The sequence below is a fragment of the Abramis brama genome, assembly GCF_963993115.1.
Source record: "Abramis brama genome assembly, chromosome: 1".
NCBI lineage: Eukaryota > Metazoa > Chordata > Actinopteri > Cypriniformes > Leuciscidae > Abramis > Abramis brama.
Genome location: NC_139963.1, coordinates 20,613,890 through 20,747,244, shown reverse-complemented (window position 1 = coordinate 20,747,244; position 133,355 = coordinate 20,613,890). Strand labels below are relative to the sequence as shown.

The 133,355-nt window shown below is 38.5% G+C and overlaps 1 protein-coding gene across 3 annotated transcripts; it reads right to left on the bottom strand.

The window, feature by feature from the left end:
• Window positions 1–40,621: 40,621 nt before the first annotated feature.
• On the bottom strand, window positions 40,622–126,540 carry usp43b (ubiquitin specific peptidase 43b). 3 transcript variants are annotated; one of them, XM_084125440.1, is made up of 16 exons: window positions 125,637–126,540; window positions 116,833–116,985; window positions 102,076–102,185; window positions 91,382–91,474; window positions 87,444–87,579; window positions 86,840–86,984; window positions 80,584–80,752; window positions 73,823–73,934; window positions 71,734–71,837; window positions 60,328–60,405; window positions 60,122–60,251; window positions 56,624–56,969; window positions 51,236–51,394; window positions 46,287–46,445; window positions 44,471–45,264; window positions 40,622–41,279 (listed from the first exon to the last, which is right to left on the bottom strand). In XM_084125440.1, exons 1-16 carry the CDS (start codon window positions 126,225–126,227, stop codon window positions 41,223–41,225), a joined length of 3,336 nt encoding a protein of 1,111 aa, XP_083981566.1. In that variant the 5' UTR covers window positions 126,228–126,540; the 3' UTR covers window positions 40,622–41,222. The 3 variants fall into 3 exon arrangements, with proteins under 3 accessions (XP_083981566.1, XP_083981565.1, XP_083981567.1); XM_084125439.1 differs by lacking the exon at window positions 40,622–41,279 and having other exon boundaries at window positions 43,514–45,264; XM_084125441.1 differs by lacking the exons at window positions 40,622–41,279; window positions 125,637–126,540 and adding an exon at window positions 124,133–124,249 and having other exon boundaries at window positions 44,075–45,264.
• Window positions 126,541–133,355: the final 6,815 nt, after the last annotated feature.

Genomic DNA, 133,355 nt, shown 5'->3' with positions numbered 1-133,355 from the left:
TTATAATGAGGGCTTATTAAAAGTCAACACCTATAGACAACACGAGGCTCATTTAAAAAGAAAAGGTATTGCTGTAACATATAGCAATATCTTCAGTATTACTCAGAAGTCTAGTTTCAAATATAATTCTTTTGAAGTGATGGTGCTTTCTGTGACGTTATCTAGTGTGAGTGATAAAGCATTTGACATTTGTGCTGGCTACTATACAAGCCACCAGGGCACCATACAGACTTTATCAAAGAATTAGCTGATATTCTATCAGAGTTACTTGGCTGCAGATAAAGTCCTAATTGTTGGTAATTTTAATATTCCATGTAGATAATGAAAAAGACGCATTGGGATTAGCATTTACAGACATTCTAAACTGTACTGTAGATCTAATATTAATATACTGCAGATCTAATATTATCACATGGAATCAATGTTGATGCCATTGAAATTCTGCAGCAGAACGATGACATCTCAGATCATTATTTAATCTCATGTATACTTAATTTAGCCAAGGTTGCAAAGCCGACTCTGTGTTATAAATATGGTAGAACTATCATTTCTGCCACTAAAGATTGCTTTATAAATCTTCCTGATCAGTTTCATCTCGTCAGCAGATGATTTTGCAACAGAATTGATTGACTCTCTCTTTCCAGCACTTTAGACACAGTTGCTCCATTGCGCTTAAAGAAGATTAAAGGAAATTGTCCAATACCGTGGTACAACGAGCACACTCGGGCCCTTAAGAGAGCAGCCAGAAAAATGGAGCGTAGCTGGAAGAAAACAAAATTAGTTTTAAAAAGTTTTTACATTTCGTGGAGAGAGAGCACGATTGTGTACAATCAGGCCTTAAAATCTGCTAGATCTGCTTATTTTTCAACACTTTTAGAAGAAAACAAACACAACCCTAGGTATTTATTCGAAACAGTGGCTAAATTAACGAAATATAAAGCTCCAACACCGGACGTTTCCAAACTGCACAGTAGTAATGACTTTATGAACTTCTTTACTTACAAGATTGATAATATTAGAGAGAAAAGGATAACTATGCAACCGTCTACTACAATATTGCATTAAACAGTGCATTGTAGTCTCCCAGAGAATTTTTTTTTATTAATTTATTGCTATAGAAAGAATTGCCTAAACTCGTTAAATCATCTACATCAACAACATGTATGTTAGACCCTATACCGACTAAGCTATTGAAAGAGCTGGCTTTTAAGCTGGCTATTATTAAACCTTATTAAAAAAACGCAACTTGATCCTAGAGAATTAGTCAATTACAGGCCGACCTCGAATCTACCTTTTCTGTCAAAGATATTAGAAAAAGCAGTATGCTCACAACTATGTTCCTTTTTAGAAAGAAATTATATCTGCGATGATTTTGATGATTTGCTCTTATCATCCAATCGTGGTTGTATCTCTCTATTAGTGTTACTGGCTCAGTACTAGGACCGTTGCTGTTCACCCTGTACATGCTACACTTGGGAGATATCATTAGGTAGTTTTCACTGTTATGCTGATGACACTCAGCTTCTTCGCACCCTGATGAAACTTACCAATTCACAAAATTAACGGAATGCATAGCTGATATAAAAATTTGGATGACTAGTAATTTCCTACCACTTAATTCTGAAAAAACAGAGTTTCTAATTATTGGGCAAAAAACCTCTGCACGTATTAACCCAGAATACTGTCTAACAATTGATGGCTGCTCTGTCAAGTCTTCTTCGTCGGTTAGGAACCTGGCTGTGCTCTTTGATACCAATCTTTCATTTGAAAGTCACGTTTCTAGCATCTGTAAAACCGCATTCTTCCATCTTAAATATATCTAAATGCTTTCAATGAATGAATGAATGCTGAACAGTTAGTTCATGCGTTCATGACCTCAAGGCTAGATTATTGTAATGCTCTGGGTGGTTGCTGTGCAAGCTTAATAAACAAAGTCCATCTCCAAAGTCCAAAGATCCTTCTCCTATTTAGCACCTAAACTTTGGAACAGTCTCCCTAACATTGTCCGGGAAGCAGACACACTCTGTCAGTCTAAATCTAGACTAAAAACGCATCTCTCTTACCTGGCATTCATATAAAACATTACACATTTCTATTATTCAAATCAGTTAAATGATTTTTAGGCTGCATAGATTAGGTCAGCCGGAACCGGGGACACTTCCTATAACACCTGATGAACTCGTTACATCATAAGAAGAATGGCATCTACGCTAATGTTAGTCTTTCTGTTTATTCCGAGGTTTACTAAACTCAGCCGGATCCGGGCCGTATCCAGATCAGATGGTGGACCTGCGCCTGGACCCATCCACAATGCATCCCTTAAGTGCCAGCCTCATCAGCCCTGTGAAGGCCTCATCGACACGACAGCCATCGGCACTGATCCTCAACAAACTCGTCTCCTGGACTCTGACTTCCAACCAGATTGAACTGGATATTCTGAATGTTCTGATCCAGTCTGACTTCTGACCTGTAATGCTGCCTGAATCACTGTTCGTTCATTGGCCAGAGGAGAACTGGCCCCCCGACTGAGCCTGGTTTCTCCCAAAGGTTTTTTTCTCCATCCTGTCACCTGATGGAGTTTTGGTTCTTTGCCACTGTTGCCTTGGCTTTTGGCTTGCTTAGTTGGGGACATTTCATTTTCAACAATATTATTGATCTGCCTTACTTCACTTACTGTGAAGCTGCTTTGATACAATCTTTATTGTAAAAAGCGCTATATAAATAAAGGTGACTTGACTTGACTTGACAACAACAAACTTCCTCTGTAAAGGCGACTCTGAGAGGAAATTGCCTGAACAAATGTAAACTACTTAAAGCTTTCATGTCATGTCACAATGAATGTGTAAACCGTGTACTGTTACTACAGAAAATGAGCCTGATAGTTTGGTGATGTTTCTAGGAAACGCAGTGAACACGTGAATTTTGGTGCATAAGATACAGTGGAGAATGTTTGGTCTTTAATACATTAAGTGGTTTGTGTTTAATTCATTTGAGCGCGCACGTGAATACAGATGCAATAAGGCTGAGTGCCTGAAACTGTTTTAGATTTTCACAACGATTGTGCCCGATATCCTGGACCGTTTCAAGTCTTTCTTTCCTCAGGACCGGGGCACAGACCTCTCCATCAAAAAAGTGTCCCCATACTTTGGTTCTCTTTTTTGATACTCTGTGATACTGTATGAGACATATGGATATTTTCTTTACCTGCAGCTATAAAATGTGTTGGTCGTTCATAAGCTGCACACGTACAATAAAAAGGCTGCTTCATCACATGACAGCATTTTTAGAGGTTTGTTTCATACAATGGATTGCAGGTAAATATCACTCCATCCAGTGCTACTTTTGTTTTCAATGCAATTTTTGTAGGTAAGGAGCAAGAGGGATATTCTGCACTTCCATCTGAACATATGAGATGGGGCCGTATTGAGAGTGCACACGAATAGGTTCCCGCTTACCGGCAACGAATAAATGAAATGTATGAAACCAGCCAAACAAAAATTTGTATAGTTCGCTCGAGGGAAGAAAACACTCTTCGAGAAGTGGTGTCTGTCTAGTTAGATCACAAGCCTTGAGCAGTTGCAAGAGCTCATCTTACTAGAAGAGTGAAGTGCACACACACACACACACACACACACACACATAACATAAATAATATATTTACACTAAGTGCAAATAGTGATAGATACTCTAAGTGAAAATAGCAGCATTTTCTTAGCGATATGCTATTAACAAAGTGAAAATAGCGACAGATTCTCTTTACACTGTATAAAAGTAGCAGTTCTTTGCAATAAGTGCAAATAGTTTTTTGATCCTATTTAGCCTTATAAATAGTGGCAAATACTATTTGCACCTCAGTATTGTTGTACATTAAACGGTATGGAGTAATAACACAGAGTGTAAATCACTATAATCATTAAATGGATGCCGCCTTATCGGGACAATAAAGCCCTGCCTACACCTAACCCTTACCGATAAACAGTTTATTATTAAACAGTCGTTAGGGACTTTATTTCCACTTTTCAAATATTTTCTTAATTTTTATTGTAGATAAATGCCTTTTTTGAAAAGGAGAAGAGCGAGTTCAGCAAAAGGTGTATTCGAAACCGGGTCGAATGCGTCAAAAGCTACTTTCAGGCACCACACTCCCTACGGCAGAGGTCTTCAATCCTGCTCCTGGAGGGCCACACTCCTAGCCTGGATGCCAGCCGAACTTAGCTCCGCCCACAACATTTTAGGTTTGGGAAGTTCGGTCTGGACTTGATCCATTGTGGAGCAACTATGCTCGAACCAGAGCTGTTTGGACCAATCAAATTGTCAGGGCGGGCTTTATACGATGATGGACAGATGAATGAAAAACATACGTCACTTACTCCTTTGCTCTGATTGTTTGTAGGTCTATCCAATTGAGTGCAGAGGCATTTTCTTTCCTGGTTCGGTTGAAACACGCCCCTTAATCACAGCCCAATGGAGCAGTATCAGACTCACATTCTGACTAGAATCTGAGTATGACGATGTCAGGCTACCACAGTCCTGCAGACTTTAGTTCCAACCCTAATCAAACACTGAATAAGCTCATCAAGCTCTTCAAAATCGTTTGAAAATACAAAGGCAGGTTGGAACTAAACTATGCAGGACAGTAGGCCTAGCCCTCCAGGAGCAGGATTGAAGACGTCTCCCCTACGGCCTACGCCACCGCATACATTAAGTGGCGCGTGTCTTTTTTAATCTTGTGTGGCCCCACCAGACATCAGTGGGCAGAGTTAGTCTAAATAGCCTTTGACAACAAGACAACAGACACTCCGATCATTAATTTTGATTTTATTCAGAAATCATACATTTGTTTGTTTTACCAACACTGTAAAAAAAAATTACATCCCCAAGTCAAAAATTTCAAGTGACTGATAACATCTAAATTTTTCAATTAGTCTGACGTATTATTTCTCATTGAGCCAATGTTAACAGACTGCAACAAGAATTTCACTTGGGCCAATTGAAAAATTTAGATGTTATACTTACACTTGAAATTTTTGATTAGGGAGGGTTAGAAATTTTTTACGGTGTTTGGTGTTTTAAGCCCCCAACGGCGCCTTCCAGGCAGCGAGGGGATGGGTAGGTTTAAGGTTGAGGGTAGGGTTAGCTGCCTCTAAGGAGCCATTGGGGGCTTAAAACACCATCGAGCATTTTTACAGTGAAGAGAGATAGGCTAAACAATTCAACAATGTGAATGTCTTAGCAGTGCATTATTTGTTTGTATTTGGTGCATTTCACTGTAGATTATTCGGTAGTCGCGATTTCGACACAGGCTTTGCAAACAGACTTATACGAAATGGATCTGCCAGCAACGCCACAAACATGTAAGTAATCATGTTTATTCTAATGCCTGATCTGAGATCAGTGATTTGTGATGTGTAATTATTTAAGTTCAGAGATCTTTCTCTCAAAATCATTCAATACTGTTTATGCATCAGCAAATCAAGCTAGTGACTATTAACTAAACGATAAACTTCACATCGTTTCTCTTAGTAGGATCATCTTATTTAAACTGTGATTAAATTATATACAGAAAGCGATTAAAGAACGCTCCCTTTCCAATCACCCATGCTGTCAATCACACAGCGTGAGTTTATCTGGACACATGCCTAAACTAGTTATGAAATCAAAGATTCTGGCAATGATGAAATGCCTTTTATTTCTAAATTATGACCATTTTTATAAGGGCACCTCATGAAACAATATAAAATAATAAAATAATCCAGTTCATGACCCCTTTAAAAATAAGAATAATAAATTAAAGTTTTACACAAGCTGTGTTCTTGTTCATGATGAGGGAATCTTCAGTAGACTCAATAGCACTGCAGTGCATTTTCCCCTCTATCCACAGTAGCCTATGTGATGACAGCTCATTCTTGACAGCTTCACTGGCAGTGATTACCATGGTCTGCATCAATAATAATACCTGCTGATTCTCTGATTTTCTAAGAACCGCACTGAGTGTGATTTCTGGGAGCACTCATCTGCCTGTATGTAGCTGTTCTTGAGGTGATGGGGACAACAACCACCAACATTTAACATAATAGCAGCTTTTTAAAACTAATTGTTATTGATTGTGCTCAATTCACTCTTTTATTTAATCCGGGAAAGGAGAAAAATCCTTACTGTGATTTGTAAAGAAACAGGCAAACTTCATCCCCTCCTGGCCCTCATGAATGAACACTTGCTTATTTTAAGCACAGGGAGTTTCAATCGATGAACTTTATTCATGCTTAATGTTGGTACAATGAACATTAAATGCAGAATAAAAACAATATTTACAGCACTGATACAGAGAATGCAACATAAATGGGTTCACTATAAAAATGTTTTGTAACTTTAAAATGTGCTACACGTGGACCCTTAATTGGAAAGTATTTGAAATGTTTGACTCAATTTTCCTGCATTAAATGGACCTAATTAGTAGAATGGACAACACATTTTCCCTTGGTATATGTGGCCGTGAGGCAAAACTGTGCAGCAATGAAAGGAAATTAATTAAAAATATAATGAATTCCAAGCTCCAGCAAGGTTTACTTTTGATTTAAATCTGTTTCGTAACTTTTTTTTGTTTGTAATTTTTTTTTGTATTCGCTGCATTCATTACCATTACACTATCGTTATCAAACATGCTTTTTGCCATATTTAATTCCTCACAATATACAAGTAATTTATATGACTGTTCAAAAATTAAGTCTGCTCACTAATATTTTTGTAATAAATACATCTTCCACACGGCGTACTGTAAGGGGATTTGTAGTCAAAGACCCAGAACCAGATATGAATGAAGTCAGAATTATAATATATTGAAGAAAAGTTTTACTGAAGATAGTTTGCAGTTTCATCAGGCAGAAGTCAGCTTCAAGACTCACATGGAGTTCGTAGGCCACTCTGCTTCCACAAAGTATTTGAACATCCTGTCAGCTGCTTACTCTTACTCAGAATATCTACCGCTGTAGATCATGCCCTCACATTCTGCACCCTGGCTGCCCAAACAACATGGGTGGATGACACACTTGAGCTGCTCTTCTGCAAAATGCTGAACTCTGAGCTCCAATCTGAACTTGCATGCCGGGACGAGGGAAGGACTTGACAGTTCGAGTTGACAATCTCAGTTGTTTTCGCAAACCCCCTAGACTTCCAAGCACCGGACAATACGAGTACATGGTCATGCCTTTCAGACTAGTTAATAGTCCATCAGTTTTCCAGACATTTATCAACGATGTGTTCCGTAACATGCTCAAATGTTGGGTAATTGTATATATCAATGATATCCTGAATTACTCCAGCTCTTTAGAAGAACACATGTCCTATGTCAGAGCAGTTCTACAATGCTTTTCAATTATATGCCAAGGCAGAAAAGTGTGAATTCCACCAGTCATCAGTAGCATTCCTGGGCTACATTATAAGTTTAGAGGGGGTATAGCTATGGATGATAACAAGGCCAAAGCTGTTGTGAACTGGCCGTTACCCACCACTGTGACTGAGGGAATTACAGAGATTTTTGGGGTTTGCAAACTACTACTGCTGGTTCATCAGGGATTTTAGCTCTATCGCAGCACCCCTCACTTCCATGCTAAAAGGAGGGGAAACCAGGCTCAGATGGTCCACAGCAGCCACCCAGGCAGTCCAAGATCTCAAGTTACAATTTACCTCTGTTCCCATACTGCACCTCCCTGACCCCAGTCTTCCTTTTGTGTTAGAGGTTGACACAAACACAGGCATGGGGCGATGCTGTCACAAAAGACAGAGAGCTCCTGGTCATGAAAGTAGCATTTGAGGAAAGGCGGCATTGGCTTAAGGGAGCCCAATCCATTTCTGGTGCTAACTGATCACAGGAACCTTGAGTATCTGTGCTATGCTAAAAGTCTCAATCACAAGCAAGCTAGATGGGCACTGTTCTTCACTAGATTCCAGTTCACAATCACTTATCGCCCATGGGCACCAAGAACTAGAGGTCTGCACGGGCTTTAAACTTAAACCCGAACCCGGCCCGTACCCAAAATCATTTAATCCGACCCGAACCGAACATTACGGTAATCTTTTAAGCCCAAGCCCGACCCGAACCCGAGGTCCGTTTCTCACAGTAAATTCCTTTTTTTTTGCAATATGCTGTATTTTATGATTGCATGCAACTATAATTAAAAAATAGGCTACATGTACAAACACCGTTTCACCAAGGCACAGCGGCCCCCTCATCAGTCAGCACACGAGAAAAAAAAAGAGAAAAAGCATGGATTTAGGCTACTACGAAACTTTGATGTGGTTGAACAGGTGAAACAGTTACAAATTCTCAAACATTCTCAGGAACTCAAACATTAAACTTCAAAACAAAGTTTGCGCAGTTGCACAACTATTTACACATATCCTTCTCAGTACGAGTTATGAAGGAAGAGAACAGCATCGAGAGTGGATTGTTTCAGCACCGTCCTCTGATTGCGGTGTTGTGACCGAAATAGTGCACGTGGGAGCACATGCGCAAAACAGTTTTGTAAAAGTGTTTTGCGCATGTGATCCCGTGCACACTATTTCGGTCACAACACTGCAATCAGAGGAGGACGGCTGAAACTGCGCACGCTTTCTCTCTCGCATGCTCATATAATTACGATCAACACAGCAAGCAGCCAAGCACACGGCACGCAAACTATATACATGTATAGCCTATATAGTTTTTCTAAGTTACAAACCCGAACCCGAGGCTATTCATTAAACATTAATCCGAACCCGACCCGAAACCCTTGAGTTTTTCGGGACCCGTCGGGCTCGGGTCGGGTAGCAGACCTCTACCAAGAACACCAAGGCTGGTGCTCTCTCACGTCAATATGATTACAACACCTGAGAACACTCGATGGACCCCATTCTCCCTCCATCCATCATCCTCGCTCCAGTACACTGGGATATCATGGCAGACATTAACCATGCAGGCTCAGATGCAAGAACCAGCACATCCAGTGTGTCCATCACGGAAAAACCTATGTACCTACGTCGCTCAGGCATTTTTACACTATTAAGCCCTATTCGCACGGGATTAGTATTACCCCTGGACCTCTGTAATTAAGAAATTACCCCCTGACGTCTGTGTTTTTGGTGGCTCATTCACACGGGCAAATAAATGTTCGTAATTCCCTCGAGTTTACAGACTTTACAGCGTGCGCCCACCCATTCACACTTCACTATAGCTGAACGTGCTGAAACGAAGATCGCGCTGCAGTATTGCAATTCAAAAAAAGAACTTATTTAAAACCAATTTATTAGAGAAATATATTATATATATATTATAGAATATCATATTATTGTATAAATATATATCTTCTTTTTCTTTTATTCTTTGTCCATATTTACAACAAGCCTGCCTGAAGAAGGTATTATAAATACCGAAACGTCGCCATAGGCTTGTTTTTCTATTCATTTTATTTGGTTTATTTCATTTTATATCATTTTTACTCTTTCACACTTTGATTTCTTGAGATACTTACAGGATGGACGTCTTTGCTGCTGGCTTACAGTGTTTCAGTCTGTAGCTGTTGGTGTGTTTGAAACGACTCCCCAAGGAGTGTGACCAACCGGAGATCAGTTAAAGCACAACAGGTCTTTGCAACAGGGGGTGGGGTGGGTGTGTGTGTGTGTGTGTGGTGGGAGGGGATCATTTATGAAGAGTTAGATTAAGACCACTGTTTGACACACTTTTTACATAAAATATTTATTAGGGGAGATATATTTCGAAAGTATGATTGTTTATTTATATGTAGTTTATAATTATTGATAAATAAATAGTATTTGCTAGTTTTGACTAAACATTTTCACTGTTATTGCGCAGGAAAAGATACACGTCATAACACACATTTCAGGGGCATTCAGGGGCAGTCAATATTGGTAGAAATACTGCTAGAGAAACCACACTTTTCCCTCTACACCAGTAAAGGACCAGGTCTTAATTACTATTTCGTAGACTATTTTGAGGCTGCTTTGTGAAACTTCCCTGGCTCACCCTCCTCTCTTCATCTGAGAACACAGCAAGACCTTAGATCCAAGATCATGTGTCCGCACACATAATTACATGTTACGACTGAATAACTTCTTGAAATGGAATGACAACTTGAAATCCATTAGTATCACCCGCATCAATCATTTATTGACTTCCACATGAATATATCATTTCGTCCACACTTCTGCTCTGCAGCAGATGATGACTGCCAGTGGATGGTATTGACTTTATTATTCTGTCAAAGTCAAACTACTTTTGCGGTTTGACCATGCAGTCCATAAGCAAGAGAATGATCTCAATGCCTACTTCAGATATCCTCTGGCCACTTCACTCTTATAAATGTGAATATGATTGTGAACTGAATGTGATCATGCAATAATCATGTCAGTATGACTCAATGCATCTGTTAAAAGAATGAGAATGCGTTTGAGCTGTGCCTCAGGTAACACTGCTGTATCTGAGTAATATGGATGAACATTTCCATGAATAATTCTTCTGCCGTTTGGAAGGACATCAACACCAGGAGGCAAATCTCTTGCTCTTCTATCTTCTCTCATTATCATGATCTTGCTGTTTTTTGAGAGTGCCAGTGCACCTGGACTTCTTTGATTTAGAAGCACAATACCCAGGAGAAGCAAGAGTTTCTTATTGGATTATGCACCAATTTCCTGTCAATTTTCTTAGAGATTTACAGACGCACATTAACACCAGAACAACAACAAAATACTGAAGTGCTTTGCTGTACTGACTGCTATACACTGGAGGTTTAAGTTGTACAAGTATCCTCAGGTTTTACATGTAGCAGATTCTCCATCCAGGCCTGAAGTTGACAAATGACACCATCTTGAGACAGACAGGTATAAGAATAGCAGCAGTCTATTAGAAAATAGGGCCATGAAGATGGAGGAGAACTATCTAACATGTCAGATCGTTGGGTATGTTCCTGTGTTCTTGTCTTGTCTCCTGGCCAATTTCCAGAGTCTCCAGTGCATTCAAGTCAAGTCAAGTCAAGTCATCTTCATTTATATAGCGCTTTTAACAATGTAGATTGTTTCAAAGCAGCTTTACAGAGATACACGTATAATTTAAGGTAACAGAGATTGTTTTGGCTTTATAGCGGTTCTTTAATAAAGTTATTTTACAGCTAAAGTTAGTTTTGATTGATTTGCTTCCGTCACAACGATCATTTGTTATTAAATTAGGGGCCGCTAAGACGACACCATCCTCTCTACACAGACTTTAAACGCGAACCTGTGAGAAACGTTGATGGCGTTCTCATGCGCATTAAGAACTGGTTCTATAGTTATGTGCGTTTGAATATATGTGTACAGGTTTGTAATTCCCTACAAACTAAGCCTAAACAAAGTACTGGGCTTTCCTTATAAATTTTGATACAGAATTTTATTTTATTTTATCACTTTGGAGTAGGTACGCGAAACGAATTTCCCGACAAAGCTTTATCTGTAGAGTGGTAAAGGGATCCTCCATAGGGAGAGACTAGTTGGCACTTCAGCACTGCGTTGTCATCGGGTTCAGGCGAAGGTCCTTCGTCAGATCTGGATACGGCCTGGATACGGCAGACTGCGGGAAAACCTCGGGATAAACAAAGACACTAAAATTAGCATAGATGCCATTCTTCTTATGATGTAACGAGTACATCAGGATTTATGGGAAGTGTTCCCGGTTCCGGCTGACCTAATCTATGCAGCCTAACATTGAATTATAGAAGTCTATAATGTATTATGTGAATGCTAGGTCAAAGAGATGCATTTTTAGTCTAGCTTTGAACTGACAGAGTGTGTCTGCTTCCCGGACAATGGTAGGAAGACTGTTCCAAAGTTTTGGTGCTAAATAGGAAAAGGATCTACCGCCAGCAGTCGATTTTGATATTGTAGGTATTATCAACTGGCCGGAATTTTGAGATCGCAATAGACGTGAAGAACTATAATGCGTTAAGAGCTCGCTCAAGTACTGCAGAGCTAAACCATTTAGTCCTTTGTAAGTAATCAGCAATATTTAAAAATTTATGCAGTGTGGATAGAACCGGGCTAATATGGTCATACTTCCTGGTTCTGGTAAGAACTCGAGCTGCTGCGTTTTGAGCTAGCTGTAGCTTGTTTATTAAGCGTGCAGGGCAACCACCCAGTAGAGCATTACAATAATCTAGCCTTGAGGTCATGAACGCATGAACTAATTGTTCCGCATTTGTCAATGAGAGCATATGGCATAATTTAGATATATTTTTAAGATGGAAAAATGCGGTTTTACAGATACTAGACACGTGACTTTCAAATGAAAGGTTGGTATCAAAGAGCACACCCAGGTTCCTAACCGACGACGAGGACTTGACAGAGCAGCCATCAATTGTTAGACAGTATTCTAGGTTATTACGTGAGGAAGTTTTTTGTCCAATAATTAGAATCTTTGTTTTTTCAGAATTAAGTAGTAGGAAATTACTAGTCATCCAATTTTTTATATCACCTATGCATTCCGTTAATTTTGTGAATTGGTAAGTTTCGTTAGGTTTTGAAGAAATATAGAGCTGCGTATCATCAGCATAACAGTGCAAGCTAAATCCATGTTTCCTAATGATATCTCCTAATGGTAGCATGTACAGAGTGAACAGCAACGGTCCTAGTGTTGAGCCTTGTGGTACGCCACACTGAACTTGTGATCGATGAGACATCTCTTCATTTACTGCTACAAACTGATAATGGTCAGATAATTATGATTTAAACCATGTTAATGCAATTCCACTAATGCCAACATGGTTTTCTAGTCTATTTAAAAGAATGTTGTGGTCAGTAGTATCAAATGCAGCACTAAGATCGAGTAACACTAATAGAGAGATACAACCACGATCGGATGATAAGAGCAAATCATTTGTGACTCTAATGAGAGCTGTCTCAGTACTATGGTACGGTCTAAATCCGGACTGAAAATCCTCACAGATATCATTTCTTTCTAAAAAGGAACATAGTTGTGAGGATACTGCTTTTTCTAATATCTTTGACAGAAAAGGTAGATTCGAGATCGGCCTGTAATTGACTAATTCTGTAGGATCAAGTTGCAGTTTTTTAACAAGCGGTTTAATCATAGCCAGCTTAAAGGTTTTTGGTACGTATCCTAGAGACAAAGACGAATTAATTATATTAAGAAGAGGATCTATGACCTCTGGGAGCATCTCTTTCAGTAGCTTAGTCGGAATAGGGTCTAACATACATGTCGTCGATTTAGATGAATTAACGAGTTTGCTAAATTCTTCCTCTCCTATAGCAATAAATGAATACATTTTTCCTCAGGGAGACTACAATGCACTCCCTGATGCGATACTGTAGTAGACGGTTGCATGGTTATAATTTTCTCCCTGATATTGTCAATCTTATATGTGAAGAAGTTCATAAAGTCATTACTGCTGTGTTGCTTGGAAACTTTCTTTTTCGTTAGTTTAGCCACAGTTTCAAATAAATACCAAGGATTATGTTTATTTTCTTCTAATAGGGTTGAAAAATAAGCAGATCTAGCAGCTTTTAAAGCCTCTCTGTAAGTAATCGAGCTCTTCTTCCATGAAATCCGAAATACCTCTAGTTTTGTTTTCTTCCAGTTGCGCTCCATTTTTCTGGCTGCTCTCTTAAGGGCCCGAGTGTGCTCGTTGTACCACGGCGTTGGACTATTTTCTTTAATCTTCTTTAAGCGCAAAAGAGCAACTGTGTCTAAAGTGCTGGAAAAGAGAGAGTTAAAAGTTTCTGTTGCAATATCAAGTTCTTCTAAGCTATCTGGGATGCTGAGATGATGAAACTGATTAGGAAGATTATTGATAAAGCAATCTTTAGTGGCAGAAGTGGTCTAACATATTTATAACACGGAGTCGGCTTTGCAGCCTTGGCTAAGTGTAATTTACACAAGACTAGATAATGATCTGAGATGTCATCGCTCTGCTGCAGAATTTCAACGGCATCAACATTTATTCCATGTGATAATATTAGATCTAGAATATGATTACGACAATGAGTAGGTCCTGACACTGTTGTCTAACTCCAACTGAGTTTACAATGACTTTTAAATGCCAAACCCAATGCATCTTTTTCATTATCGATGTGTATATTAAAATCACTAACAATTAGTATTTTATCTGCAGTCAATATTAATTCTGATAGAAAGTGCGCAAATTCTTTAATAAAATCTTTATGGTGCCCTGGTGGCCTGTATACAGTAGCCAGCACAAATCTCAAACGTGATTTATCGTTTACACTAATTATTTTTACATTAAGCACCAACACTTCAAAAGAAGTATATTTAAAACTTGATTTCTTAGTGGTTTTGAAAATATTACTATAAATTACAGCAACACCTCCCCCTTTGCGTTTCAGACGAGGCTCATGTTTATAACAGTAATCATGCGGAGTGGACTCATTTAAAGTAATGTAATCGTTTGGTTTTAGCCAGGTTTCTGTCAAACACAGCATATCTAGGTTATTATCTGAAATCATATCATTAACAATGAGTGCTTTTGGAGTAAGGGATCGAATATTCAGCAACCCAAGCTTTATCATTTGCTCATCTGTATTATAGCTGTTTTTTATTTGTTGAACATCAATTAAATTTTTAACCTTAGATGGGTTTGGACGTTTTTTGGATTTCCAAATTCGGGGAACAGACACAGTCTCTATATGATGATATCTAGGTGAAAGAGGCTCTATGTGATGGGATTTATCTGACCTTGGTGACGCAAGGCCGCCAGCAGACAGTCGGTTAAGCCAGTCTGTCTGCTTCCTGACCTGGTGCCCAATTTGTCATTTTTTATCTCTAAGACTATGAGCCAAATTACTAGAGAGAAGAGCAGCACCATCCCAGGAGGGATGAATACCATCTCTTTTCAACAGGTCAGGTTTGCCCCAAAAACTTTTCCAATTGTCTATGAATTCTATATTATTTAGCGAACACCACCGAGACAGCCAGCGATTCAGTGAACACAATCTACTAACTATCTCATCACTCCTGCAAACAGGAAGGGGGCCAGAGCAAATTACAGTGCCTGACATCGTACTTGCGAGTTCACACACCTCTTTAATATTAATTTTAGTGATCTCCGACTGGCAGAGTCGAACATCATTAGTGCCGACGTGAATAATGATCTTAGAGAAATTACGATTAGCATTAGCTAGCACTTTTAAATTTGCTTTGATGTCAGGCGCTCTGGCTCCCGGCAAACATGTGACTATGGTGGCTGGTGTCTCTATTTTTACGTTCCGTGTGATCGAATCACCAATTACTAGGGCACAATCAACAGAATTCTCAGTGGGTGTTTCACTGAGCAGGGCAAATCGATTTGTTATGGTAATCGGAACGGAAGAGTGTTTTTTTGATCCACGACTAGAGCGATCCCTCACTGTCACCCATTTGCTTTGCTGCATGGGCTCTACTTCAGCCAGAACCGAGTCATGTAAAGAGTTCACTATGCTAGGCGCATCCAAAGCAGTATCTAAAGCTCTAGCACTCTTACTATCCTCAATTAAAGTTTGGATGCGTGTCTCTAGTTCTGAAATCTTCTCCGTCAGCCTAACTGTCTTCTCGCATTTATCACATATAAATCCTATATTGCCAACAGAGAAGGCTACGTTAAACATGTGACATGAAGTGCAGGTGACAATAACAGGACAAGACATTACTCACCGTGTTTGTTGACTGATTCTTACTCACCTGAGCTTTTTATGAACTCAAAGGCGCGAGCGCGCGAGAGAAAAATAAATAAAAAATAGCTGAGCGCACAGGTGGCGTGTTAATAGGCTAGCGAATTACTAGCGTGTTGTGCTAGTAGTAACGGAAGCTAGCGATGTCAGGTTAATCTGAGATGTTGGGTAAGCTGTATTTAGTAGTATAAACAACCAGAAATTGTAGTAAATGATGGTTTAAAACAAAGAAATACGAGGCTAAGACGGAGCTTACAGCACCGAAGCAAACAAACTCACAGCAGGAGGATCTGAGGATCACCTGACGTTCCCGACCTTGTTCAGCGGTGGATTGGATTTCCTGATCACTCCTCTCACTTCCACGGAGGATCTGGGTTGCCCATTGAGTCCCTGCGCTGTCAAGGGACAGACTGTTCCAGGAACCACATCTTCATCTGACCCTGTTCAACTACTCTCACCTGTGTCTTACAATAAATGTTTATTGTTTCACTCGCAATTGAATCCTCTGTCTTATTCCTCGTGACAGAATTTGTATTTCATCAGCGAATCCAATGGCAGGAGGAATGTTTGCCAGGAGGAACACTGCCAAAGCTGTTTTCTGAATGAGGAAAGACAAACAGCTTATACTTTCACTGACTGCACATTCAATTTCCTTCGCACACTGATGAGTTTCATAATTTGTGATGTCAGCTGAAAAGAAAGCAGACAAAGACTTTTCAGAAATGAAAGATTATGAAAACACTATCCATTATCCATACATTATCCTGATGCATCTTAAAGTGACAACCTGAGCTTACTAGAAATTCCATATGTTTGATGTTTTCATCTTGATGTTTTAATGAAAACGAATAATGAAATGACCCTTCACGATAGTGTTTTACAATGAACTCTGTTAGAGAGCCATATATGGCAATTTATCTGTTCAATAAAATACCTTACTCACACGTTGAGTAATGAAAACACCATCTCCGCATCACTTTTACGTAATTTCAAATCCCTCAGTTCTCGCCATCTCCGAAAAAACCCAAGCCAATGTTGATTCTTGTTTTATTACGAGCTCTGTCGCGTTCTCGTTTTGCCATCAGCAGACTCTCCTCTGTTCAGATGATTCACTGAAGGTTTGAGATAAAGGTGCCGTTTTCACAAAATAATTTTCCACTAAAAACTGAAAACTTTGATTGCATTCATTTACACGACAATGGCATTTTGGGGACCTGAAAATGCAAACTTTTGAAACCGGTGAACAGGCATCGTTTTGACAACATTGTCGTCTGTAAACGAAAATATTTTCTGTTTTTAGTACATCATTGTTGAGTAAAGTGCCCTTAGCTGCTCCATGTCAACCTTTATCATTCCCATCAAAGTAGCTGGAACAACTTTTCTCTATTTACCGATATGACGAGGCAAGTTCCTCCCCGAAAAGCAAGTTCATATATAAAAACTAGATGCTATATGGTTGGGGACATGTTTTTTTGCATGCATTTCTATTTCAAATAATGTTAGAGCCATAATATACGTTGTGCAAATTTGATAATATTGAAGTGTTGTTAGATTATTACTTATTGTATTTGTATTTTTTATAAAGACTAAGATCGTTTATTCTATAATTATTTATGCTTTTGTTATGTCCTTGCTCACCGATGAGGAAATTAAGACGCCATATCCGTGTGGTGGACAGTAGCAAGTGAGGTGCGATACAGTTTTTGACCGTTGTTGTAGTTATATAAAGTTTGTTCTTGCTTTGAAGTACAAAATAAACAAGAATGAAAAAGGAATATAACGACTTGGATGAGTTCGTCGCGTCAGACTGGTTGCTTTGAAAGAATAGGTTACATTATCTATTCTAGACGGAGTGCCGTTACATCTAGTCAAAAACTTTGCACTCGAAGAACGATCGCTAAAACTTTGCTTTTGAAGGACGATCGTTAAACGGATTATAGACTTTTGGGATTACTGTTTTTTTCTAACAATGTCAACATCAATGTATTAAGCGACCGTATGGACGCGCTTGGTGGATGCACGTCCATTATGGAACTACGCATGTGGAGCGCACGAGACATTTAAAAGTTATTGCGCATGCTTCAGTCTGTTGGATATCCTGTTTGAGGGATATCGTGCATGAAATATTCATTTTTAAGAGGCTTGATGACTGTTGCATATAGCTGTTTGTGCGCTGATTTTGCAAAATGGATGACGATGATGCAATACATTGCAGTACCGATTTTCGCCACGAGGTGGCAGCAACTGCATGGCAAATGGAAGAAGCTTCCGATGTCAGCCCGAAAAAGACACCTCATTTAACTGAAAATGCATTAGAATTAAAGCTGCACAATCTCATAAAGGACAGAAGATCAAAACTTTGCCAAATTACCAAGTTAATGAACGAAATTGATAGTCTTAAAGATGATGAGAGGTATCTGAATAATATTGAGGAAAATCTTCAGAAAGACTTTTCAGAGTTGAATCAAATGGAAATTATAACAATTGGTAAATCTAATAAAAGACAAATTCATCCAAATAAAATAAATAGTTATATTTCAAAAAATACAAATTTATCAAAAAAGAAAAAGCAATTTGGCCCCAAACAAGCCAACTGAACATCAGTGCTTAATGTACATACTCAGTCATAACAACTTGCCCTGAGCATGTATGTCAAGTTGTGTGTGTGTGTGTGTGTGTACACATTTAGCTTATGAATGGTGTTTTGTGTTGTAAGTGTTTGTTGCACATTTTGATGCCAGGGGGCTCACACTTAAAGCACTGTGGCTCAAGGCAAGCCATTTTCACTGTCAAACTGTTTCACCAAACTGTTCCTAGTTTTGGTTTTGTTCAAACCCACCATGAAGAACACTCTCTCTGCATCTACATGCGAGTGGGGAAGAACTAAAATCATTTTGGCAATTGTAGAAAGCCTTCCAAACCTGCTTAAACCGGTCACTTTTAAAGGGGTCATAGGATGCCCATTTTCCACAAGTTGGTATGATTCTTTAGGGTCTTCATGTAAAGTTTGTAAAATACTTTGGTTAAAATTCCTCAATGGTTGTGTAAAACAACTCCCTTTTTACCTCCTCAAAAACAGCTCTGTTCACAGCGACCCGTTTCGGTGCATGTCTCTTTAAATGTTAATAAGCAACTGCTCACCCCCCCTACCACAAACTAGTCTGTAAATCCAGACCCAAATCCGAAAGATTTAGGGTCTGGCATTGAGTAATAAAAATTGGCCAACTCGAGGGGCGGCACCAAGCATGCATCTGAAAATCTCTCTGCACGCAATTGGATAACACTATCATGTTTTGTTATGATGGTGTGTTTCATGCTGTCCGTCATGTGTGTCGCAGCCCCTTCTGATTATTTATCAGCCATGTATTAGTAGTAGAGATGGTTGGTCTCAGATAGCCTAGTTAGATTGTGATTGTCCTAAGGTTCTCAGATCTATATTGTCACATTAAGTCAAATGTAGGCTATTACTCCACACTTAAAGGTGCCGTAGAATGGATTATTTTATTATTTTATAATGTTTCCTGGGGTGCCCTTATAATGTTAGTATGTTTTTTAGATCAAAATTTGTTATAATTTAGAAATAAAAGGCATATTTCCTAGCCTGATTTCATCACCTGGTTTGAACACTCTGTTTGAAGGGGCGTGTCTGCTGTGAGACTTCAGTGTTGTTGCCCACTGCTGTGATTGGCTGACATGCTTGCATATGAAATATCTGGCATTACATGTGGACCTATCTGGAAAACTTTTACTATTACAGCTATTATACGTTTTTACTATTACAGCTATCGGGATTAACGAATCATGAGAAGTTTTTTAAGTATTTAGATCTATTCCAGCATTGAGCAGATGACAGCCTGTTGATCGCGTGAATGAAGATCTTATCACTGCAATGCGATTTACTGATGCATAAACAGTGTTGAACGACTTTGAGAGAAAGATTATCTGTCTGAACTTGAACAATTACACATCAGAAATTCACATAACCCACTGGTTCTTCAGAGGCTCGGATGAAGGAGCTAAAAAAATATTTGTGTGTTCATTTGTAGTTACATCCAAACTGAGCAACTGCCATGCTTCGTTCGCTCGTTTGCAAGCCACGGTGTCTCTCGAGGAAAAAAAAAAATATCGCGCTGGATCTAGATAACACAGTGTAAATTATCGTTAATAAAATCACTTCTTACCGCTTGCGGGAATATAACGTTAGTTGAAATTGCCCCCTTCGTCCGTTTGAGACGCCGAGAGAAGCCTGGCTGCTTGATATTGTTCCAGGTTAGAAAAACAGTCCGTGGTGAAATGGGCAGAGCAACTTTCTTCGAATTAAACTGTAGCGGTATCCGATTATAGATAGATTATAGATAGATCTGCCATTTTCCCTATGATCCTCGCTTGTTTCTTCACCTGCAGAACTTCTGATGATTCGGCTGCGCAGTTCCGCCTGGCACTGAGCATGGGCTGGCATATGCAAATTTTTAGAGGCGTACATATTAATGATCCCAACTGTTGCGTCACAGTTGGTGTTATGTGGAGATTCGCCTGTTTTTCAGGGGTGTTTTTCAAAAACGAGATTTAAATAAGAAAGAGAAAACTATGGTGTTTGAGACTCACTGTATGTCATGTCCATGTACTGAACTCTTGTTATTTGACTATGCCAAGATAAATTCAATTTCACATTCTAGGGCACCTTTAATATGTCACTGGTAGATTAGACTCTTGTCGTATCCAGTCGACAAAACAGCAAAAACGTCCTTCTTGCAAAGGAACGATTCGAGCACCGTCTTCTGTCCTTCTTTTAGATAAAAAGCCAAGTCTAACTCGTTCATTGTAGTGGCCAAAGCTGTTTCAAACAACTGGTGTTCACCCATAGCCATCTTGCAATGTTTACTAATGACTTCAACATCGCAGCGCTGTCATCATCTGTTTAGCTCCTCTCTGGCCCGCGCGCCTATATCACATCATTACTCATGCCAGAGTAACTCGCTGAGCAAATTCAAATTGTGCTCTCGCAAGAACTCTGGATTTCCAGGGTACCCGCAAACCGCATTCATCAAATCTTGCTCTTCCAACTTCCACTCCGTGTGTGTGCGTGTTGCCTAGTAACGAACGTGCTTGCAGCGGGAACACGTAATTTACCCGGAAACAACTAATTCTAATTTCTGATTGGCTGGTAGGTGGCATTTAACTCTGTATAACTCGAGACAGCAGCTATGAACTTGGCAGAGAACTTCCCTCCATTTGCCTGCGCATCGTCCATTCTTGTATAGCGTTAATTTAGCGTAAGTTATCCCTTACTCCTCAGCATGAGAAATACAAGGTGTGGCGTGTGAGCGTGTAAACCGGTTGAAATGCTTGTGTCTCATGGTGAATGCATGAGACTTGAGAGCCCTGGTTGAATAAAGAATTCAATTGCCTCAATACTGAATTAGGAGTGCTTCTGTCTGAGGAAGAAAGAAAGGCAAATCATGAGAACTGGTTACAGCAGAAAGCAGCATACAGGTGCTGGTCACAAAATTAGAATATCATCAAAAAGTTGATTTATTTCAAGAATTCAACTTAACAGGTGAAACTAATATATTATATAGACTCATTAAATGCAAAGTGAGATATTTCAAGCCTTTATTTGTTATAATTTTGATGATTATGGCTTACAGCTTATGAAACCCACGAAATCAAAATCCCAGAAAATTAGAATATTACATGAAATCACACAGTAATTACACAGTAATACCATGGTCATTGAACCAGGTTTTGGTTCTTTTGGCAGTGTGGGCCGGTGCAAATCCTGCTGGAAAATGAAGTCAGCATCTCCATAAAGCTTGTCTGCTGAAGGAAGCATGAAGTGCTCTGAAAATGTCCTGGTAGACGGTTGCGTTGAGTGGACAGCACAGTGGACCAACACCAGCCGATGACATGGCTCCCCAAACCAACACAGACTGAGGAAACTTCACACTGGACTTCAAGCATCTTGGATTGTGTGCCTCTCCATTCTTCCTCCAGACTATGGGACCTTGGTTTCCAAATGAGATGCAAAATTTGCTCTCATCAGAAAAGAGGACTTTGGTCCACTGTGCTTTATTAAATCCAGAGTCAACGCAGCCGTCTACCAGGACATTTTCAGAGCACTTCATGCTTCCTTCATTTTCCAGCAGGATTTGCACCTGCCCACACTGCCAAAAGAACCAAAACCTGGTTCAATGACCATGGTATCACTGTGTAATTACTGTGTGATTTCATGTAATATTCAAATTTTCTGGGATTTTGATTTCGTGGGTTTCATAAACTGTAAGCCATAATCATCAAGTTCAAGTTCAAGTTCCGTTTATTTCTAAAGCACATTTACTACCGGCCACCGGCCGACCAAAGTGCTGTACAATAATTACAATATAGATACACAAGAAAGAAACAATCAATAATCACTTAGAAACAATAAAAACAGGATAAATTACATGTTAAAAGCCGAGACAAACAGATGAGTTTTGAGAGCAACTTTAAACTCAGATAAAGTGGAAGCCATTTTAATTTCGGTCGGGAGATTATTCCACAGAGTGGGGCCAGCCACTTCAAAGGCTCTATTTCCCCTTTTTTTCAAGCGGGTTCTGGGAATGTGAAGGAGGAAATTGTTTCCCGATCTAAGTCCTCGCTTAGGAGTGTACGGGTGAAGTAAGTCCGTCAGGTAAGATGGTGCAAGATTATTTAAAGATTTGTAGACAAGTAATAGAATTTTATATTCAATTCTATACTGAACAGGTAACCAATGTAGAGATCTCAGAAGGGGTGTAACATGATCAAATTTTTGACATCCCTTCAGGAATCTAGCTGCTGCATTTTAAACGACTTGTAAACGGGAAATTTGAGTCTTTGAAACACCATAATACAGAGAGTTGCAGTAATCCAGCCGAGATGTAATGAAGGCGTGGATAGCAACCTCTAAAGAGGCATTAGAAAGAAAGGTTTTCATTTTAGAGAGAGAGCGAAGATAAAAAAAAAAATAGAGCCCACTACTGAGGCAATTTGTCTGTCGAATTTCAAGCCGTTGTCGATTTCCACACCCAGATTTCGCACTTGGGATGAAATAGCAAGATTTAAGAACTCAAGATTAGGTAAGTTTTGTGTTCTAATTTCAGAGGGGCCAAAGACAATAACTTCCGATTTATCTGAATTTAGGAAAAGAACATTTTTTGAGAGCCATGATTTTATGTCATCCAGACACGCTGATAAACTATTAAGAACATGCTTTTTTTCTGTGGTCAAAGGCAGATAGATTTGCATATCATCAGCATAACAGTGGAAAGAAACGCTGTGTTTCCTAAAGATGGACCCCAAGGGAAGTAGATAGAGAGAAAAGATCGCAGTTCAAGTTCTGCAGCTCAGCTTAAACAAGAAGCAGAACATGCCGCATTATTAGCGCGTTCTGCATCTTTGAAAAAGAAGCAATCCATTGAGCAAGAGATGGCGAAATTGAAGGCAGAGCAAGAGCAGTTGGAGTTGGACACAGAAACGGCAGCTTCCTTTGCCAAACTCAAGGTATTTAAAGACAATGACCTCCTGTTTGACGATAAGAGTGAATGTCAATCAAAACATGCAGATATATATTGTAAAAAGGAACTCTTTCCTCGTGGAACAGCATAGTAAAAGAGACGTGACACCACCACCTTCTCAGAGAACCCACAGTACAAGATTTAGAAAATAACTTGTTAAAGATAGCAGTTCTGGAGAACTTGAAGGTAATTTATATAAAGTGATGCAACGACAGAATGAGATCACTAAGATGTTTGTTGAACAGCAAAAAGTTTCTCATTTGCCACAAAGAGACATTCCAATATTCACAGGAAATTTGATGCAATACAGAACCTTTGTCAGAGCTATTGAACTAGCCATCGACACCAAAAAGAGAGTGCAAGAGACAAATTGTACTATTTGGGACAGTACACTGGGGGAGAAGCCAAAGATCTTGTCCGTAGTTGTGTCCATATGGAACCTGACAAAGTCTACAAAAAAGCTTGGGACCTTTTGCACAAGGAGTTTAGCGACGAGCTAAAAATAGCCAGTGCTTATATAAACAAAGTGCTGAATTGGTCACAGATAAAAGCAGAGGATGGAAAGGCATTGTAAACTTATGCACTTTTTCTCATTGAATGTCGAAATGTAATGGAAGATTTTGATTATATGGATGAAATGGACAATCCCACAAAATATCAGAACTGTCATCTCAAAGCTTCCATTCAAGTTGAAAGAGAAATGGAGGGGTAGAGGATTTGAAATTCAAGAACAACGTGAAAGGAGAGCAAGATTTGCCGACCTTGTGGGCTTTATAGACAGAGAAGCTATGGTAGCCACTGATCCATTGTATGTAGAAATTCAAAGCTTTTCTATAGGCAGTGAAGGAAAAGGAAAGGCCACATCTGTCAATATTAAAAGTTCCAAAGAAAATTCCACAAAAAGGTAGCAGCTTTGTCACAGCTGTAGGGCTGAGCAAATATGGACAGAACTCTTTACTGCCCTAGTACTTCAAAAAGCCTTTTAAAGGTATACATGTGAATTAAACGTGGCACAATGGCCTTCATCATCACAGTATGCTAATGCCTATCTAGTACAAGGGTTTCATCAATATGCTGATTGAGGACTGTTGGGACACTCCAGGCACAGGAGTGATCAATACCCACTTACCTCATCTTTTGGTTTCCTGTCGGTTGGTTTTGGTGTTGGTATTCTACTCATGTTTAACAATGCTTTGCTCAGGGTATAAGAAGGAAAGGTAACTGTTGATCTAGGAGAAAGGCTTTAACCCTGCCACTCCCGCACACCGGTGTGTAACCTCATACTACAAGAAAGGCTTTTACGGCCTCTTCTGCACGACAGTGCATTATTTGTTACAATGAGTTTCTATACAGTTAGGTTTGGCATAGACGAAGCAGACAGAATGGTAAGTTAAATGCTTTAATTTGCAGAATGGATTGGTACAGCGAATCAGGTGAGTAAACAGTAAGTTGAATTTCAGATGATAGCTTAACTGAAGTGTAACCAAGTCTCTCTCTCTCTTTCTCTTGCAGATGATGATGACGAAGGAGTTCCTTAGAAGACGGAATGGTGACTGGCTGAGAAGATCGGGATTGAAGGTAGGTATACAGGTAAGTATGGCAGAGAGTCTGTGTCATGTGTAGACAATATCAGACAATGACTGAATGTTTGTAGCAGGTATATATGGGTGAACTGATGATGAGGTCCAGGTGACGGTGATTAGTAATCAGGTGACAATGAGCGTATGAATGACTGAGTGGGCGGAGTGAGGGAATGAGTGGAAGGAGATGGTGATGGAATCCTGACAACAGTATGTTGTTCAATTCTACTGTCTGTATATTTAAACATGTAACTTAATAAATAACTTTGCCTGCTTTAAAGGCTTTGAGAATCTTTCCTTTTATCACTGATTATGTTGAAAGCTAAAGTGATTATAACTTTCGTTATCTAAACGTTCAGGTTAAATCCTACGTTTTCCTATCAGTTCTAAGAAAGACTTTTACCTTTAAAGAATAAGATGTTAAAGGACAACAACAACTTTAATGGAGTCAGAGATCCAGAAAATAAATCATTTGAATTCGCCACAGAAGTAATAACATTGCTGCGAGATCTAGTGAGAAACATTCACATTTCTCTGTTATTAACGGATCAAACAGCGCGTGGAAGCCAGGAAGAAATTTGTGCCATGAATGAACTATCCAGTGTCCACAGATCTGCAACATTTACCATGGATTTACTGTAGTAACACTAACTGCAACCATGGAAGTTTGGCAGGAATAGTAGGCTATAATGCTTTCAATTAACATTACGTTGGTTTTATTTTGACATTATGAATAAAATTGCTGCCCTCAAATGTTAATCTGAACTAAAAATAGACCTTTGTTTATAACTACTACAATATTAGGCAACATTTCATTTTTTCCAAGGAGCTGTTTTGTTTTATATGCTCATAAGAAGAGTCAATTATAGCTCCATCATTGCTCAAAGTAAAAAAAAAAATCATACTTTATTATTTATTTTAAAAAAAATGATCTGGCATTTTTTCTTTTTGCTGTATCGAAAACGTACCGAACCATGACACAAGTGTATCGTATTGAACCGAACCGTGAATTTTGTGAGCCGGTACACCCCTAGCTCTTAGACTTAAAACAACTTTCTAAGTTTGCAGTGCACAGATGTGTCAAACCAGCAAATTTTGAATCCACAAAACTGTCTCAAATGCATCACTTTGCTGATGCCAGCATTCTTTTCTAATGGGCAAATCAAGGGTGGCACCTTTAAAACAGATCACAATACCCAGAATGGAATTGACTGCTGCTGTTGTTGCCATCAGAGTTGACAAAATGATGAGACAAGAGTTACGGTTGAATCTTGAAGAATCAGTCTTTTGGACAGATAGCATGACTGTGTTGAAGTACATTGAGAAACAGAATACGCGGTTTTAAGACCTTTGTAGCTAATCGTCTAGCAGTCATTCAAGAATCAACTACAGCAAATCAATGGAGGTACGTCAACACAACACTGAATCCAGCAGATAATGCTTCCAGGGGCATGAGAACAGAAGCATTCATCAGATGCGAGAATTGGATACAAGGACCAAGTTATTTGTTGGAGGAGGAAAATGAATGGCCAAAAAGACCAAATGACATTGGGAAGGTTGTTAATGTTGATGCTGAGGTCAAGAAACCTACTTCAGTTAATGTAACAGCTGTGGATAAGAGTGTTGATGCTGTGAACATGCTTACCAACTACTACTCCAAGAGGCATCAACTGAAAAGAGCAGTAGCCTGTTTTATGTGGTTAAAAGAGTTGCTGCTATGCAAGCCAAAAAAGAGAAAGGAATTAAAGGATGCAGTTCAGCAAAGTGGAAGTAACTCTGATAAATGCAACATTCTCCTCAAAAAAAGATGCACAAACACAAAGAAGCATGGTGGAGTAATGCTCTGGATGAATTAGAGAGAGCTAAGATGGAAAGAAAAACTCAAAAAGAAATGTATGCTGATGAAATTGCAACTTTACAAAAGAAAAAAGCTCCAGTTAAAAAGAGTAGTTCTATCTACAAACTGGATCCTTGTAGAAGGAGTGTTGAAAGTAGGAAGTAGTGGTAGGAACTAGAGCCCTGCGCGGGACTGTTTTCTTCATCCCACCCGCGCCCACCGAATTTCTGACCATTACCGCCCGCTCCCGCAACTTATGTGTTACACTCCTGCCCGCTCCCGCAATATGTATGTCCACTCCCGCCCGCACCCGCAAAACTCTAATAAAAAAAATGTATTCCCGCACAATGATAGAGATGCATTGATTTTGTGTCTTCTCCTGTCCCGCAGGAAAAAACACGTATTTGTATTGCTATTATTAAAGAGATTCATGGGGTTGTTTGTTTCGTTTCCCTGGCCTGCAAGTATTCTGACGCACTGGTCAGAAAGATGAATAGTAGCCTGGCTAGGCTATTGGGGACATCTAAAACGCTTAGGCTACCGCACGTTTTTTTAGACTTCAAGTGCTTTGATTTTGGCTATGGAAGTATTCCGTCATAGGCTTGATTGGTCCTGGTGTAAATGTGCAGAAAGCATGTCTGAAAGCAGCTAGCCTATGAGAACACAGAAAGACAAAACACACAATACATTCAAATATAATTTCGTTTTTATCAAAAACTTTGCACCATCACATGGCACATAAAAATAGACTGCTTTGCAAAAAAATACAATATGATAAACTAGGCTACATGAAAAACAGCAGTTTTACAATTATTAGCCAAAGCCAGATGTCGCAGGTATTCTGTTTGAAAAAATACAAATAAGAATAAAAACATTCAAACTTAGGCAGCCTGCTCAATAACACCGGCATCATCACGCCTCTTGACTGTGCTCAAAAAACAACACTAGTAACATAACATAAAATAAACAACGTTAACGAATGAATTTAACAAATGAATCACTTTGCAATATTGCTGTGGAGGAAGAGAATGTTGCTGATCGACTGCGGTCCCAATCCCGTGCGTCTCTCTTCCAAGATGCGCCCACAGACACTAAAGGCCCGCTCTGAAGGCGCACTGGATGTGGGGATACTATAGACGAAACGTGCCAGCTTTGATAGCGCTGGGAAGCGCTCTTTTTTGAACTTCCACCATTGAAGCACGCTGTCTGGGTCTGGGTTATCAGAGAGCCGGGAGCTGAGATATTCAGCCATTTCATCATCGATCGGCTTTGCCTGAAGCAACGGACGCATCGTCTTCCCAGTCTGTGAATCGGTCTGTGCTTTGCTTTTTGGCGGGTGGCTTATCCTCTGCTGTGGCTGGGCCCAGGTGAAACTGCATCTTCTGAATAATTTCCTTTGCACCTTTGGATAGGATTTGATTTATATATATAAGTCAATATGTATTTTTAAAATGGCTCATGCTGTTATTCATTTATATTTTTTATTTATTCATTGTCTTTTATCTCCGTTTCTATTTTTTGACTGCATTTCACTTATTCTATTGTAATTGCACTGTGTTTTCTGTGTTTATATCTGTAATAGGTTACATATAGTCTACCTTTAACCACTTCGTCTTTTTCATCTGGGGGCAGCATCCGTAGCATTCGCATTTTAGGAGTCAGGAGTGTTGCAATCCTGTACATCATGTGGAGAGGTAATGCAGATGTGTCACTGGTGCCCATCAGTTCTTCCAGACGCGAGGCACACACATTGGCGACTCCAGAGAGCAAGGGCTCGAGCATTGCTGCTTGGCAGTGTTCAATGAGTTTCACGGACCACAGCAGTGGAAGTGATGCGCTGGGAGTGGAGTTGTCGGACTCTAAGTCATTAGTAGCTTCCTTGAATAACTTAAGGAACGCAACTAATGTTTTTAAAGTGTTTGCATTGATCTGCGCAATTCTTTCATACTGGTTATTTCTAAGCAGTATTGTGGAGATCTCCTCATGCTGTTGCAGTATGGAATCCAGCATTTCATAATTTGCATTCCATCTTGTCTCGATGGATTGCTTGAGGGATTTCTTCAAGCTGTTTTACAGACCTGAATGTTTGAAATATTTCACCAGTTTTTTTGCACTGGTCAACAGTTAAGACAGCTCAGTACTTTCAGCCAACACGTCTGGTGCAAATGCACTTGATAGGGTGACGTTCAGGATGTGCGCGTTGCAGTTCAGCCTGGTGTATCCACGCAGGGCAGCGACTATGTTGGCTCCACGGTCAGTGACAAACACAACACGGCCAGATAGAAGTGACGCATCTATTCCAAATTCACGGAGTTTCTGGAAGAGCAGGCTCCTGATATTCTCCCCTGTCTTTGATACACCACTCTCAAAGGGAGCCACGAATAACACCTTGGAAACGAGGTCGAAGTTGTTGTTTGTATAATGGATGGTGCCGGATATGAATGAAGTTTTATGGTAATCCTCCGTCCATATATCTGTTGTGATGGCACATCCATATCAATGATAGGCTTTATCTCCGCTGCCACTGACGCCTGCAGTACTTGGGCTCGCCCCTCGACATGTCTGGATACAGTGGTTGGATGAGGTAAAACATCTTTAACATCAAATTTGCCATATTTAGCGGCGACATCAACAAAGTGTTGCGATATATCAACAAAGCCTTTCCCGGCGACAAAGTCATATGGCCTTATGTCTAGACAGCACACTTCCACACATTTCTCTGTAATTTCTTGTTTAATGTGTGTAGGGAGATGTTGTTTATCTTTGAAAACCAGCTTGCTTTGACCGGGGAGAACAGAGCAGGTGTGTCGCCTCAACCCAGACGTGCCGGATTTGTGCCCATTGTAGATTAGTATTTTTGCACATTTGTCACAAGTCCAGTTCCTTTCCATCTTTATCACAAACAATTGAGAAACTTCTCCAAATGTCAGACTTGCCTTGCTTAGGTTTTGTGCTGTAAATACCTCGTTTGAGGTTCTTTTCCACATCATTTATGACATCTCCATCATGTCGCTAGGCAACCGCAGTGTTTTTTTTTTTAGCCGCCCATTCCCGCCCGCAGCAAAGTTCAAACCGCCCGCTCCCGCAAGATTTGCGTTCCCAATGCAGCCCTCTAGTAGGAACCACATGCTTGCAAGACTAAGACAAAAGTGCTGGATTCCAAAATCTAACTCCGCAATTAGAAAGGTCATATCACAGTGCTCAAAATGTAAATGTCTACATGCCAAACCTGTAATACAGAAAATGGCAGATGGATGTGGAGGATTGTGTCATAGCAGACAAACTGCCTTTTACTAATGTGGGCGTTGATTTATTCAGACCCTTGGAAAACAAACGAGGCCGCAGTCTAGTAAAAAGATATGGGGTTATTTTTACTTGTCTGACAGTTAAAGCAATACATATTGAAGTGGCTCATTCGTTAGACACAGATTCTTGTGTAAACGCCTTACGTCGCTTTATTTGTAGGAGAGGACAAGTTGCTATTATGTGTTCAGACCAAGGAACCAACTTTATCAGTTGTGACAAGCAATTGCGAGAAGAAATAAAAGCCTTAAATCAAAACAAAATACAAGATGCCATGAGCCAGAAGGGCATACAGTGGATTTTTAACCCACCTGCAGCATCCCACCATGGAGGTGTGTGGCAAAGGCAATTTCGTACTGTAAGGAAAGTACTGGTGTCCGTGTTAAAGTAGCAAAACTTGGATGATGAAGGTCTTCAGATGATTTTATGTGAAGTTAAAGCCATTGTTAATGACAGAACGATCACGGAGACATCAGATGATCCCAATGATCTTGATGTGTTGTCACCTCACTTATTGTTGTTAAAAACAAAGGCAATACTGGCACCACCTGGCATATTCAGACAAGATCCTCAATACGCACGCAGATGTTGGAACCAAGTGCAGTATCTTGAAGATTTATTCTGGACCAGATGGACTGCCGAATACTTGCCTCAATTACAAGAAAGTCAAAAATGGTCTAAGACCCACAGAAACTTACAGATAGGAGATGTGGTTTTCGTAGTGGATCATTGTGCACCAAGAAACTCATTAAGACATGTGATGGTAAAAAAAAAAAAAACAGTACTCTAGAAAGACCTATAACTAAACTTTGTTTGTTAGAAGAGACTGTTTAAACTGGTAACAAAATAAAAACGAAATAATTATTCTCAGTGTTTATGGCTCCACCTAAATGACTGATAATTGATATAGTACATTTAGGGGCCGGAATGTTAGAGCCATAATATACATTGTGCAAATTTGATAATATTGAAGTGTTGTTCTTTCTAAAAATATTTATTATTAATGTCTAATTATAAAAGTATTAACATTGATGATAAGAAATATGTCTTGAGCATCAAATCATCATTTAAGTGTCACGGGTGGTTGCAGGAAGCCAGATGAAGACGAAAATGATTAGTTCCAACACAGAGTTTAATAATCTATAAGTAGGCAGACAGGCAGTGCAGCACACACCAAAGTACCAGACAGAGAATGAACGTGAGGGAACAACTTAAATAGGAACTCAGAGAAGATAATTAATCAAACACAGCTGAACTCAACAAACTAATAATGACAGTGACCAATGACCATAGCAACTAGGAAGTGCGGAAATACAAACAAAGGAAAACAGGAACTGAAAAAAAGGAAAAGAAAAAAGTGCATGAACTGAGCTAAACTGAACATAAATGTGACGGTTAGAATGATTTCTGAAGGATCATGTGACAGGATCAAGACTGGAGTATTGGTGTCCATCACAGGAATAAATTACATTTAAAATATATTCTGACAGAAAACAGATATTTTAAATTGAAATAACATTTCACAATATTACTGCTTATACTGTATTTTGTATCAAATAAATGCAGCCTTGAGCAAAAGATGCTTCTTCTAAAAACATTTAAAAAATATCACTGACCAAAAACTTTTGAGTGTTAGTGTATATATGTAAACAAATCTTTGGTCACACTTTAGATTTGGGTCCAATTCTCACTAATAACTAAATATTAACTTTGACTTCTGCCTCCTTATTTCTGCTTATTAATTGTAAGGTAGTAACATTAAGGTATTGGGTAGGATTAAGGGATGTAGAATATGGTCATGCAGAATAAGGTATTATTAATATGTGGTTTATAGGTACTAACAGTAATATGCATGCCAATAAGCAACTAGTTAATAGTGAGAATTGGACCCTAAAGTGTTACAGAATCTTTCTTTTTTTTCTGAATCCCAGCAAGATACAAATCTTTACAAAATGCAGAGGTCAAATAAGGTTTCCCATTACCGTCAGGAAAGAATGTGCGTTACAGAGTTCAGTCTTATCACAGTTATTTTAGCTATAAAGAAAGTGTTTGTGTTTTGGTCACAGTTTTATAATCATTTTTACTATCCTCAGCAGAGTAAATCCAGTAGCTGGGTGCACAGAACCGAGAGTTCAATCTTCAAAATGTTCTGCAAGATTTGCACTGAATGACTTTGGGTTGCATAATTTCTTTCATTGTACTTTTTACCACGGGGAACTTAAAATAATGTGATTTTAATCTATTTTAAGCAAAGGAATAATTTGAAATACTGAAGGGAAATTCAGTGAAAAGCTACAATTGTCCTAGTGATGAATATATATAATGTGTATATATATATAATATATATATATAAGACCTCCACACAGGAGGGTTGATGGTAATGCGCCCCTCTGTTATAAAGATTGCTACAGACCTGCAAGAACATACGAGTCATTTCATGAAAGAAGCACAATCTGCAATCATAACATTTTATCACACACAATAAACAGATTTTGAAAGCTTAACCCATTACATTCCTGCATTTGTCTCTTCTTTGGATTTAACTACACAGCCGTGACAGAACGACAAACAACAAGACGGATACAGAAGCACATTTATTGCTCTTGCCCAGGAAGGACTTTATTTGTTGACTTATTCTTAGTGTTGGCACAGCACTCCTTTCTGGACGATGCCACACTAAAGGCCTATTTATACTTCTGCGTCGAACTGCAGCTGTAGCTACGTCGTAGGCTGTGTGTAGCGCGTGTACACTACGGCGTACCCTGACGTGCACCTCTCCAAAAATGTAACAACGCGTCAATTCTACGCGGATGCAAGCGCTGTGATTGGTCTGCCAGAACCCCTCCGTCGGGGTTTCAAATGCTCCCTAGGTGCGCGTCATCGCGGACAACGACGCAGAAGTATAAATTAAAACCAACACGTTGCCTACGGCGTATAGGCTCCGGCGTAGGTCCGACGCAGAAGTATAATGAGGCCTTAAACATTTATTTACTGGATGGGAGTGAACTATTATAACCAACTGAGCTGCCAGAAATAAATAACCTACATGGCAACATGGCAAAAAGCCATTCTTCAATGCCTGGAACATTTCTACCCATTGTTGTGCACCTTGGCTCCTCCCTCCCTCGGCTCCACCTGGGACCGTCATCCTTATGGCTCTCAACAGGGCTCTCTTGTCCCTCTGGCTCTGCCTTGGTCAGTTGTCGCTTTGCCTGCACCACGGACCTCCGGGCCATCAGCTGCACCTCATCCCTCCACCCCTTCGACTCCGTCTGGCTCCGCCTTCCCTCCGGCTCCACCTTGGTCCTCGGTCCCATCGGTTGCGCCTCAGTCCTTCAGCAGCCTGGCTCCACCTCGGCCCGCATAGGCCTCCAGGACCTATGGTGTTGTCCAGTTTTATCGTCTCCATCGCTGGTGGTTGGATCTTTGACTCCACCCTGGCTTCTCCCACCATCGGTTCTGCCTTGACCCTTTGTCCTGGCTGTGCTCCAAGTTGTCAGCTTTCTTCTCCCTCCATAATCTCTCCCTGGCCCCTTCCTCCGTCATCTCCGCCATGGGGTTTCCATCTGCTGGCTCCTCCCAGTTTCCTTCTGTCTCTGACTCCTCGTCTGGACTTTCTTTATAGTTGTTGGTTGGCCCTCATGGGAGGGGGATGTAATGAGTCATGTTCAGGTCTTTTAGTTCATTTGTGTTTTAGTTTGGTTTTCCAAAACATATAATGCAATGCAATACAATGATGATAGAGAGACGGAAATAAACATGATCATATTTAATATTTTAATCACGATTAAAAACACATGTTTTTAATATATTTCATAATGTAATAATTTCACAGTTAATCTCCAAATGAATGTAGAAGCAGCATAAAGACATAATGTGATACACATTATATATATATTCATCAGTAGGACAATTGTAGCTTTTCACTGAAGTTCCCTTCAGTATTTCAAATTATTCCTTTGCTTAAAATAGCTTAAAATCACATTATTAAAATACTTGTTTAATGGCAAATGTTTATGAATGAAGGCCAGTATCACTGATACTAATACATGCAGCTACTGATATCTCGATGATGTCTCCCCAATTTACAACATTAATTATAGCCATTCAACATTACAATGTTTTGAAAGCTATACATTTTTAAACATTTATTAGGCTTCAAAAATATAACAACTTTTAATTTAAGAGAAATTAAAACAATCCTCACATAGGCCTAAAGAGGATACTCGACAGAACTGACATTTTGGCATAAATGTGTGTGTTACTGTTCGTTCAAGCGCGAAAGAGAATCGATTAAATATTTTATCTCGTTAAACTGGACAAAAATTAATCGCATGTGCAACGCGTTAACATTGACAGCACTTGTTTTTAAATGTAATAATTAGGTTTCTTAGTTTCCAAATGTACTTTTCTTATCAGTGTACTACATTAGGGTTTTATGTTCTACATTAGGTTTTATGTTTTATCTTTTGTTGTTTAATGAATGTTTCAGTCTCATGTGTTACATGATGGTGTTTTGTGTTTGTTTGCATTACACTGTGTGCAGCTTCTATATATTTACCTCAGCTTGTGGAAAAGTTGTGATGAACTTTGATTCATCATGTGGTTTTCTCTTTACCTCCTGTTATTATGGTAGATGTCAGTATATGTAAAAAGTACACAATAGATTTTAGTGGCATTGTGGCCTTTGCTAATTCAGCAGAAAAGAGATGTTGGATTTACAGGTTTAATTATTATTATTTATTTTTTTTGTAAATTACAGTTTTAAATTGTAAAATGTACAGGTTGTTTTGTAAATATATTTAACAGAATTATTCTAGCAACCACAGCTACCAGTTTATTCTGTAAAAACCTAATAATATATTGACATGACTCTTGTCTGCGAGTGCCGCTAGACTGTTTTCAGCTTGAGTGCTTCCCTTCCTCTGAGGAATCGATTAGTGCTTTTTATGTCAAGTCACACTCGATCATAAGGCAATGTGATGTGAACCTTCAGGATCAGTACAGGATCTTTACAGTTCTTCTGCAGACTGAAATATTCTTGAAAAAAGATTGTGGGTGATTGACAGGAGTTGTAAAGAGGTCAGGACAAACTGTGTGGTGTAAACAGTGATCCGTTACATAAAATATATATTATATTTATCAGTTGACCTTCTCCTTCTATTTGTTTAATGAGCTGGGGTTTTTTCCTTCGATTTTTGGAAGAAAAAAATGCACGTAATTCAAGGAGAAGCCTCTTGGAGCTCAGTGCTTCGCTCAAGGGCAGAATGCGAACAGAATCAGATTATGACCATAGAGAATGTTTAGTATCACTTTTTGAGACTAATTAGGTGTCTCATCAAATCTATAAATCCAGAGCTAGTGGTTGTTCCCTAATTTCCACACCTTGTACTGAATTTGCTTACGGTTCCCATTTCTTGCTATACTTGTCTGAATGATCCTGGCTGAAAAATGCAGTTTTTATTCTTTGATTTGAGCTGAAAAGTAACACTTATCATTGTTGTCAGGCAAGTGATTTGATGTTAAAATGTTTTGTTGAAAAACAACTTTCGGTCTTTCTTCAATCAAACCTGCCTGGGCTTTGCTGAATCCCAAATGTTCTTATTCCATAAAACAGACCTAAGACACCAATAATGATGCATTAAATATGGCCACAAAATTATTGTTGTATTTGACCGATTTCAAAATCAAGACCTCCAAGCTTGTGTAACCACGTTGACCCAAAAAGCTATGATAATTCATATATATATATATATATATATATATATATATGAATAAAAATCTAATTGGATTTTGATATTGACCTAATATGACATATATTTTCATATATTCATATATTTTAAGTCCAGTGTGATTTAGGTGTCCATATATATATATATATATATATATATATATAAATATCATTACAATACAGTTTATTCAGTTGGGTACAGAAATACAGTTTATTCTAAAGAAATATAGCACACTTTTCAAGCTAAACTTTTCACAAAAGATATAAGTAGGAAAAGAAAAAAGAAAATCCTACTCGTGGGATTTCATGTGTTGCGTGATATGTCTGCGCCCAAGTAGCAGTGTTTCGCCTAAGTAGCAGTGCTTCGCCTGTGCTTCCCCATAATATAGTCCCAAGTCAATATCTGCCTAAGAAATCCCCTAGTGTTAATCTGCATCGCTATTTGTACTCGTTGTGAATACGCAGGCCACAAGAAGTAATTACGTGTTTTTTTTGTTTTTTTTATCACTTTTACTCAGGACATGCTAGCTGGCAACAAAGGATTCCATTCATTGTGCTAAGCTAAGCTAGCGCCGACCCTGTCAAACTAAAACAATGCATGCACTGAGACAAAAATGCATTTACCCACCTATCTAAATGTATGAAAGAATATGAATAAGCCCTATTTCAAAAAACGGTGGAGTGTTCCTTTAACATGAAGTGGATGCCCTCATCACTCTTCCTTTGTTTCTATTCAGCATTGTTGGTGTGATAAGTGTTGTTCTCTCTTCAAAGAGATTTCTCTTTAAACCTTGATGCAGCGTAAAAAACTTTTCTGCTCAGGGGCTTTAACTCCTCCAACAGGAGGATTATAATTATCTCTTATTGAAGAATTTATTCTTTCTTCTTTCAAGCTGTGGATGTCCTCGTACTATTTTCCGCACACTTCAGTGGTTTGATAAAACATAGTTTAAAAACGAATCCCGTTCAAACTTATATTGGATCACGCAGGTACAACGATGAAAATGAAAGGTCCCATAATGACAGTTTAAATTGCTTTGATTTGAAAATGAAAGTCTATAGTCACAACAGGGTCTCTACTTCTGCCTTCAGCACAAAAATGAATGTGGAATAAACACTCATTTTGTCTACAGAATACATAATATTGAACAACCCTGGAATGAAAGGAAATCAAGTCAGCTGTTTTTCCATCAATGTTTGTTTCCATACAACAACGTTCATGGTGACAATGTGTTTAAAAAGCTTAAAAAAGGACCAAAAACTTCAGAAGACTTGAATAGGCTGTTAAGGATTACTTTTATGGTCACAATAAAAGTCATTGTATGGAGGAGATCTCTGAAAGAAAAAAGAAAAAGAACAAGCATGATTTAAATAGGGTTTGTTGCTGTCTGGGAACCGGGTTTGTATGGCCATATCTCACCTAAAATCCTACCAGCCATTATGGTCCGTAATCAGGCCAAATGTGGCTAAATGTGCCGTGGCTCAGCACAAATCGGGCCAAATCTGCACATCCAAAGCCTAGCCAAATCTGGCAACCATTACTGGGCCAGAGCTGGCTCACTTTTGATGAGCCGCTGCCAGAACACGGCCGACACTCAGCCGCATCGCGCTGGCTAACTGGGCTCAAGGCCTGGGCAGTCAAGATATGCCTTACTAGGACGCAGTCTTCTGTTTGAGAAGCACCCTTAATGATGGCTAAACGAAGCATCAAGGCTTTCTTCTCAACTGTATAGCAAAAGGGTTTTTTGAAGCTTTTCAAAACGGTGTACAGTGTGTGCCCATCTAGTGGTCATACAAATGCATTGGATGTAGCCTACCAAACTGCTGCTTCGTTACACCTGCCGGTTCAGTTTTGGTTATGCTACTATCTTTTAATTTCTTGAATGAAGATAACAGACATCGTCAAAAGTGATTATTTTACTTATTGTACTTTATTACTAGTACATCGTTAATGAAACATAAATTAACAAATTAAATCTGCGATCTGTTTATTTTACTGCCTATAACTATATTTCATAGACAAAGTTAATTTGGGCTTTCATGAAAAATTATGATGTATAAAACAAACATGTGGCCAATTTAAGCAAGGAAAATCACTTTTTGGGATTTGCTCCATATAAACCAGATATAGGCAGTCATGTGGTTTTCAGCTGAACGAAGCGTCGGACGTTACAAATCGCTTGCTTTTGGCAAGAACAAATCAAGCTCCCATACTGTTATGGACCACAGACACGGAGATATTACACAGCAACATTCCTTTTTCTGTCTAACTAGCTAATGTAACCAGACAGAATGTTTTGTAGCATAATAATGTATTTAAAACAAAAACATACATAATATCACTCACTTTAATGGTTTTACTGTACAGTCGTGCAGTTTTGGCGGATTCATGGCAGGCTATTTTTTTATTTGATTTTTTTTTTTTTTGGCTCAATTTATATACATTTACATAAAATAGAAAAACTGAAAAATTCACTTTAAAGAAGATCTACATTACTCAATTTCATTCATGGTGATAATATGAAGAATGTACTGTGGAAGATAGCTGCCATCTACTGGAAAACAAACACTTTTAAAATTAAATTTTCAACTACAGCCACTATAGATGGCAGCAGAGGATTACTCAATGGCTCATGTACCATTCCCATGTTTTTTTACCAATACATATTATAAATCATTATCATAACAATAATTTAACATTTTAGCATTTCTTTGTATTAAAGTAGCTTTTTTTTTGTGCAATTATGTCAACATTTTAGTCAAACCTGAACATGGTGTTGAAAGGGTGGTTCGCCCAGGGCGCCATATGAGCTAGAAGCGCCACTGCCCAGAAACAGTGAGATATGATGACAGGTTGCTTATTTTGCAGCACAGAGCAGAATGATTGGTAAAAGGTAAGTGAATAGAGCAATGAGAGATATAGATGACTTGATATGGATGATAATGGAAGTCTCTGTCTTGCAGGTGCAGGAGATCGTGGATGGCAGATGGAGACACACACCTCGCTGGATTGGAAACTAGGAGAGGAATGATGTTGGAAAATGATTGCTGGAGAATGAATAGGAGTCAGATAGAGATTATGGAGAATGTAGTGCAGATATGGTGACTAGTGACAGAGCTGGTGACCGCAACACATACAGTGCTGAAATGTGTTATTATTTTTTGACAGAAGCTTCGTAATCGAACGTAACATCACTACATTTTTTCATTTTATTTTAAATGGAATATTTAAGCATACTTACGGCTAGCAACCACAACTAATCATGAGGCCAGGTTATTGAGAATGTACATGGCGAGTTGTGGCGTGCCATGCCTCAATGTGTTGCATTGTTCAGTAATAAGTTAAAAATTACCATTTTAAAACAGGTCAGGCCAGAACAATAAATATTATAGCTTCAAAATTGAAACATGCAGTCATGTTTAAAACACAACAGTCTAGCAGTTTTGATGGGTCTCCATAGGCATAAACGCTAGAGGTTTTTTAATGATAACGACATTCAGTTGCTTCCAGTGAGGGGAGGCTGGAGAAGCTGATGAGCTGCTGGGATACTTCGAATATGATTCCAACTGGTTTTATGATGCTCTGTTTACTATCCTTTTATGATAAATGTGATCTAAAAAATCATAAAATCTAAAGCAAATCTAAATGCACAGAGTCATTAACAACAGCATGAAATCAATGGTTTGGGAACAGTACTAACTGTGCTTTGAGTTGAAAACAAAGACTGAGTTGAAAACAAAGACTGTAACCAAATAGACATGATTTCATAATGCATCTTTATCTTATATAAAGGAATAGAGCAATCCAGTGAAGAGGTATTTTTCTAGGCAAACCCAAAAGTTAGCATCAAACTGGTTCCCTTAACAAAAAATCCAAGTGATTTTTCCATTGGCTTTTGAATTATTTTTCATCATGATAATCTTCACAAAGGAACACAACTTTAATTCCGAAGCCTAAATACAATCGGCAGAAGTAAAAAGCTAAACAAAGGCTATGAACGAACTAGCTAAAACACGTTCGCCAACAGCAAGTCTTTATTGGGAGGGGGAATTAAATGGGACATATTTGAATAAAACGGTCCAATAGCTGGGTGTTAATCCTGTGGCAGGGCTAAATGACTCATACTGAGGAGGAGGCAACGTCTGAATCAATATCTCAGGATCCTTAAAAATAAGAAGACTAATTTATTCAGCTAAGTCATGCAATTCGATGTCTGCAGGACATGGTGGATAATCAAAGCTAACTAAGACTGTCTGTTAAATTTCTCTGCTTTAAATTCTGAGACAGAGTTATTGTCTTACTGTAATAAAAAAAAAAAATGTCAGTCTCTGGTCAAGATTTTCCTGCTATCAGGAGAAAAGAAAGCTGAAATGTTCATGATTTGCACATTGTGATGTATGTGTAAAATAAACTTCAGCAGGTGAACTTCTGTTATATATATATACAGACACACACACACACACACGTGTATATTTAATGGTATTTACAATTTTCAAAATGTTTTCAAATGATCTTCACATTTAGATTAAAATGTAACCCTTTAATTTAAAAAGACAGCATGACTCATTTGACAAATATATGCAATACGCATAATTGTTGTCAAGACAAACTTGGATGTTATAGAGGAGAAAACAGCAATGTCTAAAACACAATAATACTGCTCATGCACACTAGCAACTACGTTGGCCACAATGGTTTATTAATATCTGCCATTTCACAGCATACATTAGTATTGACATTTAGATTGTATTGCGTCATCGCATGAATGGTTAAGAATGGCAATCTTAGAGGCAGTGAAAGATTTATTGATCGAGTTGCAGATGCATCTGTTTCTAAAAACATATTAAAAACATCTTTAGAAAACTTGTGACAACGTTTTAATTTACTAGTGTGATATGTTCAAAGGAAGAAGGACGAAAAAGTCAGGGGTGGCGAGTAATCCAAGCTTTTTATTACTCAAAGAAAAAATGAACAAAATAAATACTGTCAGGGTCTCTGCCTCCACAGTCACATACACAGCAAAATAACAGTCTCTGTGAGTAACCAGTCTCTCCCTCTCCCCTGCGCTATATCTTTTCTCTACGCCAATCACTGGAATTAGAGACAGGTGGTAGTTATCATTCACTTGACCTCCTTATCACCGCTCATCTCCGCACTCGTTCCCCTGCTACAGACCTCGCTTTACCAAGCCCACCACACAACATACCCCCACCTCCCGACTCAGGCTGGGGAGCCCCCCCATTTCTAGAGAGGAAGTCGGCTACAGCCATCTGCACCCCTGGCCTGTGGACAACCTTGAATTTAAAAGGCTGTAAAGCTAAACACCAATGGGTGATCCGCGCGTTGGTATCCTTCATATGGTGGAGCCACTGGAGGGGCGAGTGGTCCGAACAGAGAGTAATTCCCATCCCATGAGGTAATAACGGAGGGTGAGGATGGCCCACCAAATGGCCAAACACTCTTTTTCAATGGTGCTGTACCTGGTCTCTCTGTTTGAGAGCTTACGACTCAGATACAGAACCGGCCACTCCTACCCTCCGACCACCTGGGACAGGACTGCACCCAGCCCCCCGTCCGACACGTCGGTCTGCAACAAAAAAGGGAGATCAAAGCTAGTAGAGTTTAAGAGCAGCCCGCCACACAGGGCAGCCGAATTAGCTCCGAATAACTAGGAATAAACCTTCTATAATATCCCGCCAGCCCCAGGAACTGTCGCACCTCCTTTTTGGTCTTGGGATTTGGGCAGGCTGCAATCGCAGGAGTCTTACCAATTTGGAGATGCACCTGCCCATATCCCAAGTGAAAGCCCAGATACTGTACCTCCACACGCCCAATTGCACACTTTTGCGGGTTTGCCGTGAATCCAGCCACCCTCAGCGATCTCAGGCCAGTGTGCAGATGTTCCAGATTACTGTGTATAATGATGTTGTCAAAATAAGAAGCAGCATACGCCGGAGGATTTTGTCCATGAGACGCTGAAAGGTGGCGGGAGCCCCAAACAACCCAAACGGAAGAGTAATAAATTGGTGTAATCCAAACGACGTTGTGAAGGCTGTTTTTTCCTTGGATAATGGTGATAAGGGAATCTGCCAATACCTTGTCGTTAAATCCAGTGTCGAATAAAAGCGAGCTGAACCTAACAGATCAAGCAGCTCGTCAACTCGGGGCATTGCATTCACCTTCCTGTAATCGACACAGAAACGGACAGAGCCGTCTGTTTTAGGTACTAAGACTATAGACCTTATGGGCGCCGAAACGAGGGCGCCGCCATCTTTAGAATATTGTCTTTGAACTTCCGTTTTTTGCGGTCGCTCTGTATATTTCTATGGCGCTGCTGCCCAGGAGTAATTAGATTTTGAAGTGGATTTACTTAATGTAAAGTTAACGAAAGTTATCATGAGGACTATAATGTTTAAAGCAGATGTCTTAACAAACGTCAGTCGACCGTGAAGATTTTAAAACTGTGTTCATTAATAAACACGCAGAATCGCTGTGAAAATACAGACCGGAAGTCAAAAGACAACGAGCGCAGCGCTGAAAAGGGGCGGGGCTACATAAGGTCTATAGGGCTCGTCCAGTCTCTATGTGAATCTTCTATTACGCCCCAGCATGGCCTTCAATTCACCCTGTACCACTTTTTTCTTGTGTTCAGGTAAACGATAGGGACGACTGCGCGCCACTGCAGATCTAGCTCTACCATGCCCCCCTCGCCACAACTAGCCTAAAGATAAACTAGGTGCAATGTGTTAGCACAAAGTGTGTAATGGCTTGCTTTATCTTGTTAACAAGCATCTCAGCATATATTTAATTACACATAATACATCCAATTAAAAAGTGTGGTACAAAAACTTAAAAACTCGCCCAGGAGCACAGGAGAAAATGCTCTTTCAGAATAAATGTCCTCCTCAGTTATAATTACACTCAACAACATTTATCATAATACATTGCTTTTTAAGTAGCCTGTTACATAAGCACGGCTCTTCAGGTTTAGTGCACATTAACAATAACATGGGGAGTCTAATTTCAGGTGAACAGTTCACATACAGCATTATCATATTCAGATTGGTTAGTGATATGAGGGCACAACATCACTCCAGAGGTCTGGAAAGTGCATTGGGATTATTATTTCATCAATTATTTAAAGTGTAAGTGGTGTAACAGAGTTAAGTAATATTACATGTCTTGCTTACCAATTAGACCCAATTAAGTTGCGGTCATATTTGTTCAGCAAATTTTGAGGTGAAATACAGCCATTTCTATCCAAGTGAGCTCAGCCATTTGTAACTTGAATGTGCGAGTGTGGTAACTTGAATGTGTTTTGAGTGTCTTGAAGTCTACGCCATTGCTAGGTGATTTCTCACTGACCCAAGTCATAAGTCCAACTGGTTAGAAAAGTCAACAAGCCATGCAATTTGAGGTATCATTCATCATATGCATGAGAAAAACAATCCAAAACCATTATGTCCCGATTATATTTCCAAACATATATTTCCGTGTTAAATATTGTTCTAAGATCCTGCCTTTTTTATGCCTCAATTTATCTTCACTTACAGATCTTCATTCATACAATATGAATATTACTTTTAAAATGAAATTCAGCACCTTGATCCTTTTTGCAATTAGTGCTCAATTTCCAGCTGATGCTTAAACGCATTGAACTCAGAGAGGTGCACGACATGCACGTCTGATTGTGCTTGCATAGTCCATTCCTGTCAGAAAACAAGTGAATCCAGCAAGGTACACAATGAAACATTTAGTGTCATTTGGAAACTGCGTGGGAGTGAGATCAATAAATGTTTAGGCTGTTTGTGGATTTTTTTTATCTGTGGTGAGGAGTGTGCATGTATATTCATGAGAAAAAAACTAAAACAATACACAGCCATTCTGTTCCTACGAATTTCAGTCTCCTGAGATCATTACAAAAGGCACTTGCAGAAATAAACATGACAGTTCCACTGAAAGCATAAAGCAGACTTACCTACTGTATCTGTACTGCTAATCAGGTAATTATTCCAGCAACTAGCGTGATGCTACATATCTGAAGGTATAAATGGAGATTTAAGAACAGGCTTTGAGATATGCAAGTTCAATATTGCTCATACCGGACAATAGACTGGTACAGAAAGACAGATTTGAGAGGGGAAACAAGCTCTGTTTCAAAACCTAGTGAGCTTAGCCAAGATAACCTTACTCCCTAGACCCTACATAGCTATCTTCTAAGGCAGCATCCTTACTGTAAACAATTTGGATGCTCTACATTGGCTGAAACTGTCAAACAAATGGGAGACTCGACTCGCAATTGATTTCAATACAGGTGACGTGAGAGGAACATACTGCCTCATTTCCAATCAAGCTGTAACTAAGTAGCACAACTGTGCCTTGAATTTGGCAAAAACAAGGTGCACACAATGCTTACTAGGTTTAGGAAAAGAGCAATAGTACAGCAATAGTGTGTAGTTTTTAAACGTTGCCAGATGCATAAAACATATATACAAACACCATTTCCCACAGTGAAGAAGAAACCAGTCAGAAGCAGGACTCGGGCACAGGTCTCTGTCTGCCAAGTGAAGTGCTGCTGTATCTGATTCTCTGTAGTGTTGCATAGGAGGATTTATCAACCGTAAGTCCTTTATGGGGGGCCGGCACCAACGTACTATTTCTTTGGAGAGACGAAGTCCTTTTCAAAGCCATATCTAGCCTGCTCTGAATACTGGACGAGCTGTAGGCGCGTTTTATATTAGCTGTGCTTGAACAAACCTGGTTTTCTCTGCTACTAACCATTTTATTGGCACTCTTGTGAGAAGTAGTGGATTTCCTCGCCTCAACTCCCTTCCCATTTAGAGTGCCGTTGGATAGAGAGAGTTTGGTCAAGCTCTTACTGGAAAGCGTTTTTCCGTGACCCACTTCCTTGCTGATGGCGGGAAGGACGCCATCTTTACTCCTGCTTTCCCCAGTGGCCGTTTGCGTCTGGCTGGTGTGAATCCTGTTAGCGGCAGCTGCCTGGTTCCGGAGCCGTTTTAACGTAGAGTCTCTGGAATGAGATGCACTGTTGCTAGTGCCATTGGGGAGTGCAGTAGGGGAACCTTGAAGCGACTTGCTTCCTTGAGTCCTTTCGTGCTCCTGCCTGGTTGATGTTGAGCTGCTTTTGGCCCATGAACCATCGCAACTGATACCATTAAGGTCTGATGCTGGTCTGCTCTGGCCTTCGGGTAGCCTGGGCGAATCCGGACCTTGATAGCTACTTCGCTCCACACCGTTGAGACTACTGCTACAGCTGGGGGAACTCAGGGAATCGTCCTTGCGAAGCTGGGCTTTGACCTGTGAAGGACTAGCCACGATGCTGACTATGGGCTCCTTGGTACATCGAGGCCGCCGGCCAGACTCAAGGTACTCCACCAGCTCGTCGTTTGCCAATTGTGGAGCTACGCTGGAGGGCTTTCTGCGTTCCTTGGAAGCAAATGACCAGCGCAGTGGAAGAACTTTGCTTGGTCCAGTCTTGGATTTTGAGTGGTAGCGCATACTCATGCTGTGACCCCGGACGCTCCGTACAAATGGTGTCGGCTCAACTACACCTAAAAGCAAAAAATGGAGGGCTAGTAAAAAAACAGTTTGAAGAGAAAAGTGATATGCAGAATCTTTTTTTGTGTGTTTGTGTTTATTTTATTGTGTTATTTTTGATAAAACAAAGTCTCACCTTACAATTTAATTTTCCTGCATATTTCAAATTTTATTTGCGAAATTTGCTAATGTTGTTTTGATGTATTGTAAAATCATAAATTTACATTTATTTATTTAGCAGACGCTTTTATATAAAGCGCCTTACAAATGAGAACAATAGAAGCAGTTAAACTAACAATAAGACAACAATATGCAAGCGCTTTGACCCTTCCCAGTTTAATAAATACTGTTAAAGGGGTCTTATTATTCTCTTTTACGAAGTCTTGATTTTGTTTTTAGGGTGTACTAAAATATGTTTTCATTCTTGATTGTTCAAAAGACTTAAAAAAAAAAATGTATACATATTTTACATTATTACAGCACCTCTCTCCCCAGTCTGGCTCGAACACGCCAATTTTGATGAAGCCCATCCTTCTGAAATACGAAATGTGCTGTGATTGGTTAGTGCACGTGTTTGGGGAATGTCCCACCCCTTCATAGTTCTTCTCTAGTGTAAATATTGAGGATGGTGTCAATTTCAAATCAATTTGAACCCGATTCAGACCCTGACAATGTTAACGAACAAGAGGATCGTGCAGAACGGATTTCACAGGACGTTTCAGAGTGGTTTGTTTTTTGTAATTTTCTTATACATTATATATACGATGTTATCCACCATTTAATCGAGATATTTGTCAGAAAACTATGGTAATACAAACAGTAATCGATCACAAAACCATGGTTAATTTTCCTAAGGAGCGGTGCACAGTCTTACAAAAGCAAGTGCTTACTAAATCAACAGAAAACAAGCTGTTCTCCATAAACAACTCAAAACAATGGAGCAGGTCACTGTACAATATGACTTCATTAAATTCTAAAAGAAATACCACTTATTGTTTTAAGAGGAGTAGTAGACATAAATCAAGAGTTTACTGACCATTATCTTCATTTAGAGGCTCATGAATGACAGGAACGTGTGGTGTTTGGGGCTCAGGAGCTGAAGATGAATTGGACAGCTTGCTAGTTGAATTGGAAATTCGGTTGTCTGCATTCAATCGGATGAGCCAGTGATCTGATATAGAGACGCTGGAGGAACCTGTGGGTCAGAAGTAGCCTAGTCAACATAAGGGACTTTAAGCAACAGCTGCTGATGGAACGGCAACGGCAGCCGGAAATAAACGGTTAACTGCCGTAGCTAAAGAGCGCAAAAATCACTAAGCAACAGTAACAGGATAATTTAATCATTTGACAAAATACAAATAAAGAAAGTGATTTTAAAAAGCAGGAGAGGGTTGCTTTGGGCATTTAATGATATACATAAACAATTACAATGCCACATACCATAAAACATAACATTAACCTTCTTAATCTTTCACGTAGTTGTCACATAGCCGTTGCCATTCCACCAGAGGCTGTTGCTTAGAGTCCCTATTACCCATTTCATGCAAGTCAGAATGCTGTTTGTTTTCTGATAATAAACTGAAATGCACATGTAGCCGAATCCTAGCATTGTGGAAGTGAGCAAACAGAATTATGGTCAAGCATTTTGGTTTAAGGTTCCTGAAAATACCAGGAACCCTGTTCTCATTTTGCTCTAGCCTTTGTATGTGTGAGTCTCGTTTCTATTAAACACCCATGAAGATGAGATGGAATGGGTCCAAACAAGTATTATGCAATGCATACAAATGATTGTGAGATGCTGGTGGGCTGCTGGTGCAATAACCTTTCAAAAATGAGTAACAGAACATGGGAAACATGCAGCATATAACAAATGTCTCGGACAGGTTGACAGAATCGATGCATGTTTTTATGTGGGAAGGATGGTATTTAGCCTAATGTTTTTGAAAGAAGTCATGCTTACCAAGGCAGCATCTATTTAATCAAATACATTCATTCATTTATTTAATCAAATATTTTCAACCTCTTATGCTTACCAAGGCTGCATTTATTTAATCAATATAGTAAAAACAGTAATATTGTGACATTTTCAGCATCATTACTTCACTCTTCAGTGTCACATGATCCTTCAGAAATCATTCTAATATGATGATTTGATGCTCAAGAAACATTTATTATTATCATCAATGTTGAAAATGTCACAGTGTCTGGTTTGTGTTTCCCCGGGTGTCCACTAGAGGTCTCTTCCCCATACTGTCACCATTACTTCTGGAACTGCATTTCCCACAATCCCTGTCTGGACTCATCACTGTTCATTGCACTCAGCTGTTCCCTATCACATTGTTAGTGTCTGTGTATATATACCCTGTCTGGTTAGTGTTTGTCACGGAGTAGTTGTATATTGTCCACACTTCTGAGGTCTATGTTTCTAGCCTGTTTCTTGTTTTGTTTATTTGTTTTTGGATTGATTATATGGACTTTGACCCCTGCCTGGATGACAACGATATTGGATTACCCTTAATAAATAATTACATACTGCTATTGGATCTATTTTTCCTGTTTTCCTGTGTGTCCGTGACAGAAAACAGTTGTGCTGCTTAATTTTTTTTTTGCTGTCCAGAAAGTTCAAAAGAACAGCAATTATTTGAAAAGAGTTTTCATTTTCTTGGGTGAACTATCCCTTTAAGTCAGCTATGGAAAGTAGGAACAACATGTTCTCTGGATCAGACATGCAGAGAGAAAGAGCTCTCGTATTTATGTGCAGGTTAAGCTGCAAAGTTTCATATTATAAGGATTGACAAATCACAAAGAAAGGAGAACTATTTGATGAAGTACATCACAAGCTTCAAATAGACATATTTGAGAGTTTATAAAGTTTATGCATAAATGCATAAATAGGGCACGTTAGTGTGGAGGTGAATCATATAACTTTGATCTGAGCACAACAACAGCCAACACTGAAGGTGATCGCCTTAGCTCCACAAACGTGAACCTGACAGATCAGTTACTTTATTTTGAACTGTAGCTTGAAGCGGTTCACAACTCAGTCGAGCTCAGACTCCACAGAACTTGTTGCTACTGTGAATCAATGGGAGCTACTGATAACAGATCCATTTTAATTACTACCACGATGGAGTAACCTAAGGCCTCTGCGTGACATTTCATGACTAATTACAGCACCTCTGACAATATCAATATTTATTATAATGTATGATTCAGTATATCATTGAAGAGCAGCTCACTGAAACATTGTTCCTATCCCATCTTCTTGAAACATACAAAATTTACCATTTACAAAAATATACCAAAATATGCACGTTTAAATGTGCCTCGCTGCACTATGGAAAATATGTTAACATACCTTAAAGGTACACTATGCACCTTTTTTTTTTCAAAATGTACAATATTGATATAAGGAGTGAGTACAGCATGAATCCATCTTTTTGTCTTATCCTGAATCACTATGCTACGCCTATAATAATATTCTGACTATTTTAGACCGGGCGTACAATGTTCTTCTGCAAGACGCATGCAGTTTTGATTATTAACCTCTGGTGACCTTCACGTGGCGGTCAAAAATTACTTTTTTTACTTCAATGAAATGAATGTACGATTTTAGTTCGATAATGTTTTTTCATTTAATATTTGTATTTTTACAGGATTTTATGGTACTAAATTAAATTTACGTAGTTGCTATAATCCATTTATTCAACTTTTGAGCATAGACCTGAAAATGAAATTTCCAACTGTCATAAATCTTGAATGCTTTGAAACAGAATTAAGTTTGGTCTTTTAAAAAAAGACACTTGCTTCATATTATAACTATACTACATTAGTCTTTTAATATGGATTTAAATTCAAAGCCATTTTAATTGCATTTACTTACTGATGAGCACTTGATTCATGCAACCAAAGCTGATGTTCTTAACTTACTTTTGTTCTTTTGATGTTCAAAAAATTGTGCTCAGTAAATTTTAAAAAAAGAAGAAAGAAATGAATACTTTTATTCAGCAAGGGTGCATTAATTTTTACAGTAAAGATTTATATTGCTACAAATGGTTTCTATTTCAAATAAATACTGTTCTTTTGAACTTTCCATTCAAAGAATCAAAAATACATTGATAATAATAAGAATGTGCAGCAATCATAATATCAGAATGATTTCTGAAGAATCATGTGACACTGAAGACTGAAGCAATGATGCTGAAAATTCAGCTTTGCCATCACAGGAATAAATTACATCTTAAAAATATATCACAATAATAAAAAAAATAAAAAAAACAGCTATTTTAAATTATAATAATATTTCACAATATAATAATTTTGTATGTATTTCTGATAAAATAAACGCAGCCTTGGTGAGCAGAAGAGACTTCTTTCAAAAATCTCTTTTTAAATTTTTTTTTAAATCTCTTAGAGATTTTTAAAAATCTCACCGATCCCAAGCTTGAGAACTCTCCTTGAGAGTGGTCTATGATTGTAATAAACATAGCTACAAAGAAAGCATGCAAAATACATTCAAATCTGAATCTAAATCTAATGATATGCAATAATGCCATTTAACCACAAAATCCACCAGCACTACAGGCAGATTTAAAAAAAGCTTAGACAGACATTACTGCATTCATCTCATATCAGTTTGCTTTCACCCTGTTTTTCACCTCTTATTTGCATAAAGTTGCATGAACACTGCTCGACTTTGATGTGCGAGCCTTCTCCCCCCATAGAGAATAAAATGAAAACGCTCAGCTTGCTTCAATGGAGATATACGGTTGTCATAATACATTTTTAGGTTATATAACTTTGATACTTTTACATGTCATTTCATTGTGTAGATTTGATTTGTTGAAGAATCATACAGCATGACTTTAGAGGACTGGAGAGGAAAGGAAAACAGTAGCAGAGACATTTGAGCAGTGACTCAGTTTTGTCAGTATGTGTGTGAACATGTACGAGACAAGCAACTCGAAACCATGTCTGTTCCCAGTGAGGCTAATCAGCAGCTCGTCCTTCCTGCAAGTGTTTTGTTCCTATTCCTTCACCAAGGTTATTGTTGTGGCAGCACAGGGATCAAGTACACTCTGAAGTGGTTGTTGAATACATTTATGTCATTTCTGTGTTCATATTTGGATTATGAAGATGTGGTTCTCAAGATGTTGAGAGAGAAAGATGTTGAGAACTGTGTAGAAAAGCCCTTGGAATCAGCAAGAGGTTGGTTGTGCCTTTTTTCTCATCATTGTAATGCAAAACATTGCCGGATATACTCTATTATTCAAAACTTTGAGGAAAGATTTTTCTAATGGTTTTGAAGGAAGTCTCTTATGCTCACCACCTGCATTTATTTGATCAAAAATATAGTAAAAACAGTAATATTGTGAACTATTACAGCTAAGCATTTCTGATACAAAAATAACTTAAAATATTATAATATAAAAAATACATAAAATATTTGAATTTGAGATGGTGGGATAGATACTCAGAGCCTAGAATGCATTATTTTGCATAAAATAAATAGTAAATAAAGTTACTCTAGCAGCGATTTCAGTGTTCTGTAGAGTAGAGGTTTTGGTAAAAATAAAATAAAATAAAATGAGTTAGTATTGCATTTTTAAATGGCACCCTTTCTAACAATTCCTCAAAAGAACAGCAAAGCATTTTTTTTCTTTGTATCGATCTTTCTAACAATGTAATTCAAAAGCAGTAATGTTATTTTCAAACTGTGGCAAGCAGGGCTGGGCCGAGAGCCGTGAGAGAATGGCGTTTTGTTTATTTTGATAAATGAAAGTGTTGAATGTTCGCCGATTCCCGCCTCCTTCTTCCCTTATCAACATACATTGCTACACAAACTCAAATGAAATGCTTAACAAAACTACACTACTACTTTTAAAGAATATTCTTGTACTCTCTTGATAATGCACTCTTTAGTATGTTTTCTGTTTGTTTGCCCTTGGTATGAGGATATACAGCAATGCAGATATGAGTGTTCACCTTGTAGTGAGCAGTTAGCTGACCAGGATGGAATGGCATCACGTCTCTGATAGAACAGGATATAAGCACCACGAGTGCACACTTCTCCCTCAGGCACCGGCTCAACAGTGCTGTCATCGTAGGCGTACCACTGACCGTCCACTGAGTTCCTGCAGTATGCTGTTCAAAACAGAGATTCATTATATTCAGAATGCAGTTTACTTCATGCTCAAGTATAGCCTTGCACGGGGGCCAGAATGACTTGGACCGTGGTATTGTTTTAATTTTAAACATTTACATACACATGCATACAAGTACTTACACTGCAGAACATTAATAAAATTTACAAATTTGTACGTAAGCATAAATCTAACAAAAATTAATGAGGTACATGAACACTACTGTTCAAAAGTTTTGGTTCTCTTACGCTCACCAAGGCTTGATTAAAAATACAGTAAAAACAGTAATATTGTTAAATATTATTGCATTTTAAAAATAAATAATAAATTTATTCATGTGATGCAAAGCTGAATTTTCAGCATCATTACTCTAGTTTTCAGTGTCACATGATCCTTTAAAAACCATTCTAATATGCTGATTTTCAGTTGGAAACGGTGACAGATTCATTCAGGATCCTTTAATGAATAGAAAGTTCAAAAGAACAGCATTTATTCGAAATACATATATTTTTGCAACAAAGTAGATGTCTTTACTGTCACTTTTGATCAATTTAATGCATCCTTGCTAAATAAAAGTAATAATTTCTTTCAAAGAAAATCATACTAACCCCAAACTTTTTGAACACTAGTGTGCATTTAATATAGATTTAAAATGATAGAAAGTGACTTACAAATGAGGAATATCACAAGTAATTAATAACAAGCCAATGATATTCACAGTATCACAATGCAGGGTTACAAGAGTAAACTAGTTCGAAAAATAACTTAGTATGCTTCTGAAATTCTTTAAAGTTTATGATGTTCTAAAACAAGAATAAAAACAGTTTACAAAAAACAGAATTACAAACAGAATAAAAAAATAAAATAAAAAAACTCTGTATAATGATATTTTTCTCCAGTCTCGATTAATCTCGATCCATTATTAAGAAAGGGGGTTTGCAGTGTAAATTAATTAGCACAAAATTCTCAGATAAAATATTTAGTATTTTGGCTTGTACGTTGAAGTAGCCAAATGATTTCAGCTTCAGCAAAGTTTCTTCTCTGACAGCTACTATACTTGGCAATTTCTGCAATTTCTATCCAGCAGCTTGAGCAGAAATGAGGCTGGAATATTTTTTCCATTCCTCCTGGGTGAACATCAGGAGCCATCTTGTGTCGCCTTTTTCCATGGTCTTTTAACTCTGTGCTTCAGTTGCAGTCAGATGGACGGAAGTGACCCGACCATCGCCTTGCATAATCTGAATCAAGCACCCTGCCCTAAATAGCTGGTGCTGAGATTTGTTTGGGGTCAATATCTCAATGAAATGTGAATCCTCTCCCCAGGACCCTGGATCTAGAAGATGTGGCGAAGTGTTCTTCCCTAATAATGATTCCATAAATCCGACTGTGATCTCACAATGTGCAACACTGCTAAACAACCCCATCATTTTGGACACATGTGATCTGTGGACGTGCTTAAAGGGACTGTTTTATTATTTCAGTAAATTTCAGATACTAGGCAATATTAGAGTTTTTTTTTTTTTTTTATCATTATCAGCTGACATTAGACATTTATACAATTTTTAGGGGTTCCAGTGTGTAGCGCTGAAACCTCTTGTAATTTTCAGGATTTTCAAAAATCGGGCAGACCAAACCGTAAGTCGCAGAGACTTGAAACTTTGAAGGATGGTAGTACCCACCCCGTCTACAACGTCACCGAGGCTCACCCCAATTGGCCTGGAAGTGTTGATACAGCGATCAAAAGTATGAAAGCGCTCATAAATCCTAAACCGTTGGTTGCAGGCTAAAGTGTTATTTTTGTTTTTTTGAAAAACATCTCAGGTTACGCATGTAACCTTGGTTCCCTGAGAGGGGAACTAGACGCTGCATTCCAGCTGACGCTTTGGGGAATGCCTTCAGCACGACTGCATCTGAAGCACGTGTGCAACTAGTCCAATCTTGATTGGTGCTGCGTCACCTCATGATGTGTGCCGGCATAAGGCGGAAGCTATAAAGGGAAGCCAGCAACACAACAGCATCAGCTTTGATAGGCTGAAACAAGCCGCTCCCAGGCATGCGGGATGTATGGCAAGGGGACGCAGTGTCTCGTTCCCCTCTCAGGGCACCATGGTTACATGAATAACCTGAGACATTCCTTTTCGAGGGAACTCGTGCTGCGTCCCAGCGGACGCTTTGGGGAAACTAAAAACCCACTTCGCCATGCTGACAAATGCCTATCTTGGTGTGAAACTGTATAGGCACGACTCAGGATGAAAGCACTTGAGACCCACAGGTCCAGGATGAAAAACCTTATAAATGTGTGCAGGGCTGACCAACCTGCTGCATCACAAACATATTTGAGGGAGACTCCTGACAACAAGGCTTTTGATGTCTAGAAGATGAAATGTGTACAGATGAAGCTTCGGGCTCATCTGTACCATGGCATCCAGTCCCAGTGGAGCTGGATGCGTGAGGGAGAACCAGAGTGGAACATGAGTCGTTTCTTGTAAGATGGAAACCGGTCCACGTCCGCCTCATTTATTCCACCATCTAGGGGTGGAGTCTCCATTCCCCGGGCCTCAGCCCCTGCCTTGATAGGACGTCTGCTCCCAATTCAAGTGCCCAGGGAAATAAAGTGCTCTGAGAGAGAGCAGTCTGCTCCTACCACAGACCCTGAGTCGAGAGGCCTTCCATGACCGCTCCCCACCCTATGAGGGATGCATCTGTCGACACAGTCTTGCGATGACAGGATGCTTCCAACACTGGGCCTTGGGACAGGAACCAAGTCTTCTTCCACATGACCAGGGAACGAAGGCATCTGGGTGTAACCTTGATCGTGCAAAACGGGTTGCCCCTTGGGGAAACCCCCTGGTCCTGAGCCACCACTGTAAGTGTCTCACGTACAGCAGGCCAAAAAGTATCACATTGGATGCAGCTGCCATGAGCCCTAACAGTCTGCAACGAACTTGTGTGGACACTGAGATATGCGAACTTGTCGCTTACCTCCAGGGGGACTGCCCTGAGAGGTCTACGCTTAGCGTCAGGACCTCTTTCCCGAAACCTTCCTTAAGAGAATAACAGCTGATAGTGCAGCTTCAACCCCCAGGCTTTTTCATTGAGGGGGGGCACAAGCCACAACCCTCTCCTCTTGTTCCACTACCAGAGCCTGCTCGGGGTCGATCACTGAGGGAAGTACCCCGTTGAATCGAGGCAGACGAGAACCGTACCTACAGTCTGCAGGACCCATTGGATCACGTTTGTGATCAACCAAAGTTGCCAAAGATCAACCAGACATGTAAACATGATCTGGATGAAAGGAAGAATATAATATATTAACACAGGCATCTAACTTCTCAAAGTCAGATGAGCATCATTTAATTCCTCAATTAAATGCAACCAAAGACCAACCAAACAAACAAATATATCATATATATATATATATATATATATATATATAATCTATATAATAATCCCATAATATATGCAATGCCTCGGCAAACGTGAGATCCCAGCCACCCATTCTTTATTGCATAAGACTTTCTTCCCTCGAAAAGAAAGTCCACAGGAGTGGAGCTAAAACTCCTGATAGTGCACACTTCTCTCTGTACACATCGGGAATTTATGAATGATCAAAGCCCTCTCAAGAGCAGACTGTGCGCTCTCCGTTCCCAAGCAACCACACACAGATTGAGTGTGTCAGCTCCCATAATGTAGCGTCGGGCACAGATTGAAGCTGCTTAATCGTTCTAATGGGACAGACAACACCAAATAAGACTGACAGTTTTCACACAGAGTGCTTGCTGAAGACAGAAAGCTGATACAGAAAGCAGTGAAGCAGCACCAATAAAGATTGGACTAGTTGCACACGTGGCCAAGTGTACCCAAAAGCCTATCATTCCTAAACGAAAACTCAGAACATTGCGATATTAGGTGAACACATGGGACACGTGATTCTAAACAAGCATGCACAATTTTATGGAGATTGGGCCATAGGTGGGGCTATAACTGTTAGCTTTATAGATTATATATTTCCTTGATAAATTGCCTGTATTGTCTATAAATGGTCTTTTCCATCTATAATCTAGGTCAGTGGTTTTCAAACTTTTTTAAGTGCGACACATATAGGCCTACAACAATTTACTTGCAAACAAGACAAACAATTTCACATGTAGCGCTAACTCAAGACACAGAAACATGTTTTATAGTTTCTTGGTTTGTGACGTCACCCGCCTCTGACGTCCCGTCACACCACTGGACTGATTTATTAACACGTGCTTCATGACGCAATCACACGGAGCATTCCCACAGCGTCAATCGACCAGCACGAGTTCCCTTGAAAGGGAACAATGGTCTTGCCTGTAGTTTTTTGCCTCACTGTTGGCAAATTGGCTTACAATAAAACTTGGCTACCTATACAGTACAAAGGTGAAAAAAATAAAATAAATCAGTGTTACTTGACTAGAGAAAACAGAGAAAAAGGCTGTTGTCTTCCCTTATGCCAAATAGCTATAGGAGAACTTCAACACCCATAATGCACTGGGCATGTTTTAGTCATAATTTTAGTCTTTTAGTCATAATGGTGTCGACTTGTATTGTTCCCGGGTGCAAGAATTCAAAGAGGAAACGTTTAGTGGGAGTGAGTTCGGTTTCCAGTGAAGGATCCAGCGCATTTCGTAGGCAGTGGCTAAAGGCCGCAAAGAATCGTAAAAATAGAGAGAACGCTGAGACAAAAATAAAATAAAAAAACCCTCTGTGTTTGTAGTCAACATTTCAAACTGGATGACCATGAACACTGTCATTGTGTCAGTTCCACCTTAAGCAAAACGTGTTGCATACAGGTAAGAAAGCTGTTGTCATAGTATTTAATTTTTACCACAATGATGTTTAAAGAGTAGATGAAGTACGATACAATTTTCAGTGATAAACCTACCCTTACAATAACTTTTCTGTTAACTGTTAACCGACTGTCTGTGGGTGGGGATACAAAAAGTGCAGAAGTATAATCTGTAGTTTTCACGAAAGCCCTGAAGCTGTCAAAACATTTGCTGACAAAATAAGTGGGAATTTCTCAGTCCAGGTAACACGGAGAACGAGTAGACATTGTTCATTTACATATACTACCGACATTGTAACAAAGCGAAGTTGAAAATCGGTTACAATAAAATAAAAGTTACAGTTTAAGTACAAATTTTGTCTCATCAGGTTTTACTAAAAGGCACATTTTAGATATATTTCTCTTTTGCTCACACACCTGTGTAGTGGCCTCCATGCATGCCTCCATGATGGTTACACACAGCGTACAGGTCGTATAGGAAGTCGAGTGAGTGTCGGCTGGCTTCAGGCCTGTGATGGGCCTGTTGTTTCCAGCCATGCAGTGGACGGACACAGTTGCTCCTCTTGACCACATGGCGGCCCATAGCAAGGCCCATGAGGGGGAAGTGGACCAGTGTAGAGAGCTTGTTACGCCGCTCTCCCACCTGTCGGAAGCGTTTGAGGTGAAGGATGAGGATGTCTGGGAGGGTCCACAAGCTCATCTGCACTGTGCCCTGCTGCAGCTGCTTACAGTGAGGGCACTTCCATGCATCGTCAGGGGCCAGCTAAGTAAACATGGATGAAAAATGATATACAGTACATCTCAAGGAAAGATTATTTGAGTGCTTTTTTGGACTAAATTAATGGTCCTGTCAGATTGAAATGATGGTGACTATTTCAGAACTTTCTAAAACTTATTTTATGAAATTAATTTCATTTTTTTATTTATTTTTTAATAAAATATATAAATGCTAATACGATCCAATTCTCATTTGCATTTACACTACCATTGTAAGTTTGGTGTCGGTAAGATATTTTATGATGCAAGACGTTTTATAATATTTAAAAAATAATAATTCTCTTCTGCTCACCAAGGCTGCATTTATTTGCACAAAAATACAGTAAAAACAGTAATATTGTGAAATATTATTACAATTTAAAAATGTTTTTATTTTTAATATATTTAAAAATGTTATTGCTGTGATGCAAAGCTGAATTTTCAGCATCATTACTCCAGTCTTCAGTGTCATAATCCCTCAGAAATAATTTGATGATTTGATGCTCAAGAAGATTTCTTACTAGGGGTGTGATGGTACACTTACAGTATCTCACGAAACGAGACAATAAATGATATTGGGTTCACGAGAATGTGTTAAATATTTTAACAGTTTTTAAGAAATCTTCAATGATGAAATATATGACTGGAAAAAATAGTCTTTTATTTGACTGAAAGTCTAGTGCTGTCACTTTTTGTAATCGAGTACAGCATTGTACAGCATGTTAAAATCCTTGTTTAAAGGGGACCTATTATGCAAAAGTTTGAACATAAATGTGTCGGCAGTGTGTGTACACAACCACCCATAATGGTAAAAATCCACCCACTCTTTTTTTAATCCCCATAAATCATAAGCAGATGTCTCAGAACAAGCTGTTTGCCTTCTAGCAATGTGAAGCCACAATAGGCCCCGCTGACGGACTCAGCCCTATTAGCATAGACCCCGCCCCGAGTGAGCTGTACACAGTTTGCCATGTTTATCTCCAACCCAGAGCATTTAACAGCAGCATTCAAGTAAGAAATGTATTCTTATTAAAAGGCACTAAGTTATTCAATAAAGAGCAGTGAGTGATTTTCTGTTTATTTTTTGTTGTTTGATTCATATTAATAGCATATATAGCAGTAGGTACTGTATATTATGATGCTTTCACTTTAATACACAGATCTAATATACACATACACATTTTTTTTACTTGCTGTTTACGTTCACAGACATAACCAACTTTGTTTATGTGAACTTTGTGTGTTTTTGACATAATCTAATATTTGACAGTTTAAGCGCAGCCATCTTTCTGTGTGCATGCTTCAGGTGTGTGCACTCAGAAAACCATATATCAGAAGTTTAGACTGATATGGCTTTAAAATGCATGCAGATAATAAACTTTCATTTATGATGAAGAACTGCAATGTCACTTGAGCGAGACCACAATAGCGATAATCAAAACCAAACAGATGTTTTAGTTTTCAGAGCATTGGGGGCACAAGGCGCCACCCTCTTCTGGAAAGCAGAGTGGGAAGCAGCAGCTCATTTGCATTTAAAGATACATGCACGAAAACAGCATGTTTTTCCTTCCAATCAAAAATAGGCATTTACAACATGGTATAAAAAATTGTCTGTGGGGTATTTTCAATATTAACCAACTGCAGAACCGCAGAACCATACGTCATAGCAGTGTGAGGATGACAGCACCAGCCTAACAGTCTGATGCCGGAAGTGGGCGGGGTAAAAGCATCTAAGGGGTGGAGATGGGTAGGTTTAGGGGTGGGTTTAGGGGTCAGGGGGTGGAGATGGGTAGGTTTAGGTATGGTGTATGTAAGGTGGATATGTATGGTATGCGGTTCCGGCATCAGACTGTTAGGCTGGCGCTGTCGTCCTCACACTGCTATGACGTATGGTTCTGCGGTTCTGCAGTCAGACATATCTCGGTATTTTGAGCTGAAACTTTACAGTCATATTCTGGTGACAGCTGAGACTTATATTACATCTTGTAAAATGGGGCATAATAGGTCGCCTTTAATATTGGCCAAACAACATTTAATTCAAATGATCACTTAATCTTTAATATTTGGCCACTTTTTGATGATAGAAATGCTACAGCTTCTATAAAGCTTAGACGCGCTCCACACATGTAAATGATAACAGTGCAACACTTTGCAATGAAACAAAGCGTGTCAGACTTTATATGGGTTGAGTTCCCAAACGCACATTATTGGAAACCCAAACAAACTGCCACAAAATCAACTCCGTCATGCTGGTATTGCGAGACAGTCATGTTTTTCACCTCGATGAGAAATAACGTCACGTTTTAATATAGCGAGATCTCGTAGCATAAGATCTCGTCACACTCCTATTTCTTGTGCTGCTTAGTATTTTTTTTTTAAATAGCAATAAAAATAGCAATAAAAACCTTACTGACCCCAAACTTTTAAACAGTAATGTACATATATTCAAACTTGCATTTTTAAGGTCAGTGACAAATGAGTGCAAATTAAATTTGACCACTTTTATGGTGCTTGACAGCCAGTGGTCACTATGTTTTCACAATATGGAAAAGAGCAAGACAGTGCCCCCTTTTGTGTTCCACAGAAGAAAGTTTTGCTGGTTCAGTCCTCTAGAACCACATGCATGTAATTCTTAGGTGTTTATTATATTCCATTGTACTATAAAAAGCACAATACTTTTCCCATTGTTAATCTTTTCCTGTTTTGTCCTCTTTCAAAAAGAAAGAAACACCTGCTGCACAAGAGCAAATGTTACTGTTATAGTTGCTCAGAATCAAAGAATAACATCCCAATCATGTGTTTCAGTAAATGTCCAGGTCTCAGCTGTTATGCATGTTTATCTGAAATAATGAAGGTTACTTGGAGAGAGGGAGAATGGCGCTTGTATTTCCAGAATAAATAAAAAAATACAAAAAAATAAAATCATCCAAATCATAACATTTCAAAATGACAAATTACAAAAGGCTAAAAATTATCTGTCTGGCCAAGCGGCATTTTGACATTTTGTGTAACAGCAATTCGCTTCACTTTTTTAATTGGTGGAGAAAAAAATATACCAACTAACTGGCTAAATTTAGTCTTAAATTTAAACTTGGTTGTGATTTTCCATTGCATTCTGCTGCTAATATTCAGTATAATGTGTATTTTTGTGTTGTTTACTTGTTCTTCTTTGGTGTACAGCTCAAAGCACTCATCCAGGGTGCAGCTGTGCTGCTGAACGTGGTGTTGTTGTTGAGCACGGACACTTTCCGAGTCCTTCACCACCTCCTCCTGGATATTACCAAACAGACTGCAAACAAACAAAGTGCAGAATCAATTCTCTGTATTTTCGCACGTCCTCAGTAGGAAATAAAAGATTACATTACCAGTCTTTGATTCTGTGCTCCCACTCAACAATGAGCTTCACATGTGGAGGTCCACCTGAGCCGCACAGCTTTAGAGCTCTGAGGAGATTAAAAACAAGCCAAAGGGATTACAAATGAAATCAACAGACATACACATTTATTTTTATGTTATAAAAGGACTCTGTATCATGAGTTCATTCTCAGTAAAGTACAATCTTACTCTATTTTTGCTTTCTTTTTGATTTCTGGTTTCCAAATAAAAGTTAAAAAGCCACTGCATATAGGCATAACCATGTTTGAATAATATTTGACCTCACTAACCACGCAGCATCAGAGCATGATGAAAATGCGAGCTAGATAAATAGTGATCTGCTTTAATAATACGGTTTCATAATCAAACACTAAAGATAATCTAACAAAGAAAAGTAAATGTGAATTATTATTATTATTATTATTATTTTTGCTATTCGATTATACGAAGATGTTCTGAGTTATTGCTATAGGGTGTTGCTATCTGAATCTTTCCCATTAATTTTTTATTTTTAATTTTAAATAAGTCTTTGTTAATGAGTTGTAAGCCATGAATCAAACTAACCAGCAAAATAACTATTAGAAAATCGATTTAAAAAAACAAAACAAATACTTTAATGAATACTTTTAATATAGGACCTATAATAACAAGAAGCATTGAGAATAACATAAAAAAAGTTGGAGAAATATAAAACTAATGATTGCTGATTGAAAAGCAAAAGGGTATACACAAAGTGTCTAGAGTGCGTTTACATGCCTGTTCTTAACTGATGGTCATGTAAATGCTTTAACCCGTTTTCCTTTATTGTAGTAAGGTCATAAACAGCTTAAGTATAAACCAACCAAAGCTAAATTGTTGCCTCTTACCCCATTTTCACACAGCATGTGAACACAGTAACTTGCATTCTGTTGGCTTATTGAAATGCAGATGTGTGATATGGAAAGCGATCTTAATGTGGATTTAAGCACACCCAGATAGAGAAATGGTTTTACGGTAGGGCAGGAGGAAAAATATTTCAAACTCTGTCTCTTTTTCGACCCAAGAAATTATAAGGTGATTTCACACTTGGTTAGATTGCTTGGTCCGAACCAGACCTACTGCTTCTCTCTCCTCCTTCCCCTCCTGGTCTCTGTACACATTGTATAATTTGAATCGCTAGTTAACAGCTATGAAAGCGAAGGTGCCAAAATTAATAGGCCCTGTCCCAAATGGCACCCTAAACACTCACGGTCTTCCTCTGAGTCGGGACTTTTGTGACGTAACGCAGCTTTGACTGACGGGAAGAAGTCTGCTGCGGAGCTCGCACCAGTGCAGGCTCAGCAAAAGTGTGCATCAAGGGGCGCATATCGACCGCAAAAAAAAATTACTAAATGGGACACCCTACTGTCTCATGGACTTAACGGACACGCGCACGCGGCAGCCATTGTACGTCCACAAGACTGAAAGTGTATATGAAGTGTGCCATTTGGGACAGGCCTACAGATACACTCACCTAAAGGATTATTAGGAACACCTGTTCAATTTCTCATTAATGTAATTTTCTAATCAAACAATCACATGGCAGTTGCTTCAATGCATTTAGGGGTGTGGTCCTGGTCAAGACAATCTCCTGAACTCCAAACTGAATGTCAGAATGGGAAAGAAAGGTGATTTAAGCAATTTTGAGCGTGGCATGGTTTTTGGTGCCAGACGGGCCGGTCAGAGTATTTCGCAATCTGCTCAGTTACTGGGATTTTCACGCACAATCATTTCTAGGGTTTACAAAGAATGGTGTGAAAAGGGAAAAACATCCAGTATGCGGCAGTCCTGTGGGCGAAAATGCCTTGTTGATGCTAGAGGTCAGAGGAGAATGGGCCGACTGATTCAAGCTGATAGAAGAGCAACTTTGACTGAAATAACCACTCGTTACAACCGAGGTATGCAGCAAAGCATTTGTGAAGCCACAACACGCACAACCTTGAGGCGGATGGGCTACAACAGCAGAAGACCCCACCGGGTACCACTCATCTCCACTACAAATAGGAAAAAGAGGCTACAATTTGCACAAGCTCACCAAAATTGGACAGTTGAAGACTGGAAAAATGTTGCCTGGTCTGATGAGTCTCGATTTCTGTTGAGACATTCAGATGGTAGAGTCAGAATTTGGCATAAACAGAATGAGAACATGGATCCATCATGCCTTGTTACCACTGTGCAGGCTGGTGGTGGTGGTGTAATGGTGCGGGGGATGTTTTCTTGGCACACTTTAGGCCCCTTAGTGCCAATTGGGCATCGTTTAAATGCCACGGCCTACCTGAGCATTGTTTCTGACCATGTCCATCCCTTTATGACCACCATGTACCCATCCTCTGATGGCTACTTCCAGCAGGATAATGCACCATGTCACAAAGCTCAAATCATTTCAAATTGGTTTCTTGAACATGACAATGAGTTCACTGTACTAAAATGGCCCCCACAGTCACCAGATCTCAACCCAATAGAGCATCTTTGGGATGTGGTGGAACGGGAGCTTCGTGCCCTGGATGTGCATCCCACAAATCTCCATCAACTGCAAGATGCTATCCTATCAATATGGGCCAACATTTCTAAAGAATGCTTTCAGCACCTTGTTGAATCAATGCCACGTAGAATTAAGGCAGTTCTGAAGGCGAAAGGGGGTCAAACACAGTATTAGTATGGTGTTCCTAATAATCCTTTAGGTGAGTGTATGTTCCAATGTGACATGACAGTCGCATTGGAACATATCTGATTTATATCTGATTTATTTCCACATATGAATGAGGCCTGAAACCGATCTCGAAATATCCGAATGCATGCGTTTTTTTCCTGTTTACACGGTCATAGAACACATCTGATCTGTGTCACATATGAGCAAAAAATCTGAATTGGGTCACATTTCACTGACAGTGTAAACGAGGCCTTAACTGCACTTTTCATGTGCTGTTTTATCATCAAAATGTTTTATCATGTTTATCATCAAACAATGGGTAAGTTGTGTCAAAAGGGAGGCCCCCTGTCTTAGACTTTGAAAACCCCTGTTCTAAAGAACCCTAGAGTCTGTTTCTACTGAAGGCGCGAAGAAGAAGAAGAAAAGTGAGTGAGAACACACAAACACACATACATACACAATAGTGGTTCACTAGTTAGTACGATTGCGTTGCGTTTGCATCATCCATACGATCCGAACTCTGACATCAATCAAACTTGTGTGGGTTCGCACCAAAAGTACTAGTGTGAAAGCACACTTAAAAGGTATTCTTATCTCGTGCAGAAGCGGTACAGTTAAAATGCTGCTTATTTATTTAACATCACATCTCACATGACAATCCCGCAGAATAAAAAACTGTGGCTGTCACCCGTGTTTTAAAGAAACCCGGCCTGACATGGCTAATTATAGATCAATTTCACATCTCGCATTTCTCTCAGAGCTGCTCGAGAAAGTGGTCGCTGCTCAACTTCACAACTATTTGTCATCACACAACCTTTATGAATACTTCCAATCAGGTTTTCTCCACAGAACTGAGACAGCACTCCTCAGGATTGTAAATGATCTTCTTATGGCCATCGACTGAGGCTCCATCGCACTTTAATTCTCCTTGACATCTCCTCTGCATTTGACACCATTTCTCACAGTATTCTCACTTCACGACTCTCTGCTCTTGGTATTTCTGGAACTGTCCTGTCGTGGTTCATTTCCTACTTGTCTGACCGTCAGTATTACATTTCTAATCGTCAGGCTAAAGGCTGGGCCACACTAAAGGATTTTGAAAAAATCTTGTAAGATTTTCAAAATGTGAGAGACCACAAAAATGTTGATAAGAAATCATTGGATTAACCATTTTGCTCCATGTGGAGTGCCGCAAAGTGGCCTGGAAAGCACACCACACTAACAGATTCCATTCACAAACAACCAGAGTCCCGTCTGTGAACAAGGGAAATCTCGTAAAATCTCTTCTTCTTCTTCTTCTAGGGTTTATTGGCGGTTGGCAAACAACATATTGGTGCATTACCGCCACCAACTTGTATGGACTGTAGACCAGAATGTCTGCTATATACATTGTAAAAATAAAAATAAACTATATCCTCTCACTTAAATTAGTTTCTCTAAGATATTGAAACAATAAATTATAACACATATCTTTTGACTCTATTCACAAAAGGTCTATTAAATCTCTCGCAAAATATCTCGCATCAAATGTGACTTTAGAGTAAACAAACATGGCAGATGACCGGCAAGAAGAAATGGCACTTATAGTGTATGGAATGCTTTTTACAGAAAATTTGCGGGGAATAAAAAGAAAATTGGTAGTGGAGACGGTGTGAACATGGACTTTACATGTTACAGCGCAAGCTGGAGGTGAGTCTTCCGTCAGCTCGCTGTCTGATTGGGCATCGTTTCATTTCACGAGATAATCTCTAGAGCATGCGCGTGTTTGTCCTCAGGGTTCCCCCCACACATCTGATGTTCTTCCAAGCAGATTCAGTCAATCTTAACGCACCACACAACACAGGAAAATATGATAATATGATCTGTAGAACCATCAAGATAATCAGGACTTTACCTAGGATTGTCGGAAGGGGAGAATTTAGTCCAAAATTGCCCTGAATATCTTGTAGTGTGTGGCGGCCTTAAGTCCACTACTTCCCCGTCTCACATGGTGTTCCATAGGGTTTTGTTCTTGGGCCTTTACTCTTTATTATCTACATACTTCCCTTAGGTCACATTATCCGTCATCATGGCTTTAACTTTCATTGCTATGCAGATGACACCCAGCTCTACATTCATTCCTAATGCACTGCTCCATTTCGGCTTGTATTGATGAAATAAATGCATGGATGACCAGTAATTTTCTCAAACTAAACACTGATAAACAAATATACTTCTGGTTAGTCCACCTCAATTTACATCCCGTCTCTGTGTTGACAATATTAATATTGCTGGGTTTTCTAGTTTGACCTTCCACCACTGTTAAAAACCTGGGTATACTTTTTGATTCTTCCCTCTCTTTCTCTACTCATATCTTATCACTTACCAAATCTGCCTTTTTCCACCTCCAGAATATTGCTCGTTTACGTCCCTTCTTAAATATCAACGATGCTGAGACCCAAGTTCATGCTTTAATTACTTCCCGCCTAGACTACTGTAATTCTCCCACTACAACACTAAATAAAGTTCCAATATATTCAGAACTCCGCAGCCAGGGTCCTCACATATGCCAAATACTCCCACATTACTCCTGTTCTACGCAGATTACATTGGCTACCCATTTGTTTCCGTATGCAATACATGGTACTTCTCATCACAGTCAAAGCCCTTCAAGGTTTCGCCTAAAAGGAAGGACAATGAGAATGATCAAAATTAATTTAATGAGTTGAATTTAAAATAAATTGGAAAAATATGAGAGGCCTCTATTTTTCCATAGAACATAAGCAGAGTCTAAGGTTGAAGGCACAAATAAATGATTATTGCAAATAGGACCATAAAGAGAAGCAGAAGCAAGTTTAAAATGTTGTCTGAATTGCCTCCAAATCCTAAGAGAAGTATACAACTGGATCTGCAGTGTATTTTGAGGAGCGACTGGAAAAAGGATATCTGTCACAGTGTCTGGTTGTGTTTCCCCGTGTATCCACTAGATGTCCTCCTTTTCCCCACGGTGTCATGCACATGAACTTCAATTCCCACAATTCCTGTCTGTGTATTACACTCAGGTGTTAGTAATTGTAATCACCAGCTGTCTCTCGTTTTCCCCTCGTCATGCATGTATTTAATGCCCTGTTTGTCTTGTGTTCTTTGTGGATCAATGTTGTATGTCACGCCGCTTCTGTTCTCGTGTTTTCCTGCCTTGCCTGTTTATTGTTTTGTATTGATTTCCTGGATATTGAACCCTGCCTGTCTTGACTTCGTTTTTGGATTACCCAATTAAAACTCATCTTGCTGCATTTTGGATCCTGTCTGCTTTCATCCTTGTGCGGCTCGTGACAGATTGATCCACCTAAAGGAAGATCCAAGCAGTATGAGTTCCCGTCGCCATTTCCCCACTGCAAGAGGTGAGCGGAGACAACCACCACCAGAACTGTCTTTCAGTGAGTCCCAACCCAGGATGAACATTTTTGAGTGTTTTGCTCTGTGGGCTCGGAAAACAGACGAAAGGTTCATCGTCAAACCCCCTGAGTCTCAGCCCACAGAGAGTTTTGTGTCGGACCACGCCCCCCGCCATGAAGAGTCCTTCAAGGGGACCCGCTTGGCCAAGTTCCGTGGAACTCGGGGAGGTCGTAGAGGGGGCGGGGAGGGTCGGGAGGAGGTCCAGTCCCATCACTCGGTCTGGCCACCTTTCGATGCCGAAATTCCTCCGCCACGGGCTCCACCCAGTCAAGAGTCGTCCACTCGCCATCAGAGACGGCAGAGGAGGAGGAAGTTTCCCGGTCCTGACCTCGATCCCGAGACAGTGTCCGTCATCCCAAAGTCCGTGCAACCAGCCAAGGATCCGAAGCCCGTGCACGTGCAGCTGGCTGTCATGCCCAGCCCAGAGGATGCATCGCCGCTGCCCAGCCCAGAGAATGCATCGCCGCTGCCCAGCCCAGAGAATGCATCGCCGCTGCCCAGCCCAGAGAATGCATCGCCGCTGCCCAGCCCAGAGAATGCATCGCCGCTGCCCAGCCCAGAGAATGCATCGCCGCTGCCCAGCCCAGAGAATGCATCGCCGCTGCCCAGCCCAGAGAATGCATCGCCGCTGCCCAGCCCAGAGAATGCATCGCCGCTGCCCAGCCCAGAGCTCCATCCGCCATTAATTCCGTCCAGACCTGAACCTGCACTTCACCATCGAAGACGGCGGAGGAGGAGGAAGACCTCCGGCCTCCCCAATGACCCGGAGGCCGTCCCCGAGCAGCCCGCCGTCGTCCCAGAGGCCGTCCCCGAGCTGCTCGTCCTGCCGGCCCCGCCCACGCTGCTAGCCCTGCCGGCTCCGCCCACGCCTGCCGAGCCTGTGTCTTCGGACAAGATGGCCGCCGCCGAGCCTGTTCACGTCACGCCTGCCGAGCCTGTGTCTTCGGACAAGATGGCCGCCGCCGAGCCTGTTCACGTCACGCCTGCCGAGCCTGTGTCCCCTGACAAGATGGCCGCCGTCGAGCCTGTGTCTGTTCCTGAGCCTGAGCCGGTGGTGTCTGTTCCTGAGCCCTCAATGACCGCGACACTGGCCATTATGGCCACAGCCATGTGGTGTGTGTGGGCTACGCACACACTTGGGCTGGTGGTGTCTGTTCCTGGTCCGCTGATATCTGTTCCTGAACCAGTGGTGTCTGAGCCGGTGGTGTCTCTTCCTGAGCCGGTGGTGCCAGTTCCAGTGCCTGAGCCGGTGGTGCCAGTTCCAGTGCCTCAGCCGGTGGTATCTGTTCCTGAACCGGTGGTGTCTGAGCCGGTGGTATCTGTTCCTGAGCCGGTGGTATCTATTCCTGAGCCGGTGGTGTCTGCTCCTGAGCCGGTGGTGCCAGTTCCAGTGCCTGAGCCGGTGGTGCCAGTTCCAGTGCCTGAGCCGGTGGTGCCAGTTCCAGTGCCTGAGCCGGTGGTGCCAGTTCCAGTGCCTGAGCCGGTGGTGCCAGTTCCAGTGCCTGAGCCGGTGGTGCCAGTTCCAGTGCCTGAGCCGGTGGTGCCAGTTCCAGTGCCTGAGCCGGTGGTGCCAGTTCCAGTGCCTGAGCCGGTGGTGCCAGTTCCAGTGCCTGAGCCGGTGGTGCCAGTTCCAGTGCCTGAGCCGGTGGTGCCAGTTCCAGTGCCTGAGCCGGTGGTGCCAGTTCCAGTGCCTGAGCCGGTGGTGCCAGTTCCAGTGCCTGAGCCGGTGGTGCCTGTTCCAGTTCCTGCGCCGTGGCCGCCCGAGGGGTCTTCACCGCCGCGGCCGCCCGAGGGGTCTTCACCGCCGCGGCCGCCCGAGGGGTCTTCACCGCCGCGGCCGCCCGAGGGGTCTTCACCGCCGCGGCCGCCCGAGGGGTCTTCACCGCCGCGGCCGCCCGAGGGGTCTTCACCGCCGCGGCCGCCCGAGGGGTCTTCACCGCCGCGGCCGCCCGAGGGGTCTTCACCGCCGCGGCCGCCCGAGGGGTCTTCACCGCCGCGGCCGCCCGAGGGGTCTTCACCGCCGCGGCCGCCCGAGGGGTCTTCACCGCCGCGGCCGCCCGAGGGGTCTTCACCGCCGCGGCCGCCCGAGGGGTCTTCACCGCCGCGGCCGCCCGAGGGGTCTTCACCGCCGCGGCCGCCCGAGGGGTCTTCACCGCCGCGGCCGCCCGAGGGGTCTTCACCGCCGCGGCCGCCCGAGGGGTCTTCACCGTCGTGGCCGCCCGAGGCAAGGTCTCCGCTCTGGCCGCCCGAGGGAAGGTCTCCGCCCTGGCCGCCCGAGGGAGGGTCTCCGCCCCGGCCGCCGTATGGATTGTTGGCTTCGCCCCGGCCGCCCGATGGTCTGTTGGCTTCGCTCCGGCCGCCGGATGGACTGGGTGCTTCCCCCTGGTCGCTGGATGGACTGTTCGCTTCGCCCCGGCCGCCCGATGTACTGTCTGTGTCACCCTGGCCCCCTTTGAGTCTGTTACCTCCTGTTTCTGTTTCCCCGCACGGACCTGGCCCCCCATCCCTCCCCCTGGCCCTCCACCGGGCCAACTCCCTCCTGAGCTTTTGTTTTGTTCCTTGTCCTGTCTTGTAGTGTCTGGGAGCCACTCCGTTGAAGGGGGGTAATGTCACAGTGTCTGGTTGTGTTTCCCCGTGTATCCACTAGATGTACTCCTTTTCCCCACGGTGTCATGCACATGAACTTCAATTCCCACAATTCCTGTCTGTGTATTACACTCAGGTGTTAGTAATTGTAATCACCAGCTGTCTCTCGTTTTCCCCTCGTCATGCATGTATTTAATGCCCTGTTTGTCTTGTGTTCTTTGTGGATCAATGTTGTATGTCACGCCGCTTCTGTTCTCGTGTTTTCCTGCCTTGCCTGTTTATTGTTTTGTATTGATTTCCTGGATATTGAACCCTGCCTGTCTTGACTTCGTTTTTGGATTACCCAATTAAAACTCATCTTGCTGCATTTTGGATCCTGTCTGCTTTCATCCTTGTGCGGCTCGTGACAATATCACACTAAGGCAGGAAACAAAGACGAAGAGCAGGACAGTGCTTCTAACCTACATGGGGAGAATTATACCAGCTGTGAATTTTGCTAATATTTGCTGCCCAGTAATAAATATCATCTTTGCTATGAAAGCAATGCATAGGGATGTAGTGTAATGACGCCCAGTTCCAGGAATGCACTAATATTTTGTTGGTAGTACCAGTTTGCAACAATTAATAGTTAACACTAAGTTATCAACACTTCGGAAAAAATAATAAAAAATGCATCGCTTTCTGACAGAACTTTTACAGGCTTTTCCCAAATCACGGAATTGACCTCGACATCCGGGTTAGCGGTAGCATAAGCCATCAGGCAAGTGTTATTTAAATAAACTCCTGACGTACTTACAAACTTTCCAATGCCTCATTTTATGAGTACAGAACCTATTTGTAGTACTGTAGAAGTTTGGTACCATTCCAGGCATTATTAGTGGGGTCATTTACGAGATACAACCTTGGATCCATTAGCGCCTGCACTAAGCCATTCGGCTGATATCTCTAAATAAGCTCTAACTTTAATAATGTTCGACCAAGGGAAAAAAGGCTTCTGGGGGGGGTGTTTGGTTCGAGGTCATGGTGCATAGGACCCTAGGTTGAAATTACTCCGAACCATCCCTTTAAACTGGGACCTGCCCGCAGTCTTAGGTCCTCTGAATCTGGCCTATTGCTGGTCCCGCACCACAAACTAGCATCGTTTGGGGCAGGGGTATCTGCATCGCTGCCCCCATACTCTGCAATTCTATTCCCCAACATATTCGCAACCTCACATCATTATAAGAGTTCAAAGCCCACCTTAAAACATATCATTTGACCTTATGTTTCTCTGATCCCTAGTCTAATGATCTGGTTCATGTTATGTATGTTATGTTTCTCATAACATAACCATGTGTTATGTATGTTATGTTTCTCAGTTATATTTCTATACATTCAGTGTACATTCATGCTTGTCTTTATGCCTGCTGTCATGTTTATTGGACTTCTGTTGTAAAGCGACCTTGAGTTTGTAGAAAGGCGCTAAACAAAATAAACGTATCACTCTGTAAGGGCAGGTGGGCCAGAGCCCTATTAAAATATTAACATAGGTCCAAAACATAGACCTCTATATAAACTGAGTCAATAATAAGCTGTAAGTGTGTCTACAGCGTCCCACAATTTTTCAAAGGTAAATCTATGGAAGTGCAGTGTGCTCTAATTGAGAGCCATTGGGGCAGATTTCAGACTAACCCGCTTTTTTTCATGCTTACGTTACGGAAACCTTGATCCAGACCAAAACGATATGAATCCGCTTCAGCAATATATATCATGTATATCAGGTCAGTAACTAGTTGGCATGTCTGTTCTTCCTATGTGGAGCATCGCATCAAATGAATAAAAGTATAAATGCTCAAGTGAATAGTCTTTATATCGTTCTGTTACGTTTGTTTTATGTTTGTTCTGAGAATAGTCATGACATTATTTTCCTCCCTGGAATTCCTCCATAATCTTGTAATATAAAAAAAAAAAAACGGAGGCAATAAGTACTACATTAAGGCAATTCTAAGATAGCGTTATATATTTGTCACGTGTACTAAAGTCTGACCATCAATATTAGAGCGCCACCCTCTGGTTGAATAACGCAACCTCTGCAAAAAGTGTGTATGCATGTGTTTATCATTTAGAATATAAATCTTACAAAATGGGTATCATAAACAAGAGCCAAGACCCAGAAACTGCCCTACCTAAATTTGCGGTCAGGAACCGTTACTGATCATCAAGAGAATTTCAGCAGGAATATGTGTAAGACGATGTTAAGATGATTATGAGTTTAGTGTCATCTTTAAAAACATAGCTGACAGTATTTTATGGTTTCGAGGGCTGATGTCATAATTTAACATTCAACAAAATCCTTAAGGTCTGTATATACATGTTATGAGTGTGAAAAAATATTAGCAGCAGCTCAGAGGTTTTCTTTGATGTTTAAGATATATATATATATTTTTTTATAAACTCAATATGACTATATCTGTAAATACTGTACAGTACTATTGCATTATGAAATGGTGCTAACAATGAATAATAAATAAAGCTGAACTGAATGTTTGTTTAATTTGATAAATTAAGCGTGATAAAAAATTAAATGCTTATGTCAGAACCTGGAAAACTGCTTCAAAACGTCCTCTGAACTGAATTGCTGTTATTGGCAACTCTGAGAAAGATTTAATTCGCTTACATTCTGTTCTGATCCATGTATGTGAGCAGACACACACACACGCAATATTACCTGTCCACTGCAGGGTGATAAAGCGGTCGTCCGTCTTGAGGATTTAAGTAGCTATAAGATGCAGATCCTCCAACAACACGAATCTTGAACAGCACCCTGAAATTCTAATGAAAAAGATTTGGAGACAATATCGATTTCTGACATTGTTATGAAGGTGCAACTACACTAATACTTCAATATGGGCATTGTGATATTGTAAAATATGCAGTTATAAACATCAAGCCAGAGAAGTGACCGCAGATGGCTATATATATATATATATATATATATATATATATATATATATATATATATATATATATATATATATATACAGTGAGGAAAATAAGTATTTGAACACCCTGCTATTTTGCAAGTTCTCCCACTTGGAAATCATGGAGGGGTCTGAAATTGTCATCGTAGGTGCATGTCCACTGTGAGAGACATAATCTAAAAAAAAATATCCAGAAATCACAATATATGATTTTTTAACTATTTATTTGTATGATACAGCTGCAAATAAGTATTTGAACACCTGTCTATCAGCTAGAATTCTGACCCTCAAAGACCTGTTAGTCTGCCTTTAAAATGTCCACCTCCACTCCATTTATTATCCTAAATTAGATGCACCTGTTTGAGGTCGTTAGCTGCATAAAGACACCTGTCCACCCCATACAATCAGTAAGAATCCAACTACTAACATGGCCAAGACCAAAGAGCTGTCCAAAGACACTAGAGACAAAATGTCAATGTTAATATTTGGTACAGTAGCCTTTATTTGCAATTACAGAGATCAAACGTTTCCTGTAGTTTTTCACCAGGTTTGCACACACTGCAGGAGGGATTTTGGCCCACTCCTCCACACAGATCTTCTCTAGATCAGTCAGGTTTCTGGGCTGTCGCTGAGAAACACGGAGTTTGAGCTCCCTCCAAAGATTCTCTATTGGGTTTAGGTCTGGAGACTGGCTAGGCCACGCCAGAACCTTGAGATGCTTCTTACAGAGCCACTCCTTGGTTATCCTGGCTGTGTGCTTCGGGTCATTGTCATGTTGGAAGACCCAGCCTCGACCCATCTTCAATGCTCTAACTGAGGGAAGGAGGTTGTTCCCCAAAATCTCGCAATGCATGGCCCCGGTCATCCTCTCCTTAATACAGTGCAGTCGCCCTGTCCCATGTGCAGAAAAACACCCCCAAAGCATGATGCTACCACCCCCATGCTTCACAGTAGGGATGGTGTTCTTGGGATGGTACTCATCATTCTTCTTCCTCCAAACACGTTTAGTGGAATTATGACCAAAAAGTTCTATTTTGGTCTCATCTGACCACATGACTTTCTCCCATGACTCCTCTGGATCATCCAAATGGTCATTGGCAAACTTAAGACGGGCCTTGACATGTGCTGGTTTAAGCAGGGGAACCTTCCGTGCCATGCATGATTTCAAACCATGACGTCTTAGCAGAGGCGGACAGAGTACACAGCTTTCAACTAACCTTTTAATATTTTTGTGAAAACCATGATACATTCTTTTCTATTTAAAATAGAATAGAAAGTCCAGAAGAACAGCATTTCAGGTCAGCTATTGTCATCCTTTATAAATAAAATATAAATTTCTTTCCCAAAAAGAAATAAAAAAAATCTTACTAACCCCAAACATCTGCACAGCAGTGTGTTTATAAATCTGTTCGCAGATCCCCTGTAGTACCTTCACTGACCCCCAGGGGTCCGTAGACACCCATTAAAAGGCCCTGGATGTGGACTGACAATGTTTTATTCTGGCTGGGGTGTCTGAAAGCACCCAGCAGGGGGCAGCAAACAAATGCTGAAGAGCAATAGGGATGATCACAAGAAAGTGACAGGAAGATGTTTTAGAGGAAGTGATGGAATCTTGTGAGAGACTTTACTCCGTCATCAGCCTCCAACAAACTACTGATTATCTGAAACCTAAAGATCTTGAATTGTGATGGTCTTTTTTGGGACTGGCTGTTTACAGTTTGCACATATTTTGTATTTTTTTGCATCCATAATTTTTCTAGAGTTAAACTCTTATACTCCATTAGTATACTGAATGATAACCTCCATGAAGTATGGTAGTCATAAAGTTCTTCTCACATGTGCCTGTGATCCGTTGATCATTAGATAGTAGAGTTTACTGAGGATGCTCTGCTGTAGCTGGTCCCACGACACTGATCTGTCCTCTCTCATCAGAAATGGAGGGCCAAATCTGCAGATAAACAGACATGAGATTAATGTGTTTATACTGTTAGTGAGTTTAAACTCAAATAGATGCAATTACTTTGTAAAAGTTAGCTTAGTAACACATTCATCAACTCTAAAAAGTATGAATGTTTCTGTTTTAGCTAATACGCTCATTTCATTGTTGCTTGTTTAAGATTAGGGTTGCCAACTGTCCCGAATTAGCCGGGACGTCCCGTATTTTGGGTCTAATTTATTTGTCCCGTACGGGACCTCCCTTGTCCCGATTAAATAGACTGCTACGCTGATCTAACCACTGAATGATACAACAGCAACACGACACTTTAGTGATCACGAGACCGCATCATCCAATCACAGTCCATACTCGCGCGCATCAGACCATACGAATAACAGACTCTAAATTGAGAATTAATTATTATTTTGGGACATATTATTGTTTGATTTACGAACATAATCCTCTGCTGTCTGCTCGCTCCCGGTCCGATCCGGAGATTCCGGTAATGGCAAATCCCTTCCACTATCCGGCCGGGTTTTGATTTCGGCAAATCAGTTTTGGTGAATTCAAACAACGTGATTATTGTTCATGAGTCCGGCCACGCAAGAAAACATGAAATATTTCTGAGGGAAAAGTATGCTATTACTTTCTTTAATTTCTTTAAAATGTAGTGTAGGCTATGTTACAAAAGCTTTCTATTTCAGATAAATGCTATTTTTTTTAACTATAGTTTGTGTGTAATGTGACTTTTTTTGTGTGACCTTAAAATTCGTTTAGAATTAAATTGTACATAAATAGGTTAAGCAAAACAAATAAGTTTATATCTGAGAAAATTTTAAACACATACGAACCTGAAATACAAAATACAAATATTTTGAGTGTCCCTTATTTTCCTGTAAAGAACCACGATTGTCCCGCATTTTTCTTTTCTGAAGTTGGCAACCCTATTTAAGATACACTGGTAAAATACCTGCGTATGGTGCAGGGAGAACGGGGCTAGTTGTCACACTTTTTTACTTCAGTGAATCTTTAGGTTTCGCATAGGTTTATTTTTGACAGTCAATTTCTATACACATACAGTATATCTTAAAATTTTTTGCAACAAAAAGCTATTGAACATTTCCATTACTGCCTACGAAAAATATATACAGTTCACTGATCACGGTGACTTAAAATGAAAATTAATTTATGGTTTTAGTAAAATAATCCTGTAATGAGATAACTTCATCCAAAGCTAATATTAACAAGCTAAAGTTCAGCTAAATGTTTCATTGACATCCCACATTAAAATGTTTAAATTACGTTAAATAATGCAACGTTAGCATCATGAAGTACCCAGATACATGTTATTGAACTCGTGTTGTTATAGGCAAGGCCTAAACTGTACCAATTAATTATATAGAACAATGTAACATGGGTCTTGTACAATCTCTCTATCCACCAAGGGGTCCATATTTAAAATAGTAGCCTACTACTGCAGATGTCTTATAAATCTCAATTGATTTCAGGTAGTGACTATGTAAACATTGTCACATTTTCAGGAGCATGTTTGTCAGATAAATTACAGTTTAATTTTGGACACTATGTTCCAGTGTCCTTGAAATCCACCCCACCCCTTTTTAGTTTAGTTTTTTTGCAGCAGGAGGCTAGTGATTAAATTTCCAGCCAGATTTCTGCCACAGGACCCAAGGAGACAAAACAAACACAAGTGAGCTGAGGGAAAGCGAGTTTTCAGAATGTGATAAACACGTAATTGTGTTGGGTTTCGCCTCAGCCAAAAACAACTGCGGAGTTTTCCCTGACAGGATGCAGAGAGAGAGAGAGAACTGAGATCTGAACAAACATGCTTTGATGCTCGTAACGTCACAGTTCGCCCCGGGCAACAACATTTGAAAACGAGATTTTCACCAAATTACAAAGCAATAAAGGGTCTGTCTGTCCGTCAAGCAAACTATATCCATCCATTGCTTGATGCTGCAGACACTAAATAAATATCATAAAACAGCCATTTGCCTCAATAATGTGGTGATGACAATTTTGGGGAGGTCAAATTCACCCTTGAGAGCATCTTGACATATCGCAATGGTCTTTTTAAATCTATTTGCTATTATCGCATTAATGGTATCCATTATTAAATTACTGCATTACCTATTGGCAAGATTTTAATAGCCTAAACCAATGACTCATTTGCTATTTTGCTCTTGTTGAACATTATTTATTTGGCCTATGTGAAGTCAGCTGGAACGGAAAGAGGGGAGAAAGTTATTACATATTAAACAAAGATAACAAAGAAATAATCATGCACAATATGGAAATGTATTTGGGTCAATTTAACAGGGTACATTTTTAATTTCACTTTGACTTCAAAGCAAAAACTTGCTGAAATCACTACTATAAGCCTACAACCTGCAACTAGCCACACACTAAATCAGTGTGGACACAAATGAGGAACTCGTTGCTGACTTTTTGAACTTTTCCACTATGTTTGATGTTGCACACTCTGAACATCAAAAGAACGTTCTCCTGCAATATTCCTGCTTCTGTGATGAACAGCAAAGTCCTTTTGAGTAGAAAACTCGGTAACACTTTATTTTGATGGTCCCTTTTGAACATTCTGTTGACTATAAGTAACTTTGCAACTACATTTCAGCTAACTCTTATTAAAGTATTAGTAGACTGTATGCTTAATATCTGATAACTCTTTATTGTGATGGTCCTCCAACAGACACTCTACTGACTATAAGTAACTTTGCAACTACATGTCAACTTATTCTAACCCTAACCCTACCAGTCTATTAATACTCTACTTACACTCTAATAGCCGCTTTCCGACCAAGTAGTTACAGGAACTTAGTTCTAGGAACTGTCCACTTCTAAACAGTTCTAAGAACTACTCTCCCCCAAACTCGGTTTTGCTGTTTGCGTTCGCACTGGCCAAGTGGCCATAGGAACTGGTAGGAGGGGTAAGGGAGTGACGCAAGCACGGTGACTTTTATTTTGACGGCGCGACGGACCTTTATTTTGGCGGCGCTGAGAACGCCAGAGCAAACAATGCTCGCATTCTCTGTGTTTATTAGTTAGCAATCTGTCTAACAGTACTGTTTAATATCTTATTAGCTAGAACTGTTATAGAAAGTAGACAGTATATGAAAAAAGGTTATTAGCCTATGCCGTGTGGTTGATGTCCAGTGTTGCTAGCTGGACAGATACACAATCATGTTTGGCTTCATGGTCCCCTCAAAGTTGCGTTGGATTTTCTCTTCAGCATAAAGGTTTAGAGACCCATCTATCACTGTTTTCCATGTTTGTATAGTTAGTTTATGGAGTAAATATATAGGCTATAATCTGTGTGTTTACATTCTAGCTGTTTTAAAAATGGCGGGTGCTGGTGTTCCGCGTGCGTTTGGTCAATCAGCGAACACTAACGTCATGGGTAGTTCCTATAGTGCTGGTTTAGACCCTACTCTGAAGTAGGACCCAAATTAGTTCCTACAAATGGAGTTCCTAGAACTAAAATCGTTCCTAGTTCCTGCGGTGCGAACACGCCGACATCCGGGTACTTTAGCCAATAGTTCTAGGAACTGTGAAAAGGTTCCTCCGGTCGGAAAGCGGCTAATGAGAGTTAGTAGACATGTAGCTGCAACGTTACTTATAGTCAACAGAATGTGTTAAAGGGACCATCAAAATAAAGTGAAACCGAAAACTCAATAGGGAACCTACTATTCTTTCTATAATCCATATGTTTTTAATGCAAACTCTACAGTGCCTTCTGTCTTTGCAAGTGCCCAAATGTCAATGCCATTAATTAGAAATAGTTTATCTTAATAATCTTAATGCTTCACATTGTTTTTTTAGTATTATTTAAATTTATTTTAGTAATAAACTTTTTTTTTTTCTCCAGTTAATTGCCAACTATTTTTTTTAGGTTCTCTAGGTTTTTTAGGTTTTTCCATCTAATATTTATATTTCATATTATTTCAGCTTTATTGCTATTGTAAGCTGGAGAAACTGGAAGAACTGGTTGAGGAACGACCACCCCTATGAGAGAACAGAGGAAATTAACATTTGAACTCACTCTTGTGAAGTCAGCATCACCATTTGAGACTCAAAGTCTCAAAGTCTCAATTATCATACAGTATTACACATGTTTGGTATCGTTTGAAATGTCTCAGTGCAACTGGTACAAATGTCTCATTCCCAAATAAGTAAAACAAAAGGTAATAAGGTTTTTAAGAGTTTAGAGATAACTGGCACACAAAAGAAGGTGGTCTCTAGGCAAATAGTCTCCTACTCCCAAAAGGTGTCAACTCTGAATGTAAATTCCCATTGTTAGCAGATGTTTCCATGTGAAAGAAGTTACTGTCTATTTAATGAAATGCAACTAGAGGATCAGCGCGATTCTGTACCTCAGATCAGCCCATGAATGCTGAGAGCATCCGGGACTCTCAGCATCATGTATTTCCTAATGTCGGGTTCGCATCTCTCCTCTTTATTCCAGAGCATTTGATGTTTTGTATTGATTATTTCTGAATCATATAATTGGCATGATACATTTACCTGACATAATAAATTGTAAACATTTGATTTTATTCTAACAGACTCATTATTTGCAGTAAAGAGATGAAAGGAATAGTCAAACATTTGCTCACATTTAATGATACACAGATATCATTAAAACCTTTTCATTTATGGAGTCAGATGAAATAACGAGAAAATACATATGATAAAATGTATTTCATTTAATCAAAAATACTTTGCCACGCGGAAAGACAGTAACACGCATAGACCTTCCCCGCTGGTCGGATGCCTACATTGGGCCGATTGAGCACGGGCTTACACTATTAATGAAAACAATGGATAATACAGTAGTTTTAGTTATGGTTAACAACAAAAGCACTGTTCACAAAGTGAAATAATGGGTTATTTGGGAAACCTCAGCAGATGCCCCTTATGGTATGATATGATATGATATCTGCCTGTTGTGGACATTTCTGCAATTAAACATTCCCAGTTAATGAAGCCATGACAACATTTGTAGGTGAAATATAGCCCTTTCTAGACTCTAACTTTACAACGGTAGGAATTATCACTTGTATCAGAATCTGGAGGGGGAAAAAAATCAATCAAAATATCACTGCTGGACATCTACTCATCAGTAAGAGACAACTATCTGTTCTAAGCTATCTCTCTATCACTTCCATTAAAGTGTGGGAGAAACTCACATCACAAAAGGCCATGGAACAAAATTTGATTTCTGGAGGCATTCACACCTAAGAGAGTACTGATCTCTGAGCGACTGTCTCTGTCAAAAGTGTGTCTGAAGGGTCTCTCTGATGTGACACATGTCAAAAAATCTTTGAGAAGCTTTTAGAGCAAAAGAGAAAGGGTGAGGTAAAAGTTGTCACAATTGATATTTATCCAAGCCAGCTTTATGTGGCATAAAGTGGCCCTATTTTACACTTGTAGCATGTTTTCGTCCTCTGAATTTCATTTAATGTGCTAGTTCAGACTTTTTCCACCCTGTGTGACCCTTTGAATTAAACATATCTTTAAAATTCATTTTTGTAAACAACCTTTGATATGATTGGCTAACCTCTATATACCAGCATAGTGTTAATATAGTCAACAAAATTACTGGAGAAAATGTTTGTTAATGAATTTTTATCAAATGTGCATCATGAAAAATAATTTGTTTATTATAGTTGTAAACTATTTTAATATAACTTAATATACACTACTATTCAAAAGTTTGAGGTCAGTAAGTTTTTTTTGGGGGGGGGGGTTGAAATGAAAACTTATTCAGTATTCAGCGAGGACGCATTAAACTGATCAAAAGTGGCATTAAAGGATTTTACATTGTTACAAAAGATTTCTATTTGAATAAATCCTGTTATTTGTAATAGCCTATTCATGAGAGAATATTGAAAAAACATCAACGTTTACACAAAAATATTTAGCAGTTTTCAGTTTTAATGAACTGTTTTCAACATTTTTTTGAGCAGCAAATTAGCATATCAGAATGATTTCTGAAGGATCATGTGACACTGGAGTAATGATGCTGAAAAAACCCCCCCAGGAATAAATACATTTGAAAATATATTAAAATAAAAAAACAGATATTTTAAATTGTAATACTATTTTATAAGAGTGAGCATAAGAGACTTCTTTCAAAAACATTTAAAACTTTTGAACGGTATAGCTTGTTAAGAATATAAAACATACTGTTGACGAAAATATGACAAGAAAAAAATGAATTACACCACAAGATACAGAACTGTCAGTAACCCATGTTTCTAAGGAAGAAAATTATAGAAATCATGTGACAGTTTTAAATAATCTGGTCATAGTTAACAATGCTGCAACCGTGCAACTTAAAATGTTATTTCCATTGACTATAATTAGATGGCATTTTAGTCAGAGAAAATTGACAAAAATGAATGAATATGTCATGTTGAAATATTCACTATATTTAAAGGATTTTTTTCTTCAAAAGACAAAAAATATGTCTAAAAAAATGTGTAAGCTTCACACAGGGTGGGCCGAACTGATGAATATTGAACGTTATAACTGTAAAGACTTTTATATGTGGTTCAAACCTACAACCGATTGTTTACAAGTCCAGATCTGCAACCTTAAAAAAAGTTGGTATTTTGTGGGTTACCTCACTGCCTGCTGTCCTGCTCCGGCTGCATTACACACCAACAGCAAGATCTTCACCATCCCATCGGCCTGGTTCAGGAACTCCGAGGACAGCGCTCCGGACGCAGCCAGTCTGTGACCCGCCAGCCCAGACGAGGTGTACAGAGAGGACGGAAGACTGTGGTGGAACCCTGCGATGAGAGGGGGAGCCAAGGAGAGGTAGAGGTCACCTCCTAACACTGATCTGCGGGGCAGATTTACTGTCTGCGGCTCCATCTAGCCGAATAATGTCAAACTTTATTGTGCTACAAAACAAGGTGACACGCACAGATAGAGAGAGGAAGAGAGTGACAGATGGAGACATGCAAATAGAGCACAGCAGACAGCAGACTGAACACAGTGGGGTGTATGACTTGACCCACACATACGCATACACACTAAATATACATCAAGCTTTCAGACGTTTTCTTCCTAATAAAGTACGACCGGGCAGCAGCCATTAAGAAACATGAAATTAAGTACCCAGAACAAACTAATAAAAAAGACAGAGACTAGTATATTAGATCTTTCCCAGAAGTCACCCAGTTAAATTGATCAAGGACAAAACAGACACATAGTTTAAAGGTGACATCGTTAAAAGCGGAAGTGTGTTATTTCTGCGCCTTGAACATCACCAAATGTTTTTTAAGACGCCCCTCATTGGACAAACAGATAGTTCCACCTCAAACTCATGCTATTGGTAAAGTCAATATTGTTGTGTCAGGCTGGTCTGGATGTGCAAAAAGAGTCATGGTACTTTTCATGAGAAATAACTTCTCTCAGCACGTTAAAGGAACACGCCACCGTTTTTTGAAATAGGGCTTATTCACCTTCTTTCCTACATTTAGATAGGTGGGCAAATGCATTTTTGTCTCAGTGCATGCATTGTTTTAGTTTGACAGGGTTGGCGCTAGCTTAGCTTAGCATAATGAATGGAATCCTTTGTTGCCAGCTAGCATGTCCTGAGTAAAAGTGATATAAAAAAAAAAAACCCCACCTAATTACTTCTTGTGGCCTGCGTATTCACAACAAGTACAAATAGTGATGCAGATTAACACTAGGCGATTTCCTAGGCAGATATTGACTTGGGACTATATTAGGGGGAAGCATAGGCGAAGCACTGCTACTTGGGCGCAGAGATATCACGCCCAAGTAGCAGTGCTTCACCTGTGCTTCCCCCTAATATAGTCCTTAATATATAAGTCAAAATCTGCCTAGGAAGTCGCCTAGTGTTAATCTGCATCGCTATTTGTACTCGTTGTGAATACGCAGGCCACAAGAAGTAATTAGGTGTTTTTTATTTATTTTTTATATCACTTTTACTCAGGACATGCTAGCTGGCAACAAAGGATTCCATTCATTATGCTAAGCTAAGCTAGCGCCGACCCTGTCAAACTAAAACAATGCATGCACGGAGACAAAAATGCATTTGCCCACCTATCTAAATGTAGGAAAGAAGGTGAATAAGCCCTATTTCAAAAAACGGTGGAGTGTTCCTTTAAATCGAGACGTCTAACTTTATTAATTTAGCACTTTAACACTTTGCAGCTTTATTATTTTAAATTAAATCTAGCAAACAGAACACAGAATCAGTATCAGTATCGTGATACACTATACACTGCAGTACAAATGTTTGGGGTAAAAGAAATTAACAGATTTGTGCAGCAAGGATGCATTAACTTGATCAAAAGTGACAGTAAAGGCATTTATAATTTTACAAAATATTTCTATTTCAAATAAATGCTGTTCTTTTGAACTTTATTTCATCATCTTTATTTATCAAAAATTATTTGAGTCACGATTTCCACAAAAATATGAAGCAGCTTTGTGTGTTTTCAACTTTATTGTTTTTGTCTATTGTTTTCAACATTGATAACAATCAGAAATATTTTCTACTAAAATACTTTCTGACCAAGACCCTTTCAACAATTCACTTTGATTTGCATTTATGCTGGCCTATGACTCAGCTTTGCGATTTATGGGAAATCAACTTGACAATGTCGATCAGCAAGACCATTACACTTTATGAACACATTACACTTTACAACAGGAAGGTCACATGTGCCATCATGGACAGATGGAGGCCTGGCTGGCTTTTTAATCAAGAAGGGATGTTTCTATGGCTAAACATCAGGATGACTGTATTACCCATCATTCTGTCTCAAGGTCATTTCATATCAGGTTTTCAAAATGAAGAATGGGAAGGTCTTGGAATGTCCTGTGCTGACTTTAAGTGGGTGCAATCGCTCTTCTTTCTTCTCATTCTACAAACCTTACTGAGTGCGTTTGAGGTTATCACTCAAGGGTAACACTGTGAGATTGTTAATTAAACACCTCTGCTCTCCACAGATCACACAGCAAACCACCTGAACCCAACAGATGAATTACCTAAAGAGAACCTAACGAGACAGAACCTGGTTTCACAAATGCATTTATATTTGATATGCCCTGTTGAAGTTTTAATTTATATAAGGAGTGTGTTTTCAGAGCTGTAGTGCTGACTGTATTGTAGACTTCAGAGTTGTTGTGCTTCATTCCGAATTAAAGGGATACTTCGACCGCTGGAAAAATACGTTTTCAAATAAAACTCGGCTGACTATACAGTAGAAAGGCGTAAAAAAAAAAAAAAAAAAAAAGTTTTTGTTTTTTTACATCGGTGCTACCTCACTATAGAAAGCAGAAAAAATGTCTGTTGTCTTCCCTTTTGCCAAATAGGTGGGAAAACTTCAACACCCATAATGCACTGGACATGTTGCTGTCCAAGGCCACTCCCACCAGTCTGCTATAGATACGCTTACCAGAATATACTGCCTTGCTTTAGTAGGAAATACTTCTTAGCAAACTTTTACTCATAACGGAGTCGACTTGTATTGTTCCCAGGAGCAAGAATTCAAAGAGTAAATGTTTAGCAGGAGTGACTTACTTTTGGATTCTAGTGAAGGAACCAGCACATTGTAGGTAGTGATGGGAGAAACTAAGCTTTTCCAAGCTTCAAATCAATTGAACCAATTGCTTTGCAAAATGATTCACTGTTTCAAGCGTTCGAAACGCCACATGCTGGTGACCCCTTGCTGGTCAAAACAGTGTAACTGCAACAAAAACTCAGGCCAAACATGCATAAAAACAGCTTTTATAAACCCATTGCAAATGCTTTATTTAAATTAACATGTATCAAATGCAATTAACTAATAATCTAATAAGATTAAATATCAAGTGTCTGTATAATATGTGTTTAGTATGTGTTCTTTTATAAATTTTCAGGACTTGTTTTAAGAGACTATGAACTATTATTACTTTTAATTATACATCTCATTAAAACATCTACAAATGTATTAAATTGACCAGAGATCAGGAAAAGATCATGGGCACTTGGTTTCTTAGTGAATCCGCATGATTCGTTGGCCCCCCAGCGGTGAACCATTGAAATTTTGAAACATTTCAAAACAGTTATGACGTAACAAAGCCTCGTTTATTGAAGTCACGTGACTTTGGCAGTTTTATATTTGCTCCGAACCACTGATTCGAAACAGGAAAGACTTGTAAAGGTTTCTAAGCTTCAGATTTTATTTTATTAATTTATTAATTTCCCAATACTGGACCAAAAAATAAATAAATCACAGCGGAACTTATACAGCAATTTAATCCAATTTAAATCTAAATATCAATATACACATGTATAATTTCAGTCAGAAAACAACTCTTATATTTAGAGTTGTTTTCTTATATATATATATATATATATATATATGTATATATATATACAGTGCAATGCATAAGTGAATACACCCATGCTAAAGTTGACTAAAAAGAGGAATAAAAAATCATATTTTGGAAATTGAACTTAATGCCTTAATTTAAAAAATTAGGAAAAATCCAACCTTTAAGGACACCAATTTTCTTTGTGAATGAATAATGTATCGTAAATAAATAAATGTTCTTCCTTAAAATACATGGTGCATAAGTGAGTACACCCCTATGTTAAATTCCCATAGAGGCAGGCAGATTTTTATTTTTAAGTATTTTAAAAAAAAAAAATTTAGGATACTATGCATCCTGATAAAGTTCCCTTGGCCTTTGGAATTAAAATAGCCCCACATCATCACATAGCCTTCACCATACCTAGAGACTGGCATGGGGTACTTTCCATAAGATCATCTCTCAATGCAAATCAAACTAGCTTTTAGGCTAACTGAAATAAAACCATGCCAATCTCTAGGTATGGTGAATGCTATGTGATGATGTGGGGCTATTTTAATTCCAAAGGCCAAGGGAACTTTATCAGGATGCATAGTATCCTAAAAAAAAATTAAAAAAAATACTTAAAAATAAAAATCTGCCTGCCTCTATGGGAATTTAACATAGGGGTGTACTCACTTATGCACCATGTATTTTAAGGAAGAACATTTATTTATTTACGATACATTATTTATTCACAAAGAAAATTGGTGTCCTTAAAGGTTGGATTTTTCCTAATTTTTTAAATTAAGGCATTAAGTTCAATTTCCAAAATATGATTTGTTATTCCTCTTTTTAGTCAACTTTAGCATGGGTGTATTCACTTATGCATTGCACTATATATATATATATATATATACAGTGAGGAAAATAAGTATTTGAACACCCTGCTATTTTGCAAGTTCTCCCACTTGGAAATCATGGAGGGGTCTGAAATTGTCATCGTAGGTGCATGTCCACTGTGAGAGACATAATCTAAAAAAAAAAATCCAGAAATCACAATATATGATTTTTTTACTATTTATTTGTATGATACAGCTGCAAATAAGTATTTGAACACCTGTCTATCAGCTAGAATTCTGACCCTCAAAGACCTGTTAGTCTGCCTTTAAAATGTCCACCTCCACTCCATTTATTATCCTAAATTAGATGCACCTGTTTGAGGTCGTTAGCTGCATAAAGACACCTGTCCACCCCATACAATCAGTAAGAATCCAACTACTAACATGGCCAAGACCAAAGAGCTGTCCAAAGACACTAGAGACAAAATTGTACACCTCCACAAGGCTGGAAAGGGCTACGGGGAAATTTCCAAGCAGCTTGGTGAAAAAAGGTCCACTGTTGGAGCAATCATTAGAAAATGGAAGAAGCTAAACATGACTGTCAATCTCCCTCGGACTGGGGCTCCATGCAAGATCTCACCTCGTGGGGTCTCAATGATCCTAAGAAAGGTGAGAAATCAGCCCAGAACTACACGGGAGGAGCTGGTCAATGACCTGAAAAGAGCTGGGACCACCGTTTCCAAGGTTACTGTTGGTAATACACTAAGACGTCATGGTTTGAAATCATGCATGGCACGGAAGGTTCCCCTGCTTAAACCAGCACATGTCAAGGCCCGTCTTAAGTTTGCCAATGACCATTTGGATGATCCAGAGGAGTCATGGGAGAAAGTCATGTGGTCAGATGAGACCAAAATAGAACTTTTTGGTCCTAATTCCACTAAACGTGTTTGGAGGAAGAAGAATGATGAGTACCATCCCAAGAACACCATCCCTACTGTGAAGCATGGGGGTGGTAGCATCATGCTTTGGGGGTGTTTTTCTGCACATGGGACAGGGCGACTGCACTGTATTAAGATGAGGATGACCGGGGCCATGTATTGTGAGATTTTGGGGAACAACCTCAGTTAGAGCATTGAAGATGGGTCGAGGCTGGGTCTTCCAACATGACAATGACCCGAAGCACACAGCCAGGATAACCAAGGAGTGGCTCTGTAAGAAGCATATCAAGGTTCTGGCGTGGCCTAGCCAGTCTCCAGACCTAAACCCAATAGAGAATCTTTGGAGGGAGCTCAAACTCCGTGTTTCTCAGCGACAGCCCAGAAACCTGACTGATCTAGAGAAGATCTGTGTGGAGGAGTGGGCCAAAATCCCTCCTGCAGTGTGTGCAAACCTGGTGAAAAACTACAGGAAACGTTTGACCTCTGTAATTGCAAACAAAGGCTACTGTACCAAATATTAACATTGATTTTCTCAGGTGTTCAAATACTTATTTGCAGCTGTATCATACAAATAAATAGTTAAAAAATCATACATTGTGATTTCTGGATTATTTTTTTTTAGATTATGTCTCTCACAGTGGACATGCACCTACGATGACAATTTCAGACCCCTCCATGATTTCTAAGTGGGAGAACTTGCAAAATAGCAGGGTGTTCAAATACAGTACTTATTTTCCTCACTGTATATAAAATCCTCAAAAGCATCCTAAAAGGTAATATTTACCTGAGATTCGTGCAGATCCTCCCCTGATGTAAAGGGGCGGGGCTTGGAAGGCATAGATGATGTCACTCTCTGCGATGCTGGTCAAGTCATCGTCATCAAAGAACGAGCGCTTGAAACCTGTTGTGTAGATCTCTGTCAATATTACCTAGTACAACAGAGAATTAAAAATTGAAAACTGAATAAAATTACTCAATTGTTGCAGGATATTATCATTAGATAAAGATACTAAATATTCAGAATTGAAGCATATTGTTTAATTTTATTATTTAAATAAATCACATTTATTAATACCCAATAAGTTGTTACATTTTAGACATTAAAATAATAACAAATTTAATGAGTAAAACAATAAAATAATCATCTTATAAAGCATAGTTGTAACAAAATCACAAACAAGTACCATTGTATTCTTAGTACTGGTATTGGAGTACCATGCAAATACCATAATACTGTATGTATATAATCTCAGTATCAGTGACATGGTATATAGTATTACCATCTGACAATCACTGTAGCAGTGGGGGAGGGAAGGTGGTTTGGTCAGGGGATATATTGTTTGCAGGCATGAGGTCTGTCTGCGTGATGCTGTGTGTGCACCTGTCACCTGATCAGGAGAGATCTTGCCCTCATCCGCCACCATCCTGCGCAGGCATGCCAAAGAGCCGAAGAGAGGCACAGCGAGACCCACTCTCAGATACCGCTGCCCTTTACTGCTGAACACCAAAGTCACACACACTGGTCTGCAGAGAGACAAGAAAACATCCTCTATGATCAAAAAGCAGCTTTCAAATTTTACTGATACCAATGAAGGGCATGTCAAATCTCAAACAACCTCTTTCAAAGGCTACAAAAGCTAGCAGGTGGGTGTGGCTTCAGCAGGCCGGTGTGGCTAAAGAATACATCCGATTGGCCACTCGGTTACGCACTGCTGGTAAATGTTAACTACACCGATATCCTGGCAATCAAAAGTAGCTGTGTATACCTTTTAAAGGTTTGGGGCCTGTACGATTTTTTTAAGGTTTTTGTAATAAGAAATAATACTGTTTTCTAACTGTTTTCTATTGTAATATATTTTAAAATGTAAATTATTCAGCATCATTCCAGTCTTCAGTGTCACTTTACAACAGTGTCACTTCAGAAATCACTCTAATATTATGATTTGATGCTCAAGAAACATTTCTGATAATAATCACTGTTGAAAATAGTTAATATTTTTTATGGAAACCATGACATATTTTTTCAGGATTCTTTGATTGAAGTTCAAACGAACAGCATTTATTTGAAATAGAAATATTTTACAACAATATAAATATCTTTACTGTCACTTTTGATCATTTTAATGCATCCTTGCTGAATAAAAGTATGAATTTCTTTTTAAAATTATTAGTGACCCCAAACTTTTGAACTGTATAGCTCCAGCTGAAGTAACATCATCTACTACACCATTATTTATACTGTGATCTGGTTTTCATCTACTCTTCAGAAACAGTGTGAAACTTTAGTGAGAGAGCTACACAACCCTAACCCTGCTGAGATTTGACCTGCAGCCTGAAAACGCCCTCAACAGACATAAACTACTGTGAATAAGAGTGGCGTTAGATGCTGAATGAATTGCCAGAAGCAGTAAGGCAATAGGCCACGTAGGAAGTGCCACACCTCAAACAGTTACCCAACTTTTTTAACTGCAAAAATGTTTACCTTTTTAAAAAATTTAATTTAAAAGTTTATATGAACATGTAGGCCTATATATAGAAATATCTGACGTGGCATCATACTGTATGTGGGACAATAGTTTTGCCTTTGTGATATAAACGTAACAGCAGTTCCTCCAAAAAACAACAACAACTAAAATCACCTTAAGGATTTCCCTGGCTTTCCATCTTTTTGCTGCTGGTTTGAGTGCTTTATTGTTTTTACTTACTCTTGTCTGTGTTAGTCATTCATCTGTTATTTTGCTTGGTGATTTTAATATACATGAAAACACAGCACAATGCAAAGAATTGATGTCTGTGCTGGACTGTTTCAACTTAACTCAACATGTAACTTTTTGCTACTCACTCCAGGGGTCATACACTGGATCTGGATGTACATCTGGCTTATATAATATTCTTGTTAGTGGCTCTAATTTTGCTTTCTCAGATCACAAACTCATAAACTTCAATATCTATATCACCACTGAAGAAAATGCTCACCTATCGTAAAATCAATTCTGTGAATCCATCTTCTTTCTCTGTTTCAATAAGGGCTTCAACCTTGTCAGAATGTTTACTATCTAACTGTCCGTCAAAAATCTGCTGTATTTACAATAATGCTTTTTCTCAAATACTTGAGAGGCATGCTCCTGTTAAAACTAGACTAGTTCCATCTTCTCGTGCCTCACCCTGGTTCACTCCTGAACTACGAACGATGAAAACTGAGGGTCACCGCTTAGAAAGACTTACACAAGAAAACTGGACTCATTGTGCACTCTCTGGCTTTTAAAGAACATTTGCTCAACTACCGTACAGCCCTCAACGATGCAAGATACTATTGTGTTGTAGAGTCTACTACAAACTCACTTATCCACCACAGCATGTTATTTCGGGCTCTGGGGTGCTTGTGAATAGCTTTTCCCAGTTCTTTTCAGACAAATTGAAGTCAATCACTGAATCCATCACCAAAGACACCCCTCATACAAGTGACTCAAATGTTCATTTGATGTTATCTGATTCAGCTCACTCAACAAACTCTCTCTCTGCTTTTACTCTGACTACTCCTGTTGCCATAAGTGATATACAGTAATTGTGAAGTCTAATTCCACATCCTGCCGGCTTGATCCTACACCTACTGTTCTGCTTAAGATGTGTGTCCTCGAGGTTGCACCCTTCATAACACATATGATAAACTGTAGTTTGGCTTCAGCCATTGTCCCAGCAGAATTAAAAATGTCTGTGGTGACCCCCATTCTTAAAAAAACAGGCCTTGACCATCTAAACATGGACAATTACAAGCCAATATCTAATTTAACATTCTTAAGCAAAATCCTTGAAAAGGTTGTGGCTTCGCAATTGCGATCATATTTAGATGTTAATGGTCTTTTTGAACCTTTTCAGTCAGGATTTCACCCATCTCATAGCACTGAAACTGCTCTTCTTCAGGTGGTTAACAACATTCTTTTGTCCATGGATTCAGGGTTAATAAACATCTTGATGCTTCTCGATCTAAGCGCTGTATTTGACACAGTCTGCCATGAAATACTGATCTCTCGGCTTTCTAAAATCGGCATCACTGGTTCCGCTCTTTCCTGGCTCATTTCCTACATCAGCGACAGAAAGTACTATATCACCATACAAGGGTATAGATCTGCCACTGCTCTGCTTACACAGGGTGATCCTCAAGGTTCAGTTCTTGGCCCACTATTGTTTATCATCTATATATATATCCACTTGGTGACATCATACACAGGCATGGACTTCAATTTCATTGCTATGCTGATGACATTCAAATGTATCTTACCACCAGCTCCGATAGGCTATCCCTGCCTGACTCACTCACTGCATGTATCCGGGACATCAAGCATTGGATGTCCCTGAATTTCCTCAAATTAAATAATTTAAAAAATGAGATATTGGTAATTGGCTTTGCTGCCTCAGTCAAAAGGATGGACCTGTCGTCATCTATTCCTAACCTTGGTGTCTTAATCGACTCAACTCTATCTTTTGGCTCTCATATTTCTTCTCTTGTCAAAAACTTCGTAATATCTTCGTAATATTGCGTAACACTGCAATATTTCCATCTTCGTAATATTGCACGTCTTCGATCTTCTCTCACTCTTGCTGATGCTGAAACCTTAATTCATGCATTAATCACATCACGTCTGGATTATTGCAATGCTCTATTTCTTTGTCTGCCCAAAAAACGTATTGCAAGATCACAGTATGTTCAAAACTCAGCAGCAAGAGTTCTCACCTCCACCAGGCTTTCTGCTCACATTACTCCTCTGCTTCATGACCTTCACTGGCTGCCCGTGGCATCACGTATTCACTTTAAGGTACTACTTCTAATGTTTAAGGCATTAAATGGTCTTGCACCTCCATATCTGTCTGATCTACTTTACTCTTACTGCCCTGCCCGGTCCCTTAGATCAACTGAACTTGGTTTATTGTCCATCCCTCGTTTCTGGTTGTCTACTGTAGGTGGAAGGTCATTTAGTGTTAATGCTCCTAAATTATGGAATTCACTACCCCTTACACTTCGTAATATCTCATCTGTGGCTACATTCAAGACTCAGCTAAAAACATATCTATTTAACATGTATTTTGGATAATGTGACTATATGTGTCCTTATGTGATTGTAATGTGTGTGCGGGTTTGTAAATGTATTGTAATGTACAAATGTAAAGCGACCTTGAGCTTGAGGAAATGCGCTATATAAATAAAACTTATTTTGATCACAGAGAAAAAAGCTCACAATACTGTACAACAAGTAACACAAGTAAAACAATTAAGTTTCTGCATGATTCAGAGACTTCAAATAACTTTTGTTGGGTAGAATTTACTCACCTCGTCTGTCTTAGAGGAATGGGAAGAGAAATGCACAGAAAAGGATCAAACGTGTTGCTCTGCTTTAGACAATGTGGGCATGTCAGAGATGACCTAGAAAAAAGCAACAACTAAGATTAATAAACACAAACATATACAAATATTATAAAATAAACACACAAAGCTATTAGCCATTGTATTGCTTGAATACGCCTAAAGGAAAGTTCATTGGAAGAGGAAGTGATGTCACAGGGAAGAGGAAGCACAGAACGTCTCGTGGGAAGAATTATTGTTGTAGCTACGGAAACTGGTGCTCACAAAATCACAATTGCAGCTTTTTGCATCATCCTTGCCAGACATTTACAGCATGATTTCAAAAGCAGTACATATTCAGATCCTGTATGACTTTGACGATGAAGTCGGCCTGTAGAGATTCTATTTACACTAAGTGAAAATAGTATATTTTCTTAGCAATAAGTGTAAATAGTATAGTTAGATGCTATTTATACTTAAAATAGTGTCAGATGCTATTTGCACCTCAGTATTGTTGTACATTAAACGGTATGGAGTAATAACAGAGTGTAAATTATCATATTTATTAAAAGTATTAAATGGATACCACCTTATTGGGACAATAAAGCCCTCCCCACACCTACCCTTAATACTAACCGATAAACACTTTATTATTAAACACACGTTAGACACGTTATTTCTACTTTTTGAATATTTTCTTCATTTTTATTGAAATAAATGCCTTCCGCTCTGATATGTGATGGGAAAAGGGAGTAGAGTGAGTTCGGCAAAAGGCGGATTCGGACTCACGTCGATTTGCACCTTACCCCTGCACTATTGCTAATGTTGATAATTCGACATCTTCCGTAATTTTATCCGGTCCAACCAGACGTCAGTGGGAGGAGTTTGTGTAAATAGCCTCTGCCAACAAGGCGGGCTATTTGCACTTAGTGTAAATAGACACTCCGGTTTATTATTATTATACTACATTTTAATTAAATATTATGAACACAATGTTTTATTTTGAATAACATACACCAATAAACTGTGCAAAATCAGACCAGGAACATTCACTAAGAAAGTAATGGAAATTAATTTCGATTTACAGTTTAACTTAAAATCTGTTCTTCTTAGAATACCTCCAACTGTCACGTGTCAGCGTTTGTTTGGACTTTAAGTTTGAGTTTTGATTGATTCCTTTTTGCCTTTGTTTCTATGGTTACCGTCATTATCAGTTCAGTTGTCTCACCTGTTTAGTCATCATAGTCATCTGTCTCACCTGTGTTCTGTTAATCAGTGTAATCTGTGTTTGTATTTAAGTTCTGTCTGTTCTGTCAGTCTGGGTCTGATCTCTGTTGTATTTAGTGTGTGTACCTTCTGCCTGTCTTTGCTGTACCTGTTAGAATTATATTGTAAGTAAAAGTTTGCATTTTAACTTTTAACGCCCTGACACCAACACTCTTTACTATACTAATGCCTTTTTAATTTAAACGATTCTCCACATCTTCTCCCAACTGGCACTTTGTCAGTTGGAAAGACAAACAGAGTGAGTTTAAGAGAGATATTTTTAGAGAGTTAAGGAAAGCTCTGTTCATCTCCAGCAGCTGTCAGGGTGTTATGTGGAAACTTCAGGTTTTAACGCTGAGCTTTACAGGTGCAGTTCACCCACGTAGGTAAAACACACATCAGCTATCCTTACTGCTGAATACAAACAATACAGCAGCAGTGCTGCGTTTACACCGAATAGGAGAACATGATCCAAGAACATGTGGATGGTAAAATGACAGGATAAATAATCCAAAAGATCAGTCTATAATTCAAATCTTTTGTTGTTCTGGAAACAGGCTACACTGGTCGCTCTGTATGTTTTTGATTCACTAAAAATCAAATGGGACTTGGACTATACTGGCTGCATCCTAGTGAGTCTGTGTCCTTCCTAGTCCAGTCCTTCTGAGGCTTGTAGGCTTGAGTCCACATGTTCCCCCACGGTCACGGCATGAAAATACTATTTAAACTTAATTTTGGAAAAATACTTTGTATTAAAAATCTTTATAAGCTGGCTTTTTATTAACGCAGACAATCGTCTGTGGTCTCCCAGTGGCTCACAATATTGTCAGTTTAGTGTTCAGTGATTAATTTACACCAAAACAAAAGATAACATGTATGCCTTCATCTCCGAAAAAAACATACATTACATTTCATAATGAACTCAAGACAACCTCAGCTGCGATTCGTTTTCTGTCAGTTCTTTTATGCGAAAAGAAATGTGTGCAAAAGATTGTTGGTGATTGAAGGACGCGAAGGATACACTTGGTGCATCCTTTAAACTGAGCTGAACGAAGTGAGCCTTCAAAGGATTCTTCTAATTGAGATGGCCTTCAGTGGCTGAATAAGAACCTGTTCTTGGTTCCCCGGCGCTAGCTGTCATTATATTTACCATATCCTATCTTCTATGCAGAAATTAACATACCAGTAAACAATACAGTTTTCCTTGAACCGCAGAGATGTGTACAAAATAAATGAGAGCTCCATTACGGATGGAGGATATGCAAATCTGTTTAATTCATATAAAGTGGCCTATTATAATAAACTTCTGAGACAAAAAGAGGTGATCAAACAAGGGATTGTTCATCTCAAGACACCATCAACACATATAGACAAACAAAGAAAATTTCCCATGTGCATCTACCATTATCACATTCGGAAAAAGGGAAGAATTTGTGATGTTTAAATCCAATGGTGTGGTCTCTCTTGAAGTCCAAGTTCTAATTTGATTTTAAATAAAACATTTAAACACATTTTTTGAATTGTGAGTTCCGATGCGTCGCGTCACTGGCGTTGCTTGCGGTAGAAGCTGAAAAAAGCTCAGGTGTCAGCCAATCAGAACACCTATGCAAACACCCTAGCGCAGACGCTAGCCAATTGCGTTCAGACACACCCTCCATCAAAGTGATGACGCCCCGTGTGAATGCAGTAGGCTTGTTTGAGATGAGCGAAATCTGCACAGAACCGATCACGGTGAGATGCATTCCGGTTAGAAATGTGTCCGGGTGTGGTCCGACATGGGCCTTGTCTACACTAATACGCTTTCGTTTGAAAATGTATCTTTTTTTTTTCGTTTTGGCCTTCTGTCCACATTGAAACGACGTTTTTATTAATGAAAACAAAGCTTTTTGAAAACGCTTTTCAAAGTAGATAAATTTGAAAAAAACGTTTTTGCGGTGTAGTATGGACTGTCAAAATGGAGGTATTTAAAAAACGATGATGTAAGTTTAGCCATGTGACGCATATTGTACCAATAGATATTCATGTTTATACTGGTATTGTGCTTGTTATGTGCTATTCACTTTCACACTGCTGCTAAAATATGTTACTTTGCACACTCTTCATATCACAGTCCCGCAAAGATGACAGAAAATTTACTCACATTTGCTGTCCTGGGGCAATACATGAGAGCAGTTTTAGACCAAACATATGGTGAGTGCGACCTGGACGCATCATTGAATGGTGAGATATTTTGTTGTAAAATTATCCTGTAAGAAGAATTGCGCGATAACTTTATTATTTATTTTTCTGTCTGTATCATCTCAGTGAGCTTTTGTGAGGTTTTCTGCATGCGCAGTAAGGTGAATTTAGTGTTTTCATGTGTTTTCCAAAAGTTTCTCATCCACACTGAAACGTAGGGAAACGCCTAAAAACACTAGTGTGGACGGAGAGCGTTTTCAAATGTATCCAGATTAATGTAGACGTAGCCTTGCTATGATGTCGTACTGATGCTGACGTACAGTATGTCAAAAAACTCTCGCGAGGTGTCGGATTCTGCAGTCAGGTGCAGTTGCTCTCCACCGACTGCACTGATCAAAAGCACAATGGGAAACGACTTGTTAACGACAGCTTAATGCTCATTGGTTTAACAACTCTAATGTATTGTTCTCTTTTAAAATGTTTGATTTTAAAACTCTAATATCATGTTTTTATGTGTATAAATTATGTATGAATATTCCCAAACTCTCTGACAGTGCAATCTCTATGTGATTGTTGTCAAGTTTATAAAAACATGTATGTAATTAAAGTAAAAATTATCGATAAATAAGTACTTTGGGTGTCTTTAATTATATTTATTTTCATATAAAAGCAACAGAACTTAAAAAATTGCATCCATTTTTATCAGCAACACAGCGCATGAGTGTGAATCCTGCGATATCCACCATTGATCTCGTAGATGTCTAAACCACTACGAGAAGAGAGAACTGTCCATTTTGCATTTTGCTCGCACATTAAACGAGCCTAATGTTACAGATCTCATGACCTCGTGTTTAGCATAGGTTGTCACGTGACCTCATTACGTGTAGGTGTATTCTAGTTGTCGTCTTGGAAATAAAAAATTTGAAATTAAATGTTACATTTTTTTTACGTTTTATTTTATATTATATTATATTATTTTACAATATATTTTATTTTATTGCACACAAAATGGTAGAAGTTTTTTTTACAAAATGACGATATGATTTAAAAACACTTTTTCTTTGCATTTTTTTGGCCTGTAAATAAAGTTATTTTTGTAAAAAAACAACAACACATCTTGGGTTTTTTTGTGGTTTTTTTAGCGTATGCACCAAAGTAATTCTTATTAGGATCTTCAGTATTTGATGCGGATGTTTTACAGTTTTTTTGTTGTTGTTTTTTATTGTTGATATTTATTATTTTTGTAACTTTTTTTTTTTTTTTATATATATATATATATATATATATATATATATATATATATATATATATATATATATATATTAGTAGAACGAGCCAAGAATATCTAGTTACAATATCTAGTGCCATGTGCTGTTGTATACTGGCAAATCTTAGTATTAATATCATATCATACTGTAATATATTTTGTATTGACAAATTAGGATCACATTATTAGTGCAAACAAATAAGCAAATACACCCTTCTGGAATAATATTTCTCCATTATAAGCTCAATATTTACTGGTCTCCAGACAACAGAAGGAGCTAGCTAAATATTTGGAAGACGTTGATGTGAATAACATCCGTGCCATGATCTGCATTAGTATGAAGGCCACTTGAGTGGGAGTCATTTAAATTCCACACAGGGCCTGTCGTTGTATACAGCGCAATGAATCTGACTTTTAAACCTTCTCTCCTGCTGTGCTGCAACTGAAGCTCTTTCAACAATTTCTTCCACAAATGATCAACCTCTGGACCTCGGGATAAAAGTGACTATGAGATGACACTGTACCACCTAACTAACACCAGAAAGAGATGGTTTGGCCTGAACTTTCTTGTAATCACTGGAAATCTTTGTGGTGTTGTGGTGTTGTGTTCGATCCGACCTTCGTGGGAAGTATGCATCCCTTCGAAGGAGGCCGCCTCTGAATTGGGACACAGCTCTAAATTGTGCAGTGCTGGAGGTACTTCCAGGACCAGGGTTGGGAACCAATGCTGTGGACCTAGTGCAACAATGCATGCTTATTTTTTTTACACTGGCTTTGGTTCTGAAGTATTTTTCCCAACAAAAAAAAAAAATCTCATTGAGATTTTTAAAAATTCTTTGATTAAGGGTTATAAGCCACCAACGAGGTGAATCAGAATATTACAAACTATTATTTGAAGAAAAATTAAAATGATATAATCGAAATATAATTGATGGAGAAATATAAAACTATTTATCTAATGATGTTTAATATATACTGTATATATAATTTATAATTTGATTGTCATTTTCAATGCTTCATAGGATTAGTTCTGTCCCTCATTAAAGCCACTAATTACACAGTATATACAGTATATACTATATATATATATATATATATATATATATATATATTTTTTTTTTTTTTTTTTTTTTTTTGCATATTATGCATACAAATATTTAGATCATTTGAGTATGTTCATTCGCAGACAGTGCCGAGTTGTGTTCTTTTGGTGTGTTTTGCTTGTCACTATTCTCTGATTGCAGGATATTTATGTGCAGAATCATGGGAAATTTTATTTATTTTTTACTAGGAATTATGCTGTTAAACATGATGTATGATTAACAATTTTGCAGTTCACAGTAGGTCTCTTTTTAAAGGTTATTGCTAAAAAATCAAATCCACAATATTTTTTTCATTTTTAAATGGGCATTGAACAACACTATGATGAAATGGCAGATATTTCACTAATTATTTTTTAAAAGTACAGCAGTTACTTCCTTTAGGAGCAAATGTCTTGTATGCTGTTATTTTCAAAACTAATTACAGTTCTCATGAACGAGAGGTTCAGACTACGTCACACATTTAATCAGTGTTTTTAGTGTGTTTTAATATCTACACAGACACAGTGTCTGTCTGTGTAGATATTTGCGTGTTGATGTGCTCAGGCTTGCTGATGTATGGACTGCAGCCCAGGTGTTTGTGCAGAGCTTTTTTGTCAGCAGTTGGGTGATGATAAACAGTAATTTTCTACTCATGTCAGTGATTCATCATAAAATGTATGTAAAATGAACAAATTTACCAGCTAGCAGCAGATGGAGGGTGGGAAAAAAAAGAGATGTGGATGCCAAAAGAGAAGGATAAAGTAATGTAATGATGTCTCAAAATGACAGTGAGAACACAGGTAACAGCTTAAGCGAGGCTGGATGAGTGACATAAACTGTTCAGACAAGTGTCAGTGGAGAACTGCAGTGAAGGCACAGGGCAAAACTGTCTCTGCTAACTGCATTTCACCACTAGAGCGAGAAGATGATTGAGAGGGAATATAAGATCTGAACTCTCTAGGTTTTAGAATGTGATTCAAACTCTCACAATATATTATATTATACATAAAGGGTATAAAAGACTGAATCTTCATATTTATATTTCATATTTAAATTTTAAAATACTTTCTCTTATCTCAGTTTAACATGCGGAGGTAATATTAAACTCTACTGTGTGTTTGAGCATCTCAACACAGTAATGTCTCAACCAATGGTGTGAGTTTGAGGCGGGACTATTGCTGTGTTCCGTTTACCTTGGAGGAGGGATGTCGAATGTTCTAGTGCACAAGTCAGAAAACTAAGATGGACACGTCCAGGCAAACCTTTATTGTGCTTGCTCTTTCAGAATACAAGTATCATGTCGACAAATAGAGGTTGGATAGTACTGTGTGCACCACTGAGTTTGAGACACAGACAAACAGAAGTTTTAATAAACAATATATTACTATTGTTTCACTACGGTTGATGCAGAGCAGATACATTAGATTCTGAAGTCGGGGTTGTTGCGGTTGTTGCCCCAGTTTCCCTTATATTAGAGATGATTAGGAACAGCTTAGAGCTTAACAAATATAGCAGTTCTGTGAAATAAATAATAGAAATAAAAAAACAAAAATCTTTATCAATATAAATGTATCAATAAAAATGTATCAAATGTAAAACAACACTGCACAGTCTTCACTGTATGAATTAAATATAGATAAATCTGCTAGATTTAGTAGCACTAGAGCAGTGAGTGATTTTCTCTTTGTCTTTTGTTGTTTGATTAACATTAATGACACAGATGGCAACAGGAATATTAGGCTGCTGTCACTTCAAGATCGAATACACAGATCCAATAGACTGTTACGCATGCAACTTATTTCCCAACTGTGTATGTTCACTTAAGACATAACCGGCGGTGTTTAAGGGAATAATCACCAAGCCATGCATTTAAGGAAGACAATATTGTCTTTTTCCCCCCAGCTCAAGTCATTTTGTGTTGATTCAGTTCAGTTCAATAACTGTGTAAAGTTAATCAATTATGAAATTTGCTCATTTCAGCTATAAGCAGCTCTACAGAAGACACCAGAGTCATTGTTCAGCTGAAGTCAGCTCAGTGTTGATTCAGTTTGGTTCAATAACTGTGCAAAGTTCATCAATTACGAAATGAGTTAAATTCAGCTGTATAAGCAGCTGTACTGTATAAGCAGCTTTACAGAAGACAATAGTGTCATTATTCAGCTTGAGCCAGTTCAGTGTTGATTAAATTCAGTTCAAAAACAGTGTCAATGTTCAGTCAATGTTGTGTCTGGCTGGTTGGTTTAGCAATAGTTTAAAAGTATCTTCAGTATATTGTATAGTGCAACCCTGTAGCCAAGGTACCAATGCCAAGGTAATGGGTTTTGATTCAAAAGGAATGCATGAACTGATTAAATGTATACCTTGAATGCAATTTTAGTCACTTTGGAATGGATAGAAGAGTCTGCCAAGTGCTTAAATGTAAATATACTGAACAGACCATTTAGTGGCTTGGTAGACTGTATAAATAAAATCTGCACTATATAGTCTAGTCACATGTTGAGTCTGCTTCAGGATATGAGGCTACATAATTGAGGCTGCCTCTGCCTATTAGACAAGCCTCTTCACTGTCTTTTTTTAAATCGCTTCTAAAAACTCACCTTTTCTTCTAGGCCTTTGACACCCGACGTTGACATTTTGTTTATTTATTTTATTGTTTTTTTTTTATGGTATGGCTATTTTTCTTATGATTTATGTCTCTTGATTTGTTTTATTTGTATTATATGCTTTGTATGAATTACATATTTTATGTCTTTTATTTATTTTTCTGTACAGCACTTTGGTCCACTTTGGTGGTTTTAAATAAAGATTGATTGATTGATTGATTGATATAGTATGATTGATTGATTGATATAGTATAGTATGATTGATTGATTGATTGATATAGTATGATTGATTGATTGATATAGTATGATTGATTGATTGATATAGTATGATTGACTGATTGATTGATTGATTGATATAGTATGATTGATTGATTGATTGATATAGTATGATTGATTGATTGATTGATTGATTGATATAGTATGATTGATTGATTGATTGATTGATTGATATAGTATGATTGATTGATTGATTGATATAGTATGATTGATTGATTGATTGATTGATTGATATAGTATGATTGATTGATTGATTGATTGATATAGTATGATTGATTGATTGATTGATTGATATAGTATGGTGTCCTACATAGTGTTGTTTTTTTATAAAGTGTGTTACTACATAAAGAAACATAGCTTGAGTTGTCTGTGCAGTCAGTTTGAATGTGAAGTTTGTTTTATTTGAAACCGACTGGAGGTATTTGTTTTAGAACTTTAAACCACTAAATCAAAGACTTTGCTTTTTTGATGGAGACTTCAAATGGAGATCCCTTGTGGACAACCAAACCATCTGGCCTGATTGGAGTTGATTGATGGTGATGGTTTGTTTGGATCTTCTGTCTAAGAACAGCTTGCTGCAGTTGGACATATGCTGCATCCCAAATCTGTTGGCTTTATCAATACCCGTTAACACAGATGATTAGCTGAACTGGGGGAAAAGAGGGGACCGTATCCCTGGAGTTAAACCGATTCATCTCATGTCATAGCAAGTGGAGGGGGGCAGATTTGGGAAGTTGGTCCTGGGAATTTTTTTTCTTTCATAAGTCATAATTCTCTCAAAACTCTCAGAAAGAAAATTTTCTACATTTTTACCTTTAAGGGGTACAACAGCTTGTCACTGGGACATATTAATATATAAAATGGCCTTGGTATGCTTTGGAAACAGTGTCCCAAACACAAATACCTGTTGGTTTTAATATGCTTTTTAAACAAAATAGTGTAGATACATTAACTGTCTACTGTATAGTTAAGATCTGTGCCTTTTTTGTCCTCTTCAGCAATCTCTCCCAGATAGAAGAACATTTATTCGAGTGGAAATAACTAGTAGTACACATTTTTACATGTATGCTATTTGCTACTAATATGCTTTCAAATGTCATAGTAGGATAAGGTGGCTCTTAAGTTAGTTATAATAAGTTATAATAAATTAGGTAACACTTTACAATAAGGTTCATTAGTTAACTACATTAGTTAACATTAACTAATAATGAACTGCACTTATACAGCATTTGTTCATCTTTGTTAATGTTAATTTCAACATTTACTAATACTTTATTAAAATCTTGTTAACATTAGTTAATGCACTGTGAACTAACATGAACAAACAATGAACAGCTTTATTTTTATTAACTAACATTAACAAAGATTAACAAAAACAGTAGTAAATGTATTGCTCATTGTTAGTTCATGTTAGTTAATACATTTACTAATGTTTAATAAAGGAACCTTATTGTAAAGTGTTACCATAAATTAGGTTGTGAAAAATCCAAATGTATATATAACTTTGATATAATTTATATACATTTAACAATAACATACTGTATACTAGTTTGAAGTCAGTAAGGCTTTTTTGAAAGAAATTAATTTATTCAGCAATGATGCATAAAAGTGACAGTTAAGACATTTACGTTGTTACAAAAGATTTCCATCTCAAATAAATGCTGTTCTTTTGAAATTTCTAGTCATCAAAGAATCCTAAGAAAAAGTTCATGGTTTACACAAAGATATATAATAAGAAGGACAGCTGTTTTAAACATTGATGATAATAAAAATGTTTCTTGAGCATCAAATCATCATATTAGAATGATTTCTGAAGGATCATGTGACAATGAAGAATGATGCTGAAAATTCAGCTTTAACATGACAGGAATAAATTACATTTTAAAACATATTCAAATAGAAAGTTATTTAAAATTGTAATATTGTAATCTTCTTCGATCAAATAGATGCAGCCTTGGTGAGCATAAGAGACTTCTTTCAAAAACATTTTTTTAAAAAAAGTACACTTACTTGTATTGTGCCTGGAAGTGCTCCTGTACAAAGCTGTGACGTACATCAGGCTGCGCCTGTGGTGGGGTCAGGGTATCAGAGATGGGCTTTTCATCACCTCCTTCTTGACCCTGTGAAAAAAACATAAAGGTCATACACACATTTATACACTGTCACCAAGAACGCCCCATGCATCTTTCCAGGAGGTGCTGGTGAGAATATCGATCGACCTGACTTCTGCCTCACCCAGTGAGCCAATACTGTGCTCTCATTTACAGTTTGTATTGAAGTTTTATACTGGCAGCAGTGAACATGAAAACAGCTAAAAGAAAGACGGGAGGATAAAAACCACAGGGAGGACTGATACACTTCTCAAGGTCACAAAACAAGATAAAGGTCGTAGAGACTGTTTGCCTTACCAAAAAGATTTTATGTCAGACAAAATGGCAGGTGTAGATGCTACAACTAGTAGAAAATGTTTAAACTGGTTTCGCCATGAGATGAAAGCAGAGTGGTGGCATCTGAGACCTAAACGAATGAACAATTACCTTCTATCACCTGTTTTAGAGCATGATAATCCATCATAACCAAGATCTGAGGATTTTTTTTTTATATATCCATATAGGTTTAGCTTTTTATATTACATTTGGTTTATATAAACAAGTAGGTCAAGGCTTTGTCAAATTTAAATCTGTAAATGTTCAGAAAGTCAGACTTTTACTAGCATCTTAAGTAAAACAAAAAAAACTTGGAAGCATATTGTCCTTATCAAAGCTTTGCAGTTGGATTCAGTCGGTTGGTTCCTTTCAAAGATGTCTGGCAAGGCAAAATGTTTGAGAAAGACACTCCCCACAATTCCTTGCTGTCAGCTGAGTCATGTCTGCCCCCTCACTGACAATCAGAAAGCATTGGAATTTATGCTTGAAAAGAGGTTTTTCATGCAAGAAACTAGAGACACAGCAAAGTCCTGATGAGAATGTCTACTTTTGCTAGTGTATGATTGAAACTTTCCCTTTACCACCCAAGAGTTTGAGTAATAGGGAGAGTTCATTCACCTCCTTTTTTTGACCCTCCAGAAGAAAATGTGGTCTTTATCACCCCCCCCCCCCCCCCCCTTTTTTTTTTCTCTCTGTTTCGCTCTTTTTCCGCACTAGTCTATTTAATACTCCTTCGCTATAATTGGGGCCTTGAGTTTCATGCAGAATGGTACTCCAGAGCACAAAGTGGAACAAATACTCTTGTCTCTTTTTAAGGCTTGAGGTTCATTGATGTAATAACTGTTAATTGGGTCTAGTACTTTATTTATAACTGTTAATTGGGTTTAGAAAAAAAGAGCAGTGTTGAGGAGTAACTAACTAAAAATGGTGCTGCTAATTTTTCAGTAAAGCTACTTTTTTAGCTACTGTGTTGCTTACTTGTTTTAGATATTGTATCGCAGCTGTAGTTTTACATATGAGCAAACTTAAATAATAATCAAACGCAGTATCCTAAACTGTTCTCTCTCTCAGTGGAACTAATTAATTCTAGTGAATGGATCAATCTTAAATGATCTGATTAATTCTATTTGGATTAATTATAGTGAATCGGTATATCCTTAATGGTCTGATTCATTATGATTCATTATAGTATATCAGTTCACCCTAAATTATCTGATTCATTCTAGAGAATCAGTTCAACCTAAACAGTTTGAATCATTCTAGTTTGATTCATTCAAGTGAATCTGTGTACTAAACATCCCTCTCTTTCATATTGGAAAATCAGATGTGTTCCAGTGAATCAGTTTGTTGGAACTGTACTTGTTTTTGAATTGATTAAAAAATGATTCCCAGATGTTGCTGTTCATTACTATATTTTTTTGACTGTTTATACTGTACAATTTTTTAAAGTTTAATTGAAAGTATTTTTATTTGTTCAGTGCATAATTAAGATTCTAACTGTGTTAACACATTCAAATACCCTCAATGATTTTGTGGCAGAACATTAGGCTCTTGAATTACATGTATTATATTTTGTGGTAGATATTTTGTTGTTAATATCTTCTATAGTAGCGTAAGTAGCTTGTTGCTAAGCTACATGCCTCTCAAAAGAGAAATCATCATAATAATATTGCAGTACAGCGGGTCTCTAATGGAATTGTAATTATTCTGATTTTGCAAACAAGAACTTAATTTAATGCAACTGGAATTTTGCAGCATCAATTTCAATCATCTAGGGCTGCTGTCTAAGAAGTTTTCCCCCAGTGACGTGTTTAGCCTTGTGATTTCTACTGAGAGCTAAGTACTAAGTCACACAGGCACAACACTATGAAATGAATTGCTGTACGAATACACATTCCATTGTTATCTGTGTAGGGCAGAAAGGAGGAAAAGACTTCAGGCCGTTATTCAACAAGTGGGCTTATCACTTCCCTAAATTCTTCTGCCTGCCCCAGCCTGGTTAATGAGTGTTAAGGTCCCAGAAGATAAATGGTCCCAGACCCTTAGTAGGGAATGTATCTCTTGATAGTAACTCGAGTACCATTCCATGCTGGAAAGAGAGAACCTATTGTTCACGAATGCATCGGTTTAACTGAATTATAACCATAACACTTTCAAATTAAATCGCAAATAGCCTAATCACTGAAAAAGACCCCAGTTGAAGATAATTCAGTGATGTGGCAGATAAATAAATCATTGAATATATCGTACCAAAACTAGCTTTCTATTTATGTTACTGCGAGTGACGGTCGGTCCATGCGAAGTTAGTGAATGCGAACAGAAGATCAGCTTCACAGGAGACGTGATCGAAAAAAACTTTAAATCCTTCATTTTAAAATATGCTGTGCTATATCCAGTTGCCCACTGTGTCATATTCATATCGTTTTCACTGTGTGCTGTTTTTAAAATTGGCATTACCTTGTCTTTATTTGAACAAATATGATTACCCATGCACACGAAATTACCAGATTACTGAGTGCCCTGTTACAGTGTACAACATAAATTATTATCATTAAAAATAAAACTATCCCTGGCCAGTGGTATACAACAAACCATTTTACAATTGGCTTTATAAATAGCCATTTTATTGCATTAAACATAGAAAGTTACTTAATTTTTATATACAATTTTTTTTTTAATTCATGCACTCTTTGGCATTGATGGTTCATTGAAGAACCTTTAACATCCATGGAACCGTTCTATTCCACAAAAGGTTCTTTATAGTAGAAAAAAAGATTCTTAATTTTTTTTTGAAAATGTGAAATTTTCTTCACATTGAGAAAAAAATGGTTCTTTTAAGAACTGTTCACTGAAAGATTCTTTTGGGAACCAAAATTGTTTTCCAATGGCATTGCGAAAAAAAACCTTGTGGAACCTTTGTTTTTAAGAGTGCGAGTCTCACTTTCTCTAAGCATTGCTTTTTTCCTCTAGATCCTTGCAACGTTGAAACCTGTGGAATCGCTGCTTTCTCTGACGTAATATGTCACAGTGTATTTGAACAAACCTACCACTGAGGCTGCTCTGTGAGTTATAGTGGTTTTTATTATTTTATTTACTAACAAACATTAGTCTCGATTGTGCAGACAAACACACTGTTGTTAAATTAAAGGACATTATGGCTAAATTAAATGGTTGAGCTTCGTCTCACCAGTAATATTGTTCATGCTTCAAGAAGAATGAGACAGACATCAAAGGGTTTGGTTGACCCACAATGTGATCCTTGTTTTGAATAGAGGTGGTAGTGGATGAGTGAACTGGTGCAATCGGAGTAGGAGAGCACAAGCTGCTTGAAACACGGCCAAATGTACCCGTTGCCAAAGGTGTCGTTTGAAAATGGCAGGTTGGGCAGCACTTTGATGTGTTGCATCTGGAGCCTTTAAGTGAGTGTTTAAGACAGCCTCATCTTTAACCGTGTCCTGACAAGGAAGAGGGTCACCTCTCCAAACCAACCAAGAAGTCGTTTCACTCGGAAATAGGGAAGACAATACAACCGCAACTTCTTCCATTTCATGCTGACAAACAATTGATTTTAAGAATTTAGATGATTCTGCTGTGCAACAATTGATATACAAGTAGCTCAAGTTCAAAAACAACATGCAATCCATTTCGGCAATGGTCACCTGTAGTCTTTTCTAATTTTTGTATTTAATTGTTCCCTTACAAATTAAAATAATGTAAATTTACTTACCCTATTTTGTTTCAAACAAACTTAAAAATGAAATTGGGGCTGTTAAGCTTCCAAACCAAAAACACATCATAAAAGTACCATAATCCATCTCACCAGCATGCATATTAAAAATGGGGTGCCACCAATTATGTCAAACTTCTTTGATTCTGTAACAGAAGGTGCGGTAACATTTAGTGTTGTTTGGTGAGTTTTCACAAGTGATTCTGCAGCAGCTTCAAGTTGCTGCATTGACCAACAGAAAGCTGAAAGGGATTTCACGAGGTGAACGCACCTTGTTTGGCATTCATTGTCAAACTTCAGTTTAATTTTTTCCCATTTCTGTTTCAGTTTCCCTTTGAATTGGAATATAGCGTACAAGTCATATGGACTTGGATCGTGTTGCTTTTTGAGCTCAACAGCACCGTGAAAAATGGCATGTTCATTTTTGGGTGAACTATTTCTTTAAAGGTTTTTTTTTTTTTTTTTTTTTTTTGCAAGGGAGATGCAGTTAACGGAACAACATGTGAGCTGGTCTGAGAAATTGAAATAAGGCCAGTATGTAGATTTGTTCTGCAATCATTAGCATATAGAGAACATGTGTTTCTGCAAGCTTGCACGGATCTCCTTTTAATTAAAGCACTGCGACATTAAAAATGAATAGGAGAAATTATGTTTTAAATTAGCAAATAGGTGAAGCAGGCAGTTTTTAATCTCATCATTTGTTCTCATAATCATTACTTTCTATCCTCTGCCAGGGTAATTTTGGCTGGGCTTCCTAAATCATTATCAGTGGTGTTTATGTCCAGTCTTTCATCCTTCTTCAGTCTTAAGTGTCATCAGTCACAACCATCAAATATATGTAGAAGAAACTGCTGTGAAGATATATGTTTGAAAACTACCTGAAAAGTATAGTCGGGCAATACATGCAGTCACAGTAATGGCATTTAGATGAATAATTCACAACCCTGATCAGACAGATGGATGCGTACCTTGTGGAGGGATAGATTCAGTGCATCTGTTGTAGTGGCCGCAACACAGCATGGCCCAGATAAGAAAAAAGAGCCTTTTAAACATAGAAACACACACATGCCCACACATACAGCGGATACATTAATATATAATGGACATCCCACTCCTCAGAAAAAAAAAGACTACCTGCTGGGCTCCAAACTAAAAATATCCCCCCTTTTAAAAGATGGAGAGGAAAGAAAGGGATGAAGAATGGCACCTCTACTTATGGCCTACAGAAAGTGATCTCTGAAGAATCAAAAATACAAAGGTGTGCACATCCCAAACACCCAGATTGGGCTCAGGTGCAGGACAACAAAGTAACATAAACGAAAAAAAGAAGAAGCGTGAAGTCAGCACACTGAAAATAGCTGCTCCAAATGAATGTATTAATAGCACAACGTCAGTTCTTCATCAGGCACAATACCAATGTAGAGTAAAGTCAACTTTAAATAGAAACAGGTAATCACTTTAATTGGGCCCACACACAAAAAAACATGTGACAAATAATAGTCATGTGACCTAAAAAAAAAAAAAAAAAAGGAAACAACCAAGGGTTGTCCTATTGTGAGTGGTATTTGTAGTCTCACTGAGAATATTTATGGATATTCTCAGTGGATTTTTATATCATACCATTTGTACCCATGTTGTCATCTTATGCAAGAGATTCTATGGATTTTATTGAATCATTATATGGTGTTAACTTTTCTGTTGATGATGTGCTTCTTGCTACTTTTGCTACTACTGAAGGTTTACTTGCTTTTAGAACAATTTCTAACACAAACATCTGTGGATGTAAAACCTAGTACAGCATGTTTATTGGATTTAGCATGTATTGTCTTGACTAACAATTTTTTTCGTTTTCAGGTTGATTTTTATTTACAAGTGAAAGGTACTGCAATGGTAGTAAAATGGCACCTAATTATGATTGTTTGTATATGGGAGTTTTTGAAAATGACTTCATTCTAAATTAGTCAAATTCTTTTTTTCCTAAGATTTTGCTTTACAAACTGTATATTGCTTTACATTCAGACATTTTTGTGTGTAGTTTAAGTGTCCAAATAAAGGGGGCACTGCATGTGTCCTATCACTGTTGTTTGCATTTCTTCCACATTTCTTCCAAAAGTTTTCTGCGCAATTCCACGAGGAGGAAATTAAGCATTAACTATGTAAATATACTGTGGTAAAACAGGGCAGGCATTTAATTAAAAATAATTATGTCCCGTCAGTCTGTGAGAGACAGTTGTTAAATGATGTGTCTGGAGCTGTGGATGTTTGCCTTGCTAATGTTAGCGTTGTTCAGTCAGAATGTAAGCAAGAGAACGATGGAAAGACTAGTGTCAGAGAAGAAATGCTGATTGAGGAGAGTCAGTGTTTATACTAATTCAAAAGTGTTTTCATGTGCGCCTCGGATGTAATTACAAGATCTAAACACTATTTAAATCATAGATGATATCCACCTCCTTCCTCCGGTAAAGAACTAGTCTTTTAGCTTGAAGGATGATGCTGTTTCACTCTACACATAGTTCAAGACTTGCAAGACAATGTTCAAAGAGAGACTGGCCTTTTATGATTGTGAAGGGTATTTATATTAATGATTAAAATATGTTTTTGTTGTCTTCCCTTATACTGTGTGCATGTATAGTTTCTTACTTGGACAAGTTTCAGGACAATATAAATCTTAGATATCTATTAGAATAGTTGAGATGTTTCCTGATGCTGTAGTGGAAATTTTAAAGACTAACCATGAACTAACATTTCTTTCGCTTTACAGGCCTAACATTTAATATTTGAGAATAACAATGTATCAGCAGTTGTTGTTTTTTAGCAAGGTTGTTGTTTCAAAAGAGTGGAAACTCTAAATATATAGACAGTTAGACAGTTATTCTAAATTCAATAGTCCCATGACAGATTGAGTAATCAACGATGACATAACACTGAACCACCAACCCCTTGATTCTGATGATTCGAATATCTAAATAGGTGGGTGCTGTTTTGCATAAACTGAACCAATCATATACGAGAAAAATGATACAATGATCACGTGTAGTATATTATGGTATTTTGCTGTGTTCTGTATTTCTATCCTTTATAAACTGTTGTATTTTTGATGGAGCTGGGATTCTCTCTGAAATTTGTCTGAGGTCCTCTGGCCGATATTAAAGCATGTTCGAAGGATTGACTGGAGTCTGTGTTTGATTATTGCTGCGCAGTAGGTTAGACACTAGAGATCTTACTTCTATTCCCAAGTGATAGTGTTTAGTGGAGCAACTTATTCCCAAGTGATAGTGTTCAAAAAGGTTGAGACGTTGGCCAACTCGAACAGGTATTAAAGTATGCTTAGCAGAGTATAAATTCATAGGTGTCTGGGACAGCCGGTTTAACTCAAGTCAGGTGCAGGGGAAAATCTACCACAATACTTTCTTCTTCTTTTTTTTAAATCCCAGTTTTGTGCAAAACTCGTCTTGTGGAACCAGACTTTTGACTCTTTTATCATAAAGCAGGGCCCTATGAATGAAGTGAGTTTAAAAAAAAAATTTTTTTTTATGTGTTTTCCATTTTATTTTTTTCTGGATTTAATCCTTTCTGGAATCTGTTTAATAAAATTTTAATAATCAAAAAGCATTAATTACATTTTAATCAAAATATATTTTTATTTAAAAAAAAAGTTTGACACAATAGTGTTTTTTTAAACAGATATATCATAATTCAAGTTGAACCAAACTTTTATTTTGGCGGTTTGTAGTAAAGACTTAGAGTGGATGAGTGCCTAATACACAATGAAACTCAAAGGTGCCGTTTATACGCCACTGTTTTCAACTAAAAAAAACGTAACTTTTTTTGCGTTTTGGCCGTTCATGTAATCATATTTACAAAAACATGAATTTGTGAATACGGTGACGTCATGTGCATGCATATTATGTGTTCAGTCTATAGGCAGGGTTGCCAGGTCTATCCAACAAAACTAGCCCAATGACTTTAGCAACCTTTAACCCATGGGAAAGAAAAGAAAAATCAACCTGCAGCAACAATTTTAGAGAAGCCCTACTTTGATTGATTAATCCAAAAATCGCAGAAATCTGTGAAATTCCGGTTTATAGAAAAATAGTTTTTAGTAGTTTACTACTAGTTTTTATGACTGGATTCCACAATATCCGTCTATGTTTTCCTTTGCGGCTTATCAGGCCAAGAGCCTCCAAATTAGACAGGAAGAGACTGGCTACCGACATGTAAACTGAACAACTACAATTAGTTTTGTTTATTTATGTCATTAAAGGGTGGATTTATCTGGAAAACATTGATACTGCAATAATAGGTGTAAAAATCATTTAAATAGTTGTACAGCAGTATACTTGAGTGACTCCTCAAATGTGTGTGTACTTGCCATCAGAATTTCGTCTGAAAAACCAGACCCATATGTTAGAGCAATCCTGCGCCTGTTTGTTTGGTTTGTGTTCAGATAAAATGATTCAGATGAATATTTTAGGTGTTTAGATGCAGGGGAGATCTCATTAGTCTGACTGATCAATAACATTGTGCAAACAGACAATCTCCCCATCTGTTTAGGAAGAGGAAGTGAAGCTCCGCTAAGCGAGAGCTAAGAATAGAAAGTCCAATAAGGACGTGCACAAAAAAAAAAAAAGTGTCTTTCAATGTTCCCTCTCTCCCTCTGTGTCTTTCCCTAGAGGTGGGCAACAATTCATCCAGCAATGCTGTGAGACCCTGGCTTCCTACCTTGTGCTGGTTTCTATGGAGATGCCAGTGGGCAAATACACAAAGAGAGACAGAGAGACCGAGATGAAGAGAGAAGGGGAAAGAAAAGCTAGTCCTCCGCGGAGAAGAGCTCTTGGCAAGCTTTCAGAACTGGATGCAGAGCAGCGTTTATTTCCTTTCAGACATCGTCAGGGAGAACCGAGAGTATGTGAAATGAATAATAATGAGGGGCACTTCATGTAGCGTATTTACCTCTGCGAGGCACCTGTGACGGAATGAAAGGGAAACGAACTCCGATGGAAGGAAGGATGTGATGTCGCTTCTCAGTATCACTTGTATTACACAAGAGTATTCTGAGAGTATTACAAAGCATTTTTTAATTAGACAGAGCTCTAAATTTTTTCAATATTATTAGTTCTATATTTTAAGAACTAACAACATGATTTATATATACAATCAATTCAATATTATTTACTCTGTTATTTTTATAATATAGAGATATAAGTTTTTAAGAGATTGGTTGGTACACTTTATTGCATCTTCAAGGGTGAGGGTATGATACAAAAAAATAATTAATCAAAAATAAATATGAATTAATTTAAATGTTATATATATATATATATATATATATATATATATATATATATATATATATATATATATATATATATGATTAAAATAATAATACAAAAAAATCTAAAATAATTTATATACATGAATAATAATAATGAAATACTTTAATAAATACTTATACTATATATAAGTATAAGTATTTATTAAAGTATTTCATTATTATTATTATTTGTGTATATAAATTCTTTTAGATTTCTTTGTATTATTATTATTATTATTATTTAATATATTAATTGATATATATATATATATATATATATATATATTAATGATTACAAATTAATATATTAAATAATAATTGTGAGAAAAATATAACGCAGAAGAATTATTTTTTTATTTTTTTTGCATAACTTTCTGAATCTGTATGCCTAGTAATCAGATCACATTAATGGAATCTCCTGAGCTGGTCTTGCTCTCCAAGCTGACAGAAGGAACACCTGCGCCACTAGCAAAACATCTCTGGTGCTGCCAGAAGTTGAAAAGCCCACCTCATACAGTACAGCCCACGCCAACCTTTCTCTGGTCAGCCCAGTTTGCTGCTTAGGTTTGGATTGCTCCCCATGCTCCCCCTGGGCAGTTCCAGAAATTCCCTGATATCCCAGATGTCCAACACAGCCCCTTTATCTTGCAGATGTTCAACAGTAGGTGGTTTCCTCCACACTAGAAGGTTTCCACCACCTCCAGCAGTTTTCTGTACTTTGACTCATGGACATTACTGATGTTATGTATACTGCAATAAGGAAGTCAACAGAAAACATCTGCAGGTGGTGTGACCTACTGTTATATTGATAGAGTGAGACTAAAAAAAAGTCCCATGGGCCAGTCCCATGGCCTCACAAACGCCTGCAGAGATGATCATGGTCTGGCGTTCAAAAGCTAGACAAACTTCTTTAGACATTATATATAGGTTTGCAGTTATGCAAGAAATAACTTTATTTTTCATTTTTATTTTATTTTATTCTGACCCTATACGACAAGCAGTTTGGAAAATGGATGGATGTGTTTTTTATATTTATTTATTTCATTTTACTTTATATAACATCTGCTACTTCACTGTCCGTAAACAGGTGAGCCTAAAAGTGAGCCTAAATTTCAACCTGCTTTTACTACATCCATAGTACTGTGTGTATTGTGTGGTCCATCGATGACAAAATACCGACAGATGGCACTATCTCTAGAGTTACTGTAATTAACCAGATTAATTAAAAAGAATGTGTAATGATGTAAGAATTTTGGATACAGTCATAATGACATCACTGTAAATTAATTTAAACCCTCTAAAAGGGCTGCAGGAAGGGGTTTGCACCTCTCTCTCTATCGCTCTCCTTCAGTCCATATGTCCTGAACAAGCGTCTCTTTCATCCACTCGTTCACAAAAGCTTCCTTTCATTCCGTTGAGAGATGGCTTCACACCAGTTCTGTTTCCAGAGTGATACCCAGTAAACATAGTGAAGGGAATGCCAAAAATCAGTGGCCTCGGGGTCAGTGTGTGTGTGAGAGAGAGAGAAGGAAAGATAGATCTAGCTGTTTGTTTACAGGCATGCACTTGTCAACCTCCATTAGAACACACATGTACAATACATTTATAATGAATGTCTTCAAGAGTGAGTCTGAAAATGTCCACATACTTGGTATGAAGGAGGGTCATGCTCCTTTTAGGATGTGTATTGACTCATAAATGAGGCATTTTGAGATACACTGAATCCGAGGTAAAAAAAATATATATATATATTTAATTATAAAAATTTTAACTGTTTATTTGTTTTCAAACATTAATTTTAACTGTTTATTTGTTTATCATTTTGAAAAGTGACTAATTTAGAATTTTTGAATTAATAAGTTGATTTTTGATTATCTATTCATCACTGCATGAGCTAAAAGGCCTACCTTTGAATGGAAAGTCTGCCCCAGCTTTTACGAACCAGTTAAGTCAATATAGTCTATAGGCTATAGTATATATGTTTCTGAGGTTTTTGAACCTGGATAGAAATGGGTTTTAGAGGTTCCCTCCCATAAAAAAATAAGGTACTTCACTACAGTAGCCTACATTTTGTGAAGGCTATCTCGTTGTTGTTCAGATGTTTGACCGCAGGTGAAAAGCAGATCTCTAGCCGCTTGACACATAGCATGCATCAACACCGACTATCAATTTGAATACTGTTGTTTCTTTTACTGACCTTGCAATGGCTTTTAAGACTACTATATCCCATGTTCCTATAGTGTTATTCCACAAGCCTTTATCTGTGCGCCTACATAGGCACGTATCTTAAAAGGGAAAAAAAGCGGGCTTTTAATAATGGATCAAGTTCAGTCAAAAAGGGCATCAACAGAGAGTAGATGAAAGAACTGCTCAGAGATAATAAGCCAGGCTGTAGCCACAGGCGTAGCCAGAGGAACTGAACCGGCTCGTGACACAAACGCACACATACACACAAAGATCATCAATTAAAGACAGTGCGCCGCTATGCTACCAGACTGTAGATAAAATGAGTTGTTTTACAGAAAATCAAAGACTCAAATCTTGGTTCATCACTAAGCAGCGGTTCAAATTTGTGTCACTAAACAAATTATTAATTAGCGAACAAAACCAACTACATCAAACCACATCTGATAACCATTCAGGCACTGTTGAGTTCAAAAAGAGACAATTAGCATGGTGCAAACGGAAGAAAATCGTAGGCGTATTATGGTGTTTGTGCGCTAAAAGCCATTTAAAGCTAGTAAAAGTGGGCCGTCACACTTCTGAACTAGTGTGCGCACAATGCGTATCACCAGCATTTCAATATGAATTCTGTAATGTCATTTATAAAACATGTCAATAAAACATGTCATGTCAATAATTATGTTTGAAAACTGTGGGTGGCATTTTATTCTCTCTATCTTTATCCATCCCCTTCCCCGAAATTCAATGAGAAAGTAATAATGTCGCTCATTAAACAATGCAGTTTGAATGTATTAATGAATGCGATTCATTAGTCCGTTAGCATTCAGGGCCAGTGATCAAAAAGCAGGGGACGATTTTAAAGGCCTTAAGGGTATTCTTATTCAACTTATTTTTTAGACAAAATATTGCCAGTTACATTTGCTCCATCGGCGCAATTAGTTAAACTATGTACTATGTCAATCTAGTCAAATTAAGGATACGTTTACACGACAACGATGTAGGCTACTAAAAATGAAAATTCTTTCCTTTGCGTTCCTCGCGTACAGACGACAACACGGTCAAAACGATCCCCGTTCACACGGATCAGGTAAAACCACTAAAAACGCTGCCAGGCCAGTAGATGGCGATGCCACTTTTTAAAGAAACACTGCGTGCCTATAGACTGAACACGTAATACTCATGCACATGATGTCCCCGTTTTCACAAATTCGTGTTTTTGTAGGTTACAAAGATACAATAATGGTATCGTTTTCAAAAACTCGCATATAGAAACCAGTTTTAAAAAATTCGCTTTTTCAGACCCCCAAAATGCCGTCGTCTTGTAAATGAATGGCCAAAACGCATATTAAAATTGTGTCGTGTAAACGGCCCCTCAGCCAAAGCAAAATCATTGCACATCTCTGAGCAACACACAGTAGTGGTGTTTTGCCCATGAGCGAATTTCCATTTTTCTTAAATAACCAATTCAGTGAATGAATCAGTGAAGCAGGTGACTTGTTTTGTTCCTGAAAGTATCTGTATTTTTGAATAAATCATTTGAGTGAGTGATTGATTAATTCACTCATAAACATGGTCACTTGTTTTGTTCCAGAGCCTATCAGTGTTTTTGAATCAGTCGTTTGAGATTCAGCGACTCATTCATATTGAACGAATCAATTAAGTTAACAGTTTAAATGATCATTAAGACACTTGTCGCCACCTAAATAATGCTTTTTGACAATTAACATTAGACTTTGGATTTAAATAATTATAAATATAAATATATGAATATATAAAGTTTTAAAGCTTTTAAAATGGATTGCAAGTCTTTTAGGCTTGTTGTGCTGCATATAAATTTAAAAACTGTAAATTCAAGTAATTTACTTACACTTAACACTTATACTTAACACTTAATTTGCTCATATTTTCTGTCATCAGCCCTCTTTGACATTTTCGCAGCTGCAGAATTGTTCTTCTGGCTGTATACTGTTTAAAATTCTTACTTTTTTCATCAAAATGATCTCCTCATTTTAATTCGTCAACTCTGTACTTCACATTGATGAATAGTTTCTTTTCAATCTCTGATGGGTTTTTTTGCCAAAAGACCTCATCTGACCTCAAAAGCTGTCTACAATCAAAGCTCCTGTAATGTTCAGTGAACTTCAGCTACTCATATTTGTGACTTTTAAAAATAGCATAGGCTTTCTTCCGACATGAGCAGCTTTGATAGTAGATTTTTGGAAATGTTTGGCCTCTATATGGAGAAAAATATACCTGCGTCCTCTAGTTGTTTGAAAATTGTTTCTAAATAGTTTTCTAAATAAGACAGTGGCTTTATTTAAAAAAGTCTTCTCCATTATCAGTGCTATGCTTTCTTTAAACACTAATAGTGGAGATATGGTGCAGTGATAATGGCTATAATAATGTTTGAAAACTAATTTTCCCTAATTTCAGAGATCTGTAGAAAATAAACTTGAATGCAGTTTAACATTAATGTTATAAAAAACAAGTAGGCCTACATATTGCATGTTTCTTCTTGAGTGGCAATAATTGCGGAAGGTTATGCAACTTGCTGCCATGGTGATGTGGCTTCATTTGAGGTCCAAGATGAGTGGAAACCATTGCACACATGTAGACCTTCAAAATACTATGGGTTTCAAATCAATTTCAGTCCCCATGAATATCGCCTTGTGAAAATCACAGCCACTGTGAAAAGCTATTCATCTGGGTAATGCCAAGGTTACATACAAGAAGACCACTCTATCTCAATGCACACTGTGGCGCTTGGCACGAATCTCCGCATTTCATAAACAGATGTGTTGTTTACGGGTGGCAGCGGTGTGTAGACAAGACTCTCTCACCTTGTCAAGTCATGGTAATGGTGAAGGTAACAGCTGTTTGGCCATATGGGGTTTTAGAAGAGTCATTGGTAACACCTACTAACTTATTGATCTGTAAAATAATTATGAGTTCTCATATTGTAGATTTTTCAGGTGATGATTTGTAGTTTGAGGCATAATAATATAATGAGGGGAAGAGAAAAAATTCCAGAGCCAATTTTTGAGATTGAATGTTGCATCATTTCACTTCTTTCATGCTGTTTCATGCCCTAGGCAGGTTCTGAGACACACGCTTACTTTGCCAGTTGATTTGCTTCTGTTATTTCCATTGGGTACGGTTGAAGATGAGTTGACGTCCTCATGGAGGCGGTCCAGAAGCCAGAGCAGGAATTCCAAAGCGTCATGCTGGGAATTCCCCCGGAACTGTGCACCATATTTAGATACGGTCATCTGGAGACAAGAAACAAGATAAAGGTCACACAAATACTAGTGTTAGATTGTCTATTAATGTAGACATTACACAAAAAAGGTATTGAACATGATTCCTTTATTCAGTCGACACACTCCATATATAAAATCCTGAGTTGTCTATTGAATGTCGAGAAAAACAAATCCTGGAGTCACTGAATAACATGATCAGTGGATCTGACTCAGAACAGGCAGTTTGTTAGATACTGAGATGCAGTGGAGACCAGATGGAGGATGTAAATTGCATTCTGCTATACAGTGAATAATGCTTCGCACTGCAGATCATGACAACAACTGTGTAAATGAATAACTGAAGAATCCTCATCACATCTGTGATAACAAAAAAAGTTCTGATGAAATGCATTGGCAGTAGGGGTGTAACGGTACACGTATTCGTATTGAACCGTTCGGTACGAGGCTTTCGGTTCGTTGGACCATTTTTTCTGGCAACCAAAATTTCAGGCGGGTCGCGCGTGGCAAGCCCGCTCATAAAGTAAGAGACGCTAGCGCGACCACAACATTGTCCAACATCAAATGGCAAACGTAATGTAAGCGGAACGAAACTGAGCTACTCGTTATTGTGTGGTTGACGGACCGTTTATCAGTTTGGACCAGTGCAGCGCGAGCCGATCTTGATCAAGCGACACTGTTACTACACAGCGCTAAGAGATCCAGTAAATAAATCATTTGAATTCGCCACAGAAGTAATAACATTGCTGCGAGATCTAGTGAGAAACATTCACATTTCTCTGTTATTAACGGATCAAACAGCGCGTGGAAGCCAGGAAGAAATTTGTGCCATGAATGACCTATCCAGTGTCCACAGATCTGCAACATTTACCATGGATTTACTGTAGTAACACTAACTGCAACCATGGAAGTTTGGCAGGAATATAGGCTATAATGCTTTCAAGTAACATTACGTTGGTTTTATTTTGACATTATGAATAAAATTGCTGCCCTCAAATGTTAATCTGAACTAAAAATAGACCTTTGTTTATAACTACTACAATATTAGGCTACATTTAATTTTTTCCAAGGAGCTGTTTTGTTTTATATGCTCATAAGAAAAGTCAATTATAGCTCCATCATTGCTCAAAGTAAAAAAAAAAAAAAATCATACTTTATTATGTGTTTTAATAAAAAAAAAAAAAAATTATCTGGCATTTCTTTCTTTTTGCTGTATCGAAAACGTACCGAACCATGACACAAGTGTATCGTATTGAACCGAACCGTGAATTTTGTGAACCGTTACAGCCCTAATTGGCAGATAACTGCAGCAGCTTGTTTCCACCAGAGACCACCATTATCTTAAAAGATAATTGCTTCTTTTTATCTCACAATTGCGAGTTTACATCTCGTGATATAAAGTCACAATTGCAAGATATAAACTCACAATTGCGAGTTACAAAGTCCAATTCTGACTCCTTTTCTCCGAATTTCGAGTTTATATCACGTAATTCTGACTTTATAACTCGCAATTATGACTTTATATCACGCAATTCTGAATTCATGAAGTCAGAATTGTGAGATAAAAAGTCGCAATGAACTTTTTTTTTTTTGTGTGGCAGAAACAAGCTTCCATAGAAATGTTTCTTGCGCATCAAATCTTCACATTAGAATGATTTCTAATGATGCTAAAAATTCTGTTTTGTCATCACAGAAATAAATTTCATTTTAAAAGTATATAATAATAATAAAACAGCTTTTACAGTTTTAAATTTTTGATTAAATAAATGCAACCATGGTGAGCATAAGAGACTTCCTTCAAAAAAATTGAATGCAGTATATATATATATATAGTTAGTAAGGTACTATATTATACTGAATATGATGTCTCATAAACTGCTTACTTTTAGCTTAGTCTTTTTTCTTTAAAAGTCAAAAATAAAAAATAATGTTTATGTGCGCTAGTCTAGTAAAAAATCATAATTCCAAAGTAACTTGAAGGCAGCATAAGTCTTACTAGTCCACATCATATTCTCAATTCAGTTAAAAGTAGTCTTGATTGTCAGGTACATTTAAAATAATAATTTTAATGCTGAGTGACATAAGGATTAATTACAGCAGCATTAACCATACGAACTCCATCTAGCAGCTGGAAGCAAATTGCAGATAATAATATAAAGCCGTAGGCCTAAGGACTGAGATAACATAATAATATTAACATTAGTCATATAGTGAGAAAGTGGGTCATGTGGTCACAGAGTTTAAACCCATGTTCAAAAGAATGAAAGTCTAGATGCCCAAATGCCTTGTCCTCAAAGGAGTTATTCAGAGGAACAACAATTCATTCAAAGCGCCTTCTATTTAAAAGAATGTGACAGAGAAACTGCTAGATATATTTATATATAAACAAAGGTCAAAGGTCACAAGGCTTGTGTTGGGTGGATAAAAATGTAGCCTAATATTTAATTATATAACATATAGTCATTATTTACTGTAGACTATTTAAATTCTGGTCCTGTGAAATTTCTTTGGCGTATGTGAAAGCTTTGAAAAATGTAGGCCTCCACTTATTGTGGTATTAAAAGATAGGATCCCTGTCAGTTTTAAACTGTAGGAAAAGAAAAGCTTTCATTTCGTCAATGAGTGCTCAGCCTGAAGAGGTTTGACTTGCACTTGAATGAGAGTTTTGTACGCAAAACTAGTATTAGTATGAAAGCAGATCCTTTAATGACAATGTGGCCATGCATTTTATTGGTGTATTTTTTGGTTTTTGATCCTCTTGTGAATAAACACAGCTGGTTTATAGACATTCACAGACTCTTTTGATTATTCATTCATAGCCATATTCCAACAACAAAACAAAAAAAATGTACTGCATATGGAGAAACATTTCAGTGTTTTTAGATATTTCAAGACAAGAAGGAAAAGTACCCAGAACCAACCATTAAATCGTCAAAAATTTTAAAATAGTATTGGACAGTTTAAACATCAAAGCTTTGGTCTTCAAAGGCTCCTTTTTGCTTAAAATCCTGAGCAGTGAACCCAAATATAAGGATAAAATAATTGTGTAAGATCTCATTAAATTATTTGTCAATGCAATTTTCTTTCCTGTGTTGCTGTTCAAATTGAAACATGGATTTCCATGAAAGTTTATTAAGACTGGATAAGGATTTTTAAAAAATCTTTTTGAAGACATTGCGTGCACCATGAGTAATTTCTAACGGATGAGCATAACAAGGAAAACAAATTTAATTTAATATAGGATATGTGACCTTTTAACATTTCATTCATTATCAGGACTTTCATTTCATTTTTTATTTTATTTCATGACAACTTTCTGTTGCTAGTTGTTTGCAGGTAGTACATATACATTCTTATCTCAGACAACATTTTATTTTTTTAGATTTCGATATAGCATACATTTTTGGTTTGCTGTAAAAGAAACCATAGAAATCCATATTTCTGCTAGTTTCTTTTAGGAGTACGTTACTGTACACAGATTATGTCAGAGCCAACAGACATAGGGCCAGATTTACTAAACAGGGCAAATTAGCATGATAGCACAATCCCATTAAAGCACTGATGGGAGTGGTAAGTTCTGCGCGTGATCTACTGACGACGCGCAAATTAAAGAACTCAGATGCAGACGGATCATTTCCATAATGACCAACACAATCTGGCAAGAGCAGCACAAATTAGCGTCTGGTTTAAAACATGCTTTTTTTGGGTGGTAAATAACGGTGCAAATACCAGTAAATTGATGGGCGCAAACCTTAGTAAATCACCTTGCGTGATTCATTTAAATACTCTCCTCCCATAAATTTTGCGTCTGAAAGGGAAACTCCAAATGCATATGCAATAAGGTCAGCCACAAAAATAACCCTGTCCATGCCTTTTCAGTGCTAATTCAGATTCAGATTCATTCTTTATTGTCCTTAAAGGAACACGCTGACTTTTTGGGACTTTAGCTTATTCACCGTATCCCCCAGAGTTAGATAAGTCCATACATACCCTTTTCATCTCTGTGCGTGCAGAAACTCTGTCTGACGCACCCACCACTAGCCTAGCCTAGCTTAGCACAAAGACTGGAGGTAAACGGCTCCAGCTAGCATACTGCTCCCAATAAGTGACAAAATAACGCCAACATTTTCCTATTTACATGTTGTGATTTGTATAGTCACAGCGTGTACAAATAACAAGGTCACATGAGACACAGCCATCTTCTAACCGTATACATACTGGGAACAATATTCTCAGAAGGCGAAGCACTGCTACTTCTGTGATTTACTCCAACTCTAAGCGAACTCTCTTCTCCTCACCACCGGGCTTCTCAGGTGCTGCGAGCAAATCATTCCGCCCAAGTAGCAGTGCTTCGCCTTCTGAGAATATAGTTCCCAGTATGTATACGGTTAGAAGATGGCTGTGTCTCATGTGACCTTGTTATTTGTACACGCTGTACATTCCTTTACATTTGTACATTCCTTTAAAATAGGGGAAAAAAATTCAGACTGTAGTAGGAGAAACATTCAATTCAACACGCATAATATGCACATACTACACAGAATATTGTACACATGAATAGACATATTGCACAAACAAATGGCACCAGCAACACAACAGTAAAAACAAATGTTTTAATTAGCCTATCCATTCTGTGAATTCAATGCTCTTATAGCTGAACGTACAAAACTTTTCCCTAGGCGTGATTTTTGTTATGGGGTAGCTGTCTGTATCTACGGCCGGAGTGGGAAGACCAAATATAGCCTAATTCTTCACTGCGTGTCTTTAGCCAAAAGAGGGTTTGTGCTAGCGCAAACTGTTAGTAAATCTGGCCCATAGAGTACAAATTTGATTCCAGTAATTTTTATTCCCAATACTAACTTGAGCAGACTTGATGACTCAATGTAGACTCACATCAACTATTAACTCTGCTACGCTCCGCTCTGAGTGGGATAGCTGGACATCAGTCAGGAACAGTACAACATGACCTTGTGATCTGTGAAATACCATCCAGTCATCCATCAACCACATACCATCTCTATCAACAGCCTTTTTTTCCCTTTAATAACTCATTGGTTTGAGTTCTAACTAGGGTTGTCAAACGTACTGGTACTATTGGTTCCAGTCAGTACAAAAAAAAAGTCAACCAGCATTTCTGAAGCAAGCATAGAACATAAATCTGAGAGGTTGCATTATTCAACAGAACATCGAGTATGTTTAGTACACGCTGATAGACGCTGCTTTCAGACGCTCTTGTACTCTGAGCATCAAAGGTTTCTATTTACAGCGTGTTTTAAGCACTGAGCATTGTAGCAAATCACAATTATATTTGCTGATTGCGTGAACGCAATGGCCTATCAGAGGTGCTAGCCAGTAAGTTAAGCCGGGTGCACAGTGTATGATTTATTATAGTCCTTTTACCACAGTTGCTTGTCAGACTGTGCGAACATGACCATGTCCATGTAAGCCATGTCACACTGTGGGATCTCAGTTGTCATTCATGTCAGACTATACGGCAGTCAAGACATGTTAAAAAAAGGACGCATGCAAGAAAGACTCGTCCGGTAGATTTACATCAATCCGTGACATGTGCGGTGACAGTGAGCTGCATTTACATGCAGGACTGAAATGGTGACTAGCAAACAAAAACAATCTCTAGCATTAATATTGATCGTGGCTTGTCTTGAAAACTGAAAAAAATAAGAAAAAATGAACACGTCTATGTGGAGCAAGTGTTGCTTTGTTGTTGTCTCGCTAATTGTGTCACCACGTTCTGCGCTCCAATTGGTTTTAGATTTGACAGTTGTTGTTGTAGGAGAAGTCAGGACTGTGTGTCAAACCTTCAGACACTGCCAGAATTTCATTGGGGGTAAAATGTTATCACAACAATCATTAATGGGCTGTCAGTAAACCATAGGCGGAGTTTGGGGGGCCAATGATTATGTCTGATCTACGAATTATTTTTTTAATTCTTTATTTTAGACTTTTTTTTTTATAGACTTGCTTGTTGTTGGATGACAAAAAAATTTAAACGTACATTTTTTAGACTGCTCTTCCTCAGCAGTCTAACAGCACTCATCAATGTCAAAATGATCGAGATGGCCAATCAAATCAAAGAAGGCGGGTCTTACTGACACAACATACTGTAAAAACTTTATGGAAAGATGTAAGTATTAGACAACGGCGGGCCGCCGGCCTCAGCATCAGGAAGTATCACATGATATCAGGTCTCGCGATGTTACGAATTGCTTTACGGCAAAAAAATCTACTAAAATTCTGTCATTATTGCGCTCCCTCACGCTGTTCGAACCCGAATGAAGAAGACGTTTTAAAGAATGTCCATTTGATGTCGTTGATCTATAGCCTCTGGTATCTGAGAGTCGCCAACGAGTTTTTCAACAGTGTTGTCAAATATCTATTCCGAAGCTGTAGGGGGAGCTCTATAGAGAAACCTGCGAGAATACAGCAAAGAAATTCCCGAAACTACATAGCCCTGCTTTAAATGCGCGATCGAATTAGAAGCTGCGATGATTGACAGTGCTAACCAACGGATAAGACAAAAACGGGACAACATTTTTTTAAGTATGTAATTCAACAGTTTTTGCTCTGGTACCGAAAGTGGTACCAACTACCGAGAACCGCCAGATTTTACTGGTATTGGTAGCGACTACTGTAACTTTGGTACCATGACAACCCTAGTTTGAACTCACACGTTCCACAAGATTTTGCTCTTCCAAAAATTGCACAAATTGAACCAGTCACCACTTGTAATGCTGTCACTGTATAATTTTTAGTCTAATTCGAAATAGATTGCACTTGACGCCGATATTAGGCAAATGAAGTTAAGCGCAGTGGGAGCCTTAAATCATAGTGTGAGCTCTTGATTGTTTATAGATGGCTCCCAATTTCTTCAGTTAGGCACTCATTAACTCTCGCAGACGTCTGAGAAGCAGAGCGAGTTTATTTATGTCGTCTCTAGACAAGATACTCTGGGCTCTGTCAACACAGGAAAAAGCAAATGATGTATCAGACAGCCTCATGTAAATTTACGACATGCAACTCATTAGACTCTGAATCGGATGAGGCTGTTAATGTTGTCTTGTGGCCCAATATACAGTATTGTTTCACATTTATCCATAAATGTGTTGGGGGGGTTTCCCCCAGTGAGTGTACATTTTACCTTGAGTGATCTTGTAATTCTCCATTCGTCTAACAGTCAGCCCAGACTGGAGTCCTTCAAGGCAATACCGGTAATTTCAGACTTTTGATAGTAGGGTGTGAATAGAAATGGGCCTCTGTTTCTCATACTTTATGGCTACACTCCCACCTCTTCTCGAAGACGCTTTTCCACAGAAATCTTTTCTGGATTTCTCACGCTTCCTAGTTTCTTTAGCTACTCCTCATACCTCAAGATAAATGGTTTGCTAAATGTGTTTAATTGTACATGTTATTCTAAAAGTCTTAAAGAGTTAGTAGATGTTCTGTCATCATTTACTCACCCTCATATCATTCCAAATCTGACATTCATGGAGATTAATTATTGATCAAGAAGATATTTTGCAAAATTTAAGCTGCTCTTCCAAAAAATTACTGTAAATGTTTTACTTTTGTGTGTGTGTGTGCGTGTGTGTGAACTATTCCTTTAAGGTTTTTTTTTAGTAGCCTACAGGTCAAATCAGGGACACAGCAACTAGAAATTTCAAGGTTGCTGAGTGATTTTGTTAGCAATATTATTAAAGATGACAAAGGCTGGACTATAGGCAATATAACAGTCATCGTGAAGAAATTTGTACTTCTACCATATTAAACCATTAGCTTTCTGCCATCTACCCTGTCTGTCTTTAAGACTGTAGTGGCAAGTTCTTTTGTCATCATTTCTCAAGCAAATGTATTACTCTAGTAGTAGATTTCTAAGAAAGCAGTGTTACATAAGACTTGCGTTCCAGATTGTACTCGTCTTTGTGGACAGTTTCCAGTGCGGTGATGTCTTATCTGAGAGTGCACTCTAGTTTTTACATTTACTCTCTGGTGGTGATAATGCTATCTGTGGGAAGTTTCTTATCCTGATCTATTTTTTGCTTAGGAGAGATCATCCTGTGGGAAAGCATTTGCTTGCATACTGAACAAAATGGTCACATCAGAGAAAGATTCATCAGCTGATTTGAAGTTATATATGGGAAGCTGAAACGCGTCAAAGAGATTTTAAGTTAAATAGATATATTAATGCAAAAGGAAATTTATATAATTTAGGTGCCGACCGTACATGGTCACCATTTCCAAGATTTTCACCATTTTAATAGGTCATCTGGTGTGACATTAATTTTTAAAAGTACAAATATTCCCGATAAATACTGTATTTGGTCAAAAAACTGCATGCATTCTAATTATAAAAAACATAAAAATAGCATGCATACTAATTATATGATTTGCATGATCTTTGGAGACATTAAAAAGGTTCTTCTGAAGTGGGCTATCAGGCTGTAAAACCTTTTAAAAAAAATAATTGGAACAACTCACAACACTTATTGTTTTCTCCAGTTATGCAAAGCGCATTTGAGCAGCTATTATATTGAAGTTCCTTGAATACAATAGGTTATTTGAGGAACCTTCACGGGATGCCTGTATAAGTGGATAAAAGCATCAGATAAGTGAAGAAACAGTAAACTTGAATGAGTTGAGTTTACCTTAAACTCAGCCGAGAGTTGAGGTGTGTATTGAAAAGTCCAAAGCGCTCGGACTAAAGACGCGAGCCGTTCCGTAACTTCTCCTCTCTCGTGCTGACCGTTCTCATCCATGATAAATCCGTTCATTCCCTTGTGACACAGATCCAGTTTATATTGCTCCAAACCCAGATATTCTGTGAGCATGTCCGTGTTGCTCAAGCACTGCACGACGGCGTTCATGAAGCAGGTGTTCCCGTGGTTCTTCAGACCCAACGCGCCTGGCGTTTTGTCCCCGTACAGCGAGAACAGTCGCTCTTTCGCGGAGGAACGGCAGGGAAGCGAGGAACTTTTCCTCACTTGGCTGCCGTTGTCCTCTTTTTTCACATGTCCCGAGTTTCCAGCGCAAGGTGCGCTTTCTCCAAACCCACCATCATCATCCTCAGCATCGGACCGTTCGGTTGTTTCCCCACCGCTAGCCAAGCTTCCCAAACTTTTCAAGATCTTACTCACCAAACTTTCCACAGATTTAAACGATTTCCTCCGGAACAGTTTCCCTGTGCGTTTAGTAGACTTCCCCGAATCTTTTTTCGCGTTCTTGTCGCGTTTATCCATGCTTCTTGTTTATTTCCCTCCGTGTTACTAAACCGTTCAAGCACATAGAGTGTTGTTATCCTCACCTGATGCTACGTCGATACATAGCATTGTGGACAGCAGTCGTTTCACGCGCACATCAGCGCTGAGATTTTTTCTTACGCTCGCCGTGAAGGAATGATTGACAGGTAGAGCGGTAAGTACGGAGACTCCTGTGACGTCACGCTGCCGGACGGTTAGGAGCGAATGAATGATTGACAGCTCTCAACAGTGGTAAGCACGAGCGCTCCTGGAACTTCATACTGTGTGTGGCGGGGAAGCTGCCTTCGAGTGCGAGCGAAGATTGACAGGTGGAGCTGTCAGTAGGCTACGGCAAGCCTAGTGACCAGTGTGCGAAGTATAGCCTGACTTTCAAAGGGTCGACTATTTGAAAATAATTTGAAGGTGCTATTTTATTAAATGCTGACGGTCACTGTCAATAGAGGTCACATATCAAACCTCCAATAAATCATATTTTCCCACCTCAGGCATTAAGGACCTTTTATTATTTTCAGTGTTGCATTCATTGGCTCCCATTCCTAGTAGAAGAAGCTAGTATTTATTTAAGTCATGTGATGTTTACCTGTGATGTGATGTGATGTGATGTGATCCTATGGATGTGATGTATGTAGCCTATGTTTGAACCTTAGTATCAGTGAAGCTTACCTGATGGCATTTGTTGGTTGTTTGCTTAGAACACATTTTATTCTCAACCCTGTAATGGACTAAATGGAATTGGTTTAAAAGGGGTTTCCCACAAAACTTGTTACAGTATAAACTTGTTACATCTGCTCATGTGTCTCTCATAACAACAATATTATATATATATATATTAGAATTATTATTATTTATTATTATAAAAACATTTTTTCAATTTAAATGTTTAACTAAAACCACAATTATATTGTGCTAGTCCTTAAAGCTGCCGTCGGCAACTTTTTTTTGATCATATTCAGTGAAATCGACACTATAATCCGACAGAACAACATAAATAAATTGGTTTTAGAAAAAAACCCGAGCTTCTAACTCCACCTGGAGCGTGTTATTTGTTTTGCAAAAATCCACCGCTCCCGTCTCATCGGGTCCAATCAGCGCGGGGGGGTGTGAGATCTGACTGTCAATCACAGTTCGTGCACACGCCACAGATCCCCTCTCCCTCACGCAGACGCGCACATTACAATATCACATGCACACGACACGCCTGAAGTTCGCCTGAAGATTGTAGGAAGCGTGATGGCGGAGAGAAAATCTACTAACAAGCTTCCAATTCCTCGGTTATTGCTATCTATGGATAGATTAGCCAGGGCAGCCTACCTCCGAGTCCATGGTGTTGATCGATGCTGAAGAGACGCGCGCGTTCACAGAAAATCAGGTACACATGCACTGACGATGGGCGGGTGCTCGTTGGTAGTGGGGGAGGGGCATGAGAGTTGTAAACATTCAAAATTTTGGCTAAGTCCACTCAATCTGCCAGACTTGCCGACTGCAGCTTTAACAGTTCAGGTGGTAATCAGCAAGAAATGCCTTCATTTTTAATCGTCTTCCCTATTAGTTTATTTATTTTTCAAAAATATCAATGTGGCAAGGTTGAGAATAGTGTGACGGGGGTGAAGACTGTAACAGGTGGGGCCAATGACCTTCAATTTTATATTTTTTATTTGTTCTCCTTCTCATATTGTGCGCTTCTTTCGGTCAGCATATCTACGTTTCTGCTGCTGATGTGGCTGCCATTTCTGACATGCTTGTCGATGTTTAAGTGGACAGATTACATCAAAAATTCTATTTATAACAAAATTTTGAGTTGTCATAATTTTGGTAAGTATATATGTACTGAAACCATGACTATTTTTTTATTATTAAAATTATTCATAAATGAAGAGAAAAACTCAATCCTGTCACAAGTTTTCAACCCTGAAACAGTGAGAAATACAGATAGCTGAGTGTGATGGGGTTGAGGTTTTTTGCTCAAAATGGCCACTGCTCCTCATTTAGTGTAGGAGACCATATATGTATGAAATAAGTAGCCTACATATACTTATGAATTAAAATAAAATTTTGAAAACAAATCATTTTCCATCTTAATTTTATTGAGTTGTTTAGCTTGACAGTACCCTCCCTGACTATTAAAAATATGAATAAAACGTATGATACTACTTGAATGATGTAATTTCTGGTAAATTATGTAACATATGGGAAGAGTCTAAATTATTCTAAGCGGAGAATGGTTGGCATGACAAGGTTGATATTTTGAAGAATGTTGGTAACCACCCACAGCCATTGACTTCCATAGGGAAAAAAAATAATAATACCATGTAAGTCAATGGCTACCGTCAACTATCTGGTTACCAACATTCTTTCTATTTATATGTTTGTTTGTCTGTCTATCTATCTATCGATGGATTTATCTAGTGTTCTGTCTATAATGTAAGATCAGGCTTTTTGCACGGAGATTAACAATGCTGCAGTTTAAATGTCAGAGGTGTCAATGTCATTTTTATGTTAATGCTCATGTAGGTCCAGTGAAATGAACAGCCATTGACCTGATATAATGAATAGACTGCAAAAATTATGAGGAAAAAAGCTGTTGTGCTTTGTTAAAGTTTTTCTCAGTCGCTTTGGTACATTTCTTGAATCATCGTTTTGCAAACCAGTACAGTATGTGCATTTCTCAAAACAAATGGATTACCTGCAAAAGCCAACTTACTCAAAATCCTTAGTTCATCTCTCAAAAGTAAGTATTTGTGTCAATGAACAATCAGTGCCATCAGAATGACAAGTCCGTGTCATTGTTCACAATATAACAAGATAGTTATATCTTATTATAAGTTAATAAGATTATATTTATATTGTTATAAGATAGTTATAAGATGTAAACGATGGCTACCATTTTTATGACAATGATTGAAAATGCACTTTATCTGTCAGGGTTCTGCCCTGGCAGCCTTGTCTGTGTTGTCTTTGTTTCATGTCTCTATGTTTGTTGTGTGAAAGGATGTGGCTTTGTCTTTGTTTGTGTTTGCCATGTGCTCTTCTTGTTCCGTCTCCTTGTTTCCCGTTATTACGCCCCCTTGTCTAGTCCTCTTTTGCTGGATTGTTTTCACCTGATCTTCATGTGCTGTCCCCTTTATATTGTGCCTTTTCCCCCTCATGTCTTTGCTGGTTCGTTGTGTGCGTGCGTTCATTGTGTGTATGTGGTTCTCACAGATATTGTCAGCCAGTGCTAGATTTAGGTTTCCTTGTTTGATTATTTCCTTTTTGTTAAATTCTAGTTTTTCTTTGGTCCTGTGTTTTTAGTCTAGTCCTAGTCTTTATTTATATTTATTATACACTGTGCATTACTCAGTGTGGGATATTGATTGCATGAGACTGGACAGGATTCACATTCCACATTTACTGTTGGTCTGTCAACAAATTACAGTACAATGTCAATATATGAAGAAAAAGACAAGACACATACTGTATATAGAGTGTGCGTGTGTGTGTGTGTGTGTGTGTGTGTTACATTATGTCTCTATAAAGTATATTTACTGTATAATGTTAAATGCAAGTGGCCTACTGTAATAGCATTACAGTAAGTGTACAGTGTAATATAGTGAACATTGTCTGATTACATACTTGTTCTGTCTACAAACGTTTGAATGATTGTGGACACGGTTGTTCTCCCAGCATCCAGCTGTACCTTTCGACCCGTCTCGGCCAAAAGGTCATGACTGAAAACATGGTCCACAACAGTGGCCCTTATTTAATCAGAAATATCTATAAAATCTTGGCCTCTTACCTCTTCCTCTGTTTTGCCTCCGTACCCCTTCACCACACATCTTTACTCCTCTTCTTCTTCCCGGCTGCTGACCATGTTTGTTTCCTTGTTGTTCTTTCACTGTCAGAATTTGTAGCACTGTGTTATGCTCTGTCTTTCCAAATTAAGCTCCATGACATGTACCTCTGAACTATTTTAGAGAACTGGTTGATCATTGGTTGATAGGCCTTTACATTTCCCTTACATTTACATGTGTGAAATTCAAAATTCACCTCTGCAATTCAGGACGCATTTACAAAAAAATAAAGTCTAATAGAATTGTGTAGAAAATATGCTTGACAGTTTATGACAACTAGCTCAACCGTTCTCAACCATATAATATATATTGATTAACATGACATAAGCAATTGATAATGTAGGAAACAGCAGATAGGCCTACTTGTACATAATCAATTACATGAATGTACCAAAGGATTTGCAATTTGTTCAAAACAATGAGAAATTGCTTTTATGATGTTCACAAGTGACCAGATGATGTGAAGGTTAAACAAGTAGTTTTGAAAATTTCAGTTGTGATCCGAGAAATGCACCAAAAACTGTAATATGAATACACACTGAATCTCCTCACACTGAATTGGTGTGAATGTTGTTATCACCTCTGACTATTTAATTCCACTCCATCACTCCCATGATGTTTGCACTGTGTCCCTGTTGCCATGTGTCTTTTACTGGACTTTGAGTAACCCCACACCTTCACTGGTTTATCATCACCTCTTGTGGACAGAGAACAGACGCTCAGTCAGAGTGAAATCCACATCAACACTGTTCCCCGGTTATCTCTTGACTGCCTCGGTGATGGAATTTTGTCTCAAAACCAGACCACCTACAGTTTTCCATTTCTACTGCATTCAAACCGCCGAAGCACTGAGGTGGTTTTAAACTCATTCTGTCCTCTTTACATCTGAACAATCAGAGGAGATGAATGTCTAGGATAATGGCCAAAATGGTCTTATTTTTAGATTTCCGGTTCTTTGTACTTTTTTTTCTACTGAGATCTTATATGCAAATGACTTCAAAGTACAGAACATGCAGAGCTTAAAGACTTTTTGTGTATAAATGTCTCTAGGTTGGCAGCTATCGCTTTCAGTGTGGCAGCCCTTTGCAAAAGAGCAGATTCGCAGTTATTTTTATACATTTTATACATATTTTTAGGTACATTACCTTTCGTTTTTTGTTGTTGTTTCTGTGTGATCACAGACACAGAACAATGCAGAAAAGCATGACATTAGCTCTAGTTGGACTGTATAAACAGTTTGCATGTGGACTGGACTGGAAAATGAGAAGAGAAGCTATAAGTCTGGTTTTAATTTATCTACCAGAGGTAATTCAGTCTAGTCTGGATTGCCAAGCCACAGCATCATGTTTCTCTAGGGTTTTTCACAAAGTCTTCATTTTGAACCTTACCATGCTAACATTCTTCTTTGGGATCAATAATCAACATGATGATGGGGTCTGTTGTCTCTAAAAACAGTCATTATCTCTAATGATAATATGCTGTTAACACAGCCTTGTGGTCCCCATACTTTGCTAGCAAGCTGTGTAGACCAAATAGATTCACACCAAGGTATAAAATACTGATAATAAAAAAAGAGCTTTACTTTGGACTTGAAGGTATAGACCTTATTCAGAGCAGCGCCATGACAGGTATGAAGGCTGTGAGGGATAGACTTGCCGTGTTTCCAATGGCATCTGCTGTAAAAAAGCTGTATAAAGCTCCTATTACTTACAGTTTTCCACAGCTTATATTGTCTGGAGTTTTTTGTCAACTGAAATTTCTTGGAAAGATATTTTTCCAGTGTTCCATGAGCAGAACAATCCAAAAACACATTAAATAACAGTACAGCCCATTGAAGAGATGCATGTCTGTCCCTCACAGCCTCGCTTTCATTCCCATTAAAAAGCAAAGATGGCGCTGCTGTGAATAAGGTAGATAACTGTGAACTGTCCCTTTACACTCTTACATTTACATTTAACATTTACATTTTATCATTTAGCAGATGCTTTTATCCAAAGCGACTTACAAATGAGGAGAGAAATAGAAAGCAGTTAAACTAGCAATAGGACAACATGTAAGTGCTGTGACCCTTCCCAGTTTAGTCAAACGCAGTATATTTAAAAAAAATAGATATATAAAAAAAATAGATATATAGAGTAGAAGAGAAGAGAAAAGAAAGTAAAAATAAAGGTTCTTTATGGTTCTTTATTGGCATATGATTACATAAAGAACCTTTAACCTCCATAGAACCTTTCAAATCACAAAATGTTCTTTATTGTGAAAATGGTTATTTTAAGAAATGTTGACTGAAGGGTTCTTTGGGGAAACAAAAATGGTGGCATCGCTTTTGGAACCTAGTGTATACGTGTTTAAAAATAGGCATATTCTTTCTTTTACAGAAACTGCTCATGTTTTTCTTTTTCATTTACAGAGAGAAATTCTGAATCCACCTATGATTATGAAGGTGAACGACAATAAGAAAAAGAGCTTAAAAAAAATGTTGTTTTAGAATATATATTTTATAAATATTATATTAAAATCCACAATCATTTTTAGCAAGATTACAGGTTAATGCTTTTAATATAATAAATTTCTCATATAGAAGTTTCATAAATTACATTTCTGATTTTACAAGCTCCAGTAGGCTACAGCTTGATCTTAGTTGTTTGACATTGCCGCAGACCAATGCTTTGGTCTCTGTTATGGTCTTGGATCACTGGTTCTGGCAATGATGCCTGTCGAGTCGCCGACCCATAATGCGAATGTTTAATGTCAGTGTCAGCATATTTCACTTGTGAAGACTTAAATCTAATCCTTTTTCCAGGCTGACAGATCTGAACACTTCAAAATCCCACCACACAGATTGTCATGACATCCATATCACTAGTTTTAGATTACAGATATCGCTTTCATTGAACCTTTTGCAGATTATAAAATGATTATTGCTCTCATATGCTGCTGAATTCCGTGTTAAATTCCTGACTGAACAAGTCCTCCGATCAGACTCTGGCTAAAACTCCAGGTAAACTGGGATTAAATGTTTGACTAAACCAAGGAAGACAGGGTAAGTGCTTCAGAAACCAGTTTGAATACTGTCATTATTTTTGCAGCTCGAATTGTTACCGATATCACTATCAAAATCGCTCACAGAAGCTTTCATTTAATCAAAATCGATCTAAAGACAGTGATGAGTGAGGTGCACTTGAGTATTGGTTAGCCTGGGGCGCCATCTAGCGGTTTACAAGAAAAATACATTGCTAATCTTTTTTTGAATGCCTGCTCTCTTGTGGCTAACACT

What these genes read in the sequence shown, in the direction of transcription:
- usp43b (XM_084125439.1), bottom strand. Translation starts at nt 126,227, where the DNA reads ATGGATAAACGCGACAAGAACGCGAAAAAAGATTCGGGGAAGTCTACT. An exon ending in GCAGGACAGCAGGCAGTGAG is followed by an intron (nt 73,935 to 80,583) that starts GTAACCCACAAA and finishes GTTTATCTGCAG; the next exon opens with ATTTGGCCCTCCATTTCTGA. An exon ending in AGCTAACTGCTCACTACAAG is followed by an intron (nt 46,446 to 51,235) that starts GTGAACACTCAT and finishes TCTGACCCACAG; the next exon opens with GTTCCTCCAGCGTCTCTATA.